Below are 124,454 nucleotides of genomic sequence, written 5' to 3' on the forward strand. Positions count from 1 at the left end.
GATTCAAAAAAAAACTGAGGACAGTATGAATTTTTCAGAGTTTAAGACAGATATGTAACATTCCTCAAAAGTATTTTAGAATCCTTAAAAACAAGGAAGGAGTAGAGATAAAAGCTTGAAAACACCCTCCTGTAGTATAAGTTAGGCTTTGAATTTATACCTTGAAGTTTCATTCTCCTAACTTATTTACTTTTCTAGATTAGAATAATCCTCCAACGAATGTTGCTGTAAATTATTTCTTAAACAATCTAAAAATATAATGACTAATGCCCAAACTCCTTTACATCCCCTCCCCCACTAGTGGTGTCAGATGTAGCCCTAGGCTAAAGGGCAAGACATCCCAGTACTCAAACAAATATTTTGACCAAATGTATGGTTCCTAAACAGGAATAACTGGCTCCTAATTTTGGACAGAAAAAAATGACTATGTATTTTGATTTTAAAATACATATATGGATATTTAGTTCTTAAAGTTTTGATATTTCTTATTTATTAAAGTTCAAAAAGTAAAAACATTTAAAATGTATTTTCTGTAAAGTGCAAATTATGTTCTGGTCTTGAGAAGGCATGAGGTTTAAGAGTCAGGTGGGGTTTACATGTTTAAGGCTCAGGTGGAGCCTTACTATGAAATATGCAGCAATAGTCATAAGGTATCTTAAGTAGCGTGCGGAGAGCAAATGACGGAGACTAAATCACACCATCTCTTAATTCATGAACAAGATTGCTAAAAGAGTCTATAGTTATATTCGCCTCTTGTTAGTATGTTTGTTGACTCTCTTTTCCTTATTAGTCTTTCTTTATTATTTGACTCCTTCTTGTCTCCTTTCCCTGCAAGAAGGCGGGAACACATTTTGCTTGTAAAAGTGAATCTGTTCAAATTTCAAATAAATCATGGTTGCAGGGATAGCTGAAACCTAGTAAAGTGAGAAATATAAAAGGTTGTTGTAAATGAGCTTTTTGTATTTGTTAGTAATATATGCCTTATTAACAATAATGCCCGAAAATAAAGGATCCTTATTAGCACTGAGCTACTTAAGCGTTAAATTTAAATTAAACAAAAATGTAGTTCTCGGAAGTTTTCTTAGTTTTTTATTTTGGCTTTTTAGCTTTTACCCCCCGGTCTATTTTCGGTGTAGATTGCACCCCTCTCCCCCCCTAAATTATGCTCTGCTGTTGTGTAAAGATTTTCAGTTGTATAATTAAATAGAGAAAAAACAGATAAAGAAAAAATAGACACTAAAAATTAAATTGTGTTCAAATAAATTCTACGAGATAAAGGAATGAAGTGATAAAGAAAGAATTATCTCTTCTATGATAAATAAAGGTGAGAACTAGTTGTCAAATGTATCTCCGCGCATAACGTTGTTATATGCTTCATGTGTTAAGTGTAGCATATATAATTTAGGTTTCTACACTGTTAAGTGTATACTTGAATATATAGTAAAATGTATATTAGTATATATAATTGCATTTACTTCCTTATAATTGTAAAATCTTTCAAGGATTTAAACTGTTATTTTTTTCTCCGGGTCTAATTTAAAATATTATTTTTTATCATTTCTATGAAATGAAAAAACTATTCAAATCGTAAATTCCAATCATTAAATTTTTCTCAATAAAATGTAGTTACATTATACCCATAGCTATTACATTGACTTTTATTTAATTTTATCCCCTGATTTTAGAAGTAATGAATTCAACTATTTGTGGCATTGGTGGTGAAATTTAACGGAATCTCTGGCGATACAACATCTGCGGAAAGACAGAGAAATCATCTCTGCTATTAGAACTTCATATAGACACTGGCTGTGAAGAAGTTTTACCAATAGAATGTGATATCTGTTCTGGTGTAGTTACTTATTATATAAACTTATTGGTTCTTTTTATTAAGCATAAATATGGCAAAACAGGGAGGTGCCCAGTTTATTTAAAAGACAATATCTATATCTTAACAGAGCATTTGAGTTTACTGGGGAATTCTTTAGATAACGAGTCTGAAAGAACATTAATGGGGGGCACATTTCAAGTTACTTGGCAGGAATTGTCTACAAGCGTCAATTTAAATACACTTGGGTTTCATTCTAAAGTAACTGGCCAGAACGATAAGGGATATCTTTTGAATTACCGTTCGCCCGATAAAAATTTTAGGAAACACCAAGAGTTTATCGTGTGCAAAAAGAGATGTTCCAACAACCGCAAATTGAAAATATATCAAAGAACACGTAAAGGAGAGCAATTATTTGAACGTAATGTATGTGAGAAGACATTTTTTTCATGGGAAACCTTTAATCGTCATCGAATAATAAATTAAGGTTAAAAATGCTTCCCGTGGGACATATTCAAGAAAGTGCTCACTCACTCAACATATATTACTAAAAATGAACTATTGCATACAGGTGGAAAACTATTACAGCGTGAAATATGTAGGAAATCCTTTGCTCAGTTGGGACATATGATTGTGCATAAACAAGTTCATACAAGTGAAAAACCCTTTCCGTGTGATATATGTGAGAAATCTTTTACTGAGTCTGGACATTTGACTAAACATAAACGAGTTCATACAGGGGAAAACCCCTTTCCGTGTGATATATGTAAGAAAACTTTTGCTGACTCGGGAACTTTGACTAAACATAAACGAGTGCATACAGGTGAAAAACCCTTCCAGTGTGATATATGTAAGAAAACTTATACTCGGGTTGCACGCTTGATTTTGCATAAAAGACTTCATACAGGGGATAACCTTTTCCATTGTAATGCATGTAAGAAAACTTTTTCTGAGTCGGGAACTTTGACTACACATGAACGAGTGCATACAGGTGAAAAACCCTTTCCGTGTGATATATGTAAGAAAACTTTTGCTCACTCGGCAAATTTGACTAAACATAAACGAGTACATACAGGGGAAAAACCTTTTCAGTGTGATATATGTAAGAAAACCTTTGCTGATTCAGTACATTTGATTCGTCATAAACGAGTGCATACAGGGGAAAACCCCTTTCCGTGTAATATATGTATGAAAACTTTTGCTCGGTCGGGAAGTTTGGCTAGACATAAACGAGTGCATACAGGTGAAAGACCCTGTTAGTGTGAAACATGTAAGAAAACTTCTTCTGAGTCGACAACTTTGACTAGACATAAACGAGTGCATACATGTGAAAAACCCTTCCAGTGCAATAAATGTAAGAAAACCTTTACTCAATCGGGAGCTTTGACCAGACATAAACGAGTGCATACAGGTTAAAAATCCTTCCACTGAGGTATTTGTAAGGAAACCTTTCTTCAGTCATGAAATTTGATTAGGTATGACTAATCAAGTTCCAAAAAGGGAAAACGCTTTTAGTATAATATATAAAGAAAAAATTTTTTGAATCTGGCTCTTTGAATAAGCTCCATTGAGGGTGTAAAGGCGAAAAAAAATTTTGTTTTTATGTATATAAAATCGCCAATCCTAGTGTGTTTCTCTTATAGGTTTTTTTGTGCTCCGTTAAAGTCTACTCTATTAGTTCTTGTGTGAATATAGTACACATCAACCTTGTTATGTGAACAAAAATAAAATGTTTTCAAAAATCCAGAAAATTAAAATGCTTTTGAAAACAAGGTTTTCAAACAACCTTTGAAGCTATATCAACACCTAGGATATTCAAAATTAAAGCCTCACAATAATCAGACGGTTCGTGGTATTGACCTGCATGTAAAGAGTCATTGGGCTGGAGTGTCATTGATGCTCTGGTAACATAATTATGCTCATACTTCATGCCAATATAAACGAGAACATATTGAGAAAAAGGGGGAGGTCATTGTTCAGTTAATATAAATATGTTGAATGGGTGTTTATTTTCATGAAGTTGAAAAATTTAAATAGAAAAGTTTTAATTTGTAACCTGATTTTATAAGCTAAAATCACAAAAAAAAAGTGAAAATTGGACATTTTGTTCTGCTTTCAGCATTAGCTTAGTCAAGTGGAGGAAAGAGTAAATTAAGAAAAAAAAAGAAGAATCACTTAAAGAAAAGACGTGAGGATAATTTATAAGACATGGACTAGGAAAAATACACTTATTTAGGGTGAAATGTTTCACAATTAAAAAATTCTTCAACTTATAATGTTTACACATTGAATTTGTCATTTAGAAAAAGAAAAATGTTTCAACCTGGCTGTGCCCTAAAAAAGTAAGAATCTAAATATGAAATCTTACTGAATGGTGAGTGGTATTTTGAACTCGTTCAAAAACCACTATATGTATCCTGGTTATATGGAAGAAGGAGTAAAGTTTAGAAAATAATGAATTAAAGAAAAAAACGTAAGGATTATTGATAAAACATTGACAATAAAGAACAAGCTTATTATGGGACAAATTATTTGTTTACGCACAAGAGTTATCATTGAGAAAGGGGGATATGTTTCAACCCAGTTGTGTCTCAAAAGGGTAAAGGTGTCAATGTAAAACTTCATTGAATGTTGAGGAGTTCTTTGAACTAAATCAAAACACTATGTTCATCCTGTTTATAAAAAAGGTGTTTCTACAATACTTTAGTAATATTTGACGGTTTTAGTTTGGATACTGTAGGCCCCCACTGCTGCAACCTCTAAAATGGATACAAATACTTACTAATTTAACTAAAAATACTTATGATATTTAACAATTTTTCTTGTGGCTGTTTTCATTTAATTTTTTTGGGTCTGGCATCACAACGAACTCTTTGTACTCGGGTTATCAAAAATTTTAATCAGAAATAGTATTGAAACTAGCAATGAGGGTATTAAGATGAAACTTACAGAACTTGTTGAATGGATGTTGTAAAGTGGTTTAAGGGAAAGGGGTGACAACCCACCTTGTTCATTTTAGACCCTCCGCCCCTGGTGAACATTGATCGAAATTTTAAAAATGCCAGTCTTTTAAGACAGTCTAAAAATTGACTGTCTGTTAGTTCTGTAAGCTTGTTTTAGTCAAGAAGAAAAAAATCGGGCACTTACTGTGGATAGTAGCCAAAATAATGTTCGGACATGCTTATTGCATAGAAATCCACTTGTTCAAGAAATTTAGGAATTCTACGGTGTTAGGCTTTCACCCTGGAAAATTTCCTCAATAATATTTTTAACCCTGTAAAAATTCTCCCTGAAAATTGTTCGATTGGAGGGGGGCCACTCCTCAAAACTCACTTTCTAGCAAAATGGAAAGATGAAATTTCGAATTGGATATCAAAGCCTCGGTTTTTCTTGTTTTTTGTTTTTTACTCCAAATCTTTTAGTCTTTTGAAAAGGTTACACTATTTTGGCAACCTAGACACACATTTTCCTACGATTACCCTCTGGGTCTCCTTTTATTCAAAAGTCAAGGTCAATTTTTTCCCCTCCACCCCCCACAAACATCCCTCAGCAATTCTAAATGAATCGTGGTTCCAGCTTGTTCCTGATATAGTGAAGATGTGCTATTTTGATAGCCTGGAGACACAAGGCTCCTTTTATTCCACATTGCTACTTAACCAGGAAATTATTCGTAGATCACCAGGCAACTTATATGATCTTTTGATTTAAGGAACTACTTAACAGTGAATACAATAGAAGTACTTGATTGCAGAACAAAAATGCTTAGGTGAACTTGAAAAAAATATTTTAGCCCCATCCCCCTATCGTATGTACCCTCTCCCAAAGTTTAAGCTTTATAATTCAAGAAAATATAGAGATATTGCAGATTCTCTGTTTTGATAGCCTCGTATCATATGTCTTCTGACTTGTTTAGACATTCAATTTTAGACATGATCAGATTCTAATTACCAAAGGAACTTGTAACAGAAGATTCTTGAATTACCGGAGTTGCGGCATCTAAAAAATGTTACATTATCCAGACTTTAAAGATTCGCTACGCATCTCCCTTTTTTCTTTGCTTTGAATTTTAAACTCCACTCCCCAAACTGTTCTAGAGATCCGGCAAATTTGATGTTTGATAGCAGGAATGTACGAAGGATCTTTGAATCATTAATAATCGAAGTTGAAGGTCAAAGCACATTTACCCCCTCCCTCAGCCTGGAATAAACGGTCCTGAGGGTTTCAACTTAATATCTGAATCTGGAAAAGTTTACCTGATATTCCAAAAAGGGGGAAAACAAGCCTCAAAAGTCTAGGAATCTACTGAAAATTTACCATCAAATACCCCGTATAAGGGTAATCTTTTGTTGACGTTCCAGTCTACCTTTTGAAAAAATTTGGAATCTTACGTCGTTCTTTTTTCCTTTGACAATACTTTCCTAATTCTCTTTGGATAATCTGGTAAAAAAAATAAAACTTCTCTTCATTATTAGATGCAACTGATAAAATTTTAACCCAGTTCATTTGAGATAAGACAATATTCTAACACAACAGAAGTGCCTTATTTACGTAATGCCAAGACAAACTTATTCATTAACCTAAAAATATTTCCTAGAAGAATAGCATGTCTAGAAAACACACCAAAATGTTCAGAAGTGTCACTAACAACACGGGGAGAATTAGGGTTAACATTAGAGAATACAATATCAATATATGTCGTGGATGTATCCGTAAACCTTGTAGGTACGTTGATTGATGGAAGTAATCCAAATGATCTGAAAATATTCAATAGTCAGCAGCTCTTTGTATTTATTTCAATCAGGTCAACGTTCATATCACCCAAATGAAAATACGGGAGATTCACAGACAACCTTTCAAGCTGCTCTTCCAAAAGATCAAAGAATTCATTATATGAGGAAATCGGTAGACGGTAGAGAACTATTAAACAGCAAGAATAAACACCTAAACGAAGATGAAGCACGAGTGACTCAAACGCCATCTCCCTATAAATAGTTAAATCTTTCCGAATGGCTTTCAATATCCAATCTAATATATACGGCAAGGCCCTAATGTTGACGTAATTGCCTATTTTGTGTGTTAAATTGATATCCCTCTAAGCCAAGCAACTCTGAATTATGATCATAAATCCATGTCTCAGTTAAAGATGTCAACTGAAAAACAGAAATATTACCTAAATCTTCAATAATGCTATAGCTTGAAAATAGCCCTTGGCAATTCAGATGAAAAATATTGAAAAAATTGCCAGGTTTACGGCATATAGGACCTATTTCACAGGGTAAAACATAATTCAAATCTTCGAGCTGCAAGCGAATACCCAATGTCTTTTGACTCAAAAAATAATTATATCGACACGCAAAAGGAACGTTATTACTCTATAAGTCCTTTAATTTCTAAGGTGCTGAAGTAGATAAAAATATGCTATGCATAAAACAGAGTTACAATTGCATCTATTTATAGTCTAACTAGTTTATGGACTAAGAAAAAGAAACTTAACTTTGCTATAATTAACAGAACAAGGTCTTACTTAAGGTTTAGTCACTTAGTACAAATGACCTCTCTAGACATGCAGCAACTTCCGTATCCTTTTCACTTCCTAAAGTTGCGCAAATACTTCTAACTAGTTCTGCCAATACAAATATATCGTTGAAAATGGAGAACAAAATTCTTCTATGGCAACAAAAAAATAATTTTTTCATTAATAGTACATGAGACAAGAGGAAATAGAACATAGGAGGGGAAAAGAGACTAATTGAAATTATAATTAATAGAACATAGGAACAATAGAACATAGGAGGACAAAAGAGACTAATTGCAATTATAATTAATTAAATTTCACTTTAATATCACAAAAAATAATTGAAAAGTTTGCGTACAAGGAAAACATCAAAAATAATGTCATCCGAAATTTAATCATTATTCACTTGATAAAAACAACTTTGGCATCAAATTGACATCCACACTGGGCTACAAAAAAACATTTGTAACTTACTCATGTTAACAAATATACATTAGATATAGAGTAAAAGGTGATTATAGCCATACGCTCCTTTGCTAAGACATTGTTTTTCTTCATCATTAAATAAACTTATGCAACAAGTGCCTTAAAAGTATTTATGGAAAATGCATATAAATAGAATATTTATATGAAGAAGTTTGAAATGAAGATTACGAAACTAAACATTACCATAAATGATAACTATTTCATACAATGAAAGAACTGAAAACAATTAAAACAGTGACATGATATGAAAAAAAAAATAAATAAATAAATGAAATCTTGGCTAAGAATAGAATACTTTGCAATTGACTAATTATTAACTCAATCAATACAACAATATAAAGATATTTTTCATTTTCCTAATACAGTGTACAAATCAAAAGAAGTTATGAAAAAAAAAACAGCGATTAGGGACACTGACAAAACAAAAGAAAAACTATATATTTTACTTCATTATGTTTACTTAACTCCATTAATAATCAATCAAAAGAGGGAGCAGGAAAAGTCTCCCAATATTATAATAATTCTTCACTCCATTGATACATTCTGAGTGTCAAATCGATTTCCACTAACACCAGCCAAGTTATATTCAAAACGGGGCACAACTTCTTTAGCAGCACTAGATCGTAAATAATAGTTTTGCGGTTGAGTTAGTTCAGGGACAGGGTCAGTCCATAGGTATTTTGCATGCGTACCATTTAGACAGTTGAAATTCAGAATTGGTGGAATAACTTTTAGAGACCCAAGCGTCAAAACCGAGATCATACAAGTCTGTCTTATTTGCAAGATTCTTCCGCATTTTCTAAAATTCGGGGAGGGGGTCATCACTAATTGATACGGGGGACACAGACGAGTGGGGAACATCTTAGTGCGCAAGCATTCTTCAATAAAGTCCCTTTCTCTCTTGTTCATGTACTTTAAATTTGTTTAACCTTTCCGAATATTTTTCTGAATTGAATCCAATGCGAGTAAATAAAATACAAATCAATGCAAAACAACTCAAACCAAAGCACTATCCTGGGGGGTTGGAGATTTGGGATAAGAACCCCCCCCCCCCCTCCCCGATTTTTTTTAACACGTAAAAAATGGCATATAAACAAATATTTAAAGCGTTTTTTTAATGTTTTATTTACTGAAGACGGTCTTTAATTCAACCAGCTGCGGATACCGGTGACTCTGACTCCTAGTGCGTATCATTACTCCTGGAAACTTCCACAAGAGATGCAGAAACTTCCAGGAAATTCCTAGCAGCGTAGAAAAGATAGCAAGGAGAACAGAGACCAACGAATACCCAGATAAGAAAATCTCTCTTGCCATCTATTTATTTTTAAAAGCTTTATTATTTTTGGTTATGTAGTGTTGCTTCTCTTCGTTGCGTAGTATGTCCGCTGTATTAATTTTATAATAGAAATAAGGGCTGCAACACCTGCTATAATAAAAATGGTATATATTTACCTAATAGTTTGGATCTTATGGGACCTTGTAAATTGTGTTCTTTTTCCTCGAAATACTTTTCTATACTGAGATATATTGGGCTTGTTTTGGCTGGTTTTCGAAACCACGGGACGTTTTTCCACACATACAATCTGGCAACACTAATACGACATTGAAGATGTTGGCGGGATATTCAATAGCAGGAAGAATAAAGGGTATTTATTTATTACTGAATAATTGGCTAGTTCATTATGTATATAACTGAGACCAACTAGCTAGCTGTCTTTACTGTTTATAGACAATTTTATCGATAATTAGTTAGTATCAAGCTTCAGAACATACAATAGCCTAATGAGACCTTAATAGCCAACTATTTACTTGATTTTATAGTCTAGTGGGTAAAAATCTAATTTTTGCTATCTTGGAAAGGTTTTGGGTTGGAAAAACAAAACTTTCAGGGATGAGTCTACAGGCTAAAGTATGTCATGGGAAGGTATTTTGAAGTAGCCTAGCCTGCAAGTCTCTACTCCTTCTGGTAAATTTCTACCAAATCATATTATTGAGTTAGGAATAGGGCCTAAAGTGAATACAACATTCAATGGTCAATATCTACCAAATCATATTATTGAGTTAGGAATAAAGTAAATACACCATTCGATGCCTTTTTTTATGCTGATTAGCCTACAAATATAATAAGAATTTCTATCAGAAATGAATTTCAGCCCCCCCCCCCTATATAGGCTATACCTAACCTAACCCTGAATTGGCATACCTAAGGGGGGGGGGCTGAAATTCATTTCCAATACAAATGCGTATTATATTTGTAATCAGCATTAAAAAAGGCATTGAATGGTGTATTCACTTTAGTCCTAACTCAATAATATGACTTGGTAGATATTGACCCATTCAATGCCTTTTTTTATGCTGATTACAAATATAATAATAATTTCTATTGGAAATGAATTTCAGCCCCCCCTATATAAGCCAATTCAGGGGTTGGGTGGGTTTGGTTAGGTGGTAGAAATATAAACCCTGATTTGGAATATAAAAGGAGGGGGGGCTGAAATTCATTTCCGATAGAAATGATTACTATATTCATAATCAGCATAAAAAAGACATTGAGTGGTATATTCACTTTATGCATGAGGCAATAATATGATTTGGTAGAAATTTACCCTCCTCTCTTTAGAGGGTCCTGACCTTCAATAACTTTGAAAAATCTGTGTGTTATAAAAGTGAAACTTTGCAAAATAGATCTTCTGCTTATGCAAAGTAGCCTAGCCTACAACAAAATTGTTTTCAGTTCCACAACTTTCCTCAATCCCAATTTATAAGGTTTCAGAGATGTGCAAGTACATTTCCTAAATTTTGAAAGAAAAACATTGCTATGGCTTAAAATTCAGATAAGGTTTATATTAACAGACTTATTGGATAGGCTCAATAAAAAAAACAGTAAAGTTCTACCAAATCATATTATTGAGTCAGAAATAAAGTGAATACACCATTTGATGCCTTTTTTATGCTGATTACGAATATTATAATCATTTCTATTGGAAATGAATTTCAGCCCTCCCCCTATATATACCTAACCCAACCTAATCCTGAATTGGCGTATATAGGGAGGGGGGCTGAAATTCATTTATGATAGAAATGATTATTATATTTGTAATCAGCATAAAAAAAGGCCTCAAATGGTGTATTCACTTTTGTCCTAACTCAATAATATGATTTGGTAGAACTTTACCAAAAAAACAACATACCATTAGCATCAGAATTTTATCATGAGCCCAAATATAACACTCATTTCTTTTGCAAATTATTTCTAAGCTTCTTTAAGTTTCTTCAATTTTCCTGTTTTTTTTTCATTAAAACATTATGAGGCCTGTTTTTTATCACTAATATATTACATCTTTCTGCAAAGATTATTGTTTTTTAACTCATCCTTGTTCTAAGATCTTACAGCTCGCTGATATTAGCAAAAAGTGTGAAGACCGCCACTGTTTTGCCCTATAGAACAATGATGAGAGAACTTTGATGATCTACTCATCATTGTTCTCAGAATGCTGATCAGAGCAGAATGATGAAAGACATTTGCACAAAAACAGCCAATGATGTAAGATCTTTGTTCAAAGATTTCACTTTTAAGTGTTTTCTGACAAAAGATGTAAGATCTTAGCACATTGATGAGTGAAAAAACAGGCCTATGGTAGGGATTTGATTTGAAAAGTACTAAATTTTGCTGAAAGCTCTGATTTGAATTGAAATATACTAAATTTTGTTTAGCTGTTATTTGATTTGAGAAATACTAAACAGTTTTTTTATTCTGGAAAAAAATACCACTAGTTTCAGAATTTCATCCTGAATCTAAATATGACATTCATTTCCTTTGCAAATTATTTTCAAAATCACTTCTAAGCTTCTTTAAAAACAGCAAAACTTTTTCATCAGAACAAACCCTTTATGGCAGCTACATATACAGTTTTATAAGTATCAGATAAATAGCACTTAATGTAAGCAAACTAATTACTCATATCTAACTCTTCATCATCACTTTCTGATGCAGTAGGGGTTTCAATGTCTGGTGCTCTAGGGGCCCTATCAATTCCAGAGGGATAGTGCTTTGCAGCTTCAATCAAAAAATTATGAAGTCAGTCTTTTTGCTCAAAATTTTGCAGAAATAAGAAGCACAATATATACTGCTCTATGTATGCTGTTTAGATCTCTGGTCTCTTAGAGTGCTTTTTGAAGTGTCTCTGCATACTTTCTATATTTTGAGTATGGATGGAACAGTCCTGTGGATCAACAAAATTGGTTGAATATATTCATGGCTGGACAATGTATTATAAACTCCCCATTTATCACTGTAAATAATGCTTCCAGGTATAATATATTTTTTAATAATAGGAATTAAAGTTTCCTTGTTTCTTTGGAGGCCTTCTTGGCCATCAGTTAGGGGTACAATAATTTTTCTTTTGCTTTCTTTCTCTATTCTACCAAAAACCCAAACTTGCAGTAAAATCCTTCCCCTGTGGTACTTTCTTCTTTGCTGTTAAAGTTTTATCTCTTTCAACTTCAACACCCTGCCCTCCTATTGGTTCTTGGTTTCCTTTCCAAGCCATCAGAACTTCGGAGCAAAAACAACTCCAGTCAAAACTTGTTTTCTTACTTATTTGGAGTTCCTAAATAACCATTTGATGGTCCCAAGATCTGACTGATTTATAAATACAAGGATTTGATGAGGCTTAATCCTTGCCTGATGCAAGAAACTGTCTTTTCTATCAGATACTGAATAGTTGCAAAATCTTCTCTTTTTGGTCTTTGGGACGACATAGCTCTTGCTGCATTTTCACATATTTTCAGATGTGTAATAGTTGCATGGTGTATTGCAGCTTTGGCACATTATTAGTGATGGTAAGACACCATGAGCCCTGAAAAAGTGGTTGCTTGCTTCATCATTATTTATAAATCTGTTTATTGCAGCATAATATGACATTCCACATGACTGGCACACAGACATTTTCTAATAACTGGCAATATACAAATCAGAACAGGTAGAAATGATATTTTTCTATCTGAGTAATCTGAATTTTACTCTAGCTTTCAGCCTAAATATAACCACAGTCAAAATTCTACACTGTTTCTTAGTTCTTAATCAAGAACAAACTAAACAGGGAAGACCTATTTTGTACAGCTTCATCCAAAACTAGGTTAAGTTATGAAACCAGGTCACTTTAAAGTGACCTAATATATTTAGTGGTATATATTTGGATTAGAACCTGGCACCATGCTGGCACATCAACTGAACACTGCCAACAAAAGGCCTGGTTGACTGCTGCTGAAGTGTTGCAATGCTGCTGGTGCAAAAAAATTTAGTTCCCTAAATCACCCAATCACAGTGCCACCTCTTGTGATTTATTGTTAGTGTAATTATCACAAGTAACTCTGCATGTTCTGTGCAATCAATGAGTACGCAGCAGTCCAACACCTCAGTGGTAGTCAATTGGGCCCTTTTGTTGGCAGTGTTAGACCCTAGTGCCACGCTGGTGCATCAATTGAATGCTGCCAACAAAAGGCCCAGTTGACTGCTGCCAAAATGTTGCAATGCTGCTGGCGCAAAAAAAAAATTTGGTTTCCCAAATCACCAAAAATCACCCAATCACAGTTTCAGATGAATTTTCAGATGTGTAATAGTTGCATGGTAGTAGTTGCGGCTTTGGCACATTATTAGTGATGGTAAGAAACAAAGACTTTTGAAAAAGTTGTTGCTTGCTTCATCATTATTTATAAATAGGTTTAGTCCACCATAATATGAAATATCACATAACTGGCACACATACTTTTTCTAACAACTGGAAATATACAAATCAGAACAGTTGAAAATGATATTTTTCTATCTGTGTAATCTGAATTTTTTTCTAGCTTTCTGCCCAAATATAACCAAAGTCAAAATTCTACACTGTTTCTTAGTTTTGAAACAAGAACAAACTAAACAGGGAAGACCTATTTTGTACAGCTTCATCCAAAACTAGGTTAAGTTATGAAACCAGGTCACTTTATAGTGACCTAATTTATTTAGTGGTATATATTAGATTAGAACATGGCACCAGGCTGGCACATCAACTGAACACTGCCGACAAAAGGCCTGGTTTCAGAACTAAAGCCAGAGAAAAAGAAACTGATAACTGAAAATCAAAATAACATGTTGCTTTGTCAAAATTTCAATAAGTATAGAACTGTATTGTTGGCAAATTTCAGGACCCTCTAGAGGGAGAAGGAGTAGAGGTAGGTACTTTGAAATACCTTCTCAGGACATAATATAGCCTGTAGACCCATCCCTGAAAGTTTCATTTTACTAACCTAACCTCTTTCCAAGATAGCTAAAGTAGAATTTTACCAGCTAGTGTGTATTGAGTTTAATTGTTAGCTGAATTGTGGTGTATTCTAAATATGAGTTTAAATATAGCCTATCTGGGATCCTAATAGCAAACTAGCCAGTAAAGTTTTAGTTTAGCTACGTTTTACTATCTTGGAAAGGGGTTAGGTTAGGAAAATGAAACTTCAAGTAGCCTAATGAATCCAGGGTCAAAACATACTCTAGAAAGGTATTGCCAAGCTTCTATGATAAAGCCCTTTTGGTTTCAAGTCAAAGAATTTTGTATACTTGACAGATACCTATTGAAATTTTGAAAAAACAACATTTTACCTTAATTTTCAGTTATCCAATCCTCAAATAGTGAAAACCTCATATCTAATATGTTTCTCTTTATGCTCAGCATGTTAGCTGTGGAAAAAGTCATCTAGCCTCAACCTATTTCTCAAAAGAAATACTTGCCCAAGCTTGAACCATCAAACCCTTGAAGGCATAAAATCCATCAACTTGTTTCTGACAACAGATTAACATTAAATAACACTCTAGACATTGCAAATTGTTTTGATTGGACTTTTGCAAATAGCTTCCCAATTGCCACTTCCTTGAGCCACCCATACCTACCACAGAGCTACTACTAAAGAGATGACTGAAGTTGAAATAGATCAGCAACTAACGCTAAATAAGCTGATTAAACTAAATCCTAACAAATCAAGAGGACCTGATGGTTTTTACCCTATGCTTCTCAAAGAAATAGCCTCTTTCATTGCCTGGCCTCTAGTTGATACTTTCAGTATTTCACTGATATTAAAAATAATACCTGATGATTGGTGTATGGCAAATTTTATACCCATTTTCAAAAAAGGAGATAAATCCAGGCCTGAAAACTACTGTCCTATTAGCCTTACTTCTGTATTGACCATGATAATGAAGGGGATAGTGAGTGACTGCTGTCAAACATCATGGTGATAATGATCTAATTACCATTAATCAGCATGGTTTCAGATGTCATTGCTCCATCCAGACAAACTTGATTCAATCACACAATATTGTCATTATACTCATAGAACAAGACCTCCCAGTAGATGTTTTAAATGCCATTTCCTGCTTTTGCCATTTCCCAGGAAATGGCAAAAGTATTCAATAAAGTTGACCATAATTACTGGTTGATTAAATTGTGGGCTTATTGCATAAATAGCCATGTAGTAGATTAAATTGGTGCTTTTTTTGAGTAGAAGTTTGCTGAGAGTTTTTGTAACTGATGAAAATAGAAATCAAGTGTATTTAACATCAGTCATTAGTGGAGTACCTCAAGGAAATTTACTTGGTCCAATCCTGTTTAGTATTTTTATAAATGATTGTTCCAGTACAGTCCAAAACAATATTACTTTATATGCTGATGATTGCAAACTTATTGGACCAGTGGGAGATGGGATTCAGGTAGACCTTACTCACTGGGCTCATACATGGCTAATAGATTTTAATCCACTGAAGTGCAAAGTTATCCATATAGGACCAAACAATCCTATGCAGACGTATTACATGCAAAATGCTTCAGTTCAAGTTATTAATTTGGACTCAGTAGATAATGAGATAGACCTGGGTGTAGTTGTTGATAAACAGCTTAGATTCCACTGTCACACAAATCCACAGGTCTCTAAAGCTGATCAAGCTCTTGGTCTGATCAAACAAACAATTTCTTCTGTCTATTCCTTGGTAGTTACAAAATTGTACCCAGATCTTGTTTGCCTTCATCTGGAGTTTGGATACCCAGTCAGCAACTCTTCATATAAAAGTGACATTGAATTATTAGAAGGAGTTCAAAGGAGATCTACTAAATTATCAGCTCCACATAAAGATATGGCATACTCTGACTGCTTGAAGAAACTTAACCTGCCCTCATTAGTTTACCAACACGAAATAGCAAAAAGTAGCTAAACTAGAATAGCAACAAAGACCACACTGCCTTTCCATAACAAACAACAAAAGTACAAAGAACAATAGGGAAATTTTTTTGCAAGACAGTGGAGATAGTTTGAATGAATATTTCGGCCCTATGTCCAAGGGCCGTCCTCAGCAAGACAAAAATATATGAAAGAAAAAAAACTCACAACAACATGCGACCAATAAAACCAAAAAGTAAAAATTTTTCAAAGCAGTCCTAGCATCCTTACTTCAGCGAAGTTCAACCAGGACTCGGCCCTTGGACATAGGGCCGAAATATTCATTCAAATTATCTCCACTGTCTTGGAAAAAGGTTTCCCTATTGATCTTCATACTTTCGTTGTTAGTAGCTAAACTAGAATTTTACCAAAGGTTCTGCCCATGCAAAATGTGTTAATTATAATTGTTCTGCATATTATGAAGCAAGAATGGTTTTCTTAAAATATTTCTTTATGTGGAGTCCTCTATCAAGGATTACACCAAAACCTATTGATATGGCTTAAAATTCTACTTAAATTACAGGAATGTTATTTTTCAGAACTGAAACCAGAGAAAAAGAAACTAAGGTAAAACATTGTTTTGTCAAAATTTCAATAGACATAGGCCTGTCAATTTGGAAAATTTCTTACACTGAAATCAGAGGAGAGTTAACATTGAAGCTTTGCAATACCTTGCCAGAGTATGTTTTTGACCCTGGATTTGTAACTGAAAGTTTCCTTTTTCCTGACCCAACCTCTTTCCAAGATAGTTAAAAGTACTAGCTAAACTAGACTTTTCCCTCTATTTCCAATGTTTATAAGGACTTTTATTGATATTTTGTTATTTCAAGCCTCAGTGTGTACATTAGCCTTCTGAGAACTTAATAGCCAACTAGCTGGCTGATTTCATAGTATAGGCCTATATAGAATTTTATTGGTAGCTGACTAGATGGATATTTTAAACACAAGTTATATCTGGGATCTTAATTGCAAACTAGCCTAGTTAGCTATTTGCAAAGTGTAGGCTTATATAAAATTCTGTTGATAGCTGAGTAGTTGGCTAATTCCTGTTGAAATGTATACATATATAAGTGAGGTCTAATAGCCAAGTGGTTGGACAGGCTCAATATGTTATAACTGTTGCCTCCTCCCAAATTGTTGGCTGCTGATGCCTCTGGTTGGCACCAAACCAAATATTTGGGAAGTAATGACCTTTTATTTCTTAGTCCCAGGTTACCAGTTACTGCTCTTTCCATTGCCCCCGCTTTTCCCCAGACCCTGCCCTCGCCCTGTGGAACTGGATACTTCCTATAGTAAATACCATTTTTTTTTTATTTTGGACAACGTAAAAAAACAGTCGAATCTTATTAAAGTACCTATAAAGAGTGGTATTCACAAGCTATTGTTTTGTGAGACGTAACTCAAGTTATTACTGTTGGGTAGTAAATAGTTTCACAAAGCTATTAAATTTTTGTTTCAGTAATCATTAGACCTTAATTACGTGTTTTTTAGAAAAGCTTCATTACGAGGATAATAATATTGCTTAACTTAATATCCTCTTCACCACCCTCTAATTTATAAATACACAGTAATTTATAAATATTTATGCTATTTATTTTGTTAATTAGACTCATTTATTCTTGTTAATGGATTAGAATTTGGTGTGAAACAATGGAGACAAAAAATTTGCACTGTTGAAAAATATAGTTTGAACATATAGCCCAGACTGTATTTTTGTGTATCAGGAGGGGGGGGGGGATAAATTGAAGCAAAACAGTCTTAGGATTAGAATGAGTAAGTATTTGTTATTGCTTTAAGGGATTGTTCATAATTGCTTGTAACAGTTTTATAATAATTTACTTAGAACTAGGTCTTTCAATGCTTAATGCATTATTGAGTAGTACTTGCTCACGTCTAGTATTGTACAAACCCTACCTCCCTTGCGCTCAGATGAGATACCACATCCACCTCCAGACTATCGGGACCTCCAAACAATAACGGCCATTATGGTGACCAAAAAACTTCGAATGGTAAAACAACCAAGTGTCACACAAATTGATATCCCAATCATAATCATTAACGCCAGACAAACTTAGTCAACCACTTTCAAATTTATTTAACCACATTACCATTACTGGCAACTTCCCGTCTTTATGAAAAGAAGGATATGTGACACCAATACCTAAAAAAGACGTGCCTAATGACTTCACTGGAGTTTGGCTGATCACTCTTACACCGGTATTTAGCAGAGTCTACAAACAATTCCTCTCATCCTGGCTAAAGGAAAAAAACATGAGCATTGTCGATCCAAAACAATTTGGTGGTCTTCCCAAGACATCAACAGCTCAATATTTGGTAAGCTTTCTGGACAAAATCCTCAAGAACCTAGACAACCCTGGCTACTGGATAAACCTCATAGCAAAAGATCCGAAAAAAAGCTTTCAACCTAATCAACCACAGTAAACTCATCAAAAAGTTAATTTCAAGGTATTGCATCACCCCTGCTTATGTTTGAATCATTGCCAGCTTTCTCTTTGATTGAAAGTGAAACACCAAATATAAGAGCACATACACAACCAAGGTTCAAATCTACTGTGGAGTGCCACAAGGAACAACTCTTGGTCCTCTTTTGTTTCTTGTCATGGTCAATAAGCTGGCAGAGTCCTATCCTGAAAGACAGAAGTATGTCAATGATCTATCATTACCTGAAATTTGCCACAAGGACTCCCCAAGCAACGCGTATGGTATCATCAAGGACATTAAGAACCAGGCTGCCAGTAACAACATGGTAGTGAATATGGACAAATCTGTTGTACTTCCGATTTCTTTCTTAAGGACCAAACCAACCTATTATCCTCTGCTACACCAACAGCAGATGGTGGCCGTAATTAAGCTGCTAGGCGTCCATATTTCGTCCGATAAGAAGTGGGACGAAGAAGTGGGAAGCAGAGTCAAACATGGAAATATGGGTATCTCCGGTATGAAGTTGCTACCTCGTTAAGGTGTTCCTGTTTAGCGCCTTCTGAAGTTATATCTTTCTTTCATTATACCTATCTTAGAATATTGTTATCAAGTATGGCACTTCTTCCTTACTCATGGCCAGTTAGAGACATTGGAGCAAAGTCAGTACCATGTCTTGCTTGTTGCAACTAAATCTCATAAAGTCCCCTATATAGTGCTCCTCCAAAAATTTAAACTTGTTATCCTTGAAAAAAGAAGGCAACAACTTAGTTTTGAATTTGGCAAAGGGTATCTTCAAAAATCCCAACCTCCATGATATACTTCCTCAGGATTTTTCCCCTTGTAGACAAAGGTTGTAAAGGTCTGTTGCTGAACCTATACCGGAAATACAACTAGTATTTACAACCCATGCAAGATATGAAAGAAAGTTTTGTGCCTGAGTTTATTTGCCTTTATAACTTAAATGCCTAATTTTATGTATGGATGTATTTCATTTTAATTTATGGCTTTTTTTTTGTTGACCATGTAAGCATTGTGAAAATTGTATTTGTTTTGACCATGTCACTGAATGAGAAAATTGCTTATGGTATATGTAGACTTTGTGAATTATTTACTATTGTCTTGAAGAAAAAAGAAAAAAAAAACAGGAATCAGCCCAACCATGTAGGCTAAGCGTTTTGAAATAAAGGAGATTTTGATTTGATTTAATATCGGATGTAGTGTCCACGTTTTGCATTGTCAAAATATAACGACGGCTTCAAGAGATGGTTAAACAGAGTTATCCACGATTAAGCAGAGTTATCCTGTTATGCAGGAAAATGTTGACAGTGGTTCCAAAATTGCATTGTCAAATCATTGGTGCATTTACTCTATATATGGAATTTTATTGGTAGCTGACTAGTTGGATATTTTCAACACAAGTTATATCTGGGATCTTAATTGTGAACTAGTCTAGTTAACTATATGCAAAGTGTAGGCTTATATAAAAATTCTGTTGATAGCTGACTATTTGGCTAATTCTTGGTGAAACCAATACATAAGTGTGGTCCAATAGCCAACTAGTCAGCTAGTCTAAACATTTTGTAACTTGCCTCCTCCCAAATATATTGGCTGGTGATGCCTCTGGTTGGCACAAGACCAAATTCTTGGGAAGTAATATACTTTTATTTCTTAGTCCCAGGTTACCAGCTCCTGTTATTTCCATTGCCCCAACATTTCCCCATACGTTGCCATCACTTGCCCAGACCCTGGATACTTCCTATAGTAAATACCAGTTTTTTTTATTTTGGACAACAGAAAAAAAAATTGTAGAATCTTATTACATTACTTATAAAGAGTGGTTGCCAGAAATTATTGTTTGTGAGTAGTAACCCAAGTTGCTTTTTTTGGGTAGTAAATAGTTTCCCAAAACTTTGAAAACTCTTTTACAGTAATCATAATAACTGAATTACATATTCTTAAGAAAAGCTTGATGAAGAAAATAAAAGTGCTTAACTTAAGATCCTCTCCCCCCACCCCTCTGATCGATAAATCCATTCTGTGCTAAAGAAGGGGAATATCATGGGTTATAATGTGACTCGGGTATTCTTGTTAATGGATTAGCATTTGGTATAAAACAGTTTATTATAAATATATGTATATTGGATTTGTTATTTTTTTAATAGTGCTCGACGCGTTTATAGGTTTATATAATGCTAGGGGGAGGGGAATAAAGTGAAGCATCACTGTCTTATGAATGAAATGCTTAAGTATTTAGACGGGCTTTAAGGGATTTTTCATAATTGCTTGTAACAGTTTTATGATCATTTACTTAGAACTAGATCTTCCAATGCCTAATAAAATATAGAGTAGCACTTGCTCACATCTGTGCCAGGCAATCCTGAGATCACAGCTCATTGAGTGGTAATTGTTGAGCTTTAGCCTTCCGTTTAACGGAACAACCAATGGTGATCGATTGTCTTCCAGCCTTCTTGAGGCCCTAAGAGGTGGGAGGACCAAACATCACAGGGATGTTGTTCTTGTTTCATTTGATACAATCCTGGAATCACTACTTTCTAAGTAAAGCTTTGTATTATTTTTTTTACTTTTTTTCATGAGAAACCTGATCAAAGGGCATTACAGCTAAAAAGGTTATTTAAAAAGAAAGTAACTTGTAGGCCTATATTTTAAAAGCATGTGAATTGAAAAATCAAGTGATAAGTTGACTATGTACCTGGCTAAGTGCTGGACAAGCTCCATATTACAAACTGTAACCTTCAGCTTACAAGTTTTAAACAGCAACAAATATATTTGTAAGATTTGTTTGTTATTTTCCTTGGATTTTGAGAAATGGCATGATAGAGATATGAGCTACAAAACATCATTTTGAACCCTAGTTTAGACTACAATTTATTCTTGAACTGTCAATCTTCTATTGCTCAAAAATTTCCAAGCTCTAAAGAGCTATTATTCTGCAATTTTAATTTAAAAGTGTTTTTGTACTTAAAATAGGGCCTATATACGTACAGATATATTTTATGGATACATTGTTAAAACCTTTATTTCTACCTCTCTTTAATAATACAAAATGAAAAGCAAAAATTATTCTAATGATTTGGACTGTTGAACCTTGTGAACCCCATCCCTTTTCTTTATTAATATAATTTTTGCTCTACATTTTATAACAGCAGTTATTATAGATTGCCTAATTTCTAGGGACCTTTTGCTTTTGATCTCCTGTGTAAAAGGGAGGACTAATTCCAAGTGTCTTTATAATTTTATACATTTTATAAGAGACTTTGAGTGTATTGGAAGAATCTGTTATTGACTCACCTCTAATTACAAATATGGCTAAAAATTTCACTCTATCTGAAGCTTCTGATATTAAGAATGGTAAGTTATCAAGTTATTGTTCTGCTATCAAAATAGAAGGCAAATATTTCCTTCTATTTTGTTACTTAGAAAGATTTCAAGTAAAAAAATGAAGTAAATGTTACTGTATCTTTGCCCATTTGTCTAACCTTCACAATAGAGGGAGAAAAAAATGTTTTTTTTAAGTAAAAACATATTGTAATTTAATCTCTATATTCTAAGTTTCAAATCTTTAAACCCAATAATCCCTGATGATAGGAATTTTCCCTCCATTTCTTTAGGCATGTATAATAAAATAAACATACTACCAGAGTTGAGGTTAGACCCCGGCGCCGCGCCGGCAAATTGACCGAACGCCGCCAACGAGAGGCCCGGTCAAACGCCGACGAAGTGTCGTAACGCCGCCGGCGTGCCGCAGGCACGCCGCGACCGGCAGAGGCGGTGGCGTTCGGTCGACTTTAAATTATTTTTGCGGCAATTCTTTATTGCGTCAACCGCAAAGTTGGAGCTTTTCCTTCTCGTGTGGTTTAGTATTTCGATTTTCCTGATTAGAAATCAAGCAGAGCTTGCACTATCCCCGAATTTTCGGGTATTTCCCTGAAAAATCTATGCATCACCCCGAAAAAAAATTTTGCTCCCCAAATCTTCAAAAATTACGCAATCACGGTGCCACCCCTAGCGATTTATCGCCAGTAACTTTCCCTGCAAAATATCATTGTGCATACCATGGTTCTCCACTGCTCTCTTGTTCATTAATTTTCCTCTCTTTTGTTACTTTGCATAAAAACCAGACAGATGCAATATGCTATTTCAAATATTGCAATATACACAGTTCTTCATATGCTGACAAAAAAGTATCTTTATTATGAAATGAGTTTAAATCATTTCGAATGCAGTTTCCCATTCGCTATTTCTTACATCATTCGTATTCAAGAATTTTATTTTCAAGTTGAATTGAATTATAGAACGCATTCACTACTATACAGCTTTAGCCTTTTGTTGGATTTTGAAATTGACTGCCGACAGATTGTTTCTACAGCTGAATTGTAAGTTTGCAGATTTTTTTTTTGTTGTTTTTAGATAAGATTTTCTTGATTTTTAATACTAAATTATTGAACACCTGATAGACAATACAATCTTCTTTCTGGAACATATTTACCCCCCCCCCCCAAAAAAAAAACAGCCTTCGGTTGAGACAAAATTTAGCTATAGACTAAGCTATGTACAAAGTTGGGGAATTAAAGATTGAACCGGAAGTTACCCCTAAAATATGATTCATAAATAAATTGTAAATTATTGCCTATAGGGGAGGGGGATAGGGGGCTATCAATTTTAAATGATAATACCTCATTTTTTTTAATTGAAAACAGGGATGCCAAAAAGATAATTATTTTTTTCATTTAAAGTGGAGACAGAAGAAAATGATATTAAATTCCCTGGGAAACCATTGAAATATCTTGATAGACCCCGGGCCCTCAACTGGGAGTTGCTCATTGTCTTGGGTATTTTGTGATTTCTTATAGGCTACTGGCCTAATTTGGCTTTTGTGTGTGCTCCCTTTTAATTAGACTATTTGGATCTTATTAACTGCAATGGTGGATCTATAACATTGTTTTCCAATAATTTGAGGAATATCTGAATAATTTCGACATTTTTTTGTTGTCTTTGTACCCCGTTACTCATACCCTCAATTTTTTTTTCAAGGAACACTAAGCTGTTTAACGTTATTTTGCGTGTTTGTTTGAACCATATTCAAACAAACTTATTCAGTAAATTATTTTTCTAATGAAAGCTGAGACGGTATCCTATCAAGGTGGTATCCAGAGGGGGGGGGGGGTAGGGAGGTATTATATATAAGTGATAATACCTCGAAATTTTATTTATTGAACGCAGGGATTCCAAAAAGTTCATTTTTTTATAATTTAAAGCAGAGACGGCATCCTATCAAGGTGGTATCCAGAGGGGGGGGGGTTATTAAGATATCATATTTAAATGATAATACCTCGACTTTTTTTTAAAGCAGGGGTGCCAATAAGTTAATTATTTTATTTTTTTTAAAGCAGAGATGGTATCCTATAAAGATGGTATCCTGAAGGGGAGTATAGGGAGTTATTATATTTAAGTGATACTACCTTGATTTTTTTTTATTGAAAGCAGGGATGCCAAAAAGTTGACTAAATGTTGACTAAATTGACTAAGTTGACTAAGTTGACTAAATGTACTAGATGTTGCAACGTTCTTACGTATTAAAAAAATCGGATCACCCCACAAATGATTACCAAAAATATGCACAAATATAACAAATGTACCACTTATTTCAAAACTTTGAAGAAAAGCAAAAAAAGCCTAAATACCCCTAATTACGCCTGAAAGCTATTTTTAAAAGAAACTCTTAGGAGATTTTCATGGAAATGACCATAGCAGAAGCTTTGAGTCTGGGTGGGGATCAAAGAGGAGTCTTTTTCAAAAGGGTGGGGATCAAAAAGTATTTTGACCACAGGTGACTTATTGTTGCGACTTTCTTAAATTTGGTAATTCTTGTGAGCATTTGGAAATCAAAGCTTAAACTCAATAACTGATACTAAGTGTCCTAAGATTTTGCTTGGATTAAAAGTAACGAACTAGGATGAACATTTCAACATCTTCCTGGAGCTACTTCAGTCTGCATATTATTTCATTTAATTACACTTAAAACGGATGAGCTTTTGATTTTTTACCTAAGAAAATAGATGGCATTTCATTTTTCTTCATAGCGAATAAACTATTAAGTGTTTTTTGTGTCATTGGAATTAAAGTGTTCTCATGTGAAGTGTTCATCATGTATTTTTCAATTTGATAAATTTACTCCTTTTAGATATAGTTTATAATTTGACTGATATTAGGTATTTATCAGTTTATAATTTGGAATGAATCCCCAAAAGAAAAAATGAATAATATCCAAAAGAGCAGCCAAAAGCAATTAAAAAAGCAGCAGTTCAGCCTTAGCCTACATGACATATATTCTATAAAGAAGCCAAAAAAAACTTTAAAATGTATTTTTTTTAATTGTAATTAAAAACCAGTTTTTAATAAAAGAAGGCTTCTTAGGAATCCAAAAGAGCAAAAAAAAAAAAACAATCAATATCAAAGTCGCCCATTTCAACTGTTTTAAATGTGACAAAACAGATTAAGGCAAAGGGCATTATGAAAAAATTAAGCTTCTAAGTTCAAAGTTATATTCAAAGTTTTTACCCAGATAACTGACAAATTTTGTGAAAAGGTATTTGAAGTTTTATATGCATTAATGCTCGATGAAAAAAACTACTAATTTTTAAAACTATATTTGATACGAATGCACAGCTATTTTCTAATTCAACTGCTTACATTATGCAAGGATTCTGGAACGCCACAGCCATTCGTTTCTGGCAGTTTTCTAATTCTCTTGATGAATAATAAATAAGATCAGTTTCCTACAAGCAATTTGTGAATTTTCGAACTAATGAATAGGCTCGAATCTGTTGTAAATTTAGGCTGGGATTTGAGAAAGACTGATAAAAACATTAATGTTTGCGGTCAACATTGATCGCGCCGGTGGCGCGGCGTGCTGTTTTTTGCCCCGCTGCCGCCGGTCTTCCCTCATCGGCGCGGCACCGGGGTCTAGTTGAGGTCATAATGAGGTATCTACAATGCCTTATTGTTCGATTGAAGGATCAGATTTTGTTTTTTGGTCTAAACCAGATGATATTGTGTCTCTTAAATGTCAATCTTGATTGTTTCCGACTGAATTACAGATTAAAGAAACAAACACAGAAGACAACATTAGGCAATAGTAATCACAAACCTAACACTAGGAAATAGAGGAGAAAATATATTAAAGGATACTACATCAGACATGAAATCAAAGTTGCAATGCAGTATTCTTTGCATACCTGTACGGAAAGTATATTTGCATTGTTTGAAAATAGTCTGTGTAGGATGCACAATTTTCTTGCTACAGATTGAAAACTGGCATTCCGAACTTCTGACTTTTTTAGTTCCAAAAAATTGACTCTGACTGATCGATCACAAATATTATCTAGAATAATGAAATGGAGAAATTACGTATGACACACATAGTTGGCGCGTTAATCGTGCGTAATTCCAATTTAATCTACGGTTGAGTTAGAGCATCGCTTATCGAACTTATTCCCTTAATATTAACTTCCTCGGATACAATCTATAAAAGATAACAACGAATATTTATCCGGAAAATTGTCAACTGAAACGCTAAGGGCAACTAGGCGAATAACAACATTCCTCAAGTTTAATCCACAGTAAGCATAACTTATTAAAAATAACCTGAAGGCTATCGTCAAACTTCAAGAAAAAAACATTCTTGAATTTTTTATTGATGGAAGTCTGAGCTATTTTTAAAAAGGCAGAAGAACAATTCTCTCTATGGAGACATATTATCATATATGTTAAAATATTTTTTGTAGAAACCGTCATTCTTTTCTCCTGCTAGTGTCCCTTTTTTTGTACATTAGAAATAATTTACTTCTAAAGGGAAAATTTTCCAATGTGTCAATAGAGAAAATGTTAGGGGAGGTCGCTGTTAGTGATTGATTTGGGTGATATTGCTATTAAAATTTCTTGTTTTTTTGGCCAATCTACCTCTATTTACTTTACCGCATATGTTCCCATAAATTCATTTACCGAACAAAAAAGAAACCAGTAAAATAGCAGCACTTTATATTAATTTTTTAGCAACTCAATTGTTTGTACTGAGAGGCTGAAAAATTAGGAGCACCTCACCCTTCAATATGTGACACTACTTCGAATGTCGAGTGTCACATTGTTGAGGGTGAGATAATCTCTACTTGATATTTTAAAATAACTTATTTTGGTTGAACCGGTTTTTATAAAGAATTGTTTCCCTGTTTTCTGTTTCCTGGTTCTACCTATCAAAATTGAGTATTATTATGAAAAAATCTATTTGGATACAAATGAAACCAGATTTGTTTTAACATTGGTAAATTTTAAATTTTATTTCTACTGTACTGAACTAAGGCTAATTTATTTTACAAGTTGAAAATGCTTTATCAAGTGACAGAAAGGTTTAGTTGAACTTCCTAAACTCTTTAATGCCTCCTAAAATTTAACATGTCTCCCTGGGAATTTTCTGGAATATCTCAGGACAATGTAAATTGGAATCTGACTTCTAACAATACGCCTCTACATCTTTTGATGACGAATCTTAATATTTGCTGGTTCTAATGGAGGCTTGGCCTTAGGTTTAAGTTTTTAGATTAAATATGCCAGTTTATTTAGATTTTTGAGCATATGAAACTATTGGGGATTTTTTGGTTAGATAGGAGGAGTGAATAGCACACATAAATTATTCCATTAATACGATTTAATGTTTCTATTTGTCTTTTTGAAAGGTAGAGGAGGGGGGGAAGTTTATTTTTGTATATTTAAATGATTGTTAAATTGTGTTTGTAGCTGAAGGAGTTTCCCTGAAAAGAAATTTATTTTAACAGATTATTACTTTAAACTGGTTACGGTTGCACTATTGACTTGATCTTGTTTTCAGAAGGCAATCAGTATGAACAAGCATTAAAATATTAGACATTATAAGAGTATATGATCTGGTATATTCAGCATGGAATTCTATGTGAACACATTGATTATGATAATTTATTTTCAAAGCAAGAAAAATACAAATGTCACAAGGCGCTTACCTATTGACGATTCTCCTGAAGACTTACACTGCTGCAAGATCAATCAGCAAAACAAATACCGCTGAACAGCTCTTGGGTCACGACATATTAATTTATAATTGTTTGAACAATAAACATCAAGAAAAAATCACTATCTCACCTCTATTATGCTCTCTTTTTCGAAATTCACTTCCAGAAATCAATCCGCAGAAAATAATCTATGCATCAATATTTTGAATCGGCGAGTAATAGAAGACAGCTATTGCAATTATATTAAAGGGAGGACGGAGTTCTTATAGCTTAATAGTTCGCCAAAGGAATTAATAATGCTCCGATAAAATAGGGACAGGAGTAATAGTGGGGCAAAAATCACTCTTAGATAAAAAAAAACTAGACATTACCACCTTGTTTCCAACTTGGTGATCTCTGGACAGCTCTTAGTAGACTGGACACTTTGACAAGTGATGAGTATGGGGTATGGGACTGTACTTCTTTTGCAGCCATAATATCTACTCAATTTAATTTGTTAATATTTTTAGTTAGGTAATATTTTGGCGTTTGTAACTAAAAAACTATGAAATCAAAAGCGATTTGAGAAACGTGGCTATCAATAGAGATGAGTAATTCTTGAAGAGGGCTTTAATTTTGCTAGTTGGTACCTCAGAAAGACAGATATAGGGGTGAAATCATCTATGGCGTTGAGAAGCAAGGAAAGGGCTAAGACATAGATGATGAGAGAGAAGGAAGGTGATCTTGTTTTCGAGTTGACATCAAGGTAGAAAATTTAGTGTTTACGGTAGGATAATTTTCAACTGCAAAAACTTGAGTCGCATTGGCACGTTAGCCGCGAGAGATAAAATGAACATGGGGGTGGGGCTCAAGGGGATAGGGTAAGAAGAAGTAAAAATTGGAGGGATAATGGGAGGGGAGAGAAGATGGAAGTGGAACAGAGCGTGCCTGGGCAAGGAACTATCTATTTTGACAAAAATATGATGAATGCCCAAACTAGTTGGCCACTTCCTAGACTTTGGAGATAGGATTAAAGTTGCAAGGGGAATGCTTTTGGGAGGCGAACAAGCAAGAGGGTGTTGGGGAAGGGTCAGTTGGATTCAAAAGGTCTGTGGGGGTATGGTTATCGAACAAAAGTAGATTCTGTGGACGTAGAGAAACTTCTTTAGGCATATTGAATTGTGCAACATCGGGCTGGGAGGAGACAATGGTTGGAGGTAAAATATTAAATGATCAAGATGAGAAGGGGGATTCGGAAGATTTCTCCCTTGCCGATAAAAGAGCGGGGTCTTATACTTACTCTCCACTGCTGCAGATAGATGAGCGACATTTCATGATTCGTCAGTACAATAGAAAACCGAACAAATGTAAACAAGTTAAAAACTGCAATCAGACACAGAAATACCTGAACTATAGATACAGATTCATCTATATTAAAATTTTCAGTGTTTACGAAACTCGTTAGAAAACACTTAAAATAGCTACCAATCATGTTTTCTTTTTTGATTGTTCTTAATGTAAAATAAAACTCAAAATGAAACTTTGATGTCAATAGATGTATAAAAAGTATTGGCTTATTATGTTGATTCCTAATAAATAATATTAATTAAATTTCGTCCTACCAATCAAAAGCTACAAGCTTGAGAAAATTTGCTTGATTTTACAAAAATGGAGGTAACACCCCTAATAGTCACGAAAGTTGAATAAAAGTCACACCATCTGATTCAGCGTGTCAGATGACCCTACTGTAGAGGTTTCGAGCCCCCATCTGCAAAAATGTGATATTTTGTTGTTGTTTTTTTTTGCCAGAAGTATCATGGATGCGTGTTTTTTTTTTCAGGGGTGATCGTATCGCTCCAATATTCCCAGCATATTTAATGCGGGCTCCTTTGTACAGGCATTAGAATGCCCCTTCCCCTCCCCCCCCCCATTGTCGTCTGCTCTAAATTTAAAAATTATTCTCTGAGGTAATTTTTCTTTGGTGAAGGAAGCTTCTGGGGAGTGGACTTTCCACAGGAAATTCTTACAGTGCTGCATCTTGGCAGAATATCTATTAAAAATTCTTTCTATTTGTCTCACTTTCTCTGTTCCGACTAAATGTTATGCATGTGAAGATGTTAAGGGAAATGGTTGGCAAATTTATCAGCCAAAGAGGCAAGCATGAACATTACAATAATTTTTAAAGAATTGGGAGACAAATACTCTTCTTTTGTCAACTTTTTTTGGTACTTGTGTATTATGCCGTACACACTTGAGAAGTGAAATCAGGTTAAAAAAAAGTGAAACTTGTGCTGTATCATTTATGTCACAAGACTTGTCAGTCGCTATTTATTAAGCCGGCACCAGTTTGAGATCTTCAATATACTGTGTTTTGATATTCGAGCAGATTGTAATTTTTTTGTCTTTAATGATTTTGGAAGGCAGTGGTAACTTGAATTCTCTTCAAAATATCAGCTTTTGCTCTTAAAACATTTAATCTTTAACAAAAAATTATATATGTTCTCAATAAATATTAGATTTTAAATAAAAAAAATAAAATTTAACTTTTTTTACGAAGTTTTTTTTTTAATCAAACTATTATTTTGCCATCGTATATGGTTTTGCCAGAATCGCACTGATAAGACCAAATAGCCACGTTAGGCTCAGGAGTTGCTGTTTTCTATTTTTTTTAGAAATCACATAAATTTTTCTGAAAGAATAATATTTTCTATTTAGCCTACATCACATTGTTTTTTGGAAATAAATTTTTGCCTAAATTTGATAAATACTTTTTTTGTCAAGTTTATTTTCATTTTGTCGAAATTGTTTTACATCCATTGTAATTTATGTTTTTAGAAGTTGATGATGCTTTACCAAGTGACATTAAGGAGCAGGTTGACAGTTCAGACCCATTTATGTTTCCCAAACTTGAAGATGGTCCGATGAGCACTTTTCCCAGCATTTTGGCATCATGTAAATTTGAACCCGAGTCTCAGGAATTTGACTTCACATCTATTACTGATCAAGGTAAAGATTTCAGAGTTCCTGGATCAACAAAATAGAATAATAATGGCTAAAATTTTACTTGAAAAAGTAAAATCTTAAACTCTAACTAGAATACTACTACTTACGACTGAATGCAGATCCAAGCTACCCTAAGCCAAGAGACGTACAAATGTCTCTTTGCGTTGGACACTTTACTCAAAGTACAGTCTGATTAGCATATTCAAAAATTTGGAGCTTCCAAGTTTGCATACTTTCCGAAGGATCAAGTAAAAAAAAGGCAAAAATATTTCTGTCAGTTGACAATTTAAGCTGCAAGCTAATAGAAACTGGTAATATTTTCAGACGAGGAGTGCCATTGCTAGACATTGTAGATGAGTACCTGTCAGTATTAGTTAGGATCATGTTTAGGAGGATTGAAACCCCCTCCCTAAATAAGTCTTGGATTTGTTAAAATGATTTTTAAATGTATGAATAAATAACTAGAAAAAGTTAAGGATCTTAGAGCCTTGAAAAATTTTTAAGCAAGAAAGTCTATGTATTATATCCTCCTTCATTGAGAGGAACCAACTTCAATAACTTTGAAATCAAAAAATTAGAAATTTGATGCAAAGAAACAGAAAGAAATACTTTTTCCAAATAATTTAGATCTGGATAGTCTAACTTAGTCTTCTTAACATTAATTTTCAAAATTATTTTTGCACCCTTAACTCTCAGAACCTTAAAAAAAATCTTTCATTTTGCTTACGTTTTCAACTGGGACCGTCAAGTCATCGGCAAAATCGATGTCTTGGCCAATTTTTACTTTCCCTTTCTGAGTGCTAGCTCTCTTATAGTTTTTACAGTATTTGACAAAGTTCATCACACATCACAACTGATCCGTATTGATGGGCATAAAATGTAACCCCTGTTAAATCCTGATTAAGTAATAACCACAGCAATGTTATCAGAGGCAATATTTTATCGTTATCTATAAAAAAAGGCCATAAGGTTTTCATTTTTTTCCAGAGGCACTTCCTATGATAGTTGGGTCTTATAAAATTGGAGGGGGCTCATTCAGTTGAAAATCGGAATTTCTAGTGCCATTTTTGAGAATGAAAAGGGATTGAAGTGCAACTTGCACCCTGCCCCCTTCACGCTGTCTTTTCCTGAAATGCATCCAATCAAAACTTTGTCATAACCATTTTGTTCAAAATAAAAAAAAAAATGGGGTCAAAAAATACCCCAGAGCCCGGAGGCACGTGCTGAAAGTTATTCGCTGGGTGTATATATGGTTTACATGGAAGGGTTGGTCGTATAAACTTTGGAGGGGCTCATTTGATTGGAAATTAAAAGTCCTCTTTTTCTTTTAAGAGTCAAAATCTATAGGAGGGGAACTCGACCCCCGCCCCTTTTTTTCTCCAAATGAATCTGATAAAAATATTCAGATATATATTTTTTTAAAAACAGATAAAAGATCAGATAACAGAAACTCCAGGGTTGACACAACCCTTCCAGAGCCTGAGTGGACTTTTAAAAGTTGTACCCTGGGACATACAAGGTTTCTATTCTAGGGTTGGTCGTAAAAACTTCGGAGGGGGCTCATTTGATTATAAATGAAAAGTTTTAGTGCTCTTATTAAGAGTTAGACGGGATTGGAGGGCAACTAGCCTCTTCTCCCTCACCTTCTTTCCCCCAAATGCATCCCATCTAACCCATGTAAAGATAGTTGAAAGGTCAATTTTAAAAAAAGTCTAGGGTCGACACACCCCCTTGAGAGCCTGGGGGCACATGTTGAAAGCTATACCTTGGGACGTGTAAGTTTTTCTGGATGGGGTGGTCATTTAAACTTTGGAGGGGGCTTGTTTGATTGGAAACTGAAAGTTTTAGCACCTGTATCCAGAGTGAGAAGTGATCGGAGGGCAACTAGAACTTTGAATTTACAATTAAATGAGCCCTCTCCGAAGTTACGACCACCCCTTCTATAAAAACCTTGCATTCTTCCGGGAAAGATTATTTGATCTTTCAATTATGTTTAACAAAACGGGTATCTCAAAATGTTTATGGGATACATTTGGCGAAAAGAGGGCATTGGGAGAGGCCCCCAATGCCCTCTTTTCTCCCCTCAATGCCCAATGCCATTCTCTTTTGAGAGAATGGAAATATTATTGCGCTTTCGTGGATGTTGTGCCAGAGCCGCACTTAAAAAACTAACCGGAGCCTCTGTTTTCTAATTTTTTGAGGATCTCATTACATAAAATATTCTTATAGAACAAGGTGTTCTATTTACATCACATTGTTTTTTGGAACTACATCTTTGCCTAAATTTACTAAATACTCTTTTTGTCGAAATTGTTTTAAATCCCTTTTAATTTATGTTTTCAGAAGTTGATGATGCTTTATCAAGTGACATTAAGAAGCAGGTTGACATTTTGGACCCTTTAATGTTTCCCAAACTTGAAGATGGTCTGATGAGCACTTTTCCCAGCATTTCTGTGTCATGAAAATTTGAACCTGAGTCTCATAAATTCAGCTATGCATCTATTACTGATGAGTTTAACCAATTTCGATTTTTGTGATTAACTAAATAGAATAACAATTAATAAATCTTGACTTGAAAAAATAAAATATCAACTCTAATAAAAGTACTACCATATGCTATGGTAATCAGAACCAAGTGACCTTAAGCCAAGAGACTTACAAAATGTCTCTTGGTGTGGGACACAACTCACAATACAGTCTGATTAGTAAATTCAAAAGATCGGAATTTCCAAGTTTGCATACTTTTCTAGGGATCAAGTAAAAAAAAAGGGCCAAAATATTTCTGTCAGCGGACACTTGAAGTTAAAGGCTAGGGGAAACTGGTAACATTTTCAGAAATAGAGCCCCATTGCTAGACCTGGTAGATGATTACTATTCATTATTAACCAAGGTGGTGTCAAAGGGGAAGAGAACCCTAAGTTTCGAACCCCCTCCCGAAATAATTCTTGGATTCGTAAAATGGTCTTAAAATGCAGGAGTAAATAAACAATCTTAACTCCCCCACCTGCTTTCTATGTTTTCAACTAGGACAGTCAAATCTTCAGCAAAATCTATGTCTGGGACAAGTTTTACTTTCTCTTTTTGATTCCATGATATCGTATAGCATTTACGGTGTTCTTTTGGACAGAGTCCGTCAAACAGATCCGTATAGATGAGCATAAAACGTAACTTAGCTTGCCTCCTGAATAAGTACGAACCAAAACAATGTTATCAGAGGTAATGTATTATTGTTGTCTATAGAAAAGGCCATAAGGCTACAATTTTTCTTTTCCAAATGCACTTCATATGAAAAGTGTGGTGTTATAAACTTGAGAGGGTGTTTATTCGATTAAGAATTGGAATCTCTAGTGCCATTTTTAAGAATTAAAAGAGATTGGAGTGCAACTTGCCCCCTAACCCCCTCTCGCTGTCTTTTCCTCAAATGTATCCAATCAAAACTTTGTGATCAAAACTATTTTGATCAAAAAAGTTCAAAAATAAATAATAAAAAATACTCTGGGGTCAACAAAATCCCCCAGAGCCCGAGGCACATGTTGAAAGTTAATCCCTGGGTGTATATAAGGTTTATATGGAAGGGTCGGTCATATAAACTTAGGAGGGGCTCATTTGATTAAAAATTGAAAGTTCTTTTTTAAGAGTCAAAAGCTTTAGGAGGGGAACTAGACCCCCCGCCCCTTCTGTCCCCAAATGAATCCGATCAAAATTTTCAGATTTTTATTTTTTTTTCAAAAAAAATAAAAGATAAGATAAAAAAAACTCCTGGGTTGACACTACTCTTCCAGAGCTTGGATGCACTTGTAAAAGTTGTACCCTGGGACTTAAAGGTTTTATAGAAGGGTTGGTCGTATGAACTTCGGAGGGGGCTCATTTGATTGGAAATTGAAAGTTTTAGTGCTCGTATTAAGAGTGAGAAGGGATCGAAGGGCAACTAGCCCCTTCCTCCACACCCTCTTTTCCCCAAGTGCATCCCCTTTAGCCCATTTTGTTAAAGATAGTTCAAAGATTAGAAAAAAAGTCAGGGTCAACACAACCCCTCCAGCGCCTGGGGGCACATGCTGAAGGTTATACCTTGGGACACGTAATTTTTTTTGGATGTGGTGGTCGTATAAACTTTGGAGGGGGCATGTTCGATTGGAAATTGAAAATTTTAGTGTCCGTATTAAGAGCGAGAATTGATCGGAGGGCAACTTGCCTACGCCAATGCCCTATTTACCCCGAATATATCCCATAAAAATTTTGAGATACCCATTTTGTTAAAGATAGTTGAAAGATAAGATAATCTTTCCTGGGGGCATACAAGGTTTTTATGGAAGGGGTGGTCGTAACTTGGGAGGGGGCTCAGTTGATCGGAAATTGAAAGTTCCAGTATCGTCCATAAGAGCGAAGGGATTGGAGGGCAATTAATAACCCCCCCCCACGCTCTCTTTTCTCCAAATTCATTCGACCGAAATTTTTGATAGCCAAGTTTTACACAGACCTGTAAATCCCAGGTTCAAGGGTTGTAATTTATTCTCTGGAGGCATATAACGTTTGATGGAAGGTGATGGTCGTATAAACTTTGAAAGAAGATCATTTGATCGGAGATTGAAAGTTCCACTTCTCCAGTTTAAGAGTCAAAAATAACTCTTAAGTTGCCCCCCCCCCCCTTTCCACGTATTATTTTCCCCAAATGCATCTGAGCAAAAATTTGACATAGCCATTGTGCTCAAAATAGTGCAAAGACAATGTCATAATGCCTTTGGAGTTGATAAAATCCCCAGAGCCCTGGGGCAAGGGCAAGGGATGTAAGTTAGACCCGGGAACATAACTTTTTTTAACTACATCTTTGTCTGAATTTACTTAATTTTCTTTTCGTAAAATTTATATACATTTTGGTCAAACTTCTTTTATATCTGTTTTAATTATGTTTTTAGAAGTTGAAGATGCTTTACCAAGTGACATTAAGAAGCAGTTTGACAATTCAGACCCTTTTTTGTTTCCCAAACTAGAAGATGGTCCGACGACTACTTTTCCAACCATTTCGGTACCATTTAAACTTGAACCTGAGTCTCAGGAATTTGGCCTCACATCTATCAGTAATCAAGATAGAAATTAAGAGTTCCGGGATTAACTTAATAAGATAACAATTACTAGGATTTGAATTAAAAAAGTATAATCTTGACTCTAACTAGAATACTACTACTTACGACTGAAGGCAGAACCAAGCGGCCCTAAGCCAAGAGACGTACAAATATCTCTTGGTGTGTGACGCATTAGTTTTTAGACTTTTAGAGTGAGGGAAGGAGACCCAAACTCTTGTGTGTAGGGATTTTTGTTCGTTTCAAGCTTGCTTTGCATATTAATTTAAGTCTCACTCGTTTTAAGATTTATTAATTCATTTACATTAATATTCATTTTATGTTTGTTTGCAATGATAGTTTATTTAATTTCTGTATGTTTTAAGTTTTATTTATGCTTCAATAGCAGAATATTTATTTTTTGTTTCAAGCTTGATTTTCATACTCAATCTAAGCATTACTCGCTTTAAGATCTATTTATTCATTTATGTTTTTACTTGTTTTATGTTTTTTCCTATGATTGTATCAAAGTGAAAGAAGTTTGTCCCCTTTGAAATGAGCCCCCTTTGAAGTTATACGATGACCCCTTCTATATGAAATGCATCTGGGAAAAAAATAAATAGAGTATAGGGCGAGGCTGGCTGCCCTCCGATCAATTTTTACTCTTATAAAGTGCATTACAACTTTTAATTTCCGATCAAATGATCCCCATGTTAAGTTTATATGAGCATCTCTTCCCTACCAACCATATATGCCCCCAGGGCATAACTTAAAACGTCTACCCTCGGGCCCTGGGGGGATGTGTCGACACCGCAGTTTTTGTTATCTGAACTTTGATTTATTTTTAACAAAATGTATCTCAAAATTTTTATCTGATGCCTTTAGAGTGTGGAGGAGGGGGGGGGCTAGTTTCCCTCAGGTCTCTTTTGACTCTTAAAAAGTGAACGAGAACATTCAATTTCCAATCAAATGAACCCTTTCCGAAGTTTCTACATGCATCTCTTCCATAAAAATATTATATGCCCCTAGAGCATTACTTACAATGCCTGACTCCGGGCCATGGAGGGTTGCATCGACAACGGAGTTTTCCTTGTCTGACCTTTGAATTATTTTCAATGAACTGGCCATTTTAAAAATTTTATTGGATAGGCTTGGGAAAAAAGGGTGTGTATGGGGGGCACGCCGCGTGGCCCTCAGATATCTTTTAAATATTAAAAAATTAACTATAACTTTCATTACCTTTTATAAGAACCATTCATGCCCTTAAGGCATAACTTAGAACGCCTTCTCCTGGGCCCTGGGGGGCTGTATTGGCACCAGAGTTTTTCTTATCCGACCTTTGAAATATTTTTTTTTAACAAACTGTCTATCTCGAAATTTTCATCAGATGGGTTTGGAAAAAAAAATCATGGGGGGGCTAGTTGCCCTCGAATCTCTTTTGACTATTAAAAAGTGAGCTTAAACTTTTAATATCCAATCAAATGAGCCCTCTCTGAAGTTTATACGATTATCCCTTTTATAAGAACCATATATACCCCAGGGCATAAATAACAACGCCTGCGCCCAGGCTCTGGGGGGGGGGGGTGGCGACACCTGAGTTTTTGTTATCTGAGTTTTGAACGATTTTAGCTTAATGGCTATCTCTAAATTTTATCGGATGCATTCGGGAAAAAATGGTTTTGGGGGTGGGGGGGGGGCTAGTTTCTCTCCAATCTCTTTTAACTCTCAAAAGCTGAACTAGAACTTTCATTTTCCATTCAAATTAGCCCTCTATAAAGTTTATACGCACATCCTATCCATAACAACCATATATGCCCCCAGGGCATAACTTACAACGCCTACCCTTGGGCCCTGGGGGGCTTTGTCGACACCAGAGTTTTTGTTATCTGAACTTTGAAGTATTTTTAACACAATTTCAATTTCAAAATTTTTTCTGACGCATTTAGGGCGTGGAGGGGGGGGGGCTAGTTGCCTTCCAATCTCTTGTGACTCTTAAAATGTGAACGAGAACTTTCAATTTACAATCAAATGAAACCTCTCCGAAGTTTATACATGTATCCCATCCATAAAAATTATATATGCCCCCAGAGTATTACTTATAACGCCTGCCTCCGGGCCTTGGGGGGTTGCATCGACACAGTAGTTTTTATTGTCTGACCTTTGAATTTTTTTTAATGAAATGGCTATTTTTGAAAACGCTATAACATTGCCTCTGATAAACTTACTTGAACTTTACTTGACCACTTACATTGCAATGGCTTCCCAATCTCTAATCTTTTTATTTGTATTTCAACTCTAATTTCTAAGCTTATTATTTTATTAAGTACGTCACTTCTTCTTATTTTTCTATACTTTATTCAACGATTATTCCTTTGTCATTTCACTGTTTATATCATCAGCATTCGTTCGTGAGTCGTTAAGATTTTAAAATGTAGATTTTATTGAATTACACGAAAGACAGGAAAACGGAGAAAAAGAGGCTAATAATAGACATAATCAAAGGAAGAGCTTCCAAGCACCTCAACAATAATTTCTTATAGATTTAATGCGTACGGTAATCCTTCAACCAATAATGGAAAACGAAGATGTACATTTGTATATCTCCAATCGCGGAAAAAAAACTGAATCAAATGGTAGACCGGAATAAAACTGGGTAGTGAAAATTCAATCTAACTTAAATCGTAAAACACAAAATGCGTTTGAAGGATGCCGACTGAAGATGCAAGGGACTTGTAAAAACTCTAAAAGACTAGGGCTGGCCGATTTGAGTTACGGTTGGAACACATGGGTTAAAAATCTAGAATTGAAACAAAGACAAATTCAGATACTTAGAAAGATTTCCTCTACAGACTAATGGATCTAGAATGGAAATGGTTAGATATTACAAAATATACATCAGATGAAACGAGATTAAAACTGGGAGGCAGAAGTATAGGGTTACCGTTACGTAGAAGAGAAAAGTAGATTTTTATAATTTAGTATGATTTTAGCTTCCCATAGTTTTTTACTAGAAATAGTCCCAATAGAGGAAAACACATTAAACAATATCTCGGGTTGTAGCCGATTGTAGAAAAAAAATTTACGCGTTTTCAGAATCTTACAAAGGTCAGTGAAAATTGACCAGCCAGTTGTTTAAAATGGATATCTATTCTTGTTGCCGATCAAACTTACGTGCTGACTAGCGTCACTAATAGATCATAGGTCAACCGTATCGAAACGATTACAGCAGTATGTTATAATGAAGATAAGTACTTATGCTGGATAGCCTGGGATAGATTATTTTAAAGACATTTTTTATCGTTTTCAGAAATATAGTAGTTTTTCTCTCACAAGCACCGTAGATTCAGTCCTTTGCGAATAAGGCATCGGCAAAACTATTTTAGCTGCTAAAGCTGCTTAAAAAGTAAGTGCTCAGATTTAAAAGATCTTATAAGTATTTTATGGGAGAAATTTCATTTTCAGGGGGTAATGTTCCACAAAGAGGGATGGGGATATTTTCAGGCCTTTTTTGCAAAACTACCGAAATTAAATTTTAAAACGTTATTTTTTTCAAATGAAAGTTAGGAGCAACATTATAACTTACAATGAGAAATTAATAGTCCAAATATAAGAGAAGTTATTCATCCGCCTGCCCTTAAGACGTTATAATAAAGAATGTTATCGAGTTGCAAATAATTGTTATTCCAATTTAACAGCCTTTTTTTTCTTTTTTTTTTGTCAAATGAAGATCTTGGAGGCGTTCTTATTTTGCTACAATGTGATAATCTTATTGCACCAATGGTCATAAAACATCCTGAGAGGAGTTACTCAAACGGAAATTAAAAGTTCTAGTGCGCTTTTTAAGTAACAAATCTGTTCAGCATAGTTGAAAAGTCCAAGCATTTCAGGATAATCTGAACGTCCATAGTAAACATGGTAAAATGGCCACTGGTTGGGCCTTTTAAGTTGTTTTACAAATTTATGCGTATACAATATTTACAGATATTTTTTTTTGGGGGGGGGGAGATTGCTCGGGAATAGGGAGAGACATATAACTTAAAATTTCTGTCGGTGTTTTTGTGCCTTTCACATTATAATAATAATATTTTAACATTAAAACATACTTTCATCTCTAATCGTCTCTCCGATTACTTCAGAAATTCCCCCTTCCATGGAATTTCCCTGGAACTTTCCATAAATTCAAAAAAATTAATGCCCTTTAGAGGGAGGAGGGAGTGGCATATACTTTAAAAGGTTGGCCAGCGTTTATCATCTTTTAAATTATCCTCAGCATATTTTCACTTGAAAACATACTTTATGCTATAATCATCTCTCCGACCACTTCAGAAATCCCCCCTTCCACGTAATTTTTTTTAAAGAAATCAAATCATGCCAAAAATTTTCCGTGGAAAATTCACCCTGAACATCTCCACGTGCAAAGTAAAGCTAGTAAAGAGATAGTTAAACAAAAAAAAAGATTTTCAAATGTCAAATCCCCTTAGTGTAAAATTTCCCTTGGAAATTTCCCTTTCCAGGAACAAAATCTACAAAAAACCCACGTCAAGCATAAATCTCCTCCCGAAAAATGTGTATACTTCCCAATTACAAATACTGCACATAAACAATGGGCGAATTTATAATTTAAAGAACTATACCTAGGGGCTTCGGAGGGCCCTGTTATCTTCAAAGGCATAGTTTTGGAACGTTTCAGCCTTGCTGAACAAAATGGTTATCTAAAGATTTTTATTAAAGTATTTTGGAGAAAATGGGATTGAGGATGCTGGCTAGTTGCCCTCTAATCTGTTTGGTCACTTAAAAAGGCCAATAGAACTTTTAACTAATGTTCAAATGAGCCCTCTCTAGATGTCCTAGGACCATTAGGGCATCAAACTTTGATAAAGTTACACAAAATTTGTGTTATAAAAATGAAAAGTTCAGAACTAGATCTAGAGCCCACACAAGTCCCAATGAAATTGTATTGAGCCTCATAAAAAGGCAAAATCCTAATTTTTAATGTTATAAATCAGTTTAACAACCAGTATAAATAGAGCAGTTTATATAATAGACCTACGATTAAAGTGATTATACCACTTGATACCATTTTTTAGGCTCTTTCTGAATATAAGAATTGCTTTTTTTGCAAATTTGATTTTAAGTCCTTTTAGAGCCCCTGGAAATAATAATTTCTTGCCATAATTTTTGAACATAAAAATGGGTTAAAACATTGATTTCAAACAATTATCTGAGTTTTGTGGTCTAAACCTAGAAGAAAAGCTGACTCAAAACAAAATTAAGGAAAATATCAATTATTCAGTGATTAAGACAAGTATAGCAGACCAGTCTTCCAAAGTACTGTCAAATCCTTAAAAATAAGGAAGGAGTAGGAACAAGAGATTAGAAAAACCCTCTTATAGTATAACTTAGGCTCTGACTTTATCCATGGAAGTTTTATTATCCTAACTTATTTAATTTTCAAGATTAGAAGAAACCTCCAACTAGAATTTTGCTGTAGATTATCCCTTAAGTGCTCTAAAAGTATAATGATTGATGCCAAAAAGAATTTCCACCCCCCCCCCCCCCCTCCTAGTGGTGTCAGATGTAGCCCTAGGCTAAAAGGTAAGACATCCCAGTACTCAAACAAATATTTGGACCAAATGTATGGTTCCTAAACATGAATAACTGGCTCCTAATTTTAGACAGAAAAAAAAAATGACTATGTATTGCCATTTTAAAATACATATATAGATATTTATTCCTTAAAATTTTGATAATTTTTGTTTATTAAAGTTCAAAAAGTAAAAACATTAAAAATTTACTTTATGTAAAGTGCAAATTAAATTCTGGTCTTGAGAAGGCATGGGGTTTAAGAGTCAGGTGGGGTTTACATGTTTAAGGCTCAGGTGGAGCCTTAAGATGTCCAGTTTGTTTGCAAGAGAATATTCATAACATAAAAGAACAATTAATTTTACTTGGTCATTTTTTAGAACAAGAGTCTGAAACAACATTACAGGTACCTCTCAAGTTAGTTGGCAGAAATTGTCCACAACCGTTAGTTTAAATACACTTGAGTTGAATTCTAGAGTAACTGGCCAGATAGATAAAGGAAATCTCTTGAATTACCGTTCGCCCAACAAAAAGTTCATAACACAACATGATTGCAGAATATGCAAAAAAAGATTTTCCAGTAAACGCAAACTGCAAATGCATCTAAGGAAACATAAAAGAGTTAAATTATTTGAATATAATATATTTGAGAAAAGATTTTCTTTATCGGGTGATTTGAAAAGGCATCAAAGAATACATACAGGTGAAAAACCTTTTCAGTGTAACATATGTAAGAGAAACTTTGCTGAGTCAGGACATTTGACTAGTCATAAACGAGTGCACACAGGTGAAAAACCCTTCCGATGTGATATATGTGAGAGATCTTTTACTCATTCGGGACATTTGACTATTCATAAACGAGTTCATACAGGTGAAAAGCCCTTTCAGTGTGATATATGTAAGAAGAACTTTGCTCAGTTGGGAAGTTTGATTAGACATAAACGATCACATACAGGTGATAAACCCTTCCCATGTGATATTTGTAAGAAAAATTTTGCTCGGCAGGATTGTTTGACTAAACATAAAGGAGTACATACCAGGTAGTACATACCAGTACATAAAGGAGTACATACATGAAAAACCCTTCCAGTGTGATATTTGTAAGAAAACTTTTGCTGAGACTGGATGTTTGATCGGGCATAAACAAGTGCACACAAGTGAAAAATGCTTTTAATGTAATATATATGAGAAAAGGTTTTCTGAATCAGGCTCTTTGAATAAGATCCAATGAGGACGTATATGTGAAAAACCCTTTAAATTGCTTATATAAGAACAAATTAGATTGCATATATAACAAATTTTGATCCAAGTCACTTAAGTCCTAATTCCAACATGCATATATGAAAGTATTATTCATAAAAAAAAAAAAAAATTATGCTTCAAGCTCTTTGAATAAGCACAAAAGAATTCTTAGAAGTGAAAAATCTTCAAATATTATAGATTACATATTAGTTTTTGTTAGAAACTTGACAAGTTTTATATGCACTTTTGGAGCGACCACCCTATGTTGTCTTACAATTTTCAGGATTCAGTTAAAAATTCAACGGATCTTTTTTTTTTTGGTGGGGGGGGGGCAAGCACTCAAATTATCAATTGTCACAAGTCGGCTCTAGTGGGGCCTGGAATTTAGAAATAGATTTTTCTGTTGGCGAAGATGGTGTCTTAATTAGTCTTTTGAGTGATCAAACAGTTTGTGGTAACGAACTGTAAGTAAGGAGCGACCCGGCTCAATAATAACCAAAACTGTAAAAACCTGAATTTTTATATCAATAGATGCATCAATAGAATCAGATTCTTATGCTGATTTCAAATATATTAATTCCATTTAGTTTAGTCTTACCCATCAAAAGCTACTTGCCTGAGAAAATTTGCCTTATATTCGAAAAAAGGGGAAAACAACCCCTAAAAATCATGGAACTTGAAATTATACAATCAGATTCAGCGTGTCAGAGAACCCTACTATAGAAGTTTCTAGCTCCTATCTGCGAAAATGTGGATTTTTGTATTTTTGCCAGAAGGAAGATGAAGGATGCGTGTTTATTTTTCAGGGGTGATCGTATCGATCCAGTAGTCCTAGAATATCTTGAGAGAGCTCATTTGAACGGAAATTAAAAGTTTTAGTGCTCGTTTTTAATTGGCCAAAAAACTGGGGGGATAACTTGTCCCTCTTCCACGCTAATTTCTTTCCAAAGTCATCCAATTAAAATTTATAGTTAGCCATCTTGTTCAGCATAGTTTAAAACCTAATCAAAAGATCTTAGGGAATAATATAATCCCCTATAGTTCCCAGGGGAATGGCTGCAAGTTATGAACTTTGCCCATTGACTACATATAGTATTGGTTAATGGGAAGTATACAGACGTTTCAGGAGGGGGTTATTCTAGTGGTTGTGGTTGTCGAAGAAGGGGGTTATGGGGGTGGATCTTTCCATGGAGGATTTTTGCTTGGGGAAGGGAAATTTCTAGGAAGGAGGCGCCGAATTTCCCAGCATTATTAAAGAAATGATCAGAAATTAAATTAAAAAAAAGTTTTTTTCAACTGAAGATAAGGAGCAACATTAATACTTAAAAGGAACTGAAATTATTACATATATGAGGGGGTTCGCCTCATAGTCAATACCTCGCTCTTTACACTAAAGTTTTTTTAGTACTTTCAAAAGAGCTATCTATTCTAATTAACTTGCCTTTGTGATTCATTAGTTTGTAATTCTAACTTTAGCGTGAAGAGTGAGGTATTTACTAGGGGGCGAACTCTGCAATATATGTAATAAAAACATACGAATGTAAAAGCTCTTTACGCAAGTTAATTCGTAAGTTACGTCAGAACAAAATTTCGAGAAAGCCATTTAGCCAAAATAAAGTACAATTAATATGCAAATTTTGTTTTAATTATTTATGTACGGTGAGCCAAAATCAAAGCTGCGTTAATTATAAACGTTCAGAAATTAAATAAACAAAACAAGTTGTTTTTTTTTCATGAAAGTAAGAAGCGACATTAAAACGAACAGAAATTATTCTGTTTGTTTGTGTGACAGTTTGACTGTCACACAACTTTATTTTTTATAACAATAAAAAAACTTTCGCGTAAAGAGCGAGTCGTTGAGGAGGAGACAGCCCCTTTCATATACGGAATAATTTCTGTTCGTTTTAAGTTTTAATGTCGTTCCTTACTTTCATTTAAAAAAACTTGTTTTTTTTGTTTTAATCGAACAGGAAGCTAGGTGAAAAACTGGGTGCAGTCCAACTGGATAGTTTTGTAATGAAAAGTTTTTAAGAAAGTCACATTTTATGGATGAAGCATGGTGGGGTGAAAACTTTGGTTGAACGGAATAAAAATCTAGCCAGTTAAATCACCGAGTCTAGGGACCAAAAGAAAATTCACAATGTGAAAGGATTGAGTTTATTGATGCTCGATTCAGAAGTTGGCGTAATTTTCATTTGTTCTACCTGAAGATATTGGAGGAAAACAGCAAAAATCGTTGGTAAGAACATTGTACACTTTTTAACAGTTTTTTAAAAGTTTTTCGAACAGTTCATGGTCAAGAATCACAGTCAGGAGCGACCCAGTACAGTAGTGACCAAAACTCTAAGAAGCAGAATTTTGATATCAAAAGATGCATCAAAGGAATGAGATTTTTATGCTGAATTAAAAAATATAAGCTCAATCACGTTTAGTCATACCCATCAAAAGTAACGCCACTGAGAAAATTTGCCTCGTTTTCGAAAGAAGGGGAAACACCCCCTAAAAGCTATAGAACCTTAATGTAAATCACATTATCAGAGAACACTACTGAAAAGGTTTCAAGCTCATATCTGCAAAAATTTGGAATTTTGTACTTTTACCAGATTAAAGATCACAAATGCGTGTGGTTTTTTGTTGTTTTTTTTCCCAATGGCGGTCGTAACGACCCAGTGGTCCTAGAATATCGCGGGAAGGCTCCTTCACATGGATTTTAAAATTTCCAGTGCCCTTTTTGTGTGACCAAAAAAATTGCTCCCACGTTCTTTCTTCCCAAAGTCACCCGATCAAAATTTTGAGATAGCCATTTTGTTCAGCATGGTTGAAAAGTATATTGACTATGTATATGGGGATGACTTAATCCCCCCCCCCAGTCCCCGGGGGAAGGGCTGCAAGTTATGAACTTTGCCCAATGTTTACATATCTTATTGGTTATTGGGAAGCATTCAGACGTTTTCAGGGGGGATGTTTTCTGGTAGTGGGGGTCAGGGCTTACGTGGGGGGTCTTTCCATGGGGTAAGGGACATTTCTATGGAGGTGTGCCGGATTGCCCAGCATGACAAATGAAACTCAGAGAAGAAAGAAGATAACAAAACGAAAAATAAAATAAAAACAGGTGAAATCGAGGATTTCGTCATCCAGTGGAAAACCATGAAGAAAGGAGGAATAAGAAACTATTTCGACAAGGAACGCCGCCAAGTCGTCCTCAGTGCCAAAGAAAAAAAAACGAAAATCTAACCTTTCGAAGTTTACCCGACAAAGACAGAACAGACACTAAATAAAAACCAGGCAGGAATCAATGAAAAAGAATTTACCAAGATGATTGAGCAAGAATCCTTTGCCTTGCGATAGTTTTAGCTGGTCTACCGTTTCAGTTTTCATTCGATATGCAAATAGGTTCTTTTAAGTTATACCGTGTGAAAATATTGATTGAGTCCTTCAAAATTAAACTTTTGTAAATTGGGCTTAATGAAATATCTTGAGTATCTCTATTTATTGCTAAATTTTGGTTCGTGTATTTTTTTTTTATCTCAATTACCTCTTTAAAAGTTTGTGGTAGACCATTTACAGTTGATATTAAGGTTGCCTCGTCAAAAAGTACCAGATGGGTCGGATTTACGGAAATATGCGAAGCTAATGCCGAATCAAAGTTGTCATAGTTATTTTTTAATCTCAGGGACTTATCTATTGAAATTTTGTGCTCATGCAAACGTTCACCTAGTTGATGATGGGTCCTACCAATGTAAAAATTCCTACGTGAACACGGGATTCTGTAGACACCACTACCCAGTACCAGATCGGTTTTTTCCTTTCCTGAGTTGAAAAAGTGTTCAACTTTTTTTCGGTTTTGAAAGAAACAGAGAGATTGTGTTCTTTTTAAATTTTTCCAAGTTCATCGCCAAGTATCTTTTTATTAATTTTTTGAAATATATTTTAAGCAATTAAGTTGTGTAAAAACTGCTTTTGTAGTATAAAGCGTTTAAAATTAAAAAAGGAAAAATTGAGCATTTGGTTCGAAAATGTCGTTTGCATATTAGCTGAGCCAGTATAAATTTCTAAATCTAGCATTCCTGTCTTTTGGAGTGCGTCAAACTATCTACTCTCTTAAAAAATGTGGCGGAAGACTGGAAGCGTAGACTGGCACATTTGTCTCTTTTTTCGTTTTCATGGCCGGTATATTAGAGGAGACGAAAATCGAAAAATGAGACAAAGACAACAGTAGACCTATGCACAGTATTTCTGGAGAAAGTTAGAAAAAGGAAAAAAAATATTGATTAATAAACTTTTAAACTAGTTTAAAACAGAAAAGTGTACATTATGCTGCTTCCAATTTTCTAGAGAACAGATGGTCTGGACGAGCTATTAGGGATGAAAAACGGGTGAGAGTGCCAGAAACTGGGGAAAAGATATTAATTCATCATTAGGGACTATTTTCCCTTTTATATATGGCGTGTGTATCTGGGGGGTCTGTTTTCATAATTTTCTACCTTTCTTGTTCAAAGTCCATTGCAAAATCTACTACTTAAAAGAAATAATTTCACTATATATAAATGGTCAACTGCTTAAATAGTCTACTACTAAAAATTCCATTTGCTAGAAAAGTAGCAAGGAATAAGTTACTTTTAAAAAGTAAGTTTCTGGTTGAAACTAGAGGTGACGCATTTGCATTGCGGGTATCAAAACATTTATACCATGTTTGGGTGGAAAAGATGCCGCAAAAACACCGCTTTTTTCATCGATCGGCAAAGCTTTCGGATATCCGTCGAGTGCCAACACTGATCTGTTAGTAACACAGATAATTCAAATAAAACGGAACGTGCTGAATAACAAATGGGAAAAGCACAGAAGTTAAAAATAACAGCTCAGAAAAGAGTTTCTTCACTAGCAGAAGATATCAGCTCGGAAAAAATAGTTAGGCCAACTGGCAGAAATAAAATTCGTGCTAATAGAACTGAGGATGAAGATTCAAAGGTAGGCATATAGCCTAACTATTTTCTTGATTGCTTAAGATTTTTGTGGTTGATATTTTGGTCAATATCTACCAAATCATATTATTGAGTTAGAAATAAAGTGAATACACCATTCGATGCCTTTTTTTATGCTTATTACGAATATAATAAGCATTCCTATCAGAAATGAATTTCAGCCCCCCCCCCCCCCTGTATATATGCCAATTCAGGGTTAGGTTTGGTTAGGTATAGCCTATATAGGGGGGGGGGGGCTGAAATACATTTCCGATAGACATGCTTATTATATTTATAATCAGCATTAAAAAAAGGAATTGAATGGTGTATTCACTTTATTCCTAACTCAATAATATGATTTGGTAGATATTGACCAATATTTTTTGTATAGGCTATGAAGGGAAAATAACTTAGAATATTGCTTCAAATTATATATGCTACAAAATATGGTAAAATTAGGCTATACTTTAGTTACTTATGGCTATCTTGGAAAGGGGATGGGTTAGGAAAATGAAACTTTCATGGATGGGTCTACAGGCTAAAGTATGGGTATTTTTTTAGCCTTGTGACACCTGATAAGGAGACATGTTAAGAAAACAATTCTTACTTTAAAATATGTATAATGATCCTAGTTCTTATATTATCCAATGGGAGAACCTTTATCATCAAGTCTTTCCTCTAAAATCCTTTTTTTTTCCAGCTTAAAAGAAAATGTTTCCAAAACCCACACTGCTGAGATTCAATGCCTAAGTCTTTTGAAATTGCCGCTATAAATTGCCGCCAAATAAGTTGTTTTATAGATAGCGTTCATGCCTGTCTTTTAGCAGGATTATAGCGTTTAGCGCGTGTGTCAAAAAACGTGTTTAATGAAAAAGTAGTGGTATATTGAAATTATAGAAATTGTGAATTCTGTTTGAAATCATGCCATTAACAAAAAAATTATGTGTTTTATGTTACAATAAAATTATGTCTTTTAGACTAAACCATCAAGGTCAAGGTGCTGTACAGCAATTATTTATAAATCATAACATTTTGCCAACTACAATGTTTTGCCCTTATTGTCAAAATGAATGCTATTTTGATGAATTACGAAATGGATTCCGATGTAATAAAACAAGAATGGAGCAACATGGACATAACATTATTAAAAAAAAGTGCACTTTTAGTCAAAGTATTAATACAGGGACTTGGTGCGAAAAAGTAAACATATCATATCAACAAATAGCAGAGATTATGGTGATTTTTTGCAATTTAGATAGAGGAGCTCATATTCAGCAATTTATGGTTGATGAAATTGGCATATCATAAGCAACTGCTGTTGATTGGCAAAGTTTTTGTTGCAAAATATGCATTGACTTTATTGACAAACACAGTTCTAAATTGGGTGGTCCTGGAAAAATATTCGAAATATATGAAGCAAAGATAGGGAAAAGAAAATACAATAGGGGACGCTATATTGAAGGACAGTGGGTGTTTGGAGATATTGAGAGAGACATTAGAAATTTTTTTATTGTTCCCGTTCCTGACCAAAGTGCCAACACTCTACTAGAAATTATAAAAGAGTGGATACATCCAGGTACAACTATAATTTCTGATTGCTGGAGCTCATATAATAGATTAGGCATGCAAGGTTTTCAACACTTAACTGTCAACCACTCTTTGAATTTTGTGGACCCTGTGACCAGGGCCCACACACAAAATATTGAACGTCTATGGCGTTCAATGCAAGAAGTGATTCCCAAGTATGGGAGATTGGACAAACATATGCTTGGATATCTTGCCGAGTTTTATTGGAAAACCTTTTTTCCCAATAAAAGGGCCAGGCTGCATTATCTATTGCTACAGGCTGCTGAACTATACAAACCAGATACTCATCATCCAAATCAAAGTTTACCTGACACTAGTCAAGGCACCACCCAATAAAAATCAAATTTTCTCATCACAAGTGTCTCTATTTAATCATTTGTCAAATCAAGTGTCAAATTATAATTTAATCATCTATATCATGTGATCATTAAAAATTAATCACCTCTTCATTTCCCTCTGATTGTGAAACTGCTAGATCATCCAAGAATCAAAAAAGGTAATTTTTATATTCTTTCATTTCTTTTCAATTCTGAGCATATTTTGTATTTTTGCCACTGCTCATTAAAAAAACAGTATTTTTGCCAGTGCTCATTAAAAAATAATAATATTGCTTTAATATACATATACATACAGAGTATATACTCCCACCCCTCTGATGTGCAAATATATACTGTGATTTGGATAAATTTAGGGATTGGGGTACAGTCCATTTGGTTATATTTAGTTTCAGAATTCAATTTTTGTTTATTTGTTATATATTTGGACATTAGGGGGGTGGGGGTATATACTCTGTATGTATATGTATATATATAGCAATATTTTGATTTTCGACACTGTTATTGATATTTTGTATTTGCACCACTGCTCATTAAAAAAAGTATTAAAAAGACAGGCATAAACACTATCTATAAAACAACTTATTTGGCGGCAATTTATAGTGGCAGTTTCAAAAGGCTTAGGCATTGAATCTCAGCAGTGTGGGTTTTGGAAACATTTTCTTTTAAGCTGAAAAAGAAGGATTTTTAGAGGAAAGACTTGATGATAAAGGTTCTCCCATTAGATAATATAAGAACTAGGATCATTATACATATTTCAAAGTAAGAATTGTTTTCTTAACATGTCTCCTTATCAGGTGTCACAAGGCTAAACAAATACCAAAGTATGTCATGGGTAGGTATTTTGAAGTACCTACCTAAATTCGTCATCCCTCAAGAGAGTCCTGAAAATTGCCTACATGACAGGTCTATTATCTATTGCAATTATAACAAACCACCATTTTACCTTAATTTTCAGTTGTCAGTTTTCTTTCTCTGGTTTTAGTTCTGAAAATGCAACTCCTATTATTTGAGCAGAATTTTAAGTCATATCAATGTTTTTTTTCAAAGTTAGGAAATGTATTTATATATCTTTAAAACCTTATAAATTGGGACAGAGCAAAGTTGTGAAGCTGATAACAATTTTGTTGAACACTATTTAAACAGGAGATCTATTTTTAAAAATTTTACTTTCATAACACAGATTTTGAAAGGTCAGCAAAGGTAAGGACTCTCTAAAGAGAGAAGGAGGGGAAATAAGTAATTCAAAATATCTGCCAGGATATACTTTAGCCTGTAGACCCATCCCTGAAAGTTTCATTTTCCTAACCTAGCCCCTTCCCAAGATAGCCAAAAGTAGCTAAAGTAGAATTTTACCCAAAATATCTACAGTTCTCTTATTAGCTGACTAGTTGGCTAATCCAGGCTGTAGTGTAGGCCTATATTTAGGTGAGATATAATAGCCAACTGGTTGGCTAATGCATTGTTCATATACATGTCTAGCTAGAATCCTATGTCTAGACACATGTCTAGCCAGACTTCATTCTCTAGGCAACAGCTATTCACAAGTAAAATTTGATGTGTAGCTAGACAGGGCACTTGGCTAGACTTTGAGTTCTAGACTCTTCAATTACAACCAATCAGAATGTGTCAAGTTCTGCTGTTTTCATCATCTATGTTTACATTTTAAACTGAACTTGAATTTTTGTTTTCTCATTATTTGTTTTTTTTTGTTTTTTTTTAATTTTAGGCAAGTATGCTACACCTGACATAATAGTGAAGCACTCTAAGGCAATTGTTTGGTCTATCTCTTCCATTATCTTGTGACAGTAAAAATAGAGATTTCTATTTCAAAAGTTTTGCCTGTATAAGATCTCTTGATTGGCTAGAAATAAAAACTGTAATCTATTTGAAACTGAATTTGTAGTTTTAGCTAAGCACCGACTTTTACTTGTGAATGATTGTTGCATAGACAGTGAATTCTGGCTAGACACATGTCTAGACATGGGATTCTAGCTAGACATGCATGTGAAGGCTGCTTAATCTAAACATGTGGTTATAAGTGAAAATTTAGTAGCAACCTAGTTATCTAATTCTACTGTGGATTAAAAACTTTATTTATAGCTGATAGTTGGCTATTTTAAACTAAAGTTTACATACATGGGATATTAATAGCCAACTAGTTAGCTAGTTCTATAAAGGATAGTCTATACAGTTCTCTTATTAGCTGACAAATTCAGGCTGAAGTGTATGCAGCATAAAGGTACTGATGATTTGACAGTTTTTGTAAAAAAAAAAAAAACAGTTTTTATACTCCAAAAGTCCTAAATTAGAGACTTTTGGTTTGAAAAGAGTTGCAGTATGTAGGAAAAACATCTAGGAATCTAACTTTTTGATGAGAAGTTTGAAGTTTTATTTGAAAAGGGTAGATGATTTTCCAAAATTAGAGCATTTTAACCTACAAATTTGACACAACAAAAAAGTTACCTGCTTTTGATGCAAGTTGGAACCCAATGTGACAAGTGTCAAAATACTTAGGAAATACCTGTGGGCAGAATCTGGTGTATTTGACACATATATTCTTCTTTCTTTATTTTTCTTCAGCCTCATTTAATACATAAAAGTATAGAACACTGTTCAAAAACTAGAAGTAATAAAACTAATAAAATTGTTTCAAGTATTTAGTATAACAAAATTGGTTTAACAAATTTTAATACACAATATTAAATACAAATAGTATTTAGTTGCATTTCAGAAGGGATAGGTTCTAGGAAAATGGGAGTGGATTTCAAGAAATTTAAGAAGTTTATTGCCATTATATTTGATTTAGTGGATTTTATTCTCCTATGCAGATTGTTAGCTTGACCCAAAAAATAGGTTAGGATTTTTTTTTTGGGGGGGGGGGCAATTTTGAAATTTCTATGACATGGTTCAAGGCATTCCCCCCCCCCCCAGAAAATAAGATTTCCCAAGTTTGACAAATTTTTTTAGTTTCATTGACAAGTGCTAAGGAAAGGGGAAAACCACTTCCATGTTAACCTCTACAATTTGGACAATAGCAGGAACCCATAAATTCAACAGCTATATTTTTGTCAGTGAACCCTGGAATTTTGACACCAATTATTTCTCATTTGTTTTATATGTTCAGTGAAGTTTCAACAGAGTTACCTATATTTTTACAGGGCCTGTTGCTGTCTGTCAAAATTTTGACAAGGTTACTACAAGATATTCACAAAAGAAATAAATCAATTTGTAGAAGCCATTATCTATGGTTGAATTTTACTGAAGGAACATTTTTAGTGCCCTTGGTATTCCACCACATTAAACAAGAATTTTTGTCACTTGGAACCTAGTTTTGACAATGCAATATGTGTTGCCATTTTAATTTAATTTTATCAAGAAAAAGCTAATGTGACTAGAATTCAGATAAAATCCGATGTATCTTGATGTATTGGTGCTAATACCAACTTTTTTTTTGCAATAAATAACCAAGTAACAGCAGTTTGAACATTGCATACCTTAAAAATTGCCAGGAGCTTCTTTCTTGTCAAAAACAGGAAACTGACTGAATTAAATGTTCTTAGCTTATCTGGGTGTACCAGATATTGTGTCAACGTTTCCTATTGTTGAAACACAAAAACGGCGTCAAGAGATGACACTCCAACTCACGGCTAAGCAGAGTTATTCCGGTTTGAAGGAAAATTTTGACAGGGGTTCTGAAAGTGCACTGTCAATTCATTGGTACCTTTACCCTGTTGGTGAGATCTATTAGCCAACTGGTTGGCTAATCTAAAAATGTGGGAAAATTTCTAGTGGGCCATATAATTTAGCTAAGATGAAAGTGAAAACATCATTTTATGCCTTTTTTATGCTGTTTCATAATTCAAGAATTGCATCTTGAGCCCTCAAAGGGGCCCTGAAAGTATTTTAGTTTTGTAACCACACAAAGAAGTTTCAACGCTAGTTAAGTTATGGGTAAGTGGTTAAAAATATATCACTAGTTTAAAAATTAGTTGTTCAAGAGTAAGAAATTCCAAAAATATTTATTTATAACAATTCAAACCTCATTTATTAGGCAACTCAAATATAAACCGTTTTCCTACTGTTTCAAGTTTTTCAAATGCCATCAGCAAAAATAGCACTGAATTTTGCAATTTGAAACTTCACCATAAACAATTCAGGATAGGCTATATATTTGCACATTAGGGGGTTGGGTAAATTTCATGGTAAATATGCAGTTGGCACTATGATTTAGCTAGTATGAAAGTGAAAATATCATTTGATGCTTTTTTTATGCACTTTCATTATTCATATAAAATACCTTTGTAGCCCCATTAAGCCCCATTAAGGGGTCAAGATGCAACTACCCCAGAAGCAATTCTTGAATTATGAATAAAAAAAGGCATTATTTTCACTTTCATCTTAGCTAAATAATATAGTCCACTAGAAACTTACCAAAATGTGTAGGCCTAAAGCTGAGTTTTAATAGCAAACTAGTTGCTAGTTGCTATTCTATGGTGTATTATAAACTTTATTGATAGCTGACTAGTTGGCTGTTTTAAACTAAAGTTTATAATAGTTACCTGGATATTAATAGCCAACTGGCTCACTAATTTAATAGTGTATAGCCTATATAATTTTATTATTAGCTGACTAATTGGCTAATTCAGACTGAAATTTTTGTAGAGATGAGATCTAATAGCCAACTGGTTGACAAATTTAAAGATTCCTATATTTACATGTTCATCAATCACCAAGTCACCTAAAAAAAATTATATATATATAATGATTGGCTAAGTTTTTTTTCTCTATGTATAAACTATACTATTTTATATTAGCTGTATGGTGAATATCCCTTGCAAAACAGATCTTCTGCTTAAATGAAGAACCAGGAAACTTTTCAGCTTCACAACTTTGCTCAATCCAAATTTATGAGATTTCAAAGATCTGCAAATATATTTCCTAAATTTAGAGAAAACCCATTGGTATAGCTTAAAATTCATCTCAAATCTAACAGGAATTGCATTTTCAGAACTAAAACTAGAGTAAATAAGTGATAACTGAAAATTGAGGTAAAACAATGTTTGTCAACATTTCAATAGGTATGGGTATACCAGTCAAATAGGCATACTTCTAAGACTTAGAAATGAGAAGGAGGTTGACATAGAAGCTTGGCAATATCTTCACATAGTATGTTTTTGGTCCTGGATTTATTGCTAAAAGTTTCATTTCCCTAACCTATCCCCTTTCCAAGATAGCAAAAAGTAGCTCAACTAGATTTTTTTTGCCCTGTGTAAAATGCTAAACAAGCTATTTATAAAGGAAAGAAGAAAAAATAAAACCAAATAGGTGAACATAACAAGGGTAGTGTCAGTCAGTGTAAAATATGAAATAAAAGTAAGCAGATATTGACTGAAATTTAACCTTTTGAAATAAACCTCAGAAGAGGAAAATACACACTGAATCAAAACTGCCAAGATAAATGAAAGACCATTCACAAATTATATTGTGCAAGAATCCTTTACTTAGCAATAGACTTAGCCTGCCTACAAACTTGATTTTCATTAGATATGCAGACAGGAGGTCTTAAATTAAACTGATGAAACATGTTACTTGAGTATTTTAATATTAAATTGAGCATATGGAAATATCATCTGTATATCTATTTATAGAAAGATCTCTATTTATATAGGCTAAGTTTTAATCTCAATTGCCTCTCTAAAAGATTGTGGTAAGCTGTTTACAATAAATATTAGAATTGCCTCCACAACAGTGGTGTAACTTTGTCAAAACCCTGGGAGAGAGGATAATTTAGAGCCAATTTTTGCAGATCAAGTGAAAACAGAAAAATGAGTCATATATTACCATATGACAAAAATATACTAAAGAAAACTGACCCGTTTCTCTGGATACTTGAATTATGCAGGCTTATCCTAATTTTGACAATTTTTTTTTCAGAAAATAAATTTCAGGTGAAGGGGGGGCAAACCAAGGTCTAGGGTTGCAATCTTGGATCTGGAGGGACCAGTTCCCACCCCTCTTGCCAATGGCAAATTGCACCCCTTCTTGACTAAAGAACTAGATTGTCAGAATTCTAAAAAAAAGTGGACAGCCAAAGCAGACCAAAGAGGATAACCTTGCATTTCCGGACATTGAATTTGGGCTTCCAAGTCCCTGTCCAACAAGTAAATGAGTCCAAGTCTGCTTGAATTTTTTTTTTTTCCTGTTCCTTGAGGTACTCCACTTCTCACTTCAACAACATCAGAGAGAATGATTACTCTCATTCATCTTGGCTATTTAATTTTATTACTCATTTATTTTTATTCTTCTTTGTCATATGTCATTTATAGCCTATATGGTATTAAAATGTATTTACAAAGTTTTTGTTGTGCATCATTTTTGTTTGCAATTCACTGGGCTTCTTTTTGTTGCTTGTCTTTTAACTGCAGGTTTTGGGCTGTATCACTTTCATTTGTAATTTGTGATGCTTGTTGTCACCTGTCTTGTAACCCTGGCAAATCCTTGATTTGGCTGTGTCCTTGTTTTTCTTGTTTCTCTTTCCTTCACACATTTAATATTTATTAAAAAGTATTAGTACTATTACAAAGTATTACTTAATACTTATTACACATTTAATTTAATACTTATTACAAATACAAAATTTGTCTCTCTATTTCTTTTTGTTTTAGGTGATTAATGCTTTATAAGTTTAATTCAGAAAAATAAACAAAATAAAATAATTGTGCTTGATTAATGCTTTATAAGTTTAATTCAGAAAAAAGAATAATTGTGCTTTCTCTTAAGTCATCCTGATTAATACAAGTTTATTTTTTACAGAACCCTTGTTTTTATCATAGTGCTTATTCTTGATGAGCGTTTCATATGATGGTATAAATGGGCCATCTGATTTTATAGGACCATAGGTTTGATATGATCAGCGCTGAGAAAAAAAAGACAAGAAATAACTCTTCACAAAGTTGTGAGCTATCTAGATTTTTTTTTTTTTTTTGGCATGTAAAATGTTAGTATTTCAACATTTGGTCTTTTCAGCTGTTGTATAATGTCTTTCTTCCCGTGGTAAACAGTTTCACAATAATGCATTTATTCTATATGGAAGGGACAGCAAAGGTATTATTGTGAAACTGTTTAAGAAAGGAAGAAAGACAGTATTTGATAGCTGTTAAGGCATCACACTCCTGTTTGTTGGAAGCAAAGTCTTGTGTTAAATCTTACTTAACAGAATCCAGGCCCAAGTGAACTCTATATTACAGGATGGACCACGTGGCCTTCATCCGAATTGCTCTTGTTGCAATTTGTTATTTAGCTTATGTATGCTATTGGAAGAATCAAGTGAATGGCAAGTGTAGCTTATATTGATGTTTATACACGTTTTGAAGGCTCTCAACTCTGAACTAGGAGACTATGTGGAAAATTCTCATAGCTTATGAAATACTGTGAATATGATTAAGGCTCTCTGTGCAGCATAAATGTGTGCAGTATGGACAGAGAGTGATATATCACAGTAGTTTTATCTTGAGTCTAGTGTTTGTGAAGGATTTTTGCTATAAAAATACAAGTATTTTACACCTTGTCTAAAATGCAAGGATGTATTTTTAATATTGTTTATATTTCTTATTGACTTTGTGATTTGGGTCTGCCCTTTTTCTTTGATTTTCACATGCCTTGCAAAAAGTGGGGTAGCATAATAGCAATGCTAATTGCAGTTTTCGTGGTCTAGTGAAATTTATCTGTAGATTTTGTCTGAAAACACCATTTTTACATATAAAAATACTTTTTGCTCAAAGAAAAGCTCTCAAAACACAAGTTGGTCTGCTAAAGTGTCAGCAGCTTTTGGAATTCTGCTACTGGCTGATTTGGAACTTTTTCCATGCCTGATTTTCACTATTCCAAGATGTGAGGGATGACGCTGTTGCAGTATATCTCCAGATAGTGTCTTAGGTACTACAATACTTCTGCCTTTCATTATTATACCATTGTTGGTAACCAGCATGTCTCTTTAGTTCTAATGTAGTAGAATTTTAGATGACACTTTTCTTATATCATTAGGCCAGCCAGATCCATTGACATCTGACAGTGCTTTTAACTTGCTATTTATCAGCGTTTCCTGAAGGATTTTCTTTAGCTTGATTCTGCTTACAGGAACATCTCTAAAGAATGCGTGGATTGCTATTTCTCCTTCAGTTTGAATTTCTAGGTCTTGGTCTGGTAAATGCATCCGTGATAAAGCAGCTGCAGCAATATTTCCTTTGCCTGGCTTGTACTGGAATGGCAGTTCATATTGCTGGAGCGCTAACGTCATTCTTTGGAATCTACATGGTGCTCTGTTTATAGGTTTGGAAAAAAATGCTTCTAATGGTTTGCTACCTGTTGTAACAATGATCTTTCTACCACAAATGTACTGGTGGAAATCTGTGCTGAAAATACAATGCTCAGCTACTCTTTTTTATTAAAGAGTACTGCTTTTCTTTGTTAATCAGAGACAAAGGCTACTGCTGCATGATCTGCAATCAGCTGACCACCAAGTCCATGCTGTGATGCATTTATTATCACTTGTACTACAGCGCTTTTAGTGTCAAGCTCAAGTTCAGTATGGGTTTTAATTAAAAAAAAAAATACACTTAACTCAATTCCTTGTGCATTGATGCACATTTGGGCTGGTAATAATTGTACACTCTAAATACAGCATGGCCTCCTGTCTTCTGCAATTTCCACCCCGAACCGCCATCAAATAACAATAAATTTAACACAACTTCTCCTCCGCTCACACCCCTTGAAGTATCAAACTAAAATATAATAAATAATAATAATATAAAAAATTCTAAACATAATAATAATAAAATAAATCTAGTAAATAAATTTTTAATCCTTTAGATATTTTTTTACATTCTTTTTAAAGGAGCCGAGAGACCTATATGACTTCAGCTCTTGCAGAAGTGCATTCCACTCTCTAGCACACCCAATTCTAGGAGAAAATTCCGACCTAGCTGTCGGTGTCAGGGGTATATAAATGTCTGATGAAGATCGTATATTTAAACTATTGATTTGTGATGCTAATGGGAATAAACCTTTAAATGGTGATGGGTGTGCTCCTGAAAAATATTTAAAACAAAAAACAGTGCAAGATAGTGTGTAAAGTGATGCCATTGATAGTCTGTTTGGTGTTGGGCCTAAAATTTGAAGTGCTTTGTCCTGAAGTGAGTTTAGTCTCTGTAAATGTGTCTTGAAATTAGATTGCCAAACTGTAGAACAATATTGAATGTGAGGCTTGATAACTGCATTGTAAATCAGGATCAGTATTTTTTGTAGGGAATTGGTGACTGAGTCTTCTCATGATTCCAAGGTTCCTTGAAAACTTTGTCTCAACACTTGCTATGTGGTGTCTGAACAAGATATACCAAATTACTACAAATAACCTTCTAGATTCTGACTCTGGCACTGTTGTGCACTGCTTTCCATTCAAACTCCTTTGACTTTGCTAACTCCCAAAGGGGTTGCTTTAGGGTAGAGAGGCCTGGAATATACCTTGACAGACAGTTAAATCTCATCTTTGTCTGCATCATCAAAGTCTGCATCTCATCTTTGCTTATCGGGGCTGGCATTTCCCTTATTGCCCGAAGTTTAGGAAGGTCAGATTTTGTAACTCCTTGTGACAGTATATGACCAATGCAAAAGATAGCTTCGGCGTCAAAGAGGCAATTCTTTTTATTGAATTTGATGTTCTTTTCATGAGCTCTTTCCAGACCTGTCCTCAGTTTCCCATCATGATCTTTTGTACTACCAGCCATTCCAGCAACGTCATCAATAATCAGCCCAATATTGATACCTTCCAATGCCTCTTCCGTCCTCTTTTGGTTCTCATTTTGCGCTGATATAAGTCAAAAAGGATACATCCTGAATCTTTATCTTCCAAATTTGGTACTGAATCTAGTCAAATTGTTAGACTCCACATCCAAAACCATTGACTAATAGCCATTTCTAGTATCAGTATTGAAAATTGCTCCACTCCTGCACAGTGTACTGCTATATAATTAAATTTAGGAATGTATTGATGTGGACGCTTTTTGCATTTGTTCAAATCAACTGGATCAAGAGAAATCCGGATTGTAGCATCCCGTTTCTTAACAAAAATAACAGAATTCGCCCAGGCTGTCGATTTCTTCACCCTCTCTATGATGCCAAGGCTATCTGTTCTTTAAATTATGGTTGAAGGACATAGGGAACTCTTTTAGGCCGCTGGACTGTTGGTACTAATGCTTCCTGCAAATACATGTGACATTTTCCGGGCTATGCCCCAATATCATGGAATACGTCATCACAGCCCACAAGGATTTGTTGCATTTGGATATCCTTTCTTTCAGCTTTAAATTTTGAATCTAAATTTTAATTTTAAATTTCAGCTCCTGTTTTAAATTTTGAAGTTTTTGCCTTTGTGGCATTCAGGTTAACTTTAATCATCAACTTATGCACTGAACCAATTCTACAGTCAACACATTCAATGAAGTACCGGCTGCTTCCTTCATTTTCAACTGAATGGCCCTCAATTTCATTGACTGACCTGCTTTTGCAAACCTTTCCAAAATAGTTTGATTTCCAACATTTTGAACAGATGGTCCTTTTTGCGAGGTTTTTTTTTATTCACGGGAATAGAAATTCACACAGAAGTAACTGTTTAATGTCTTTTGCAACACTTTTTTCTGTGTATATCTTGCTTTGGGCTATGCCGCCAGTACTTGGTTCATTTTTGCACAAGAGTCCACTGCTTTTTCAATTGCTCAACTTGTTTGAATAGCGTTTTTCAGGTGTAATTGTCCCACCTTCACTTAACAGTCTTTCTCTTATCCAGCCGCTCTGTACACCAAATACCAATTTATCTCTCATCATTTCATCTGAGCTATCACCAAAATCACAATCTAAGGCCAGCAACTTTAGAGTTGTCATTGATTCAATTGTAACCCCTTCTTTCTGATTCCGTTCGTGAAGAATGGATGAGGAAATTATGGGATTTGAAATGAATTGAATATACTCAATGGATTTTTCATGTAAATGTTCACCTTATTCCTTTCTCATTGTACAATTTGGAATGGGCTAAGTATATCTCGCCCTTTTCTCCAACCCATATCAACAAGTATGAGCACTTAACATTTTCACCTTCTCCAATAAAAGGTAGGCCTACTGTAAACATCAGATGAGCAGCTTTGTCAAATTGCTTTCATGTGGTTTTGAGATTGGTTGACAAACAGTCGATTGTGGGGCAGGGTGTGCTGTTTTTATATTATATAAAATTATATTATTATATTATATTATTATTATATTATAATTATATATATATATATACATATATATATATATATATATATATATATATATATATATATATATATATATATATATATATATATATATATATATATATATATATATATATATATATATATATATATATATATATATATATATATATATATATATATATATATATATATATATATATATTATTTTATTATATTATATATTACTATTATATATTATATTATTATTATTATATAATATTATTATTATATATATATATTATATTATTATTATTATATATATTATTATTATATATATATATATATATATATTATATTATTATATAATATATATTACATTATTGTATTATATGTATGTATTATATTAATATATTATTGCTATTATTATTATATATTATTATTATTGTCCATTAATAATAATTTATTGTTACCCTCTGTACACAACAAAAATGCACTAAAGAGCAGTATAAGAAAAAGGACACAGACAAAAATTACGCACAATTTTTGAAAACTTTAGCTTTTAAACATTCATTCAGCATCCAGTTCCAAAATTTGTATAAGGGTATATGGACTACCAAATTAGTCCTTTCACCCCTTTGACTCCAAAAAAATATCTTCAGATAATTATTCTGACACCATGTTACGCATTTCCTTGCGAGACTTCAAGTTTAGGTATAATCGTTTAATGGAGAAAGCACATAAGAAAAACAAGGAAATAAACTAAAGCAAGCAAGCAAGCAACGCAGTATATTTCAGTACGCCTCCCACAGTATGTATGATTTAGGACCCCACCTTAAGTTCAAAAAAGGGAATGACAGAAAATCACACTAGAGGAAGATGCAACTAGTCATAAAACTACTCTGAATGAGCTCTGGTCCATGGCACAAGATTGGCTGACTGGAGGTCTGCTGTTTCTCCCTTATCTGCCTCTAGGCATGGGAAGTTTAGTTCACAATAATCAACTGAAAAAAATTCTTCGGCACTGTCTCCTAATTCAGTTTGAGTTGTGTAAAGTTCTAAATAAAGGAAACAGAATTGAAAATACATTCATAGGCCTATGAATTTGATGTTGATCACATTGAAAAATGTTTTTCGAAAGTTAATACTCTAATCGAATTTTTCCCAAAGTTGTGTCAGGTCTAAAAAAAAAGTTTTTTTTTTTAGTTTTTTTTTAGAAAACTTTTTTTTTAGAAAAGTTTTTTTTAGAAAACGTAAAATTTTAATTCCGAGAAAAATTAAGGCATTTTGAGAAAAAATGCATACATACATAAACAATCACAAAGATGACCATTTTTCCATTTATATTTCTTGTTGATTTAGCGATTAAGGCTCAATAAGTTTAATTCAAAATATGATCAACTGAAATAGTTCTTTTGCACTTTCTCCTTAATAATCCTTATGCATGCAAGGTCTTAAAAAAGAAAACAAAATTGATAAGACATACACATGAATGTGATGTAGTTCATATGAATGAGTGGTGATCCTAAACTCACAACCTACTTTATTCTTAATTTGTTTACTCTTTTAAACTCACAACCTACATTCACATACTAAACTCACAACCTACATTCACATACTAAACTCACAACCTACATATTCAATTGTGGTCATGATTTGTCTAATGATATTCAAAGACAGAAGCTATCAACTGACTTAGACATTTATAGGTGAGGATTGCAACTTGGTAGTTCCTAATTCGAACATAGACCTCAAATTCACCTGACACACATAAGTTCTATAGCAAGGGTACTAAACTCATGGTGCCATTTAAATGTCTTATCACAAGCAAATCCCCTTTTGTGATAACCAAACTCTAGAATATCGTAGTGAGACCACGATTAGTGTTTGGAAAGTGCGTTTCTATGGTGATTAATAAAATAAACCAGGTTGCCCTCGAATAAATCCAAAGACCGGCAGAAAAATGCATCAACGAGCTTAAAAATAATGAGCACACATTCCATCTGCAGAGCCTTAAACTACTCACTTTGATATACCATTTATGAAGGGGTAACATCATAATGAAACTGCTTGCCCAATCATCAAAACCAGATGTCAATCAGAAAAGCTGTTCTATATGCTGATTAAGAGTTGACATGATAATGAACCAGCTTGCCCAGTCATCATAAACCAGATGTCACTCAGCATAGAAGTTCTGCTTGCTTGTAATTACAAGGAAAAGGAATAATTTCTTCTCTAATCGCATATAAGCCTATGGAACATTCCAAGATAGACAACTGCAGGTTCACCAAGCATTGACACCTTCAAAGCCAATCAACAAGGAGTGACTAAACAATGGCTCATGCTCTGGGCTGCAGAAGATATTTTGCATCATTTTCATCGCTGACTGGCATGTGCTGGACTTGCCAATATCACTAGCAAGTGAGCTTCAATCGTTTAAATTCTCCTGAGCAGGAACCTTAGTCAGAATCATTAAATTGAGACAATAATATTTGAAGCTTTATTCTTTATTTTTTTTTTTTTTTTACTCTTTTAAACAATGCCATAAAGTTGCTTCGCCAAATTGAAAATTCCAAATAATAAATGAAGAAAGAATAGTCAAATACATAATTTTTTCAATAATATAGCAAATGATTCAAAAGGTATTTAAAAAAAACGAGAAATTGTAAATTTCTATCATATTAGTATGCTGGTGTATTGGAGGATTTCCTAAGGGATAGAAAAGGCTATTAAGTATAAATAAATTTTATTTATGGGATCAAATTTTAACTCTTTGGTGATACTATGGATTGATCCTAAGGGAAAATCCACCTTATCCTACTCTGTCTAAATATGATAAGGATTTTATAGTTTTTTTTTTATAATTGTCGTAGTATATATTCATTTATGAATAAATTTTGTAGTATGTCCATGAGAAGGAAAGCCGAAAGATTTTGGAACAGGCAAGGTTACAACAACAAGAATTGGAAGAACAGCTTGGGACCGCATCACGACAGGCTCCTACACTAGGCCAAAGCAAAGCTGATAGTGATGAAGAAGATGAGGTTCTTGAGAGTGGACAGGATGAGTTTGACGAAACATTCTATGATGACTTGGTAAGAAAGGCTGTTTAAACTACAATATTTCGTTAGTTTTGAAAAATTATTCTTTTTAAACTAAAATAGCTAATAACCGTCTGTAGGTGTAAGTTATTTGACATTAATTTCAAAGGTGTTGCTATCCAGAGGGCAATAGCAGTTGGAGGAGGACCCCATATGTAACACCTCTGAGCCCCTTTTCTTGCAATTTGTATTAGTTGCTCTTATTTAATATTTATCTTTCATTTTATTCCTTACAGATATTTACAAAGTTGTTGTGCTTCAAATTTTCTATTTTACCCCATTTTACAACTCAGATGGGTCTAAACAGTTTAAATCTTTCGTGTGTTCTATATTACTCACACTTTGTAGCTGAAAAGTGCTTGTTAATTTTGTACTCATAACCCCTTTAGCATAGAAAGTAAATGATTAGAATCTGGGTTCTGTGCTCAAACTTTGGTGTACTCAATATTCCTCGCAGTTTATAATTCAAAAGTTCTTACTAAGCAGATGCTAATAGCTCCTTTAGTATCAACACCAAATGATTAGGTTTCAGGGACTGTGCTCAATCTCAGGTTAGCTCAATCTTCCTCAAACTTTATAATTCAAAAGTACTCACCAAGTTGGCACTCATAGCCTCCTCAACACAGAACTTCATAGTTAGGATCTTCATTGTGTGCTCAAACTTCCTCACACTATGTAGCTGAAAAGTGCTTGCCAAGTTTGTACTCATAACCCCTTTAGCTTAGAAACTAAATGATCAAGCTCTGGGAACTATGTTCAGTCTAGCTAACTCTAGTCTAGCTAACTTAAAAAAAAAACTTTTTGAAAAAGAAGGTTTTTCAAAGATAAGTAAAGAGAAAAGAGAAGAAAAGGAAAAATTAAACAGTAGACGCACAGAAATAACATTTAATATTGTGATTCAAATTTAAAACGAACTGAAATCAATATCAATGAATATATAAGACCCAAAACAAACGTAAATTATAATCAATAGTCAAGTCAGACTAAAAACGAATTAAAAGTGCCAGAAACGAAAGTAGGGCTACTGCCCAACACCTTCGAAAGGCCAAAGTGTCATTTTCGCTTTGCTGAAGAGTTTTTTTTTTTCCAGACTTCTGTTTATTTGTTGAAATTTCAATATTTATTTGCTCAAACATCAATGGAAAAAAGTACGAAAGTCACAATAATAATGAAGATTACTGAAAATCACTAATAAAAGTCAAATTGACTATTTAATACTTAATGAATATTTAGTTTAATATTTGATCTATTTCTGGAGAACTCAGTCGTTTAGGATTTGTTAATATTATGCAAGAGAAAACTTAGATAAAATATTTTATTTGAATTACAGCCCAAATGACGCTTTGATCTTTCAAATGCTTAGGGAAGTTAGCTCTAATCTTGTTTATGGGAATTTCTGTTTGTTTTAAGTTAGAATCGATAATTCATTGTATTATTATTATTAATGTGGGTGGAATCACTGAGCCGACGCTCAGGCTACAAGGGCTAATTTCTTCAACCTCCCCCCCCCCAAAAAAAAAAATCTTCGGATACGGGAGTACAGGACAAGGAAGTAAAATTTTCCATCTTTATCATATACCTTACCTACTGTTGGATCTTACCCTCCGCATCAACATCTTCCTGCTTAGGATCCAAGTTATGAATGTTTACACTCTGTGTCTGATCCTAGTCGGACATTCTTCACTTAAATGCTTTATTGTTTCTTTGGTAATGTGGGATTTCCAGCAAATTGAGCTGTCTGGTCTTCCAATTCCTGCAAGATAATTGGGAAACTTCCCCATTCCTGTATTGATGTTGATGATATATTTATATAATGATATTTATTCCATGAAGACTCGGGGGTAACTTTTTTTTTAATAATTTCTTATGTTGGAAAAGTTTTTTTTTTATTTATTAATATATGTTCGTTTGTAATTGACACAGTTTTTCTTATTGGTTAATAGAAGGAGTTTTTGTAAAACGTTTTTGTTTTTTTTCTCATTAGAAATTAAAATTTTTCTTGCTATTTATTTATAACAAATTTTGATTATAGTTTATACCAGAACTTTGTACGAGTGGAATATTATTCAACTAATTTCTGCTTCTGCAGGGTTAAAGCCATTCTAGCCACCATCCCGTTACAACCCTGACCATTTCCTCTCAACATACACTGAAAGTTTTTACTCAGTTTCCATAAGCATTCTTGAGATATTGCAGATAAAACCTTTCGATAATCTTGAATGCACATACTGATTTAGATTTAGTGCAACATTCCTACTAAAATGCCATGAAAGTCTTAACTTAATGCCCTTAACCGTTCCTGGGATAATATAGATGCGTCTTTTTGACGATCTGAATGCACTGCACTAAGTGTCTTTTGAATCAGCCCAGCACCCCGCTCAATGCGCCCTGAAAGTTCCAACTTATCACCTTTAAGCATTTCTAAGATATTGCAGATAGGCCCTTTTGGCAACCAGTACGTGCATAACGTCTTTTGTTTTTTGTCAACATGCCATGAAAGTTTTAACTTAAGACCCATAGTGTACCGCCTTCTGAATTAGTTGTAAGTAGTCAAAGTTGCAGTCGAAATTAGTCCTAGTTGCAGTTGTGAGTACCCACAGTTGCCATTAGTTGTAGTAACAGGTAATAGCGATAAAAAGTAGTCGCAGTCAAAGTCGGAAGTAGTTGCAGTCCCAGTCGTACATAATCGAATATTTGCTGCAAGCAGTCGCAATCGTTGTCGTAAATATTCATAGTTACAAGTAGTTGTTCTCAAAGCCGCAAGTAGTTTTAGCTGAAGTTGCAAGCAGTCGCGGTTGCGTGTTAATAGTCGCAGTTCAACAACCCCCTCAACATGTTTCGAAAGTTTCAACTTAGTGGTGTAAGTCATTCCTGAGATATTGTTGATACGTCCTTTTGACAGCCTGTATTCACGTAGTGTATATTCATTTAATTCAACATCCATCTCAATATCCCTGCAAGTTTCACCCCTATAACTTTAGCTAGTAGTAGTAGTAATAGGACTATCAGTAGTAGTAGTAGTTGGTATCGTAGTTGTAGTAGCAGTAATAGTAGTAGGAATAGTTGCAGTAGTAGTGGTATGTACATACTGCCTTTTGGCTTTTTAAACATGCCCTGAAAGCTTTAGCTTAATAGTACGAGCTGATCCTGAGATATTGCATATACGTCCTTTTGACAACCTGAGTGTACATAGGGTGCCTTTATTTAGTCCAGCACCCCCCTGGAATTTCATGGAATGATCCTGGAATTTCATCCATCTTGGAATTTCATTTGAATACCATAGTCTTAGTAATTGTAATAGTTGGCAGCTGTAGTCGTACTTTTTGCAATAGTAGTAGCCTGAGCATTGTCCCTTTTGGTTAGCTTAACACCCCCCTCAGCTTTCTCTGAAAGCTTCACCTTAATGCCCGTGAACTTTTTAGAGACTCAAACCCAAATGTCCCCCCCCCCTTTCCCCATAACAGCATCCTATATATAGATAAGAGGCGCTTTTGCGTTGCCTATGAACACTGAAAAAAGGCATTACAAAAAAATTCTTTTGTTAACCGAAACACTAAAAGTGTCAAATGAAAAAAAAAATATAACAATTTAAAGGGAAAGAAATTAATTTAAAAATATATTCCCAAAAAAGAAGGTTTTCAAAGAATAGTAAATAGTTCCATTAGACCAAGAGGAAGAGAAATATAGTCAAATATTATTCAAGCGTAAAACCGTGCCCCAATACGGACAGAAATTAACTCAAACCGGGTAAGAAATAACAACCCCTATGCCTAAAGAATAGAACGTCATTTGACGTCGCTAACATTGCTACTATTTCTAGAAATTTCTGTTCCTGGCAAGTTTGACTTGTTTGTTTATCGTAATTTCTCTTGGTTTTGGATTTCATATATTTATTTTTATAGTGATTTAGTTTCGTTGTACGCTGGAAATATAATTTGACTTTATTTCTTCATATCTTGGTCTAAACTACTTTTCGTTTTTTTTTCAGTAGTTTTTAACGAGCATTAAGCGTCATTTCAGTACCTAAGCTAAGAGAGTATGAACTGGGCTTGACAAAAAATATATCATCAAAATATCGAATTAAATACAAAATATAAGATGTCTTTCGAATCCAAGCTGATAATTTTTTTTTTTCAGTAGTTTTTAACGAGCATTAAGCGTCATTTAAGTACCTAAGCTAAGAGAGTATGAACTGGGCTTGACAAAAAATATATCATCAAAATATCGAATTAAATAGAAAATATAAGATGTCTTTCTAATCCAAGCTGATAATTTTTTTTTTTCAGTAGTTTTTAACGAGCATTAAGCGTCATTTCAGTACCTAAGCTAAGAGAGTATGAACTGGGCTTGACAAAAAATATATCATCAAAATATCGAATTAAATAGAAAATATAAGATGTCTTTCGAATCCAAGCTGATAATTTTTTTTTTCAGTAGTTTTTAACGAGCATTAAGCGTCATTTCAGTACCTAAGCTAAGAGAGTATGAACTGTGCTTGACAAAAAATATATCATCAAAATATCGAATTAAATAGAAAATATAAGATGTCTTTCGAATCCAAGATTATAATTTTTTTTTTCAGTAGTTTTTAACGAGCATTAAGTGTCATTTCAGTACCTAAGCTAAGAGAGTATGAACTGGGCTTGACAAAAAATATATCATCAAAATATCGAATTAAATAGAAAATATAAGATGTCTTTCGAATCCAAGCTGTTTTTTTTTGTTTTTTTTTGTATATGTAGGAAAGTTTCAAAGCAGATGTTTTCTTGCTTTTGAGGGTCCTAGGCTCTATTAAAATGGGGAAAATTACCTAAGAGCAAATTGTTTAAAAATAATAGCGTAGGGACTAATAACTATAAAATAAATTCATGTCAGGTTTGATATAAGATGAAACCAAGAGGAAAATTAGTATTTTTTTATACGCAGTATATGTGCCTGCTTTAAACAATTAACTTTAAGAAAACAAATTTAACCACTTCTTGGGATGTAGACAGGAACCAGATTTGACCCCTCCCCCGAAATATTAGATGGTATCTTTTTCCTTTATTGCAAAATGCGTGTTCTGTCAAGTTCAATTAAATTTGTATAACTGACAATGATTCAGTTTGTTGAAATTCTGATCGTCGTTTCTAAACATGTATATTTTCAAATATCTTCCAATGATAATGTTTAGTCCTTTTAAATTTTCATTCTTTGTTTGAGTAGTTTAAATTATTTATTTTCTTTATTTCCTAATTGCTTTGAGGATATTCTAATATATACCCTCATTCTAGATTGTACCTTGAATCTGTTTTTTTTTTTTTTTTTTTTTTTTTTTTTATCATGACGTTGAAGGTTAAGACTTTTAGGGTCATTAAAAGTCTTAGAGCTCTTATACGGCTTAAAATAATTAATCTAGGCTAATCTATTTAATAATCTAAGCTAATCTATTAAGTTTAGTAAGGGAGATGAGAATTTTCAAAAATTGCCAATTTTAATATGGTCTTCTATCGATAAAAGCCTTTTTTAGTCACGAAACAAGAAGGGCTCTGACTGAAGTGATAAAATAAAATTATATGGTGACATTGAAACAGAGCTACCATTGAAAGCTATATTTTAATATAGCAAATTTATTTTACATAATTTAATCTAAAAGTTATTATAAACAAGTTATACTTTCAGTATTTACCTGGAAAGGGATACTACCTCTTAAACTAGACTTTTATTTTTGACTTTTAACTATCACTAAACCTATTTTCGATTTTTTTTTTTTTTTTTTTTTTTTTTTTTTTTTTTTTTTTGGCCAACCGTTCAGGTCTAAACTTAAATCAGGTCGTCTTCGGTCGGAGTGGGAGGATGTCGTAAGGAAAATGGGAACTTTCTGGCAGGGTATTAAGAGTGAGGCTTTGAATAGATTTGGATAAAGAAAGAGCATACGTAGCTGTGTTGGCCTCAGGTGGCTTGGTCCTGTGGTGAGTTGTTAGTAGTATTAGTATTAAGATTACCACTTCGAAGATATTCTAGATTTTTTTTCTCTTTTTCTCTTTTGATTTTGTATTGATTGTATTGTAATTGAATATTGATTTGTATTGTAATTGATTGTTGTAATTGAGGGGGGGGGGGCTCAAGTATAACAATTAATTACAATACAAATCAAAATTCAATTACAATACAATCAATTACAACAAATTTTGCTGTTTTCCACAAATGTTTCTTTTTTTAAGTTTGGAGCCCGCTCCTACAAAAATTCAATTGCTGCATTTCTTAATTTTTAAGATATATGGCTGTGTAAATTTATTCTTCCCTAATTCAAACAATTAGATTTCATTTTCACAGTCCCTGGTTCTTGAAAGTTTGCTTTCAAATTATATTTATATTTTGCTTGTTTGTATTTTATTTTAAGCAAAGTTGTATTATCTGTTGCTTTCAAATATAATTCTCAGAGTTGCTTTCAAATTATATTTATATTTTGCTTGTTTGTATTTTATTTTAAGCAAAGTTGTATTATCTGTTGCTTTCAAATATAATTCTCAGAGTTGCTTTAAAATTATATTTATATTGTTCTTGTTTGTATTTTATTTTAAGCAAAGTTGTATTATCTGTTGCTTTCAATTATAATTCTCAAAGTTGCTTTCAAATTATATTTATATTTTTCTTGTTTGTATTTTATTTTAAGCAAAGTTGTATTATCTGTTGCTTTCAAATATAATTCTCAGAGTTGCTTTCAAATTATATTTATATTGTGCTTGTTTGTATTTTATTTTAATCAAAGTTGTATTATCTGTTGCTTTCAATTATAATTCTCAAAGTTGCTTTCAAATTATATTTAAATTGTGCTTGTTTGTATTTTATTTTAAGCAAAGTTGTATTATCTGTTGCTTTCAATTATAATTCTCAAAGTTGCTTTCAAATTATATTTATATTTTGCTTGTTTGTATTTTATTTTAAGCAAAGTTGTATTATCTGTTGCTTTCAATTATAATTCTCAAAGTTGCTTTCAAAATATATTTATATTTTGCTTGTTTGTATTTTATTTTAAGCAAAGTTGTATTATATGTTGCTTTCAATTATAATTCTCAAAGTTGCTTTCAAAATATATTTATATTTTGCTTGTTTGTATTTTATTTTAAGCAAAGTTGTATTATCTGTTCTAGCTTTGATTTCATTTAATTTTTTTTCAGCAAATCGACGCCGAGGATGAAAGGGCCCTAGAGCAATTTATGACCAAAAATAGTCAGCCTCGTCAAACACTGGCCGATATCATTATGGCGAAAATACAGGAGAAACAGACTGAAATACACACACAGTTCTCAGATACTGGAACTGTTTTGCTACAGGTATTTTTCTGAATGAAATTAAAATATGTAAATAACAATTATTGCTTTTGAATTCGTTTTTAATGGGAGGACCCATTATTTACATGATTTCATTGCAATTCGTTTATAAATGGAAAAGTTGTCTCGTCTAAGAAGTTGTTTCAGTTTTTTTTTTTTTTTTTTTTTTTTTTTTTTTTTTTTTTTTTGAAGCACATTATTTTTTTTCTCTTTGTTTTTATTCCTAGATTAGCAGCGCTAGTTGTGCTTAAATATTTGGTTTACCGCTAGTCTTTTAAATCTCCCGTCGACAGAGAAACTTTTTGTGATAACTTCCCCAGGAATATCGTTCCAAATCAGTGGGGAACATCTTATGAAGCCCTTCTTCAAGTACTCTGCTCTCGGCATGTCAACCGTGCTCTCGGCGTGTCGGCGCTACATCAAACCTTACACTAAATTCCTGCAGGTTGTCTGGTAAAGCCTGTGCTTTGAAGCAAAATGTAACTTTGTGAATGAAGTAAAAAATTTCCAAACAATCTCCAAAATAAAAGTAAAATTTGTAAAAATGTAGATAAAGGGCTGGGCACACGTATGTGATTTTGGGAACCAATTTCAGCATCAGTGGACAAGCAATAGCAGCAAGAAAACATTTTAGAACGAAAAATTTATTGCGCGAGATTTTCAAAACAAAGAATCATGGACTCAAATAGTCAACTGGATTTCATTAATAGTTGCATGATTGATCTCAGCTTAATTTTCAGTTTAGGTCTCAGCTCAGTAGTGGGGTCTTTTACCACAGATACCTCTGGCTGACTATTTATTTGTATCCCCATTTTTTTGTGATGATCATGATGAAAATCGGCACTGATTTCGTAAATCAGCGCCGAAAACTAGAAAATTTTTCAAGCTCAAATCAACGCTGATTACTTCTAAAATCGGCGCTGATTTAGAAATCAGTTACCGAAATTAGCTACGTGTGCCCAGCCCCTAAATGAAGGATCAATGGTCTTGTCGATCAAATAAGTAATCCAAGTTCACTTGAAATAAATTCACAATAATTAAAAAGTTAGTTCGTACATTTATTTTTTATCGACTCAAGACAGTATCTCTCAAATCTTTAATTTTTTTGGATGGTATTTCTTCCTTTGTTTCAAACTTTACCTGTTTTCCAGCAAGATAGAAAAACATTAACCATAATTCAATAATTAACCTTAAAATACCCATTTTAAACTAGCCCCTCCACCCCAAAAAAAATCCTTCTTAACATAGTCCCATTAAGTCAACAGTAAATATTTGAAGTATTGGCAATTTCCTCTTTGACATGCTATATTGTCCGTGCAAAAAATTAGCTTCCTTCGCGAACAAACCTCCATGAAAAATCCCCTCCGCCTTGGACAGTACCCCCTCAGGAAAATCCCCCCGCAGAAAATTACCTCCCGGCTAGTGTCTTCCCGGATGTAAAATTGTGCAGCAAAAGAGAAAGTAATACAAATTAAAAAGAAGGGACTGGAATGTTCTACATGTCTATGTTCCAAAATACAGATAGAATGTAACGTGTAGACCTATTGTAGGTCATTTATTTTTATCTATTTTTTCTTTCAGTTCTTCTTTTCGTGTTTTAAAGGGGGATTGAGTAAGATAAGTGTTTAAGGAAAACAATTTACTTGCTAATTTGAAGTAAGGAATTCAGTCTGTTTGGATTTGTTTTGTTCTGGCTTGGGCTTTATTGAAATGAATTTGAAAAAAAAGTCCCTTGAAGTTACTTTAGATAGAAAATCTTTCTGATGCACGCCGTGAACGCGTTCACGATTGCAAGGGATGAACTAGTGTCATCTACTATGGATGCCTGTATCCAGGTCAGGTATGTATGCCAGTCATGTATGCCTGTATCATGGAAAGTAATTACTCTAAACTTCTTAGGCCCGGCCTGTATCTCTGTGCACTTCTATCATAAGACAATAGGGCACTTCTATCATAAGGCATAAGCCAATGCTTCTACAGTTGCCACTAATTTCATATTTTCAAGTTATTTTCTGTAACCTTTATCTTGCCCCTAGTATGATAACGCAACCCCCCAACACGACTATAAAGAAGTAAAAACATAAACCTAAATACTATCAAATTATCTACATCATATATTCTCAAGGGCGTATCCATGGGGGAAGTAGGGGGTTTGAGCACACACAGCCCGAAATTTTTGTACGGCTCGGTAAAACGTGACAAAAATTAATATAAACAAATTTTTGACGCCTTTTATGTACCCCCCCCCCCCCCGCCGAAAAAAATCCTATTCTACCTGTATTGTGAAAAATATGTAGGTAAAAAATATTCCAGTATACCTTCTTTTCTTCATTCTTTTGTCTTGCTTTCCATTTGGCTACGCAATTATACATGTGGGGGCAATTTTCTGGGGGGTGTTAGTCTAGAACCTGTCCTTATCTAGGAGTTTCTTATTGGTTAAAAGTTTGATACGTTATGTTTACCTATTTAAAGGCCTGTTTTAATTGAATTAAAAAACACAAAAACCGTATTTCAATTTAAACGGCTTTATTAGAATGCTAACTTTCAGTGCAAAATGGGAAAATGTATTGACATTGGTCTTTTAATCATAGCATGGCAATGAATTTAAGTTTGAGAGTTTTTGTTCAGACAGCATTATATAGAAGCTTCTTCGAGTAATTTTAGACAGCGTTGCCAATTTACAAATTGTAATGGGAATGAACTTTTATCAATCAGAGGCCACGCTATAGTGTTGCGCTATAGCCTACAGTAAATGCCATACAGCTCCAATGTTTTATTGTTAATTTTTTTTATTTTCTTCTCAGAGGCACTTCGTATGGAAGGGGTCGCGGGGACTCATTCGATTGGAAATCGAGAGTTGTAGTGCCTTTTTTAAGAATCAAAAGTGATCGGAGGGCAACTAGCTTCCCCCCCCCCCATGCCCTTTTTCCCCAAATACATTTGATGAAAATTTTAAGGTAGCCATTTTGTTAAAAATAGTTTAAAGATCATATAACAAAAATTCCGGCGTCGACTCAACCCCCCAGGGCCCTGGGGCAGACGTTGTAAATTATGCCCAGGGGTAAATATGGTTCTTATAGTAGGGATGCTCGTATAAACCTCATAGAGTTTCCATGGTTAGTTTCATGCAATCTAATAAACCATGACTAGAGTCTCATTAGTTTCCATGATTGGAAACTAAAAGTTCTAGTTCACGTTTTCAGAGCCAAAGAGATCGGAGAGCAACTAGGCCCCCCCTCACGCCCTTGTTTTCCCCAAGTGCATCAAATAAAAATTTTTAGATAGCTATTTCGTTAAAAATAGTTAAAAGGTCTGATAACAAAACTCCGATGTCGACACAACACCAAAGGGCTCGGGGACAGGCGTTGTAGGATGTTCCCTGGGGGTATATAATGTTCTTATGGAAGGAATGCTCATATAACCTTCAGAGAGGGCTCATTTGATTGCAAATTGAAAGTTCTAGTTCACTTTTTAAGAGTCAAAAGAGATCCAAGGGCAACTAGCCCTCCTCCCACGCCTTTTTTTCCAAAACCCAACCGATAAAAATTCTGAGCTATGTTTTCTACAGCTATGTTTTAAAAAATATTTCAAACATAAGATAACAAAAACTTCAGTGTCGACACAACCCCCTAGGGCCCGGGGGCAGCCGTTGTAAGTTATGCGTTTGGGGTATATATGGCTCTTAAGGAAGGGATGCTCGTATAAAATTCAGAAAGGGCTCATTTGATTGGAAATTGAAAGCTCTAGTTCGTTTTTTAAGAGTGAAAAGTAATCTGGGAGGGCAGTTAGCCTTCTCCCACGCCCCTTTTTCCTTAAATGCATCAGGGAAAATTTTTTAGATAGCTATTTTGTCAAAAATTGTTCAATGATCAGATAACAAAAATCCAGTGTCGACACAACCCCCCAGGGCCCGGGGAAAGGCGTTGTAATTTGCCCTGGGGGCAAATATGGTTCTTATAGAATGGTTGCGCTTATAAACTTCAGAGAGGGCTCAGTTAGTTTGAAATTAAAAGCTCTAGTTCACTTTTTAAGAGTCAAAAGAAAAAAAAGAGTCAAAAGAAATAAGAAGGCAACTAGCCCCTCCCCTCTCCACGCCTTTTTTTCCGAAACCTATCCGATAAAATTTTTGAGATGTCTTTTTTGTTGAAAATGGTTCAAACATCAGATATTAAAACTCCTGGGGTCGACTCAACCCCCCAAAGCCAGGGGAAAGGCGTTGTAAGGTATGCCCTGGGGTTATATATGGTTCCTATAGAGGGGATGCTCGTATAAACTTCAGAGAGGGTTCATTGGATTGAACATTGAAAGTTCTAGTTCACTTTTAAAGAGTCGTAAGAGATTGAAGGGCAATTAGCCCCCCCCCCCACGCCCTTTTTCCCCAAACCCATCTGATAAAAAATTTTAGATATCCATTTTGTTAAAAATAGATCAAACATCAGATATTAAAAACTCCGAGGTTGACACAAACCCCCAGAGCCCGTGGGCAAGTATTTTAAGTTGTGTCCTGAGACATATAAGGTTTTTATGTAAGGAGAGGTCATATACACTTCAGAAGTGGCTCATTTGATTGAAAATCCTTATTACCTTTTTTATGAGTCAAAAGGGATCGGATGGTATCTACCCCTTCCCACACACACGCCCTTTTTTCCATATGTATCCAATCAAAATTTTGAGATTGCCAGGTTGTTTGAAGTAGTCGAACGATCAGATACCAAAAATTCGGGGTCAACATAACCCCCTCGCCCAGAGCCCAGGGGAAGGGTTGTATCTTATGCTGCGGGGCATATAAGGTTTTAATGGAAGAGGTGGTCGTCTAAACTTTGGAGGGGACTCAAATGACACACCCCCTAGCATTAAATCCAACCCCCTAATATCCTCTCATTTGCAGTGCAAATGGGAGGATAGCTCTATATAGCATACTGCTTGTGTGTTGTAAAGTTATTGTTGTGTGTGTACGTAAAGTTATTTTAGTTTTTCAAATTAATTTTTTCTGTTACTAAGTTATAGGCAATAGAAAACTAAAGGTTAATACAAACAAACATACAATAGATACTAATATGAATAAATCTTAAAACAAGTGAAATGTATATTGAATGTGCAAATTAAGCTTGAAACGAACAAAAATCACTACAAACAAGAGTTTGGGTATCGCCTTCTTCTCTTAATTAATTAAAAAAAACTTTTTCGATAAAATAAGTTTTTCAAAGAAAAGTAATGAACTCCATTAAACAAAAAATGAGCAAAAATAAAATCAAATAATCTACCAAGCTCGGAACTACCACAAATCAGAATCGATAAATAAATGAAACCCAAAACGAACAGAAATTACAATAAATAACCGAGTCAAACTCAAAACGAGCAGAAATTAACATAAGTTGCATAATTGACATAAATTTGCAGAAATTAACATACATTTGCACTTTACTGAAAAAATATAAATGTTTTAACTTTTATAACTTTAATAAATCAAATAATATTAACATTTTGATTACTCAATATCAGTATATGTAGCCTATATTAAACTGACAATGCACATTCATTTGTATTTTTTTTCAGTAAAGTGCAAATTATGTTCTGGCTTTGGGAAGGCATAGGGGTTTTTGCGCCCAACTTATGTAAATTTCTGCTCGTTTTGAGTTTGACTCGGTATTTATTGTAATTTCTGTTCGTTTTGGGTTGCATTTATTTATTGATGCAGATCTGTGGTAGTTTTATGCTTGGTAGATTATTTGATTTTATTTTTGCTCATTTTTTGTTTAATGGAGTTCTTTACTTTTAATTGAAAAACTTATTTCGTGGAAAAAGCTTTTTTAATTAATTTCTGTTCGCTTTATAGTGACATAGTCTTTTCATAGAAAAAGAAAATAACACTTTAAATCTTTTCGTTTTTTGAAGAATTTATAGTTTGGCCTGCTATTTGTATGCTGGAGAAAAAGTTTCAGCAATTTTTAACGACATACACCCTCTTAAAAATCTGGGACACAAATAGTAGTGTTTAATTTAGTTTCATACCTCCTCTAGTTGACCTGAAAAGGAATTCTTGATACCATTCGCCAAAAAAATCTGTGTACTTTCTTTGATAGCTTTGATGCACTTAAACTATTTTGATTTGGTTAAATTTTAAGAGCAGAAGTAGCCTCGAAAGTTTGAACATAATTTCCTCAGTCGTTCTTGGGATACTGCTGATATGCCTTATTGGGAATTAGCATTATCACAGTGCATTTTGATGTAATCTTAAGGCAACATTTGGTTTTTAACCATAATGGACAAATGGGTGGGTGGGCATGGAAGGATGACTAGTTGCCCTCCAATCACTTTCGACTATTAAAAAGGGCATTAGCCCTTTCTATTATCAATCAAACGTGTCCCTTTCGAAGTTCCCACGACAATTCCTTCAATCCAAAGTGCCCTGGGCTAAACAGCAACAACAACAAAAAATATCACCAATCACTTTCGACTATTAAAAAGGACATTATCCCTTTGAAATTCAAACCGAATGAGCCTGTTTTGAAGTTTCTACGACAACGTCTTCTATAAAAACTTATATGCCCCCAGGGCATAACTTAAAACCCTCGCCCTGAGGGCTGTGGCGTAGTATCCTCTTCAAAAACATATTTTCTATCCGTAAATAAACTACGCTGAACAAAATGGCTATCTCAAAATTTTAATTGAATATTTTTGGGGGAATGAGGCATGGGGGGGGGCTACTTGCCCTCCAATCACTTTCAACTATTAAAAAGGGCACTAGCCCATTGAATTTCCAATCGAATGAGCTTTTTTTTAAGTTTCTACGACAACGCCTTCTATAAAAACATTATATGCCTCCTGGGCATAACTTCAAACCCTTGCCCTGAGGGTTATGGGGGAGTGTCCTCCTCAAAAACATATTTTCTATCTGGAAATCAACTACGCTGAACAAAATGGCTATCTCAAAATTTTTAGTGGATGTGTGTGGGGGACGGATGGGCGTGGGGGGGCTAGTTGCCCTCCAATCACTTTCGACTATTAAAATGGGCACTGCCCTTTGAATTTCCAATCGAATTAGTCTTTTTTGAAGTTTCTAAGACAACGCCTTCTATAAAAACCTTATATGCCCCGAGGGCATAACTTAAAACCCTTGCCCTGAGGGTTATGGGGGAATGTATTTCTCAAAACATATTTCCTATCTGGTAATCAACTAGCCTCCGCTAAACTAAATGGCATTATCAGAATTTTGACTGGATGTTTTTGGGTGACTGATGGCTTTGGGGGGGGGGGGCTAGTTGCCCTCCAATCATTTCGACTATTAAAAAGGGCACTAGCCTTTTGAATATCCAATCAAAAGAGCCGCTTTTGAAGTTTCTATGACAACCCCTTCTATAAAAACCTTATATGCCCCAGGGCATAACTTAAAACCCTTGCCCTGAGGGTTGCTAGGGAATGCCCTCCTAAAAGAATATTTTCTATCTGGAAATCAACTAGCCTACGCTGAACAAAAATGTTATCTCAAAATTCTGATTGGATGTGTTTGGGGGAATGATGGGCGTGGGGGGCTAGTTGCCTCCAATCACTTTCAACTATAAAAAAGGGCACTAGCCCTTTCAATTCCCAATCGAATGAGCCTGTTTTGACGTTTCTACGACAACCTCTTCTATAAAAACCTTACATGCCCCAAGGGCATAACTTAAAACCTTTGCCCTGAGGGTTTTGAAGGAGTTTCCTCCTCAGAAACATATTTTCTATCTGGAAATCAACTACGCTGAACAAAAGTGCATTTTGATTTAATCTTAAGGCAACATTTAGTTTTTAAACATAATGGGCAAATGGGAAGGAGGGAGTGGAAGGGGGATTAGTTGCACTCCAATCACTTTCGACTATTAAAAAGGGCATCAGCCCTTTCTATTTTCAATCGAATGAGCCCCTTTCGAAGTTCCCACGACAACTCCTTCGATACGAAGTGTCCTGGTCTGAAAAACAACAACAACAAAAAATATTACTAATCACTTTCGACTATTAAAAAGGGCAATAGCCCTTTGAATTTGAAATTTCTGAAGTTTCTACAACAAATGCACTTTTCTGAAGTTTCTACGACAAAGTCTTCTATAAAAACTTTATATGCCCCCAGGGCATAACTTAAAACCCTTGCCCTGAGAGCTGTGGAGTATCCTCCTCAAAACATATTTTCAATCCTTAAATCAACTACGCTGAACAAAATGGCTATCTCAAAATTTTTATTGGATGTGTTTGGGGGAATGATGGGCGTGGGCGGGCTAGTTGCCCCCCAATCACTTTCGACTATTAAAAAGGGCACTAGCCCTTTGAATTTCCAATCGAATGAGCTTTTTTTGAAGTCTCTACGACAACGCCTTCTATAAAAACACTAAATGCTCCATGGGTATAACTTAAAAACCTTGCCCTGAGGGTTGTGGGGGAGTGTCCTCCTCAAAAACATATTTTCTTTCTGCAAATCAACTACGTTGAACAAAATGGCTATCTCAAAATTTTGCTTGGATGTGTTTGGGGGACTGATGGGGGGGCTAGTTGCCCTCCAATCACTTTTGACGATTAAAAAGGGCACTAGCCCTTTGAATTTTTAATCGAATTGGGCTTTTTTGAAGTTTCTACGACAACGCCTTCTATAAAAACTTATATGCCCCCAGGGTATAACTTAAAAGCCTTGCCCTGAGGGTTGTGGGGGAGTGTCCTTCTCAAAAACATATTTTCTATCTGGAAATCAACTAGCCTACGCTAAACAAAATGGCTATCTCAAAATTTTGATTGGATGTTTTTGGGTGAATGATGGATGTGGGGGGGGGGGGGCTAGTTGCCCTCCAATCACTTTTAACTATTGAAAAGGGCACTAGCCCTTTGAATTTCCAATCAAATGAGCCCCTGAAGTTTCTACGACAACGCTTTCAATCAAATGAGCCTGTTTTGAAGTTTCTATGACAACGCTTTCTATAAAAACCTTATATGCCCCCAGGGCATAACTTAAAACCTTTGCCCTGAGGGCTTTGGGAGAGTGTCCGTCTCAAAAACATATTTTCTATCTGGAAATTAACTACGCTAAACAAAATGGCTATCTCAAAATTTTGATTGGATGTGTTTGGGGGAATGATGGGCATGGGGGTGGCTAGTTGCCCTCCAATCACTTTCGACTTTTATTAAGGCACTAGCCCTTTGAATTTCCAATCGAATTAGCCTGTTTTGAAGTTTCTAGGACAACGCCTTCTATAAAAAACATTTTATGCCCCCAGGGCATAACTTAAAACCCTTGTCCTGAGGGTTGTAGGGGAGTGTCCTCCTTAAAAATATATTTTCTATCTGGAAATCAACTGCACTGAACAAAATGGCTATCTTACAATTTTGTTTGGATGTTTTTGGTGGAATGATGGGCGTGGGGGGGGGCTAGTTGCCCTCCAATCACTTTCGGCTATTAAAAAGGGCACTAGCCCTTTGAATTTCCAATCGAATGAGCCTGTTTTGAAGTTTCTACGACAACACATTATATAAAAGCCCCCAGGGTATAACTTAAAACCCCTGCCCTGAGGGTTGTGGGGAGTGTCCTCCTCAAAAACCTATTTTATATCTGGAAATCAACTCCGTTGAACAAAAAGGCTATTTCACAATTTTGATTGCATGTTTTTGGGGGAAAGATGGGCCGGGGGGGCTAGTTGCCCTCCAATCCTTTTCGACTATTAAAAAGGGCACTAGCGCTTTGATGGCTATCTCAAAATTTCGATTGGATGTGTTTGGGGGAATTATTAGCTTGAGGGGGGGGGCTAGTTCCCCTCCAATCACTTTTGACTATTAAAAATTGCTTTTAGAACTCACGATTTCCAATCGAATGAGCCCTTTTTGAGTTTCTACGACAACACTTCCTATAAACACCTTATATGCCCCCAGGGCATAAATTACAACCCTTACCCTAATTGCTGTGAGGGTGGTTGTCATCCTCTAAGACCTAATTTCCAGAACTTTCAACTACGTTAAACAAAATGGCTATCCCAAAATTTTGATTGGATGTGTTTGGTAAAAAGGTGGGCGTGAGAGCGGCGTTAGTCTCTCCAACCACTTTCAACTATTAAAAAAGGCACTAGCCTTTTTAATGTCCAATAAAAAGAGCCCTTTTGAAGTCTGTATGACAACACTTTTAATAACTACCTTATATGCCCCCAGGGGATATCTTACTATCCTTGCCCTGAGGGCTGGGGGGCTGTCATCATCAAAGACCTAATTTCCAGAACTTTCTACTACATTGAACAAAATGGCCTTCTGAAAATTTTGATTGGATGTGTTTGGGGGAAAGAGGGGGGTTAGTTACCCTACAGTCACTTTCAACTATTAACAAGGGCACTAGCCCACTCAATTTCCAATTGAATGAGCCCCTTTTGAAGTTTTTACGACAACTCTATCATTAAAAACCTTGAATGCCCCCAGGGCATAACTTACAACCTTTGCCCTGGGGACTCTGGGGGTTTGTCGTCCTTAAATACATAATTTCCAGAACTTTCAACAACGTTTAACAAAATATCTATCTGTAAGCTTTTATTGAATGTGTTTGGGGAAATGGTGGGCATAAAATGGGGGTCAATCACACTCCACCCACTTTTACAAATTAAAAAGCGCAATTTCAGTTTACAGTCAAATTAACCCTTTTTGAAATTTCTACAACAACTTGGTGAGAAAGCCTTATATGCTCCCAGGGCATACACTACCATCCTTGCAATGAGGGCTCTGATGGGGTTATCATCCTAAAAGACCTAATTTCCAGAACTATCGAATACGTTGACCAAATTGATATCTCAAAATTTTGATTGGATGTGTTTGAGGAAATGGTGGGCGTGAAAGGGGGGTTAATTGCCCCCCTAATAGTCACTATCGACTATTAAAAGGGCACTAGCCATTTCAATTTACAATTGACTGAGCTCTTTATGATGTTTTTACAACATCACTTTCTATAAGAACCTTACATGCTCCCAGAGAATAACTTACAACCACTGCCCTGAGGGTTCTAGGGGGGATGGGTTGTCAACATTAAAGACCTAATCTTCAAAACTTTCAACTACGTTTAATAGAACGGCTGTCTAAAAATGTCGATTGGATTTGTTTGGGGAAACGGTGGGCGTGAGAGGGGGGTTAATTACCCTCCAATCACTTTCGACTATTAAAAAGGGTACTATCCCTTTGAATTTCCAATCGTATGAGCCCTTTTTCAAGTTTCTACGACAACGCATTGTATAAAACCTTATATGCCCCCAGGGCATAACTTACAACCGTTGCCCTGAAGACTGTGGAGGGAGTGTCCTGCTCAAAGGTATAATTTCCCGAACTTTAAACTGCGTGGAACAAAATGGCTATAAAAACAATTTGATTGGATATGTTTGGGGAAATGGTGGGCGTGGAAGGGTTGTTAGTTGCCCTCCAATCACTTTCGACTATAAAAGGCACTAGCCATTTCAATTTCCAATCGAATGAGCCCTTTTTGAAGTTTCTACGACGACGCGTTCTATAAAAACCTTATATGCCCCCAGGGCATAACTTACAACCCTTGCCCTGAGGGCTTTGGGGGAGTATCCTGCTCAAAAACATAATTTTTATCTGGAAATCCACAACACTGAAAAAAATGGCTATCTAAAAATTTTGATTGGATGTGTTTGGGGAAAAGGTGGGCGAGAGAGGGGGGCTAGTTGCCCTCAAATCACTTTCGACTATTAAAAAGGACACTAGACCTTTGAAGTTCCAATCGAATGAGCCCTTTTTCAAGTTTCTACGACAAAGATTACAATAAGAACTTATATGCCCCCAGGGCATAACTTATAACCCTTGCCCTGAAGACTGTGGGGGGAGTGTCCTGCTCAAAGGTATAATATCCTGAACTTTAACTGCGTGGAAAAAATACCTATCTCAAAATTTTGTTTGAGGAAATGGTGAGCGTGAAGAGGTTTAACTTGCCCTTCAGTTACTTTCGACTATTAAAATGGGCACAAGCCATTTCAATTTCTAATCGAATGAGCCGTTTTTGAAGTTTGTACAACAACTTTTTCCATAAAAACCGTATATGCCCTCAGGGCATAACTTACAACCCTTTTCCTGAGGGCTTTGAGGGGGTTGTCATCCTCAAAGACCTAATTTCAAGAACTTAAAACTACGTTGAATAAAATGGCTATCTCAAAATTTTGATTGGATGTGTTTGGGGAAAAGGTGGGCGTGAGAGGGGGGTTAGTTGCCCTCAAATCACTTTCAAATATTAAAAAGGGCACTAGCATTTGAATTTCTAATCGAACCAGCCCTTTTTCAAGTTTCTACGACAAAGATTTCAATAAAAATATTATATGCACCCAGGGAATAACTTATAACCCTTGCCCTGAAGATTGTGGGGGGAGTGTCCTGCTCAAAGGTATAATTTCCTGAACTTTAAACTACTTTGAACAAAATGGCTATCAGAAAATTTTAATTGGATAAATGGTGGGCGTGGACGGGGTGTTAGGTGCCTTCCAATCTCTTTCGACTGTTAAAAAGGGCACTAGCCATTTCAAATTCCAATCGAATGAGCCCTTTTTGAAGTTTTTACGACGACGCGTTCTATAAAAACCTTATATGCCCCCAGGGCATAACTTACAACCCTTGCCCTGAGGACTGTGGGGGAGTTTCCTCCTCAAAAACATAATTTCTATATGAAAATCCACAACACTGAACAAAATGGCTATCTAAAAATTTTTATTGGATGTGTTTGGGGAAAAGGTGGGCGAGAGAGGGAGGCTAGTTGCCCTCAAATCACTTTCGACTATTAAAAAGGCACTAGACCTTTAAATTTCCAATCGAATGAGCCCTTTTTCAAGTTTCTACAACAATGATTTCAATAAAACTAATATGCCCCCAGGGCATAGTTTATAACCCTTACCCTGAAGACTGTGGGGGGGGGGGAGTGTCCTGCTCAAAGGTATAATTTCCTGAACTTTAACTGCGTGGAACAAAATGCCTATCTCAAAATTTTGATTGGATGTGTTTGGAGAAATGGTGGGCGTGGAAGGGGTTTAAGTTGTCTTATAATTATTTTCGACAATTGAAAAGGGCACTAGCCATTTCAATTTCTGATCCAATGAGCCCTTTTTGAAGTTTTACGACAACGCGTTCTATAAAAACTTTATATGCCCCCAGGGCATAACTTACAACCATTTACCTGTGGGATGTGCGGGGGCTGTCATCCTCAAATACCTAATTTACAGAACTTAAAACTACGTTGAATAAAATGGCTATCTCAAAATTTTGATTGGATGTGTTTGGGGAAAAGGTGGACGTCAGAGAGGGGTTAGTTGCCCTCAAATCACTTTCAAATATTAAAAAGGGCACTAGACCTTGGAATTTCCAATCAAACCAGCCCTTTTTCAAGTTTCTACGACAAAGATTTCAATAAAAATATTATATGCACCCAGGGAATAACTTATAACCCTTGCCCTGAAGACTGTGGGGGGAGTGTCCTCCTCAAAACATAATTTCTATTTAGAAATCAATTACGCTGAACAAAATGGCTATCTCAAATTTTGATTGGATGTGTTTCGGAAAATGGTGGGCGTGGAAGGGGTTTTAGTTGCCTTCCAGTCACTTTCGACTATTAAAAAGGGCACAATCCACTGCAATTTCCAGTTGAATGAGCCCTTATCGAAGTTTTTACGACAACTTCTTTGATACAAAGTGCCCTGCTCTAAAGGAAAATAAAAATAAATAATACATTGTGCCAACATCGTTCTTATATGCCCTCAGGGCATAACTTACAACCCTTGCCCCTAGGGTTGTGGGGGAGTGTCCTCCTCAAAAACATATTTTCTATCTGGATATCAACTACGCTGAACAAAATGGCTATCTCGAAATTTTGATTGGATGTGTTCAGGGGAATGATGGGTGTGGGGGGGGGGGTTAGTTGCCCTCTAATCACTTTTGACAATTAAAAGGGCACTAGCCCTTTGAATTTCCAATTAAATGAGCCTTTTTTGAAGTTTCTACGACAACGCCTTCTATAAAACCTTATATGCCCCCAGGGCATAACTTAAAGTCCCTGACCCGAGGGTTTTGGGGGGATTTCCTCCTCAAAGACATATTTTCTATCTGGAAATCAACTATGCTGAACAAAGTGGCTATCTTAAAATTTTGATTGGATGTGGTTGGGGGACTGACGGGCGTGAGGGGGGGGGCTAGTTGCCCGCCAATCACTTTTGAATATTCAAAAGGGCACTAGCCACTCCAATTTCCAATCGAATGATCGCTTTTCTGAAGTTTCTACGACAACTCCTTCGATACGAAGTGCCCGGGTATGGAGGAAAAAAAACATTGTGCCCACATCGTTTTTACTTAGGCAGCGCTATTGCGCTGCCTATGATGTAAACATATAAAACTTACTGCTTCATTGGCGCTTTAAAACGAATTATATTTCAAATATTTTCTTTTGTACTTAATATTGAAAATAAACATTAAAATTACAGCAAAATTTTTAATTGATGAGATTTCAGCAATTAATATCATTATACCTCAAATATCCAGTTTAATTTATTAGTTCTTTCTATAATTGTTCAAGGCGAATATAGTTTCACTACAAACAAGGGTTTGGATACTGCCCCCTTCCTTAACTGTAAAAACCAAAAGCCAACTGCGTCATAGGCGCTTCACTGAAAACGAATTATTTTATAAATATTTTCTTTTCCAGTTCTTACAGCATTGACAAAAATAAAATTACAGTGGAATAAAATCTTGAACTGATGGATCTTTCAACAATTAATATCATTATTTATGAAATATTCAATTTGATTTGGTTAATGCTTTCCATGACTGTTCAAGAAACATATAGTTTTCAGGAAAGCGCAATGAAATTTGATCGACATTTCATCTTAGAAACTTCGATTTGATAATCATCTTTGGAATAATATAATTTTTTTCAAAATGAATATACTTACTTACTTACTTAAAGCTCTTGCTCGGCAGCGTCGCCAGCGTAGAGGGAACCAGTCGTCAGCGCCGTCAGTCTTCTCCAGAGTGGTCGGTTCAGGGTGAGGGTTGTCACTTCAGCCGGGTTGATGTTTCTGGAGGCGAGCCGATCACGGATGACGTCCGCCCATCTGGTGCTCGGTCTTCCCCTAGGACGCCTCCAGCCGTTTGCAGCTGGGTCAAAATCGAAGATGAGTCGGGCGGGTGTTTTGGCCGGCAGACGGAGCGGATGACCATACCAACGCAGCAAGCAAGACTCAAGCTGCTCAGACAGGGGTGGGAGTTGGAAGGACCTGAGGATTTCCGAATTTCGTACCCCGTCGGGCCATTGGGAGCGTTCGATTTTTTGGAGGTGTTTCGTCTGGATGGCATCTACCTTCAGTGTCTGTGTCTGAGTCAGCGACCAAGTCTCGGCAGAATAGAGCATAACGCTGGCAACCGAAGCAGAATATATTCGTGCTTTGGTGAGACGGCTGATCTGGGGTTTATGGAACTGTTTTTAGAAGGCGACCAAAGACAGAGTTTGCTTTTGCCGCTCTTGCTGATATTTTGGCATCTAGGTTTCCGTTTGAGCAGACAATTGAACCAAGGTACGTAAACTGCTTGACTACCTCTACAGTCTGGCCACAAATTTCCACAGATGACAGGGGGTTGGACGGCGTTTTCTCAACGGGCATTATCTTGGTCTTCGACCAATTTATTTTTAGACCAAATTTCTCAGCGGCAGAGGCCAGTGTTTCCAGTGTAGTTTTGAGGTCACTAATGTTTTTGCATATTAGCGCCACGTCATCGGCAAAGTCGACGTCTGAAAGAACTCTTCCAGCAAAGCCTATGCCAAACGGCTGCACCTGCTGTGTTTTATTCAGGATGTGGTCTATTACACAGTTAAAGAGCTCAGGTGCAGTGGCACATCCTTACCGGACACCATTTTTAATTTTGAAATATCCGGAAGGCCGTCCATTTAAGATCACCACACTTTCGGTGTTTTTAGACAGCTCTTTGAGGAGATGAATGATTTTCGTGGGTACACCAGCAAACTGGAGGATTAGCCATATAGACTGCATATTGGCGGCGTCGAAAGCAGATCGAAAATTGACAAAGGTAATGTACGCCTTCCTCTTATATTCATGAGTTTTCTCTATTAGCTGTCTAATCGTATGGATTTGCTCGGTGGTGGACCTGCCTGGCATGAAGCCAGCTTTCTGGGGGCAACGGAGGGCTTGGAGGTAGCTTGTTGCCCGTTTGAGAAGCAGCATAGCGAAGAGCTTTCCAGGAACTGAGAGTAAAGTTATGCCACGATAATTGATACATTCTGCTTTGCTCCCTTTCCTCTTGTAGATTGGCACAAGTAGGCCCTTCTTCCAGTCTGAGGGGATTTTTTCAGAGTGCCACACAAGGTTAAACAGCATTTGTAGCCAGAGGATCATGGCTGGGACCCCATTTTTAAGTAATTCCGATGTTAGGCCACATATTCCTGGCGCTTTGTTATTCTTTATCTTGCGGGTGGCAGCTTTTATCTCCTCCGCTGTAAATTCAGGACCATCAGGAGCAGGTATGGTATTAGCCGCAGCAGCTGCTAGCTCATGGTCCGTCTGGTCTGGTGGATCTGAGTTGAGCAGATTCTCAAAGTGGTCCTCCCACTGGCGGAGGCATTTTGATTGGTCGTAGATATTCTCACCGCTAGCGCTTCGAAGGTATGGCGTAGTTTGAGTGTGCTGACCTGACAGCTCACGAAGAATCTTGTAGGTGGCTCTGCTGTCCTTTTTCTTGGTGGCCTCTTGCAGTTCGGATGCCTTGCTGTCAATAAAAGCCTTGCGGTCTTTATGCAACATGGAATTGCGCTCTTTGTTTAGCAGTCTGTATGTAGCCATGTCCCCGCCAAGACGTGCTTCTCGCCTGAGCTCTATGATGGCAAGGGAGTGATTACTGATCCAGTCCTTTTTCTTCCGTTGCCTCATTCTAACAACGTCAGTTGCTGCCGCAAGAGTATTCTCTTTGAAGGACTTCCATGCAACTTCACTATTATCACATTGGCCGAGGACCTCAAATCTGTTGGATAACTCCACATGGTACCGCTCAGCCAGAGCGGGGTCCTGTTGGATGCGACTGGCATCAATTTTCCGAGAAGACTGGCTGTTCTTCATAGCTTTGAGACGGAGCTTAATTTTGGCTGCTACCAGCCGGTGGTCGGTGTTCCCGAGCTCGGCGCCATGGTAGGTGCGGCAATTCTGGACAGACAACAGCCATCGTCGACGTACGATGATGTAGTCGAGCATCTTCTTTGTTGATCCATCATTGCTATACCAGGTGTACTTGGCTATATTTGGTCTTTGGAACCATGTGTTCGCAATCGTTAGATTGTGGGCCAGACCACAATTCAGCAGCCTCTCTCCATTATCGTTTAGGCTATCCACTGTAACAGGTCCAACAGCGAGATCCCACAGGCCTGATTTGTTTGAAACACTTGCATTCATGTCTCCTAGGAGGAGGAGGTAGTCATGGAGAGATACAGAAGATAGTTCAGAACTAAGCAGGTTATTGAAATCGTCTTTGTCTTTTTCATCACCGTCTTTTGTGGGGGCACAGCACGTAATTAAAGTTATTTTTCCGTGCTTCCCATCCAGTCTTGCGGTCAGGAGTCTAGGTGATACTGGTTTGAATGACAGGAGGGCCCTACGTGCAGCACTGTTCAGTACTAGGGCAACGCCTCCTCTTCTTTGGCTACCGCCAGACCACAGCAATGTGCGTCCTTCACCTATGTCCTCTTCACCATATCCAGGGAGGTGTGTTTCGGTGATTCCAGCTATTGTGACTTTATATGGTTTTAGTTCTTTTGCTATAAGAAGCTTCGAACCGGGGTGGGTCAGCGTCAGGACGTTCCAGGTGGCCACATTGGTGCCACCTTGGTCAACGATGTTCAGAGGGGATTGTCCTTGGGTGGTCCGAGGTCGATATGGGGTTTGAGATGATGTATCCGAGGCTGAATTTCTGGTTCCATAAAATGAATATAGGATAGAAAATTATTGAAGCTGCTCTTTCAGCAGAATATCTGTTAAACAAAATAATGTTTATTCTCATGCTTGATAAAAAAAGACACGTAAACATTATTATTCCTACAACACTTTTTATAAGTCATGTTAGTTCAAGAAAAGTAAATCAAATTGGTAAAACTTTAACAAATTTTCTTGCAACTAAAGTGCTTTATAATTTTTTTTCAGTTTTTGCTGGTTTATTTTAATTTTGTAGTTAGTGCTCTTGTTTTAGGATTCCTGGCCACGCGGAATTTTTTTTAAAACTATTTGGTTCATTTAACTGTCGCGCTTTCCGTAACGTCACCTACCATAATCTGCCTTAAAAATTGAACCATGGGTGTGCTCTCTCTCTTTCTCCCTGTCTCTCCCTCTCTCGCTTCGCTTATAATAGGGAAGTGGTTTTTATTTAATGATATATCATTTTATTTAAAGGATATCGATGAACGAGTAGTCAAAATGTACGAGCAGGTGAAAATCGTGCTTCAGAGGTACAGAAGTGGAAAACTGCCAAAAGCATTTAAAATTCTGCCAAATTTACGAAATTGGGAACAAATACTCTACATTACAGGTAGGCTGTTTTCAACTAGGTCTCTAAATCATAGGTTTTAATTTTTTTTTTCAAATGAAAAATAAAGCTGTCTTTGCTTTATTAGAAGTTGCTAATCTACATCAATGTAACTACACGTGCCTCTACTAATGCTCCAAAAACTATTTTCGCTTCCTCCTTTAGTACTTGAAGGAAATTTCAGTAACGGATTTTTTCAGGAAGGAAATTTCAGGAACTACACGTACCTCTACTAATGCTCCAAAAACTATTTTCGCTTCTTCCTTTAGTACTTGAAGGAAATTTCAGTAACGGATAAATACAGTAATTCCTTTATAGAGTATATTATTCGCTATTTGAATCAGTTAATTTATTGATTGACATTTCCTTACACCTAAATGCATTTAGTTTGAAGCACCACTTGCTACTTTGGAAGTTTTTTTTGTGTTTTATAGTCTTTTGCGGTCTTTTTTCTGTGTTTTGGGTTTTTTTTTTGCTCCATGCTTTTCTTTTAGCTGTTCAGGGTCTTCTGTCATCTTACGTAATTTTAAACATGTCATAGATACTAAAACCAATTCCTCGTTCCTTTTTGACGTTCACGTACTCACACATGTTAAACTAACACGTTTCTTCGTTCCGTATAATTTTGTTTTGCTTTCAAACCGCGAATTTTGTTGTGCAATATTTTCTTTTGCAATTTAATGTGATTTTCGCCGTTTCTTGTTTCATGCCTTTTTCTTTAGCTGTTCAGAGTCATTTGTCATCTTTTGTAATTTTGCATGCGTCGTAGATTCTAAAAACGACACAACCAACCGTGGTGGCAAAATGATGTAAATTTTGCTCTTTCAATACATATAAATGTGACATAACTCACATAATATTTTTCTGATATGAATTCAATTCTTCTTTCTTGTTTATCCTTTACAGATACCAAGATAACTTCATTCCATAAATTTAGGAAATTTATGTGTGGAACCATTCTGCTTTTCATGTGTATCTGTGCAGACGCTAAAATAGCATATTTCTGATTTTAGGGTTAAAAATTAACAATTTCAATTGGATTTAGTAATACTGACTTAAATTCAATTTTTCCTTCCTTTTTAATTTGCAAAGAAAGACGCACGCTAAACTAACATGTTCCTTCATTGCATTGTAATTTTGCATTGTCACCTAACAGCAGATTTCTTTGCGCAACGTTTTTCTCTGTAATTCAATATGATTTTTGCTGTTTCTTGTTCATGCCTTTTTCTTTTGCTGTTCATTTGTCATTTTGGATATGTAATAGATATTAAAAATGATACCACCACTCCTGGGGCGACGATGTAATTTGTGTTCTTGAAATGTATATAAACATGTTTAGTAAGTGCTCGCTAGATAGTTTCTTTACTGTTTAGAAACAAATTTCTAGTTCGCCCTGTTAAAGTTACTACTACTACTAACAACAACTTACCGCAGCACAAAGCCACCTGAAGCCAACATAGCTACGCACGCTCCTTGTCCATTCCAATCAGAACAGCTACTTATTATCCGTGGGCTACTCGATTGAAACTGGACAGGTTTAAAAGAAGCCATTTGTCAAATATCTAGGTATCACACTTGACGGATCTTTGTTGCTTCGAAATAATGTTGAAAATATGTCAATGATATTTTCCCGGAACATGGAAATACGGTACTTGTATAATTAACCCCTACCAAGTTCAAGTTCAATATGGGTTTTAATTCAAAAAAAATATAAATATACACTTAACTCAGTTCCTTGTGCATTGATGCACGTTTGGGCCCGTAATAATTGTACACTCTAAATACAGCGTGGCCTCCTGTCCTCTCCAATTTCCACCCCGAACCGCCATCAAATAAGAATAAATGTAACACAACTTCTCCTCCGCTCACACTCCTTGAAGTATCAAACTAAAATATAATAAATAATAATAATATCAAAAAATTCTAAAAATAATAATAATGAAATAAATCTAGTAAATAAATTTTTAATCTTTTAGATATTTTTTTCACATTCTTTTTAAAGGAGCCGAGAGACCTATATGACTTCAGCTCTTGCGGAAGTGCATTCCACCCTCTAGCACACGCAATTCTAGGAGAACATTCCGACCTAGCTGTCGTTGTTGGGGGTATATAAATGTCTGAGGAAGATCGTATATTTAAACTATGGATTTGTGATGTTAGTGTGAATAAGCCTTTAAATGGTGATGGGAGTGTTCCTGAAAAATATTTAAAACAAAAAACGGTGCAAGATAGTCTGTAAAGTGATGCCATCGATAGTCTGTTCGGTGCTGGGCCTAAAATTTGAAGTGCTTTGTCCTGAAGTGAGTTTAGTCTCTGTAAATGTGTCTTGAAATTAGATTGCCAAACTGTAGAACAATGTTGAATGTGAGGCTTAATAACTGCATTGTAAATCAGGATTAGTATTTTTTTTTAGGGAAATGGTGACTGACTTTTCTCAAGATTCCAAGGTTCCTTGAAAGCTTCGTCTCGACACTTGCTATTTGGTGTCTGAACGAGAGGTTTTCGTCGATAAAAATCCCTAGGTAACGAACGTGTCCTTTTTCTGGTCTCTTGATAAGTCCACGAGAGGTTTCAATACTAGTCACATCAGGAGCCAGCGAATCTATACGTGAAAAAAATAAAACACTCGATTTGTCAATGTTGATGACTAGACGATTTGCGTCCATCCACAAATATGTTTCTTCAAGAATGTCTTGTAGCTTCGTTTTGAGAGACTGGATGTTCCATTCTGAGCTTGCCATAAGTGAATCATCCGCAAATGCCGATAGTTCGTCCTCGGCTTCTACTATAGACCCCGGCGTCGTTTGTGGGTGACATAGTTTGCAGCAATAAGGGCTACGACTTGCAGGGGTCAGTACTTGCTGAAGATCATTTACGTGAACAAGAAACAATACCGGTCCCAATTTAGAGCCCTGTGGCACCCCGCAGTTAACTACAACATCATTTGTATGGTCATTTCCTGTGTACATTCGACGATTTTCCAGGTAAGACTTAAACCAATCTAGAACTTGGCCACGAACTCCAATATGATCCAGCTTTCCTAGTAATATTTCGTGGCGCATGCTATCAAACGCTTTCTTAATATCTAGAAGCACTGCTGCAGGTAAAGCACCCGAATCTAGGATTCGGTTTACGAATAAACTTAGTGAAGTAAGGGCGTCTTCGGTTGAATGGCCAGCCCTAAACCCGAATTGGCGGCTGTTAAAAAAGCCTTTGGCCTCTAAATATTGGTAAAGCTGGTTTTTCATTAGCGTTTCAAAGACTTTCGAGAAAACTGATAAGATTGAGATTGGTCTATAATTTTCTGTGTCTGTATGACTTCCACCTTTGTGAAGAGGTATTATCTTTGCCTTTTTTAACATTTCAGGAAAGACCCCTTTATCTAATGAAAGATTTACAAGGTAAGTTAGCGGCTCAGCAATGGTCGTCACAATTGCTTTCATTGCCTTTGTGTGGACCAGGTCGAAACCTGAAGCAGAAGAGCCCTTCAAATTTTTTACGAGTAATTCGAGGTCACCTGGTGTTACAGGACTCACTGCCATTGATTTCATACACTTCGGGCCAATGTATTCCTTGTATGATTTAGATGGCGTCTCGACGGAATTTGCTGTAGTATGGCCGATTTTTGCAAAAAATGTATTTAGCAATGCAGAAACCTGTGTAGGTTTGGTAATTTCTATATCATTCACGACCAATTTCGCTGGTAATGTGGAAGGTGTACGGGCTGCCCATAGAACTGATTTGATAATTTGCCAAACTTTTCGACCATCCTTTCCGCTTTCCGTCAGCTTTTGCTGCAGGCAGCCACGCTTTGCTCTTTGTAACACAGTCCGAAGGACTTTCCTGTATTGCTCATACTTCTCTAGCCGTGCTAAGCTCAGAAAGCGTCTATACTCTCCCCAAAGTTTGTTTTTCTTATTCACACAGGCCAGAAGACCATCCGTCGTCCAGGGGCTAATTGGCTAGTCTTGTTGTCGTTTATTAGTTCTCGGGTTTGTCACGCAACACCTACTGTATACATCCAAGAACTTCGAATGAAATGACCCAAATGCTTCGTTTACATCTTGAATCTCCATTACGTTATCCCAGTTTAATCGCTCTATTTCCTATTTTAAATTCTTCAAGTTTTCCTCTGTTAAACATATAATCGGTAACATAGGGTTGATTCGTGACCTTATCTTAGCTGGTTCTGAAAGGGCGAGTGTTGCATGAATGGGGAAGTGGTCTGGTGTGTCGCTGACGAGGACTGCCTCCGACTCTGGGAGCAAGGAGCTGAATATGTTGTCGATAAGTGAATGCGTACTCTCAGTAATCCGTGTCTGAATCGTAACAGCAGGATATAGGCCTGAGCCTGCCATATTATTTAGAAAATCTGCTGCTTCGGCCGTTAGCGGAATACTGAGGTTAATACTAAAAGCTCCCATGAGAATAAACTCATTTTTTTGACACTGTGCTAGCTCCAGAACTTGAGCCATATGTTCCATTAACTGAGACGTTGACCCTGACGGAAAATGATAAATTTCACCCACAATAACTTTTTTTATTTGGGGACAGCCATACTTCTAGGAACAACGGCTCGAAAATTCTTTCTATATTTCGTGTAAGGTCTTGCCTAGTTCGAACCGTGTGTGTGTCGCGGATATAAATTGCTATACCACCCCTTTTCATCTGTTTTCTGTGGAGAAAATGACTAGTGTAACCTGGAATATCCAAAAGACTTTCGGTTTGTTGTGTAATAAATGTTTCACATAGACCTATACAATCTGGTCTAAGCTCCCGACATGTCGACTCTAGATCAGAAAATGAGGAATACAGTCCTTGGCAATTCAAATGAAATACCGAAAGCCGAGAATTGGAAGACCTCCCAGTAATTAAATTAGAAATTACATATTTACTTCTAGGAAAATTTTTATCATCAAACAAATGGAAATCATTTTCTTGACCAATTTCTTGATCAAAAATAAGCTTGAGATTTAAATAAGACTCTTCTAAATTCTTTAATCTATCTATATCAAAATCTTTGATACCTCTCGGGGATGAAGCTGAAGGAAGAGTCATCACTTACCTACTGCAATTATCGGTCCGCCGTGAAAATTCCAGAAGAGCGAGGAGTCAAAAACAATGAACATACCCGATTGAACTTCTTTATGGAACACTGAAAGGAAACAAAAATAAACTAGATACCTTGAATTTTGAGAACATGAAAAAAGAGAAGAAAATTGATCAAAGATGAAACAAAAAAAGAGGAAAACAAAATTTTCGCTTACATCCTTCTCTGCCATACAATTTAAAACATAATTACTGTGCGGCTTCAACAATAATTCAAAAAACTTCTCACGATATCACATACATAAAAATTAAATATCGGAGAAAAAAAAATGACAAAACTACTGGTCGGAAACAACCTCCTCTGGGTCATTTTTGGCAAACAGTTTTAGCGGATCAAAACAGTCATCATCGTATTTAACCCACTGCTCTGAGCTTTTTGACTTTTTTGTCTCCAGCCAGAGTTTTACGTTACGCTGGACCACACGAGTCTCACTGACCTTCTCTGCTCCCTTTGCATTTTTTAGCTTGTATCCGAGAGCCAATAATTCCTTTCTTCGCTTTCTTAATTCAGTAGGTAAGTCAGTTGACACGCTGTAGCCCGTTTTCTTTAGTTTACCACATTCTTTAAGAATCAATGAGCGATCATAATTCTTGAGCTGCACGAAAATAGGCTCAACTGTATTTTTCCTACCGCTCCGCAGACTAGGGCCAACACCATCATCAGACGCATTGAATTTTTTGACCCTATGCGCAACACTGATACCTATTTGATCAGGATCTGCAATCCCGAGTTTTTTTCCGAAGAAATTTTTTACTGTATCACGAAGATTTTCAGATTCATTTGGCGTATCGATCCCGTGAAGGAGAATATTGTTTCTCCGTGTATGTAAATCTACTCGAAGTGCAGACCATTTCATCAGTTCCAATTTTAACAGCTTATTTTCTGTCTTCAACACCTTATTTTCTTGTTGTAGCATCGAAATCGTAGCAGTTAAATCATTCATTCGCCGGTCAAAATGCTCTTTTGTTAGTAATGTAGCCATCTCTTATTTTTTCAACAATAGTGCCGCACAATTCCGAAAATCCTTAAAAAATCATGAAAGGAAACTTATTCGCAAGGGCCCGTAATTTGTAATATCCAGATATTACTTAGGGCCCACTTTCAGCAATCGCAATCAGTCAAAACTTATTATCCAAATTGTTTATCCAAGCAGCGTCCTTTGGGCAAGTGACGTAGCTAATCCAAATTCATTTCGCACCCGGAGACCTTCACTGTGTGAATGCTAACAGGTAACTGTGAATGCTAACAGGTAACTGTGAATGCTAACAGGTAACTGTCTCAAGTGGACCACCGAAAAGCAGAGAGATACTGGACCACCGAATGCAGAGAGATGCTGGACCACCAAATGCAGAGAGATACTGGACCACCAAATGCAGAGAGATACTGGGCCATCAAATGCAGAGAGATACTGGGCCACCAAATGCAGAAAGATACAGGACCACTGAGTATTTTCTATTTTACATAGCCACTTGTTATAGTAAAATTTACTATATTACTAAATTTAGAACTATAAAGGTACCAGCCCTATTTTAAATGCCTTTATATTCTGAAACTAACAAAAATTATACCGCTACTCTAAATACATAGAACTACTAACGCACCATCTATTTTTTTTTTTATTATTGCTTTCTTACATTACGAAATTAGAAAGTTTTATTTATCGAGAAATAAAATTAGGGTGTAAAAGTAATAACAGAACGATTGGAATAGAAAGATTTGAAGAATTTAGATACTAAGGAAACAGTGTCTAATCACGAGTTTTAATTTGTTTTTTAAGGTTGTTTGAAAAGCGTGGAAGAGTATTTTCAGGTTTTTTTTGTAACTATAAGATATAAAGTGTGTTGTTAAAAATATATTGTTTTATTGCCTAATTATAGTTTATACAAAAATATATGTATTTCTATTCTATAGTTTACATTTTATACTCAACTTGCGACCCAGGTCGCCCAAACTTGCGACCTGGAGTAGAACTATGGGCTCCGTATTGCAGAGCAGAGCATCAATCCACTATAAATATGATGATATAAAGTGTATTTAAAGCCAAAAACGGCATTTTACACAAAAAAGCAGAAACCACATAAACGTACATCAGCGACCAGTTTCTTCCGAATTCCCATCACACAGAGAACGTATAAATGGTTAACATTAAGGAAATATCATTTAATCAATAAAGTAAAATTTTCTTTTAATAGAAACATTCTCAGTATACCTCGCTATTCTACAAATAGATTGTGGGAGACACTTTTAAGACATCTTGAATTATCAATTCATTTTTCCAAATATACCCTCCTTGTTTAGGAAGCCTCTGGTACCGGCTCAAGCAATTCACCAACTCATTTCTCTGATCTTTGCAAAGCGGGCAAGTATAACTGTCTTCTTTACAACTTCTTTCTTTTGCAGACATTTAACATCTGCTCTATTTGAAAGGCAATTAGCCCTGTGCTGTATCCAATAAGTGAACTATCTAGCCGGTAAATTCTGCTTAAGTTAGAACTCTTACCCGTAAAGTACCTTAACATCCATATACAATTTTAACGTTTCCGTGTTCCTTATCACTCCATTTCTGGATCATTTAATTTTCTAGCATGACCTTAGTCCCATTTCCCAAATTTAAATGTAGCCTGTATTGATTTTTCTCTACCTTCTTTTCAAACAAACGGAAACCGCATTCGATATAAAATATCTTTTATTTTAAATTGTCATGATCTTTTTCCCCTACGAAAGTAATGCTTCATAATCTGCCTTAAGCAACCTGTCACTCGGTATCTGAACCACTCTCAGCCCAAACAAGTAAGCGGCTATATACCTAGGTCACGAATCAAAATTGGGAATGAGCCGTTCTTTACAACTTTTTCATGTCCCTAAATCTCTGCTCTGTAATGAAGAATTGGCATTATTTTCGATACCAAAAACCGTTTATGCAGCGACAAATTTTTTATTGCCATTCAATTATTCCGGAAAATTGTAAATATTGCTGCTTTTCCCGTATTTAATTTTCCTTCCAGAAAGTTTTCTCCTGGAACATTGGGAGCCAGAATTGTCCCCCGGATAATTTGCCTCCTCCCCTCCCCCCCCCCCATTGAAAATTTTCCCATGTGCAAAATTGAGCTGCTACTCGAAATGTTGATTGGATGTCCCAAGAGGGAACGAAAGAAGCAGATATAAAAAAAGGTTCTTGGACAGGAACTGGTAGGTTTCCTATCACATTCAACTTTTAAAAGAGACTAGAACTCTAAATTCCTGATTGAATGAGGTTCCTCCGAAGTTTCGACGACCACGAAGAGAAGGTTAGGGATGAGAAGGGGGCAGCTCCCTTTCTAATAGGGAAAAAAATTTTGAATGTTGAATTAGAGTTAGGATATTTTGGCATTAAAATGCACCCTTTAATGCATCTGCCTCCTCCCCAACTACAAAACGATAAAAGAACCCAACTATAGAGGTTTCAAGCTCTCGTGTAAAGATTATAAGGAATAAATTATGTTTGTTTTGGGATTTTATGTTACTCTTTACTTTCATAATCACAACGTAGACAGAAATATTCCCAGAAATTAAGAGGGATTATATATTAATTCCCCACTCCTTAGAAGTAATTATGTATTTATCTTAAGGTTCAATGAAAGTTAGGATGTTTTGGCATTAATATGCACACTTTGAAGCATCTGCCCCGCTCTATAACCACAAAAAGATCAAAGAATCCATTTGGGAATAAAATCTATGGGATAGATTCTGCTCCTTTTGAGGTTTAATTTTACTCTTTGTTTTCAAAATAATGGTGTAGACCAGTAATATTCCTGGAAATCAAGACGGATTAAATATTTATTCCTTCCACCTTCCTTAGAACCAGTTGTGTATTTGTCTGAACACTCAATGAGAGTTTTGATATTTTGGAATTAAGATGCACACTTTGAAGTATCTGCCCCGCTCTCTAAGTACAAAACGATCAGAGAACCCTATTGTGAAGAGTTCAAGCTCTCATCTACAAAAATTTTGAATTTTATATTTTCACCAAAAAGAGTTTTTTGCTGTTTATCTTTTTTTTTTCTTTTTTTTTCAGGGATGGTCGTGTGGAACCAAGAACCTAGAGGATTGGGAGAGGACTCAATCGAACAAAAATTTAAAAGTTTCATTGCCCTTTAAAGTGACCAATCCGATTGGAGGGCAACTAGCCCCCTCCCTCGCCCCTTTCTTCTCCAAAGACATACGGTTACAATTTTTAGATAGCCATATGGTTCAGCATAATTGAAAAATCGGGTCCAAAAAATATGCCTCTGTGTATGACATGACCCTCTATAGCCCCTAGGGAAAGGGCTGTAGGTTTTGCAATTTGTCAATTGTTTACACATAGTATTTGTTTTTTGGGGAAAGATGCGGACATTTCTCACGGGGGAGTTTTCTGCGCAGGAGAGGAGGGATTTTCACAAGGAGAATTTTATTGAAGAAAAATTCTATGGGAGAAACTACCCTGGATTCATATACAAAATTCTTTTTATTTCCTTTTCTTCGGATGCACAATTTTGCAAATGGAGAGAACATTATGGGAGAATTGTCCGAGGGAGGTTTTCGAAGGGAATTTTTCACCAGGGGGAATATTCCGGGAAAGGGACACCTAGAACCTTATACCAAATTGAAGCCTAATCTATACTGAATTTACCTTGATTTGTCAGGTTTAGTGTTCGGTAATGAAATTTTTGTTGTTGTTCGTGAAGATGCACTGGGTGGGCCCAAAAAGCCTCGTTTGTAAAGAGTTTTAGAGCGTAATCCTTGATCTATTTATTAAGTCTGTTGTTTCTGCTTATTGTTGTCGTTTATCCATTTTCCAGATCCAAGCTCGTGGAGTGCTGCCGCAATGTATGAAGCAACGAAAATATTCTCCTCTAACCTGAAGGAAAAGATGGCGCAGCGTTTCTACAATTTAGTTCTTCTTCCACGTGTCAGGGATGATATTTCTGAATACAAAAAACTCAACCAACATCTGTATAAGGCTTTAAAGAAGGCTTTATTTAAACCAGGGGCGTTTTTCAAAGGAATCTTAATTCCGTTGTGCGAGGTAAATGGTATTTTGTATAAATAGGTACTTGAAGCGGCTTAACAAACTATATTCTCAGTTTTTCAATTGGAGGCTTTGAGAGTTCAAGGGGTAAGATAGTTTGAAAGTTAATGTTAAGAAGAGTAAGCCGCTTATACTGGGAATAAATGAGGGTGAACTGGTGATGCTGAGTAGTATTATTAATAAAGAGGCTGAATGTAGTGAAGGTATTAAAAGTAGATTAGTCAAGGTTTGGGGTGTTTTTTTTTCACAGTTGAAAATTTTTTAAAAAAATAGGAAGATAATTCTGCGAACCAAGACTAGAATATTGAAAGTTACAGTCATGACTCTTTACTGAATATCGTTATGACAGTTACAGTGATGGTTCTGAAACGTGTGTACTTCGACAGACAGGGGAGGACTTGTTACTTTTTTTTAAAAGGAATTGCGTACGGATTATATTGGGTACCCATTAGATTGACCGTATTTCAACAGTAAGCTGTTTGGAAAATATGGTTCTATCCTCCTACCCATGGCTATAATGGCAGAAAGACTGAAATGGCTTGGACACATCTGGATTGAGGATGACAGATTGCCAAAGATCGCCCGTCTTGGTACTTCATCTAAGGCTTAACGAAGGACAGGTTGTCCCCGAATGGGAGGGGGGAGATCATAAGGAATGATTTCAAAAAAAAAGAACTCGTTTAGAGGGTCTAAAGGGGAATCTTTGAATGGATTGGGACGGAGGAGGGGCGTGAGGATCTGGTTCGGACTACGACGGCTTGGTCTAGCAGTGAGTTATTAGTAGTAATAGTTAATTGAACCTTTATGAGGTAGTGCATATAGAGCTTAGTGTAATTTATTTTTGTTTTTTATGTTTTTTAGCCTTATTTTATCGAAGAGTTTTTGAGTGAGTTAAATTTTTTAACTCTTTTTTCATTGTATTTTTTTTGTTCCTTGGTTTTTGGTTGCTTTGTTTTTGCATTTGCATCATATTTGTTTGAAAATGCCTATTATTCATATAGGCTAAATATTCGCTTTTTTGTATTTTAAGTAGTGTCCTCCGAAAATTCCCCATTAGCTTCTTATGTTTCGTATTTACGACTTTTGATTAGAGGTAGTTGTTCCTGTGAAAATAAGGAGATATTAGTGTACTATCCACACTAAAATTCGGTTTCTATGGTTTTAAAGATTGAGATGGGAGGGATGGCATGTAAACCTCCACTTGAAGGCTAATCGACCAATCAAATTTGGTTAGATTGCTAAGAATGTATCCTCCCTGGCTTTTTGGCCTCATTTTGGTGAAAATTAATTTTTCTGCCATAAATGACAGGAGACTAAGCAATTTTCTTTCTTAGTTAAAAAGGTCTATAGATATTTTCTTTTCTGATCAAATGAATCCTCCTCAAATATTCTACGGCCATTAATTTAATAATAACACCCCTGATAAAAAAAAGGAAAGAAAAAGCAATATATCACTATTGCTCAAGGCCGTACCCAGGATTTTTTCTTCGGAGGGGGTTTTACTAAAAAAAGGGGGGGGGGTTACAAAAATAAAATTCAAAAAACGCATACAAAATTCGTTTATATCCATTTTTGTTACGTTTTTACGAGTCAGCTAAACATTTCGGTGGAGGGGGGGTTTAAACAACCTGACCCGCCATCCCATCCCACCCTGGATACAGCCTTGCTGGATATGGGACTGGGAACCTAAAGTTTTCAATTTTCAAAGAAAATGATGTCAATCGTGCATTTTTGATTTCGATTTGGCAACATGTTGGAGGAGTTTCAGGCTCATTCAACATTGCCAAGCATTTGTTTTCAAAATTACAACCTATAGTTCTGACGAATCTGAACAATAGTTTTAAATTGCTTAATCAAGCTTAGAAAAAAGTTTTTTAAACTTTCGTTTACATAAGATCCGTAGTTCACTCTTTTCTAGGTTGCAGCTATCCGTGCAGCCATAATACCAGATAGGTACGCTAAAGTAATACTGCTATATTCATTAATAATATTGCAGTGCTTAAGGTAGCAAGTGTCGTTATTAGATGGATTAGCGTTAAATTGGGAGTCATATAGATTTGTTTATCCTGTCTGAGCATATTAATTATCTTTATGGAATTTGCGGATTTAACTCTTCAATGAGGGAAAATTAGATGGGAAGGTAAAACTCTCCTGCGTTAAGAATATATGTATTAGTGTTATATTCTTAAAAGAATATTTTAAGTATTTAGTATAAAATAAGCATATTAATAATTTTAGTTAATATAGGGGTTTTGGGATGAATTGAGTAAGTGTAAATAAACCAGGGTTAGAAGATGAAGTTAAGAAATTAGTAAATAGTAGGTATTTTATTAAATAGTATTAAATGGTAATAAGGAATGAATATTAAGTTGATAATATGGAAAATAATAATAAAAATCAAATCAAAAATAAATAATAACAGAAAAAATATTAAAAGTGACCAAGTCAACTGATAAGAATTCGCAGTCTAATTAATGTTCTAGATAAAATCTACCAAAATAAAATTAATTTGATGTTCAAAGTGTTACGACTGATGCTAGGTAACGAGATAATTAAACTGTGTAATATTATTAGTGAAGGCGTAAAAAGTGGAACAGTGATAGTGTTGAGTGTTTTGTATAGTTCAAAAAGTTGGGAAGGGTAGAAGATATTTTTCAAACTTAACGATGCCACTATGATGATAGAAGTTAAGCATGGCTCCGAAATGTTTCAACAAAGAAAGGAAGATGCGCATGTTTCCCAGGCCAATTGTCGACAGACTGCAGGTGGACAAATTCATATACTCTGGTAGCAAGGCCGTATCCAGGGGAGGGGGGGGGGGGTTACCCGGTTTGAAGCCCCTCCCCCCCCCAAAAAAAAATTTTTTTACCGAGTCGAAAATAAGTCGAAAATTAGTAAAACAAGGTAAAAATCAGTAAAATTAGTCGAAAACTGAGTAAAAAAAATAGTAAAAAACCCCCGAAAAAGTCAAAAATTAGTACCCCCCCCCCCCCGAAAAAAAATCCTGGATCCGCCCTTGTCTGGTAGTATTATTAATGAAGATGATGCATGCGGTGAAGATGTAAAATGTAGAATAATCAACGCCCAGGCTTTTTTTTCCAGTTGAAAAAATTGTGGAAGAACAAGAAGTTTAGTCAGCTAAACTTAGATTGAAATATTCGAAGCCATTATAACGAGAATGGTAAACTATTGCTATAGAATTGGTAAATTATGGCTAAAGTAGTGGGAAAATAGTAATAAGGTAATGGTAAGTAGAGGAAGCACTAATGTGTTAGTTTTTGTTTTGTTCTTTGGAATTGTTATTTGTGGGGCTGTTAGGAAAAGCAACTGGGAAACTGGGAATTAGTTATATTTTCAACATGTCGTGTTTAACATTTAACTGTTTAATTTGAATTAGGATTGAATCTCATCAACTAAAATTTAATTAAAGATCAGGTAATTAATTGATCAACATGATTATCAAATTAGATTACATAATAATAGTTGAATTAATAATCATAACAAAACTAAAAGGTTAACATTTAATTTAAACATGTAAGAGTAGCGTATACATATAAACATTGTAACACTTAATTTAATAATTTTGTTTAGATTTAAATATTTGAATTTTAGTCTGGAAATTGTACGCTGCGTGAAGCCATAATTTTTGGATCTGTCCTGGCTAAGAACTCCATCCCGGTCTTACACTCTTCTGCAGCTTTGTTGAAAATTGCCGAAATGGATTATAATGGAGCCAATTCAATCTTTCTGCGTATTCTTTTTGAGAAGAAATATGCCCTCCCCTACAGAGTTATTGATGCTTCTGTTTATCATTTCTTAAGGTAAGAATTTGCTTTCTTATTCTTCTTCTTCTTTTAATGATAAGCTACGTATACAAGTCACATCAGTTATTTGGATATTCTTTTTTATAAGAGGGGAATTAAAAGCAACAACATATGATTCCCTATTGGAGGAAGAATGTATGTATGTATTAATGTGTCTATTGTCAAAACGAGCCGTTGGGCCTTTGGAAAAAAACAGAACATAAACATAACAAAACCAAAAAATCACAAATAAATTTAAAATAAAAACGTACTTATATATAAATCTTCGCGAAATTATTCATGAAGAGATACATCTATCACGATGTATCAATCCACATACTTAGCCACATTATTTAATGTCATTTTAACTCGTGATCCTAGAATCACTTCCACCCATCTTCTATCTGTCAACACTAATGGAAAACACTCATTTCTCAGATCCGCCAATTCCTTACAATTCCCCCAAAAATGAAAAATATCTTCATCATTTTCCCCACAAATCGGACAAGGGACTGGGTTTACACTATGACCCCTAAATTTCCTCTCTCTTTCCCTAATATCAATCGACCCTCCTCTTAAATTCAAAATCTATTTTATTTCTTCCCCTTTCAACCCCATATTAAAATAAACTTCTCCCCCCCCCCACCACGTCTCTTTCACCGTACTATACAGACTCAGAGATCCCGAGGCCTCCTTCCGAACCTGCCACTGCTGTGTTCCTTGCTCGTGTAACCTTTCTTTTACCTTATCAACCATTGTATCCGAATTCGATCCCTTACCTTCATTCCAAAAATACGAATATCCTGCTCCATCTAAAATTTTCTTAATTTCCTACGGCCACCCTACCTCTATCTTATCCTCCAACAAACTAAAATACGCTTCTTTCGCTAGCCTATTTTTACTTCTTAAAATTTTTATCCGAAACTTCACTATTCTTATTAGCCTATCTTTTCTTAACCTACTTAATTCCAAGTCTCCCTCCAGTACAACACTGTGAGCCGACTAATGGGCCCCGAAAATTCTCTTAAAATAATTCTTTTATATTCTCTCCAACTGCTCACTTTCTCTAAAACTCCACAGCTCACATAACCAGGAGGTGTTTAGTCTTAAATAAATATTTATGCATTGCTGAATCCCTAATCTTTCCAACCTCACTTTTTTAAAATTAAATTCATGCACATGTTTCCCTTTTGTACTCTCTGCTTAACCTCCTGTCCATACTTACCATTCCAAAAAAACTGAACCCCTAAATACATGAATTCTTTTTTAATCAAGGTTTTTAATTTGTCAAGGTCTTTCTAGTTCATTTAATTTTTTAACCGAACTATGTAAGTTTTCTGAGTTGGATGTGCTTGCATTGAATGAAACGTGGCTTCGTAATCATACAATTAGTCTACTTGAAATTGATAGTTATGACTGTGTGACGCAGAATAGGGAATCGCGATTACATGGTGGATTGGCTTTATATTGCAGGAAGAATATTGAAATGAAAATACGGAATGATTTACGTGTGAATAAAGAGATGGTTTTTGAATCAATGGTTGTTGAACTTTTTAAGTCAGGAAAATTTTTCTTTGTGGTGGTTGTTTATCGACCTCCATCTGTAAATGTGCAGGAATTTAATGATTTGCTGGAGCGGCAAATGGATAAGTTGTCAGGTTTAAATCGCCAATGCTTTGTTTGTGGAGACTTTAATCTTCTTCTATTTTCAGTAAAAGTAAACCTGAGAGTTCGTGATTTTTTAAATTCCATGTTGGGTTACGGTTTAAGACCGACAGTTAATATCTGTAGTCGAGTGACTTTGCACTAGGAATCACTTCTGGATAATATATTTGTTAATGTGAAGTATGATTTTGCTGATGTTATTTTGAAGGATGTTTCTGATCATTTTGGTGTACTTGTTGTTAATAGAGAGTTTGGTGTCCCTACAGCTATGAATATACCACCACAAATTTCTGCATTGAAAATGGATGCTGAGGCTCTTAACATATTAAGAAGAAAATTAAAGAACACTCAATTTGACTTTTTAGAAAGTAGTGATCTGCCAGTGAATGAAAAGTTTTCATTGTGGTATTCAGAAATAACTAAATTACTAAAAGAAAGTTGTACAGTTATTAAAAAGCCGGCGTTTCATGTTACCCCTAGAAAACCCTGGGTTACTAGAGGACTGATTAAGGCCGTATCAAATCGAAGACTGCTACATAAATATTCTGTAGTGTCTCCTGAGGCGAAAGTGAGATACAAGAAATATAATTGTGAACTCAATAACCTATTACGAGAAGCGAGAATTAATTATTATCGAAATGAGTTTAAAAAAAGTGCAGGTAATCCCAGGCAAACGTGGAGAGTAATTCACTCTGTTCTCATCCCTTCCAAAAGTTCAATTTTACCTGAAAATTTCAACACTGATGCTTCGATTGTAGATAATATGTGTGACCATTTTTCTATTGTTGGTAAACGGATAACGAATTCAACGAGAAAATTTTCTGAGGATGGAACATACCACCAGTTTTTACCTGAGGAAAGTGATGTATCTGCATATCTGAAACCAGTAACTGCTAGTGAATTACGTACCACATTGTGGAACATGAGAAATAATGCTTCGGGTGCTGACTGCCTTTCATTGCGTGTACTTAAGTATGTTTTCTCGGAAATATGCGACCAGGTTTGTGTTCTATTTAATATGTGCCTAAAAGTTGGTGTTTTTCCCGATTTCATGAAAATTGCTAGAGTGGTTCCGCTTTTTAAGGGCGGGGAAAAAAATTTGCCGACTGAGTATAGGCCTATTTCATTGCTGCCAGTTTTATCGAGAGTTTTTGAAAAATTGATTAGTGGCAGGATGGTTGATTTTCTGGAGAATAAAAAGTATTTTAGTAAAACTCAGTTTGGATTCCGTAAAGCAATGTCGACAGATCAAGCTCTTCTTTTTCTCACGACTTTTGTGAACGATGCTCTGGATCAAGGGTGGAAAGTTGCATCTGTTTTTTTTGGACATTGTGAAAGCCTTCGATGCAGTGGACCATGGAATTCTTCTGGTGAAGCTGAGGAAGTGTGGTTTTCAAGGTATGTTTTATCGTCTATTGGAATCTTTTCTCCAGGATAGAAAGCAGTTTGTCAGTGCTAGTGAAATTAAATCGCAAGTTAAAAGTGTTGAATTCGGTGTCCCTCAAGGGTCTGTTTTGGGGCCACTACTGTTTCTTATATATATTGATGACCTGCGAAATGCTATCAATGGACTTACTTTTGATTTAAAATGTCGTGATACTGGAGCATCAAAATCTATTTTGCCTTATTTCGCTGATGACACGCATCTAACTGTTGCTGCAAAAACCGGGGAAATGCTTATACAGAATCTTCAGACTGGCATGTTAAACATTGAGAAATTGATGAGGTTTAACAGACTTCAACTAAACCATGCAAAATCCCATTTTTTGATTTATGGGAGAATTAGCAACTACTGCCCTTGGATTGACAAAATACAGTTCGATGAAAATATTCTGCCTCGGGAAGTTTTGACAAAGTATCTAGGGGTGATTGTTGATGAGTGCCTTAACTTCAAAGAGCACATTTCATGTGTTAGTGGCAAAGTCGCCAGAAATGTTGGGATGATGAGGAAACTGAAGCACTTTTTTCCGAAAGACATTATGAGATTACTTTATTTTTCTTTTGTACACCCATACCTTCTATATGGTTGTCTTGTGTGGTCAAGCACGTTTTTAATGCACCTTCGTCCCCTTAGAAGTTTACAAAATAATGCCCTACGTGTTTTAACTGGAGATAATCATAATATGTCTGTTAGACATAGATATAATCAAGTAAATACATTACCGATGGCTGGATTATTCCGTTTTTATAATGCTCTTTTTATGTTTAAATATACTCACGCGTTATTACCTGAGTGTTTTAGGGAAATGTTTACAAGTGGTGTTAATTTTCATAATTACTCGACTAGAACATCAACACTAGTTCGGCGACCTCAGGTTATTACAAAGCGATCTGTTTTTTCCGTAAGACATGTTGGCCCTAGGGTATGGGAACCATTAACGCAGGTAATTTCAACAATTGATGAGCTAAATGAATTTCGCAGTAAATTAAAAGGACAGTGTTTGTCTACATATGAGTTTTAATCCTTGCTGGGCGAATTTTCTCTCAAGTGATTGTGACACTTTTTTTTGGGAGGGCGACGAGGAGGTAGAATAGAATGAATGATTTTTAGTTTTGTGTCTTTGGTATCCAATTAGGTCGTGAAATTATTAGAAATTAATTTATTTCGTTTATTTTTATTTATTTATTTTCTTCTTATTATTTTTTGTCATTTTTTTTTGGGGGGGGGGTCTAAGGCTGGCTGGTAATAATTTTTTATGTAGGGTTTTGTAAAAGGTGATGTGTACCCATACAAGTTTAATAAACTTCGGGTTTTGTTGTTAATGTGTTGTATTTTTTTTAATAAAACCTTTTTCTCTCAAAAAAAAAAATCTCTATAAAATCACCTTTAAATCTAAATTCATCTTCTTTCCTCAATATTCCGCCTTTCCTAAGAACTACAATTACCGTTTTCTTCTTATTTAATTCTTATCCTTTCATATCCAAATATTCCTCCATGTTTAATTATGTTTGCATGTCTTTTGCCGATTGTGCTATGAGAACAATATCGTCAGCAAACAAAAGCATGCATATTTTCGAATGTTAAGAAAAATTATACTTGGATAATATTTGAATAACATAATAAAATGGATAATAATATTTGGGAGAATTTAGCCTCCCCTATAGAGTTCTTGACGCTTCTGTTTATCATTTCTCAAGGAATGAATCAGCTTTCTTCTCCTTCTTCCTTTGAATGATGAGTTTCTTGTACAAGTCATCACATCAGTTATCTAGATATTCTTTTATTAAGGGGGCATTAAAAGCAACAATAAATGGTTCTCTATTGGGGGAAGGATCTTAAGGTAAATAGTATTAGGGTTTGTGTTGGCTGTGAATTCTATCCCTGTTTTTATATCTTCGGCACCTTTATTAAAAAATTTTAAAATGGATTGTAATGAAGTTAAATGGATTATAACAGAGCTAGTCTGTAAGGTTTGTCAATGCGGAAATGTCTGCCGTAGGGGAGAGGTACACGGTTGTAAAGGAGAACTTTTACATGGAACGGGAGAGGAATATGTTATTTTTTTAGAATCGTATCAGAGTGTATTTCCGCAGGAAGGGGACGGGGGGTCAATATCCAGAAAAAAGTTTACTTAGGCCTATTTTCTTCTTTTTTGTGCTCAGGTACACTTGCATCCAATAAATAAGATTCTCCATTAAAAACTCCTGACTCTCTTTTCTTTACCTAGTGAACTTGATTTCTCCTAGTGAACTTTACCTAGGTAAAGTTCCTTTACCTAGTGAACTTGAATTCTCCATTAAGAAAGCCTGACTCTCTTTTCTTTACCTAGTGAACCTGATTTCTCCTAGTGAACTTTACCTAGGTAAAGTTCCTTTACCTAGTGAACTTGAATTCTCCATTTAAAACTCCTGACTCTCTTTTCTTTACCTAGTGACCTTGATTTCTCCTAGTGAACTTTACCTAGGTAAAGTTCCTTTACCTAGTGAACTTGAATTCTCCATTTAAAACCCCTGACTCTCTTTTCTTTACCTAGTGAACTTGAGAAAGGATTTTTGCAAGCATCAAAAAGCAAGAATAAATTATAAAGGAAGACAGATCATAACCCTTTCTATTTAAATGTAAAACATTGCAATAAAAAAAAGATTAAAAAAAAACAGAAATAAAAACATGCAAGTGAGGAAAAAATCGGTTTTCTTCTCCTATATCTGAATGATGAATAGAAATCTATAGCAATGTCTCCTGTGTAAATCAATATTTAAAAGCATCTTCCAAAATAAATAACTTCGAAACAGGGAGAAAACTATAACAGTAGAAAGAATAATAGACCTTTTTGCATAAATAGAAAGAAACGGAAGATAGGCCACTAAAACATGTGCTAGTACGGTCAAAGTCAACTTTGTTCGTCTTTTTCTCTCGAAAACGAACATCTGCTTCTTCAAACCCACTCTGTCGCAGTACCTTAGGAAAAAATCACTTTTTTCAAAAAAATCAAAAGATAGTAATATCTTTTTTCAGAAGATAGCAATATCTTTTTTCAAAAGATAGCATGAAAAAGAGGACCATATTTTAACCATAACAGAGTACATGATTCGAAATGACGGATAGAGAAAATAAAACACAACAGATAAAAGATATTTTCTAAGATTAATTAGATATGTAAGATTATGAGATATTAGAGAAGGACTTTATTTTAAGCTAAAATTACCAGTGAAATATATTAGAATTTGAAATCAGGTGCGTGCCACCTGTGTACCACTCTTAGTTTTCTAAATAGTGTAAGTGTAAATAGTTTTCTTTCTTTCTAGTCTGCCATTTTCCTTTTTGTTTTGTCAGAGGCATTAAAGGACTTAAAATACGCACGCTTATTAGGGAGATCACCTCAGTGTTCCAAAAAAAACAACAATAGGACAACGAATGAAAACAAGTCTTAGTAATGGACGAGAACATACCGTATCGGGAATCTGGGTCTTTGAGATCAAAGAAACAGCTATCTAGATTGCTTATTTTATTATTTTACAAGCTTAAAAGATCATTTTATTATCTTTATTATTTTAATGTTTCATATTTTATTCACTTGCTCAGCTACGAGTAAAATTTATACTATGAAATGTATTATTCAGTATATTTAGATATAACCCCAAGCTATTACAACATCGCCCTCTCCTTATGAACTGGATTTAGTCCATTTGGAGTTTCTAAATGTGGTCCCCAGTGCAGTGCAAACTGGATTCGGTCCGAATCAGTGGTTCCCTTCTAGTAATCTATAATACTAATTTCTCATAGAGAAAAAAAAACTTCTAATTTTTGAAAAAATAGGCGTGAAAAGAGGAAAAACGTTGAAATTAGACAGAATCTAATACTTTTTCATAAAAATGGAAAATGACGATAAAAAACAGGCATGCAGAAAACGTACTTTCTGATTTTTTATCGTGAGTGCGTTTTTTCTAGAAACTTAATACAGTGTATAAACGTCTCGTAGGAAAAAAAAGAGCATATTTTTAGAAGAAATAGTATAAAAAAACATGAAAAGTAGAAAAAATCTGAGACCTTTCTATGCATTTGCCAAAAAAAACTTTTATTAACAGGCAGCTAAACACGTGCTCATAAGATTGGAATCGGGTTACTTATAGAAATTCCTTAGCTACTTATAGAAATATATTATACTTATTTCTCATAAAAAAAAGAAACGAAACAAAAGACATAATCAAAAGGAGAAAAGCGTTAAAAGAAGATGAATTTGAGATTTTTCTTATAAATGAAAATTCTTTTCATAAAGGAAAGACACGAAGCCAAAAACATGAATCAAAAGGAGAAAAGCTTTAAAAGTAGGCGAATTTGAGATTTTTCTTCTACATGAAAATGGAAAAATGTAAAAGCTGAAAATTCTTCTCATAGAGAAAAGACAGGAAGCCAAAAACATTAATCAAAAGGAGAAAATGTTAAAAATAGACAAAATTTAAGATTTTTCTTATAAATGAAAACGGAAAAACATAAAAGCTGAAAATCTTTTAATAGAGAAAAGACACGAAGCCGAAAACATGAATCAAAAGGAGAAAAACGGAAAAAGTATACAGAATTTGAGATTTTTCTAATTAATGAAAATGGAAAAATATAAAAGATGAAAATTCTTTTCTTAAAGAAAAGACAGGAAGCCAGACATGAATCAAAAGAAGAAAAAACATTAAAAATAGAGGGAATTTAAGATTTTTCTTATTAATGAAAATTGAAAAACATAAAAGGTGAAAATTCTTTTCATAAAGAAAAGACAGGAAGCCAAAAATATGAAATAAAAGGAGAAAAAACGTTTAAAGTAGACAGAAGTTGTGATTTTTCTTATAAATTCTAATGGAAAAATATAAAAGCTTAAAATTTTTTCATAAAGAAAAGATGAAACCAAAAACATGTATCAAAAGAAGAAAAACGTTAAAATTAAACTAGGTTGAGATTTTTCTTATAAATGAAAATGGAAAATATAAAAGCTGGAAATTCTTCTCATAAAGAAAAGACACGAAACCAAAAACATGTATCAAAAGAAGAAAAACATTAAAAGTAGACGAAGTTGATATTTTCTTATAAATGAAAATAGAAAAACATAAAAGCTGAAAATTCTTTCCATTAATAAAGGACACGAAGTCAAAAACATTTAGCATTATTTGGTTTTGTTTTTATTTAATTTCTGATCGTTTTTTAAATAATTCCAGAAAATCTTGCTACCCCTCCTTGGAAAATTCCTCCCACGTACACCCCTCCCCTCCGAAAAATATATTTTTTTACTTCCGTAAATGGCTATTTTAGCTGCCCTCCAACGTTTTTGGTCACTTAAAAGGGTACTAGAACTTTTTATCTCTAATCAGATGAACCCTTTCCCGATCATCTAAAAACAATGGTTGGATAAGATCACTCCTGGGAAAAAATGACTAAAAAAAATAAACACGCATCCGTGATCTTGCTTTTGGCAAAAAATGCAAAATTAAACAGTTCGTTGTAACAAACTGTAAGTAAGGAGCGACCCGGTTCAATAGTAATCGAAACTAAAAAAAACAGAATTTTGAAACCAATAGATGCATCAAAAGAATTAGATTTTTATGGTGATTTCAAATATATGAGTTTCATCAAGTTTAGTCTTACTCATCAAAAGTTATGTGCCTGAGAAAATTTGCCTTATTTTCGAAAAAAGGGGGAAAGACCCCCTAAAACTCATAGAACTTTACTTATAGAATCACACCATCAGATTCAGCGTATCAGAGAACCCTACTATAAAAGTTTCAAGCTCATATATGCAAAAATGTGGAATTTTGTATTTTTTGCCAGGAGAAAGATCACGGATGCGTGTTTTTTATTTCCAGGGGTTATCGTATCGACCCAGTGGTCATAGAAAATCGCGGGAGGGCTCATTCGAACGGAAATTAGAAGTTCTAGTGCTCTTTTTAAGTGACCAAAAAATAGAGGACAACTAGGCCCCTCCCACGCTCATTTTTTCCCAAAGTCACTCGATCAAAATTTTAAGATAACCATTTTGTTCAGCATGGTCGAAAAACACAGTAACTATGTCTTTGAGGATGACTTAATCATCCACAGTCCCCGGGGGAAGGTCTGCAAGTTATGAACTTTGCCCAATGTTTACATATAGAATTGGTTATTGGGAAGTATACAGAACTATTTAGTGGGGATTTTCTGGTAGTTGGGGGGATGGGTCCGGTGTTATGTGGGAGGATCTTTCCATGGAGAAATTTTTCATGGGAGAAGTGACATTGCTATGAAGGTGGTGCCGGATTTTCCAGCATTACTTAAAAAAAAAAGATCAGAAATTAAATAAAAAAAAAAAATTCTACTGAAAGTAAGGAGCAACATTAAAACTTAAAACGAACAGAAATTATTACGTATATGAATGGGTTCGCCCCCTAGTCATTACCTCGCTCTTTACGCTAAAGTTTTTTTGTACTTTCGTCAGAGCTATTTATTCTAATCAATGGCCTTTATGATTAAGGGGTCATTCTTAAAGAATTGGAATAAAATTTTAACTTTAACGTAAAGAACGAGGTATTGAATAGGGGGCGACTCCCCTAATATACGTAATAAAAATTTACGAATATAGAAGTTCGTTACGTATATTAATTCGTAAGTTACGTCGGATCAAAATTTCGAGAAATCCATATAGCCAAAAAAAAAAGTAAAATTAATATGCAAATTTCGTTTTAATTATTCATGTACGTTGAGCCAAAATCAAAGCTGCACTAATTTAAAAACGTTCAGAAATCAAATACAAAAACAAGTTTTTTCAATTTAAATTAAGCAGCGACATTAAAACTTAAAACGACCAGAAACTATTCCGTATATGAAACGGGCTGTCCCCGTCCCCTCCTCAACGCCTCGCTCCTTACGCTAAAGTTTGACTCTGTCTCACAACTTTATTTAATTTTTTTTTTTAATAAAAACTTTAGCGTAAAGAGCGAAGCGTTGAGGAGAGGACAGCCCCTTTCATATACGGAATAATTTCTGTTTATTTTAAGTTTTAGTATCGCTCCTTACTTTCAGTTAAAAAAAACTTCTTTTTTTTATTTAATTGCATATAGGAGCTTGAAACTTCTACAGTAGTGTTCTTTGATGTTCTGAATCTGGTGGTGTGATTTTTGTTAAGATCACTTGAGGTATGCGGGGTGTTTCCTCACTTTTTCGAAAATTGGGCTAATTTTCTCAGGCTCATATTGTTTGCAAGGGTAGTCCCCTTCGTATATTGAATAGTTTCATTTTGTTGTAAGTTTTAATGTTGCTTATTACTTTCAGTCGAAAAATTTATGTTTTTTTTTTGTTTAATTTCCAACTTTTTCGAATCACGCCTTGAAAATTCACCCTCCCCCCCACAGTGTAAAACTCTCCTTGAAAAAATTCCCCCGAAAACTTTCCTCCCCACGGAAAATACTCCTCCCCAAAAAAACTATTCCTCCCCCCACAAAAAATCAACTGGGGGTGTTGTCATCCCCAAAGGCATAGTTATTGTACATTTTAACTAACTGAATGACCATCTCAAAATTTTGATCGGATGTCTTTGAGGAAAAGGGGGGCACAAGGGGGTTAGTTGCCACTAAACTTTTTGGTCATTTAAATAGGGCACTATACCTGTTGATTTCTGTTCTAATGAACCCTCGCCCTGGCCATAGGTTAGATACAATCACCCCTGGGATGAAAAATCAATAGACACATTTTCCTTCGAACGAATCTCTCTCAAAAACTCCTAGGATCATTGATTTTATACAATCCCCCTTGGAAAAAAAAAATAAATAAGCACGCCTCCGTAATCTTTCTTCTGGCAAAAAAAAAGACAAAATTTCACATTTTTATAGATAGTAGCTTGAAACTTCTACAGTAAGGTCCTCAGGTATGCTGAATCTGATGGTGCGACTTTTATTAAGATCGCTTGACTTGTTGGGGTTGTTTCCCCCCTTTTTCGAAAATCGGACAAATATTCTCAGGCTTATGATTTTTGATGGGTAACATTTAACTTAATAAATTTTATATATTTTTGATCAGCATAAAAGCCAATCCTTTTTATGTGCCAAAAGTTTTTAGAATTTTTAGAATCTACCACAAACTCTTAGATTCATCTTAGTAATAAAGCAATGTATTTTACAGGTTTGAAATGGATATTGATTCGAAAGAAGGAAAAGGCTTTGTCGTAATCAATATCCTTCTTAATACCATAGACAAGGTGAATAGCACCATTTAGACCAGTGACGTAATTTTATCAGAATCCTGGGGACGGGGCAAAGTTGGAACCATTCACCCTAAATCAAGCGGTACCGACAGTCAAAGCTGAAAAATAAGCCATATAGTACCACAAATGTAAAGATATCCTAAAGAAAACTAACTCATTTCTGTGGATGCTTGGATGCTTGATGCTTGAATTTTCTTAGTTTTGACAAGATTTTTGAAGAAACTAAATATGAGCTGTGGGGCAAACTGGGGTCTGAGGGGTGGCAAACCGAGGTCTGAAGAGTCAGTTGCATCCCCCCACTCCCTGCCACATAGAAAATTAGGCCCCTGATTAGAACTAAAGCCGACCATCGTTTCTATTTCTCTTTGGAATGGTTATTGGTTATGAAGGGAAGAAAGAGGTGGGCTCTTAATCATCTTTCATTTGTTTATAATGGCACTAATAAAGGAAACGCAGATATGAATTAAGACGAAACAAAAGATGATCTCCATGTTTTTGCATGAGCTTTATAAGATGTACTATTTTATGATTCTTGTTACACGAATTAAGAGGTGGATGAAGGAGAACCAACATTGCATGCCATTTTTTAAAACTGTAATCTTAAATAAACGAAATACTATTGCACAGCTCTATTAAGTTATTCCTTTTGACTTCATCATGCTTTATATATCGTGTAGCATATCTCACTTCCTATATCTAAGTTATATCAAGTTTTGATTTATATTTATTTATCAATTAGCAAAAATAAAATAAATATTATGTCATGACTATCTTTTCAATTGCAGTTTTATTTTTACTTTGGATATTAAAAATCAAGTTGCATGCTAGAAATCATGAAATAATCTACTTTTAAGACAGTATGAAACACTACTAAAAGAAACGCTTTTCCCGGTGACACAAAAAAAGAGCAAAAGAATTTTTAGAAAAAAACTATTCTTTTTTATGGGTATGGGTATCCCAAGGGTAGGAGTAACTTACTGGAGTGGTTTCTTGCGCTAGTGGTGACAAAACAGTACCAATTCCATCTTGCAATTGGTGTTTTTAGGTATTTTTTCAGTGTAATAGCACGGCAAAATTAGTGTAATTAACGTTATTGGCAAAATTGATGTAGTAATGTATCTAAAACATTACATGGCATTGGCTATTTTTGGCCGAAACAAGCGCCAGTTTTCACCCTTGCTCGTCATTCATACTCTTTGAGACAACGTTTTGAAGCAGTCGAAATTGAGAAAGATAAGGAAAGATAAAAGAGACAAATAAAAAAAAGTTCAATGCTTTAAAGCATTTCTAGACTTTAAATCCCGAGCTCCAGTTCCAGTCCTGGTGTCGTTCCAGTCCTGGTGTTGTTCCAGTCCTGGTGTTGTTCCAGTCCTGGTGTTTTTCCAGTCCTGGTGTCGTTCCAGTCCGTGTGTTCCAGTCCTGGTGTCGTTCCTGTCCTGGTGTTGTTCCAGTCCTTGCGTCGTTCCAGTCCTGGTGTTGTTCCAGTCCTTGTGTCGTTCCAGCCCTGATGTTCCAGTCCTGGTGTCGTTCCAGTCCGTGTGTTCCAGTCCTGGTGTTGTTCCAGTCCTGGTGTCGTTCCAGTCCTGGTGTCGTTCCAATCCGTGTGTTCCAGTACTGGTGTCGTTCCTGTCCTGGTAATGTCCCAGTCCTTGCGTCGTTCCAGTCCTTGTGTCGTTCCAGCCCTGGTGTTCCAGTCCGTGTGCTCCAGTCCTGGTGTCGTCCTGTCCTGGTGTTGTTCCAGTCGTGGTGTCGCTCTAGTCCTGGTGTTGTTCCAGTCGTTGTGTCGTTCCAGCCCTGGTGTTCCAGTCCTGGTGTCGTTCCAGTCCGTGTGTTCCAGTGAGTTCCAGTCTTGGTGTCGCTCTAGTCCTGGTTTTGTTCCAGTCGTTGTGTCGTTCCAGACCTGGTGTTCCAGTCCTGGTGTTGCTCCAGTCCGTGTGTTCCAGTCCTGGTGTTGTTCCAGTCTTTGTGTCGTTCCAGCCCTGGTGTTCCGGTCCTGGTGTCGTTCCTGTCTTGGTGTCGCTCTAGTCCTGGTGTTGTTCCAGTCGTTGTCTCGTTCCAGCCCTGGTGTTCCAGTCCGGGTGTCGTTCCAGTCCGTGTGGTCCAGTCCTGGTGTCGTTCCTGTCCTGGTGTTGTTCCAGTCCTTGCGTCGTTCCAGTCCTGGTTTTGTCCCAGTCCTTGTGTCGTTCCAGCCCTGGTGTTCCAGTCCTGGTGTCGTTCCAGCCCTGGTGTTCCAGTCCTGGTGTCGTTCCTGTCCTGGTGTTGTTCCAGTCTTGGTGTTGCTCTAGTCCTGGTGTCACTCTAGTCCTGGTGTTGTTCCAGTCGTTGTGTCGTTCCAGTCCTGGTGTCGTTCCAGTCCTTGTGTCGTTCCAGCCCTGGTGTTCCAGTCCTGGTGTCGTTCCAGTCCGTGTGGTCCAGTCCTGGTGTCGTTCCTGTCCTGGTGTTGTTCCAGTCCTTGCGTCGTTCCAGTCCTGGTTTTGTCCCAGTCGTTGTGTCGTTCCAGCCCTGATGTTCCAGTCCTGGTGTCGGTCCAGCCCTTGTGTTCCTGTCCTGGTGTCGTTCCAGTCCTGGTGTCGCTCTAGTCCTGGTGTTGTTCCAGTCGTTGTGTCGTTCCAGCCCTGGTGTTCCAGTCCTGGTGTCGTTCCAGTCCGTGTGTTCCAGTCATGGTGTCGCTCTAGTCCTGGTGTTGTTCCAGTCGTTGTGTCGTTCCAGCCCTGGTGTTCCAGTCCTGGTGTCGTTCCTGTCCCGGTGTTGTTCCAGTCTTCGTGTTGCTCTAGTCCTGGTGTCGCTCTAGTCCTGGTGTTGTTCCAGTCGTTGTGTCGTTCCAGCCCTGGTGTTCCAGTCCTGTCGTCGCTCAAGTCCGTGTGTTCCAGTGAGTTCCAGTCTTGGTGTCTTTCTAGTCCTGGTGTTGTTCCAGTCGTTGTGTCGTTCCAGCCCTGGTGTTCCAGTCCTGGTGTCGCTCCAGTCCGTGTGTTCCAGTCCTGGTGTCGTTCCAGTCCTGGTGTTGTTCCAGTCCTTTTGTCGTTCCAGCCCTGGTGGTCCAGTCCTGGTGTCGTTCCAGTCCGTGTGTTCCAGTCTTGGTGTCGTTCCAGTCCTTGCGTCGTTCCAGTCCTTGTGTCGTTCCAGCCCTGGTGTTCCAGTCCTGGTGTCGTTCCTGTCCTCGTGTTGCCCCAGTCCTGGTGTCGTTCCTGTCCTGGTGTTATTCCAGTCTTGGTGTCGCTCTAGTCCTGGTGTTGTTCCAGTCGTTGTGTCTTTCCAGCCCTGGTGTTCCAGTCCTGGTGCCGTTGCTGTCCTGGTGTTTTGCCAGTCTTGGTGTCGCTCTAGTCCTGGTGTCGCTCTAGTCCAGGTGTTGTTCCAGTCGTTGTTTCGTTCCAGCCCTGGTGTTCCAGTCCTGGTGTCGTTCCAGTCCTGGTGTCGTCCTGTCCTGGTGTTTGTCCAGTCTTGGTGTCGCTCTAGTCCTGGTGTTGTTCCAGTCGTTGTGTCGTTCCAGCCCTGGTGTTCCAGTCCTGGTGGCGGTCCTGTCCTGGTGTTGTGCCAGTCGTGGTGTCGCTCTAGTCCTGGTGTCGCTCTAGTCCTGGTGTTGTTCCAGTCGTTGTGTCGTTCCAGCCCTGGTGTTCCAGTCCTGGTGTCGCTCCAGTCCCTGTGTTCCAGTGGGTTCCAGTCTTGGTGTCGCAGGTCATTTTGTTTGGAAGTGGAAAAAAAATTTCTTTTTTTATCAGTAGCTTTTAATGAGCATTAATGGTCATTTCAGTACCTAACTTAAGAGAGTATGAACTGCGCTTGACAAAAAACATATCATCAAAATGTCGTCCTAGCCGAGTGGATTGGTGCGCTGGATTCACTGTATAAAGATAATTAGCAGTAAGTTTACCGCAGATGATTTCCGGCTCTTCATTCTCGGTGCGAACAAACAGCTCCTCCCACATACTCTTTCATTAGTGCGTACAAACAGCTCCTCTCATTTGATCTGCCATCAGCGGTCCAATTACCCTGGAACTCGTATTTTCACAGAAACTTTCTCAAAATGCCTTTGAAACCAACTCGAGACTTCGAAACCTACTTGTAATTCCTAAAATTATCTAATAATAACATTGCACTACTAATTACCAATTTTCATATATGTATTGGAATAAATTAATTTAAAATTAGTTTTATTAAAATTTAGTGTTCCTACGCTGAAGCCAAGTTTCGCGTTCAAGAGAAATCTGAGTTGTCTACCTGTGAAAAGATCTAATGTCGCTTATTTTCTTACATTCTCTAGACCTCTCGCACCTCGGTTCGGGTTTTTATAATGGGTGAGATAGGGGACGATCATATTGTCTAATATTTATATACTGTGGCTGATTCTTTGTTCGAGAGGGCGAGGGTTCGAATCCTAGTGTATCCAATTATTTGGTCCGAGACGGGGGTCAGTGGCGTGACTCTGTAAGCTCAGCCAGAGTTGACCCAGCTCTAAATAGGCACCTGGAGAAATCTGGGGGGGGGGGCGTCGGATTATTTTCCCCCAACCACGTATTGCACTCCCGGCCGAAGGCATTGAATCAAGAGATCAGTACCTGCGCAATGCCGACCATTATTCAGCATGTGAAAGTGTTTTTTTTTTTTTGAAGTATGGACTAGGATATGGGGGCTGGGCAGACACAGTGTATTTTAGGCTAATTTTAAGGATTCATTTTAGCATGTGGGTCTTTGTGTATTCTTGATGTTTTTATTATTCCATATTTTGTCGTATATTGAATATTTTGTCCCAAAATGTTGCAAATTTCTTCATCGCTGTTTCTCTCGATATTACCACTCTCTTTGCCTTTTTATAAAACATCATTAGCTCTTCAACCGAAACAAATTTATTCTTATTTCCGCACAAAAAGAAGCTTTAGAAGGTTGAATTTAAAATTCAGAGGACAAAATCTTTTCAAGTTTACTTTCCAAAATAATTAATTTGAAAAGATTTAATTTTTTCTTGAGCATTTGTAAAGAAACTCGAAGATGGAATACCTTTTCACTCTCTATATTTGCATAGCTTTTAAATAAATTTTACATATAATCTACAATTAAGGAGATTTTCCGTCGTCCAACTGCTTGCTAACAATGTTAACTAACAGATATTTGTTTGGACAGCGGAAACACAATTGTTAACTAACAAAAATAAATTCTCCAACAATTTTCTCCAATAAGTATTTGATTTGTTAAACATATTCTCTAACAATGTTAGCTAACATTTTTTAGTTTGACGGCGGAAACACGATTGATGGGAAAATTGCTAGCTAACAGTATTTTGTTTGGACGGCGGAAAAACCCCTTTAATCTACCCAAGTACTTTTATTTGAAATTCTTTCGAAACCTTTACTGATCGGATTAGGTTGCCAAGCTTTGTTCTTTTGACTGTGGCCCATCAAGAGGTGCTATGATCACTGAGGATACACAGAAAAACAGCGTGAAAAGAAAAGATAAAACATCCTTAGAAGCAACCTGAATTCCAAGTAAAAATGTCATAAAATTATAAAAAAAATATATATATATAAAAACTATAAAAAATTTATAATTATAAAATTATAAAAAATTACGTTTTATAAAATTATTTTATAAAATATAATTTTTTTAAACATAATTTTATAAAAATTATAAAAAAAAAAATATATAAAAAATTATAGTAATGAAAACATATGGATTGCAACTGTGGACCCGTTTAAGACAAAAAAAAAGAAGCGAGCAAAAATCGCGCTTCCATGTGTCCTCAGTTAATTATCAACATTCTAAGTATCTTAATTAGTTTTTTTTTAATTCATATTTTACCCGCTTCCTGTGGTCCTCTTTTACTTAAACTTTGAACCCTTTTTTTTACCCTTTACTTAAATTTTGAACCCTTTTTTTGAACCCTTTACTTAAATTTTGATTTTCACTGAAAATATATGACAAAGGGTGTGAACCTTCCAAACAGCTGACTGTAGATCCAAGCTTGGATCTATTTATTCAAAAATCTAATACTCATTTTGTATCATTTCGCACGTTAGCTTTCAAAACCAGTCAGGTGTCTAAAAGGTGGAGTTAGTGATCTCTCCAGAAGTAAGAAACTTGTGATTCACGAAAAAAATGTCTCAGCTGTAAACCAGTAAAATTAAACCATACAATTACAGGAGGTACTTAAGTTATCCCGACCACACTCAAGCAGTGAAGTTAGGTTAATTATAATGAAATACACCAAAATCTGATGAAAATATAATCCTTTAGTAACAAAATTACGGAAACTACAACACAGAATTATGGAAAGCAGGCCGCCCAGAACGCATTATATCAAATACCGATCCTAACCTAACCCAACTCTATATATTAAATATTTAATTAAGATATACCTGCATGGTAGTTGCTTATCTCACTCAGGCTAAGCTAATTATCTCCGAATGCTGACAGGGAAACCGGTTTTACTGTGATCAAGAACTTGAGTGTGGTTGGAATAACACGTAAGTACTTTATGGGGAAATAATCTCTCTTTTGTTATCTTTGGTGTAACTATAACAATTCTTATCAAATTTCAGATTTCAACGAGAAACACGCCTGTTGCCGGTATTGTGGCACCAAGCCCTGCTTACTTTTTGTCAGCGATATAAGGAGGATATTTCTAGTGAGCAAAAAGAGGCCCTTTTGGAATTATTGAAACGTCAGAGGCATCATTCAATTACTTCAGAAATTCGAAGGGAGTTGCAATTGTCCAAGTGCCGTGATACCGAAATGATTTTTGAAGAAATAGTTTAACTAATAGACAAATTCAAAACCGAATGCACGGTCTTTATTCATTGTTAGTCAAAGGTAGCGAATACACACACATATATATATATATATATATATATATATATATATATATATATATATATATATATATATATATATATATATATATATATATATATATATATATATATATATATATATATATATATGCCGAAAAATACGGGGATAGTGGAAGCAGTGGCATTTTTTGACACAATCGGCCGACAAAGTTGACTAGGTTATGAAAACTGCCAAGTAGCTGGCTATTGTGCTACCCCACTTTGTGCAGGCCGGAATATACAGATACAATAGTTAAAGGACAGCCTCATACCTTTGCTCAGTCCCAATTTATAAGGTTATAAGAGTATTAAATTATTTCTTTCGTTTAAGAAAAAAATATTGATTGGATAACAGGAATTGGAGTTTCAAAAATAAAAGCCGGTGAAAAAGAGATTGAAAACTCAAAATTAAAGTAAACATTTTTTTTCACAAATTCAGGTTAGTCATGTATGCAATCTTATAAACCCAGAAATAAGAAAAGGCTAGAAAGGGCAGAAATAAGAAAAAAGAAAGGGCAAAAAAAGAAATAAGACAGGACAGAAGAAAAGGCAGAAATAAGGAAAGGCTAGAAAAAATAAGAAAGGGTAGACATAGTAGCTTGGCAATACTTTCCTGGTGTATATTGTTGGCTCTGGATTTATTCCCAAAAGTTTCATTCACCTTATTGAACTACTTTCTAAGATAGAAGAAATCCTAAACTAGGATTTTATGGAGAAGGGACTAGGTATAAAAATAAACACACAACTATGCCTGTCATGCTCTTCTGGCAGAGGCGGATATTAAATCTGTCCTAATGTAAACTAAAAGTAAAAAAAAAATAAAAATCGTACATGCAAAAGGGAGCAACATTTTTATCTGGTTTTTATAATTAACTCTGATTTTGGCTGGGTAACGCTACATTGCTTTTTTTTTCAGAGACAAACTCGAGTTTCATCTTATCAAGTTCTGGTACTATTTGGTGTAGGATACTACTACTGATTCTACAAGTAGACTATATAAAAAGAAGACTCAGTTGAATTATACCCGGTATACCCTGTATTTCGAAGCTAGCACTCGTCCTTTCATATATTTTTGGCTGAATTTTAATCTTGTCAATAGGGGCAAGGCCGTACCCAGGATTTTTTTAGCAGGGGGTTTTACTCAAAAAAAAATTCGGGGGGGGGGGGGTGTACACACAAAAAAACGCTAAAAACGCTTGCAAAATTTGTTTATATCCATTTTTTACGTTTTTATGAGTCAGACAAACATTTTGGGAGGGGTTCAAACCCCCCTCCCTCTGGGGGGGGGGGGGGGGGTTTGAATCTCTTTAATTCTGAAAATTTTCTAATTAATTCTTCTCACAATCTAATATTAAAATCTAACTAGGAATTTTTGTGACCAGTTTTAGGGTTTGACCAGGATTCAACTAATTTCCATTGGGAGGGGCTAGGCTCTCTCCCTAGCTAGGTCAATTGTGGCAGAAACGGTTGTTCTGCCTCAGTAACTGTTAACTCGGGCTTGAATCCTTGAAAGTTTTGAACTGAACATATACTCAAAACATTTTTTTCTCCAATCTTTAGAGGGGGACGGGGGGGGGGGGCTGTCGTCTTAATCAAGTGGCTGCAGCAATCATGAAGGTGCTAGGTTTCACAAGAGACTGGAAAGTGTGATAAAAATTGAAAGTGCATTTGGATTTTTGGGATTATTGTTCACGAGCAGCTGTTTGTTGAAGAAATTCATCTAGCCTTCTAGATAAGACAAATCCAATTTGCATATCAACAGCTGATTATTCCAATTTTTATGTATTTAAAAAAAAAAGGAAAAATGGTGCATTTTGGGAAAATATAATTATTCGAGACCCAAATAAGCTATAGAAATACGAGTTCTGCCATTCGATAAAGCATATTTAGTATCGAGTGAAATTACTTTTTTTTTTTTTTAATATAAAATATTTTTATAGACGTCGTTTTTGAGGGATTTTGCTAAATATCTAAAAATTGCAGTATTTTGGAATTCTAAAATTAGAGTAAGGTAATCGAAGCTTTTATTCCCAGTCCAATATAGCAAGTAAAATATCTAAAGTCTAACTTCAGTCTTATTGGCATAACTTCATCAATTTTTGTTTTTTTGATGATCCATTTTTTCATCCTCCCAAAAAGTTCCAATTTCTTTTAAATCTATTATTACCCGGCTCATTTGTGGACAATCTGTTTTTTTTGTTTGGCCCAATCTGCTTTTTGTTTGGCCCTAGATAGTTGGTTGAAAAGGAAATTCTTTGGCAACGTGTCATCCGGCAAACGTCTCCTAGCCATCTCAACCTCATTATAGCTCTAGTTTGCGGGATATAACCACATCTTTCGAGCAGCATACTTTCGCAGCAACTTATTGCAATATTCAAAATAAAAAATATAGTAATTGAAGTTGCTACTTCCAGTCCAAAATAACTTTAAAACATCTAGTCCTAATTCATTCTCATTACCATAACTTCAATATTTTTTTTTTCATTTTTGGATTTGTCCAAGTGTCATAAGTTGTCCTCAAAAACAAACTTTCAAATGGGGATAAATCCATTTATTAGGATAGTGAAAAAAAAGGTACAAAAGTCCAGTTTTTTCGATCACATATACAGCGATTGTCTTCAGTAGAAATACTAAAATAATAAGATTGAAACTAGCATATTTATATACAACAAAATAAATAACTATTCGGGTCATTCACAAAATAATAAAATTCCGGATTATTTACTAGATTATTTTCAGAAAGAGTTCATTGACAAAGCTCTTGATATATATTTTCTTCTTTAATCTTGCCCAAATGTAAA

At 35.4% G+C, this 124,454-nt stretch overlaps 2 protein-coding genes across 2 annotated transcripts; both read left to right on the top strand.

Annotated features, from left to right (window-relative positions):
• The first annotated feature begins 21,722 nt into the window (after positions 1-21,722).
• LOC148943975 (uncharacterized) lies at positions 21,723-33,012 on the top strand. Its single transcript, XM_089101309.1, has 3 exons — positions 21,723-21,878; positions 30,383-30,553; positions 32,894-33,012. Exons 1-3 carry the CDS (start codon positions 21,833-21,835, stop codon positions 33,010-33,012), a joined length of 336 nt encoding a protein of 111 aa, XP_088957435.1. The 5' UTR covers positions 21,723-21,832.
• A 14,221-nt stretch (positions 33,013-47,233) lies between these two features.
• Positions 47,234-121,603, top strand: bys (Bystin). Its single transcript, XM_089101718.1, has 7 exons — positions 47,234-47,400; positions 63,486-63,677; positions 70,844-70,999; positions 89,419-89,554; positions 99,482-99,708; positions 103,324-103,532; positions 121,363-121,603. Exons 1-7 carry the CDS (start codon positions 47,260-47,262, stop codon positions 121,577-121,579), a joined length of 1,278 nt encoding a protein of 425 aa, XP_088957844.1. The 5' UTR covers positions 47,234-47,259; the 3' UTR covers positions 121,580-121,603.
• The last annotated feature ends 2,851 nt before the right edge of the window (positions 121,604-124,454 follow it).

This window comes from Artemia sp. Qi Xiang Cuo, chromosome 15, assembly GCF_049724085.1.
Source record: "Artemia sp. Qi Xiang Cuo chromosome 15, ASM4972408v1, whole genome shotgun sequence".
Lineage (NCBI taxonomy): Eukaryota > Metazoa > Arthropoda > Branchiopoda > Anostraca > Artemiidae > Artemia > Artemia sp. Qi Xiang Cuo.

Bases quoted from the DNA above. Each gene is read 5' to 3' on its own strand.
- LOC148943975 (XM_089101309.1), top strand. From the start codon at position 21,833: ATGGCTAAAAATTTCACTCTATCTGAAGCTTCTGATATTAAGAATG. The intron at 21,879-30,382 runs GTAAGTTATCAA...TTATGTTTTTAG, and splicing joins AGCTTCTGATATTAAGAATG to AAGTTGATGATGCTTTACCA. The intron at 30,554-32,893 runs GTAAAGATTTCA...TTATGTTTTCAG, and splicing joins CACATCTATTACTGATCAAG to AAGTTGATGATGCTTTATCA.
- bys (XM_089101718.1), top strand. From the start codon at position 47,260: ATGGGAAAAGCACAGAAGTTAAAAATAACAGCTCAGAAAAGAGTTTCT. The intron at 47,401-63,485 runs GTAGGCATATAG...TAAATTTTGTAG, and splicing joins CTGAGGATGAAGATTCAAAG to TATGTCCATGAGAAGGAAAG. The intron at 89,555-99,481 runs GTAGGCTGTTTT...TCCATTTTCCAG, and splicing joins ACAAATACTCTACATTACAG to ATCCAAGCTCGTGGAGTGCT.